This window comes from Glycine soja, chromosome 9 (genome assembly GCF_004193775.1).
Source record: "Glycine soja cultivar W05 chromosome 9, ASM419377v2, whole genome shotgun sequence".
Classification (NCBI taxonomy): domain Eukaryota; kingdom Viridiplantae; phylum Streptophyta; class Magnoliopsida; order Fabales; family Fabaceae; genus Glycine; species Glycine soja.
The window spans coordinates 2,142,998-2,287,176 of NC_041010.1; the positions used below are offsets into that span (position 1 = coordinate 2,142,998).

Consider the following 144,179-nt stretch of genomic DNA (forward strand, 5'->3'; position numbering starts at 1 on the left):
TGCTCCCTTCTATTTTTTTTATTTTTTTTATAAAGGCTTCCTTCTACTTTTCATGTGTTATGTTCTCCTTATTTTCAATTTGGTACCATGCCCAGGCAATTGGGAAAATTCATCGGGTTTAGTATTTGCCAAATAGAAAACAAAACTATGAAACTACTGTTTTATTGATTATTGATCATTCGCTTGGGGTAAGTTGACTAAGTTCACATGCTTACTTGCTGCTATACAAATATTGTGTTAGTATAATTAGAGAAACGGGTTCGGAAACCTGATATATAGTCATGTTAAGGCCACAGAATTTACTGAATCAATGCTAGATTGCTTGAACGATTAACAGAGGGCAATTTGTGACCATAGCAATTGGTAATTGAGAAGAAAAAGAAATGAAATCTAAGAAAGAATAAGAATTAGAAAAGGAATGTAAACTTTTATAACTTGCACTCGGATGTCAATTGCCAAGGTATTACATTGCCAAAAGCTTATATGATTATCATTTTAAGAATAGAATCGGGGGTCCTAAGGACTTATTTGAGAACCCAAAATTATGGGAAATAATTCATATATATATAAAAGAAAGGGACCTCAAAATAAAACTAACATAAACAATCTCTTTAAATCTTCTATTTCTCTCTTGGGGAAGGTGAGGTCATTTCTCTCTTAATTTCTTGGTTATGGCAAAGGCAGCTCCTGCCACAGCAACAACTATGCCTGAAATTATAATCGCTGATTTTATTGTTTGCAATGCATCCTTCTTTTGTCTTTCATTTTTCTTCTGTTTGGCCTCGGCTTGTTCCTTCAACCAATCAATAAGCAAGTATATACATAAGACCAATCAGTACATGATACAGAATAATACAAAAGAGAAACTATAAATTCTTCAAACAAGTCTCACAATTCCACCTAAAAGATAGAAGGAGAAAAAAGGGCATTCCAATGAAAAATTATTACATGGTTCAAGATACTAATTTTTATGTAACATATTATTAAGTGTTATAATTTACCAAAAATAATACAAGTACTATTAATCCATTAAAATTTAAAAAGAAGTGTTATTAATTCTTTATTGTAAATTGAAAATTTTGAGAACGTATCACAAGAAAGTTGGTTGGCATCGGTGGACCTACATTTTGGCCATCAATAAAAGTGTTTTAAACAGAAAAATATAAATAAAATTTTATATTTTTTATTATATTTCATCTATATTTATATATTTGAACTCCCTGATTTTATTTTTTATAATTTGTTCCTATGACTCTGGGTCCTAAATCTCATCTAATAGTTTTTCTTATTGCAATAGCACGTTATTATACATTCACTGGTAATATGAAAATGAAAATATGCATGTAGGTACCATCATTACCTTGGAGGCATCCACCTCAGAAGACGTAGGATCAACATGAAAGTGTGTGTTTCTCCCAGGATTCAGTTCTCCAGCAACGTCTGCTGCTGGGAATATTAGGTCTGAATTCTGAGGTGGACTTGCCATGTTGTTCTAGCTATGTTAGCTTTCAGACAATGGTATATACTCTAACTTTGTTATGGAATAACCGTAGGAAGAAAAAGAGAAGAGAAAGAATGAAATAACTCCTAAACATTATCAAGGATTCACAGAAACGATGCCAAAAAGGTTGTTCATTGTAATTGACACGTGTGAGTGTTGCAAATGCTGAGGTTGTTATAGCTTTGTGGGTGTCAATGATGTTGCCTTCTTGTTCTCAAGCTTGCCGAATATATGATGTAAATATTACCTCTAAATTTAGATATTTATTGATTTAAATTTTTTAATATTTGTTTAAAATAAACTTAATTATTATAATTTATATTTTTTTAGATAAATGTTTTATGTATTATAAATATTTTTCATTTTATATTTTCAATGTCAATAAGTATAAATATTTAATTACCAAATGTAGTGGCTTACAATATATATTATTTATGAAAATTTTAATTTCCACGTTATATAATAAAAAAATAAACATATATTGAGTAATTTTGGTGCTGAGATCTGTATTCATTTTAAATTGAATTGAAGTCTAATTCTAACATATATTAAGCTTCAAAAAGGCTGTAGTTACAGAAATGGTGCAAATGGGGTGTGCCTCTAATCAAACTATGATTGATTTTATCAATAAATTTGTAATTAATTACTAATTTTTCAATCAATTGGTGATTAATCCCATGAATGAAATTATATTTTTTATTATTGTCTTAAATATTAAATGAGTAATAAATGCATGCTAAATATATTATATCATAAAATTATTATCTTTATAAATTATCAAAGTTGATGCCATGAATATAAAATCAAGTCTCCCTCCCTCCCTGAACTCATTAGCACTGGCAACATACTATTAACACTCCTCTTCCTCTTCCTCCCGCAATTAAGATTCAAATGGCATTTCACAGAGCCTCAAAGGCGAAGCCAAAATCCGCGAGATCCGGAATGCTGCTCCTGGCGGCAGCAGTGACAGCGATTGCGCTTCTCTTGCTGTTCTCCTCGCTTCTTTCCACCACCGTCTCGAAAGCCAACCTCTTACAACAGCCCTTCGAAAAGTACCTCTATTGGGGCACCCGCATCGACTGCCCCGGAAAACACTGCCGATCTTGCGAGGGCTTGGGCCACCAGGAATCCAGCCTCCGCTGCGCCCTCGAAGAAGCCCTCTTCCTCGGCAGGTATAATTACATTCACAATTGCATTGTCCCTCACCTTACAAGCCAGTTTTATAACCCACGTTCTAAGACATTGCAGTTACGGTTAGAGATACAATTAGTTAATTAGTTAGTTAGTTCCGAGTTTGTTTCTTGTTACATGTTGTATAGAAGGAGTTGGTAACTTCATCTTTTTCAGTTTTCAATTAATTCCATTTTACTGATTCTCTTCACTTCGGTTCTACCATGTTTCGTTATATTTACTTAATGGACAAAGATTAGATACAGTTCTGTAGGTGATGTAGCAGCTATTGTCCGATTAGAATTGGAGTTTTACCTCGATAATCTAGGTTGACATTTAATGCAAGCCATTGTTACACAGGTGAAACTCCAATTTTGATTTGAGAACAACACCACAAACACCTTGGGGATCACATCTACTTTTTTGTCCTTACTAAAATTAAATGAATCTTATCAACACATTCTTCTTTAACTCACTGTTAGCTGTAATTCATTAAGAATTACAAAATTATGTGTTACTTGTGATTTCAATGAATTTCGGCCAAGAGATAGTGTATTGCTAGGAGCTATTACTGTGGTTGTGAACATCAATTTGAAAGCTTAATTGTAATTAATTGAATTATGAGGACTGATTTGCAAATACCAATTGATGTTGTTATGCCGTGGTTGCAGAACTTTTGTGATGCCTTCGGGGATGTGTATTAATCCCATTCATAACAAGAAAGGGATCCTTCATCATTCCACTAATGCCAGTTCCGAGGAACTGTGAGTTGCTTTATTATTAAGTATGCGTCTTCTGTACTTTTTCATTGCTATGTTTTGTATGTTTAACTGGTCTTGTGCTTTTTTATTTTAATTTTATTTTATGTGCTAGGTGGGATGCAAGTTCTTGTGCCATGGACTCTTTGTATGACACAGAACTTATGTCAGATACTGTTCCTGTGATTTTGGACAATTCAAAAGAGTGGTATAGGGTTCTATCGACTAGCATGAAGTTAGGGGCAAGAGGAGTTGCACATGTGGGAGGAGTTAGCCGGTTTGAACTTAAAGAAAATAGCCGCTACTCAGATTTGTTGCTCATAAACAGAACTGCAAGCCCTCTTTCTTGGTAGGTTCTTAATGGAGAACTATGGGTGATTTATTTTATTATATTGCAAAATAAGGTTGGTTTGTGTAATAGTAAGTGGGGTATGTTCCTATAAGAATGGATCTTATTTAATTTTTTTAGCTAATTTATGCAAGAAACAATAGTGATTGCCTTTTAGCTTGGAAAAAATAAAAATTTTCTGTATTCAATTTGTTATGCTTGTCAAGCTGCAAATATGACATTGATTCTTATTATTTGCACCATTGCTGTAACTACAGCCTTTTTGAAGCTTCTTATTCCTACTTAAGTGTGTCTTCACCTTTAGTCCACATTGAGATGTCAAATGTGAATTGATTTAACCTAAGTTTTCTCATTAAAAGAATCCAATTTGAACTTGCAGGCCTGCAGAAGTTGATATATGATAGAAAGACATTTGTTTATGGGAATTTAATAACTCCTTAGTTATTAAAACTGATGTACATGACAAGGTCTAATGAGTTTAAAATATGCCCAATGTGGATGACTTTGATATTTTAATTGTATCACAACTTAGTTGATTTGTAAATTGTGCCTTGCAATAACTGGCAAAATGAAGCTGCTGTGTAGATGATTGCTCATAATGGGTAGAGATTCTTCTTAAAGTTATGTCCACTTTCTGAGGTGCTAATCACTTCCCAGGTTTATGGAGTGCAAGGATCGAAACAACGGCAGTGCCATAATGTTGCCATATTCATTTCTTCCCTCAATGGCTGCAGGGAAACTAAGAGATGCAGCAGAAAAGGTCCATCTTTTAATGTCCTTAATATTTTCATCAAGGGTTATAGATTTTGAATCTATTCTTGGACCATACAACTGTTAGAACGTACATATATTTTTCTCTTCCACATTGGATTTGGATATTTGTATCAATCAGAACCTAAATGTGTTATTTCAAGGGGATTTGCCAGGCTAGGCTCTCATGCCTCTGCTTTTGGTAGATTAAATGGAGGTTGTAGACTTGTAGTCTACAGGATTTCTTGAGTCTATCCTTGAAACACATATCCTTTTGTGGGCTAGCTTGTTGCAATATGTCAGCAACAGGTGGATTTGACTACATGGGACCTAACTTTTCTGATGTATTTTTTATTCACAAAATGTAACAATTTTATTGAGGCTGTTAATTAGTCCTTCTAGCTAAATTTTGGGCAACTCTTAATGCGTAGGTGAATGAAGAAATTTTATTAGATAATAGGGCTGAGATATCCCTGTAAATGGTAAGGAATAAATAAGAATAGCAAGAAAATAGATATCCCAAAAAGTGGCATGGAGCAGCCGACCCCCAAAACACTATAACAGGTAGCAAGATGATTGCATTTTGAAGTTTTAAGATGCACCTAACATAGATTATACTACACAGATGTATGCCGAAAAAGAAATACCTACAAGTAAAGACATTCATAGTTAATGACCAAAATTTAGAGTTTGAGAACTAAATACACATGCCAAACAACAAAATAAAGGAATCAAACCAGTTTAAGCCTCGAAGACTTTGAGCATCTAAATACTCAAATTCTAATACAGGTTTTTTAATAGCTATCATCATCTTCATCTCCAACATCTGCCATCTCTTCCTCATTTTAGCTTTCACAACTACATTTATAGATCTCTTCCTCCTCTCCAATATCTTCATCAATACATTCTTCATCTTGTATAACCTCATTTCCTTTTCCCTTAGAGCTTGAAGGCCTAGAACTAAAAGCAGTTGCAGCTGTCTTCTTTGATCTTGTTTACCGCCTAGTTTATGTTAAAAGCTCTCTAATCCTAGTTGCATTGGCAACAGCTCCCCAGGTCCAGGTATCATCCTTAAACACCAATTCATCTTCAGCACCTTCATCACCTCTACCCATTTCTTCTAACAACCACTCATTACTATCATTGACACCATTTAGGAGAATGGAATCCATCCCATCATGAAACTCAAAATGTTCTTCGAGAGTTTAGTTATATTAATGAAAATGAAGTCTTGCAACCTTGATGCCCAAAATGTTCTGACATATTTGGCTTTCTTGGCAGTGGTAGTGGGGTCACATGATGCTACACTTGAAGTTGCATTTCTTTTTCCACTTTGAATATTCAAAATTTCTTCCACTTGTTCCTCATTGTTTTCTTGAGGCTCAATCAAGAATGCTTGGCTTTCTTCTTTGTGCAGGCTTCTCTGAGTATGTCTATCACTTTGGAAGGAGTCTTTCTACAACTATCAACTTCTTCCCTCATTCTCATTTGATGTCTCTTTGTTTGGGTAATACCACTGGTGATGGGTTTGCCACAAAAGTTGCAAGTAATAGCCTCTATATTGTTGATGTCTTTTAAACTATTTCACTGCCAAGTTATATCCAAGATATTAAAGAGTAGGCTTTACAAATGCATAGGAAGAGATTGATATAGAGGTAGAGGCAATGCTTTGTGGTGTTCCCTGTGGCTGAGTGGATGAAGCTCTTACTGATTTAGTCTTGTGGAGAGGTTAAAGGACAGATTAGAGAAGGAAACAGAACAGAGATGAGCACACTAGAAAATGACCGGAACAGAGATGGGTGTTCACCCAATATTGCAGGTGTCACCAGAAAACTGGTCAGAAATGATCTGCACCCCCGGATTCTGGCTGCAAATTGACATGGACCACAGGGAATCTCGCCAGAAAGAGGGGCTTGTTGGAGATGGTGAGGGGTAGGGTTTTGAGTGGGGGAGCACAAATATGCAGTAGAAAAGGTCTCAACAGGTTAAATGTAAAGGGGGACAATATCCCAAGTTTAGCCCCCCCAAAACACCTTTAAATTACTCAAAACCACAAACAGGGCTTTATGCCCGTTGGGAAGTTGCAGTTGAGATGGCTGCCAAAATTGTGCAAAAGCAGCTGCGATGTGCACTACTCCAGCTGTGACAGTGAAGATGATGTCAGAGGGGTCAAAGAATAGGCAGGTGTGCGATGCTCTGCAATGATGCCATAGTGCCACCATCACACATGATTTAGAGCTTTGGAAAAACTAATTTTTATTGGTAAAATTCTTGGAGCCAAATTTAGGTTCAATTCGTTTGTCACTATACAAGAACAACAGCCTTATCTCATTAGGTGAAGTTCACTACATGGATCATACGACATCATTGGGCTTGGTCAGAAACCAAAAGAAGTATGAAAAAAAAACTAACTTTTAGCGGTAAAAATTCTTGGAACTAAATTTTGGTTCAATTCTTGTCACTATACAACAATAGCTTTATCCCATTAGATGAAGTCAACTACATGGATCATATGACGACATTGAGCTCGATTAAAAACCAAATTCTCAAGAAGGATATTATTCATCATGGTCCATGAGATCCCTTTTCATAATTTTTTTCAATATCCTTCTTAGTCTCCCTCTACTTTTCACAGGGAAAGAAAGCATTCAATCTACTCTCCTCATATACAATCATCTTAACATACTCAGTTTTTGTTTCTCCTACCTTTTTCTCTTATTATCCCTTTAAAGCCCAACATTCACTAAGATAGAGTACAGCTGGTCTGGTCACATAGAACTATAATAAAACCTCCCTTTGAGCTTGGTAGGTACTTTGCAGTCACAAATGCTGTCATTTTTTACAGGTCACTATCTATTTTCAAAAACACTGGCAATTTCAGCTGCATTTAGTCCAATGCATGATGGCTTGGAGGATGAGAAGTTAAGGGATTTGAGTTATTCTTTTTTCATGGATCCTTGTGTCAATGCGTGTGTCTGCACATATCTCATACATACATTTTTATGCAGTTAATCAAATTCTAAGCAGCCAATTTGATAGACTAATATGAACAGAGTTGACCTTACGATTAGATGGATGCATGATTTCATCCTTCATTTATAATATACTTTTTCATTTCCTTGCATGCATGTTTACCCACAGGAGGGGACAAAATGATGATCTAGAATTGTTGGTTATATATGAATCTTTTAGATGATGCTATAAGTAATGCTACTATCTACAAGCATAGAGCTTCTGATTGCTTGATTGTTTCAATGAATAAAATTGCTGAGAAGATAGAAATTTTCATTTGGAAGCAGCATATGGTTAACATACTATTTTCTTATTCTTTTGTTTGCATGTTCATTTTTTATTTATTTTCATTTACATGCTCCTCAAAGATATCACTGTAAATTTATTTATAATTTTTTGGGTAGAGATAGAAATTGCAGACAACAGTAGAGAAGTACAACTATGGGGAGGGTAAGACATCCTCCAATACAGAAAATAATAATGATGAGAAATAAAGAATCAATAATGCAAGAAGGCTGCCCTGTATAATCTCTGCAAGTTCTGTAATGGTAACCCCTTTGAAATAGTCATGAATAAAATGCTACGGAGAATCCATAAACCCAAGTCAATGAGGGAGGGTTAAGATAGCCTGATATTGTGACTTCTTGCTCATACAAAAATCGGAGGAGCTTAAGCAGTTGACTATTTTGTGTACTGTGTATTCCACTAATTCTCTATGAGTAACCTAGCTATCTCATACATAGGCAATGACGGTCATATTTATTGAATAAAAGTGATTGCCCTCCATTCTATTTTTTTTTTAACATTACGTGGATAAATTCTGCAAGTCATCAATTTCCTTAAATGGTGATCCATGTAAGCTTGCATTGAGATACATTCACTTACAATAAGGATGTAGATTTGAGACAGGATTATTGAAATTTATTTATGCACAATTAGATGACAATTTGCTTATATTATCCTGTAAATTTCAAAAGTTGTTGAAATATATGCTTGATATATTAAAACTGGGCTCTGCAGTACAACAGTGTCTCTTTGTTACACATTCTAATATTTTATCAGATTCGTGTTCACAGATCAAAGCATTACTTGGTGATTATGATGCCATCCACGTTCGTCGTGGGGATAAAATAAAGACCCGGAAAGATAGATTTGGTGTAGTGAGGAGCTTGCACCCTCACCTTGATAGAGACACTCGGCCAGAGTTTATGCTTTGTAGGATAGCAAAGTGGGTCCCACCTGGAAGAACCTTGTTTATTGCTTCAAATGAAAGGACTCCAGGGTTTTTTTCACCACTTTCTGCCAGGTAACCATTATCATGTTCACATTTTGGGGGGTAACGGGGTGGGGATTCTATGTAGTAATTTCCTTTGGCTGCACAAGTCACACCTGATAGATTGACAGAATGACAGTAATTAAAATATTTGTGTTTAATGCTATATGAAGCGGAGCGGACCCTGTTTATGCAATACAAATGGAAACAAAATGCATAAGCTTGTCATTTATGTTCTGCAGGAAACTTGTGTCCCTTTTAAGTTTAGGACTTTCGGTCCAGATTTATTTAAAAAAATTGCCATAGTTGTAGTATGGTAATATGCTTCTCGCCGAACCCTCTCTGGAATTTGAGACTACTCTCTCTGTAGTCTTTAAGCTATATTTCTTTTGCCTCTTCAATTTTTGTTATACCCTTTTTAGCTGTTTTTTGATGCATTATTTGTAGCTGATTATTAGATTTGACTGCTTGTGGACAATAATTTCTAGTCCATATTCTTTATAAAAATTGAGAATGACTCTGATATGCTTTAGCTTTTTAAACAAACCTTTGGCCGGCACCAAATACTGTTACTTTATACTACTTATGACTCAATTGCAGGTATAGATTGGCATATTCATCAAACTATAGCCATATCTTGGATCCGTTAATTGAGAACAATTACCAATTATTCATGATCGAGAGGCTTATAATGATGGGTGCTAAAACGTTCATTAGGACATTCAAGGAGGATGAGACAGATCTTAGCCTCACTGATGACCCAAAAAAGAACACTAAGCTTTGGCAGATACCTGTTTACAATGTGGATGAAACTTGTTGACGAACTAGACCTATCATGCTACAATTTCTACGTAACACATGAAATTAAAGAAACTAGCATCCCCGAATCTTTAGGAAGAAATTCTTGCAATCGAAGATGAGAGGTGATTGATTAGTTTGTGTTGTAAATTATTATGTGAGCTACAGTCAAGAGTTCATTAATTCATTAAATGTATGTACTTGTCTCATAGAAAAGTTGAAATGAACTATAAATTTTTAGGGTTAATTAACATTTTAATCCCTGCAAAATACATATTTTTTACTCCTAAATAGCACCTATAATTTTTTTCTACTTCTTCCTATCACATCATAATAATTATAAATTATAATACCTATATTTCTCTCTCCCGCTAGGTTCATGTAGCATTTTGGGTGTTCAAATATTGTAATTTTAGTTCATATATCGTTTTTTGTTTGAATTAGTTTTTTTAATACTATATTTTTTCATTTTAGTCCCTTCTATCAATATTCCTCTGTTAAGTATTGAGATGACAAACAAAGTATCACCTTAGTAAGATACATGTATTGACACATAGTTGGTGTATGTCAAGTCAATTATGTATAAAACATGTTTTGAAATTAGTCCTTACAATATTAATACTTTATTTAGTTCTTATAAAATAAATATCGATCCGAAAAATAAATATTTTATTGATTTTATTCATGCAAAATGAGAACTTTGTTGTTATAGTACTTGTTTAATCTAGTCCCTCTCATTGTTTTATCTAATATTTTGTTAGTTTACTTAGACATAATTAGATAAAAAAAATTGGGTGGTCCTTTTTTGAAGTAGGAGTAATCTACAACAATGCTACAAAATTTTGTCAAAATCCTACAAAACCACAACCACCCAACCAAATTCATTTACCAACCAATGAACCACAACAAATTTAAAACACTATAGCTTAAGTCATAACAAAGAAGAAAATATTACTTCAGTAAAATAAAAAAATTAATTGAATAGTATAATAATTGCAAAATTATAATTTGTACCTTCTCAAGGTAGACTAAAAATGCTTCGGTGTAAACTTTTTCCATGCTATCAAAATCCTTTCTTACACAATCTATAATATGCATAAATCGCATATCTATTAAAATGGATTTTGCTCTTTTGATTGTAAAGAAATCTCCTAAATCAATCTATGACCCATAGAAGGATCTCCTTCTACTCTCGCTTGAAGCTAGGGACACAAAGATTCTCTTAAAAGACATCAATCTTCAGTTAAAGTTTTCTCCTATTTAATTTCAAACATGGTCTTTAGGGTTTTCCCTTATTGATTCTCTTAATAGGCACAATACTCTTTTTCTATGGGGAGTTTGGTGTTATGGGTAACTATAACATAAGTGTTGAGTAATAGAATGAATTAGAACTCTTAATTATTTTGATTTGATACAAATAAATATTAAATTTCAAATGTTGCATAAGATGGCATATAGAAAAGTGTGCTTAGTCTGCGTCTAATGGATCAGGATGATGAGTTAATAAGTATCATATTTTAATTATTTTTAGGATTAAAATGTTAGCACTTATCTTTTGATTATAATAATCTTCTTATAAACTTCCCTTAAAGCTAGTTGTTTTATATATATTGTACATTTACTAATGTTTTTGTTTAAATAAGGAAGATTCATCATGATTTTGTAGGTTTTGATGATTTTTTGTTGGATTAGTAATAAAGTTTTTTTTAATACTTGGGGTTACTATGGTGAAAAAAGTTATATTAAATATTTATAATTTAAAATTATAAATATGAAAAAATCTACATGTAACAGCACAAAATCTACAAGTATTTAAAATTATGTAAAAACATGTATTGCATGGGATAATATAAATTATATAAAATATACGATAATTATATTATGTAAAACATAATTTGCATTTAAATTTAATATCAATAAATTAATTAATTAAATGATATAATTTGTTCCGATAAACTTGAAGAAGAAAAAACTCCTCAGATTATTTAATATTTAAACTGGCATATTAGTTAATTTCAATCAAAATAACTGATACCCAAATTTACATATATGAATTTTTAAGGACCAAAGTCAATTCCCTTTCATTGCAGTAACAAAAATAATTCTCATGATATGAAATTGTACAATTTTGAGACACGCAAATGAAGAGAAAAATGTACAATTCTGAAATTAGGGTCTCATTTGAAAAAATTAAAGTCAATTAATAATTGAGTATTTAGGATATTAATTAGGATATAAATATTTATATTAAAGACATAATTAATTAATTGAGTTAAATTCCTAACAAGGCTAAATATTAACTGTGTTAAACAAAAATGGAAGTTTTATAAAAAAATATAATAATATATAAATTATAAATATTCTTTTACATAATTATAATGACAAATCTGCGCATTGTATGAAAATCGAACCTATATAATATAAATTATTAATTAAAAAATTACTAATAAAATATTTATCTTTGTTGAATTAAATTGATATTTTTATTAATTAAATGCAAATAATTTTGACATTGTTGGTGTCAAAAACTAATAAAATAATCAATTTGGTCTAACAGTACCAGCAGAGGACTAAATTAAATGAAATTTCTAAGTATAAGGGAGTAAACCTGGCAACAATGTGCCTAAATTAAAACATTTTTATTGCTTAATTTGTCTATAAAATTAATTATTTGCAATTTTTAAATTTAACATCTTATATTGTCCAAAAAAATTAACATTGTGTTATAATTGATAATTTAATTTATTGTGTTGATATTTTAATTATAATAATCTATCTATTATTTACAGCTAATATAAGTATTTATTTTTTAAAATTTTAAAATCAATTTATTTAATAATTAATTATTATTCAATTTTAAATTAGGTTAATTTATTTTTGCATCAGCATAAAAAAATTCCTAATTAAAGATCGTCTTTTGTTAGTAAAAAAAATGGAGACACAACTAAATTACTTTCAAATTAAGATCGATATCAAATTATATTATAAATAATTGAACATGGTCATATTCTTTAGTATTTTGCACAATAAAATAAAAAAGAAACATAAATACGTGATAACAATAAGTACTAACCAACATAAGAAAACAAAAAATAGAGAACACCATTTTTTTTTTATCCTTGGCATGTAACTTAAGTATTTTTTTTTTTGAGTAAAAATCATATAAACCTAATTATTAATTGGTTTTAGTAATGTTTTCTTCTTCTTTTTTATTACCATTTTTTTTTACAATTCAGCAGTTTAAGGAGTGTAAAATAATAAGTAAGGAATAATATTAGTTCATAGAAAACAAATCTCTAAGAATCAGAAAAAATATTAGAAAATAAATCAGAAAACTATTAGACATATTACTTTGTAGTGAGAAACTAATGGACTAATTTGTTAATTATAAAAAATTGATGAATAAAATTATTAATTAATTACATATCATATACAATAAATAAAAGATATAATTAACAGAACGACATATTTTTCAAAATCACACAATTAATATGAATTGAAATCTATAATAATCCTTTTAATAATATCACCTTATATATATATATATCAAATTATATTCGTGTAACTTTAATAATTATTATTATATTATTTTTATAACTTAATATAAAATGTAATTTATATTAATCCAATCGTTGAATTATTTCTATGTATTTTTAAGATTATTTTTATTATATTTTGAAACATTTGTAGGTTGATTTTAGTTTATATGAAAGAGATAATAATTGATTTTGAATTAATATGAATTTTTACACATGTAACTAAATGAATTTTCAATTTAAAGCGGGTTGGAAAAATATAAGATGGTGTAATAGTAGTTAATGTTATATATATATATATATATATATATATATATTCTTTAAATTAATTTTTAAATTGAATTTAAGGGATATGATTTTTTTAGTCCCTGAAAGTTAAAAATATTTTTTTAATCCTTAAATTTTGAAAAATTATTTTTTTAGTCCATAGTATAAATAATTTGACATTTATGTAAATTTTTAGCTCTTTGTGAAGTTCTTCTCATACTTTGTAAATTTTAAAATATAAATTCAAAATAAATCAGTATTATAATTTGATTTGCAAAATCAATCCATTTTTTTGCTAAACAGGTTTCAACATCTTTTAAAATAGGCAAAAATATATTTTTTATCCTAATAAAAATAAAATATGTTAAAATTTGACCCTTAAATTCAAACATTTCCAAACCTACACCTCTATGCACATAAGTTAGTCCTTTAGTCAATTGAACACCAACACGTTTCAAAACACCAACCCTTTCTCTCTCTGTCTAGCATGGACCATTCAGCCCCAAATTCCTCTCCTCACTCCCTACGAACCCCTCCCTCTGGTGGCGAACGCCCATGGCTGTAGCGGAGTGCGACGACGGCGTCGAGGGTTTGGATATTGAAGGAGATATGGTTTTTGGTATCGGTTCCGAATCCAAGCTTTTCAACCAAATCTGGTTTTTGTGATGGGTTTAGACGGGAATCAATGTTTGCAGTGGGTTTTCCGACGAGGGTGTTCGTGACGAGAGCTGGTTTGCGTTTACGATTGGGGTGGTTCGAAGGGTTCATGGGTCACAGTGGGTTTGCGGGTTTATAATGTTTAACTTTGTGTTTAGCATTTTAAAACATGTTCCTTTGGAAACGGCTAAACTTGTTTCATAACTAGATCGATTTCACCTTCTCAGGACTATCCATTGGAGAAATTTGTTGGATTTCAAAAGTTCCTAGTTCCTACTATCAATATTTTGTATCAGGATCAACTACGTCACAAGTTGGATGATGGGTTTATCTTCGGAATCTTTGTTGGATTTGTCAAATTCTTTAACAATATCAAGTGCTGAACCAGGCACAACCTCAACAAGTGTAGGATTCACAAGCTTGACGTGTAATGATTCACTAGCATCATGCAACAATTGTTAATGAACAATATGGGTGGCCATTTGCCCTTTCAAGCCAATTGTAAGAATCCAAAATCATAAATTCGTGAACAATCCAAGGTCTTCTTGCTTAGGGGTTGCATGTTTTTGAGAGGAGAAAGGATACAAACACATTCCAGCTGGGGTGCATAGTGAGATTGGTAATTTATTGGTTTTGAGAGGAATTTTTATATCGATTACACTTTTAACCCATGCAATAAGTTGAAAAGTCTGACTCTTCATATATGTAGGTTTGGATTATGCAAACTTAACTCCTAGTCAAAATTTGACCAGTTTTAATTTTACAAGGATAAAAATTTGATAAGATTTTTGCTGACCGATTTCAAACATTTCATAAGGATGAGAAAGTTTGATCTTTAGTATCAAAATTAATTTTAAGCAAATCTTAATTATTGTTTTAGTGTCAGAATTTTATTTTAATTCCTAAAATTTTAAATTTTTTTTTCTTGAATTTAGACAAATTATTCTTTTTATTCTCTAGTATAATAAATTGATATTTTATGATAATTTTAGCGACTTGAATTTGTATTTTAAAATGATCATAAAGTGTTAAAAAATGTCATAAAATGTTAAAAATCATCATAAAGTGTTAGTTCACTATGTCAAGAACTAAAAATAATAATTTGTCAAAATTGAGAGACTAAAAAAAACATTTATAAATTTTAGGAACTAAAAAAAATACACTTCCTAAATTCAAGATAATTAAACTTTTTAAAAATATTATAATTGCATAAATTATAATATTATGGTTGCAAAAAAAAAAACATTTCCTTATTTCATTCGTCTACCACATATATGATCAACTATATATTTAATAATCAAAATATTATACTTTTATTCATAATAACAAATGGTTATATTTAATTATAGTAAAATAATAATAATTAAATAATTTGGAATTTTCATTTAGGCTTTGTTACGTCGTTTCATTTGTTTACAGATTTTTATTTTTTTTTACTTCATGAGAGAAATATTGTCAAAATTATTTTTATAATTATATTGAAAACTAATCACATTCAATTATCTTATACTATTTTTTTTATTGAGAAGGAAGAGTTGCTAAAATAGAAGGATAAGTTAATATTAGGTCTGATACATTCAATTTAATGCTTAATTTTTGTCGATAGAATGGAATTTGTGCCACTACTCGCAACTTTGTTGAAGGGAAGAATGGCTGGTGCTACTTTGCATGCAAAAAATGCAATAAAAAAACTCAAATTCAGAATGAGCCTTTTACATGTGTGCATTCATAGGTACAAGCTAGAGATAAAGGTCGAAGATAAGAACAATGCAAATTTCATTTTCTGGGATGATCAGTGTTTTAAGTTTATAGAAAAATCAGTTGCCGACCAGATACAATTAATGAAAGATGTATGTACATTCAACTTTAGCTTCTAATCATTCATTTACATATGCTACTTTATTTATTTTACTGGTTCTTAACTTTCACATCTGTCAATTGATTTTCTTAGGAGGGTGAAGATGATCTTAAAGTATATCTAGATCCACTTGACAAAATGTTAGAATGTACATTGGCCATGAGAATTAGGATGCAACCCAAGGTGAAGAGTTTTTTTCTGTAATGTGTGTTTGCTGACCCCGACTTCATTAAATCCATAAGAGAGCAGATAAACCCCAATGAGGTATGCACAAAATCTGCTTTTAGAGTAAATTATTTGTTATGGTTGAATCTTAGCTTACCTTAGATGTGGTTGCCATTATAGTAGTCTTTAATGAAAGTGATCCTAATACATTTACTTTGTAACAGGGTACATCTGAAGCTGTTAATACTTTAGCTGATGTGAATCAAGCTTCGCAGTGTGACAGTACTGTAAGATGTCACTGGACATATATTTTTAGTGTCTACGGTTTATTACGCTTGAATCATTGCTTATTTTATTATTTTTGCAATTTCAGCAGTCTTTATCTGCAACCGCAGATCATGATCCATATATGATGCTGAATGTTACTCCAGCCAAGAGGCTATCATCTGAAAGTCTTTGTGATGGCTTGTTATGCATAACTCTCTTCAACAAAGATCTCAAAGCACATCAAAAGTGAATCAGATTTAAGGAATTAATGAAAGTAGTTATTGTTATGATACTTGCAACAATTCTGAACCTATTTGTATTCCAACTTAGAAGGCTCAATGTTTTGTGTGTGTTTCTGTTAACCATAAAAAACAAGAACTTCTTATTTTGATGTTAACGACTTAAATGTTGATTAAATCTTAAACATTATAAAGTATTTTGTTAATGCATGGATGATCTATATTTTGATGTTATGAATATTTGCTCATTGGAGGTTAAAAGAAGGGTGTACCAAAGTTGATGATGCCAATCCAACCCGTCAATTCATTTGACTTTTGTTAACCTTTTAAATTTTGTAATTATTAATATTAATTAGATTAGATAACAACATATAATCTAGGATCTGTGAATTTTTTTTTACAAAATAATTAAATATTAATCTTTTCAATCTATAATATTAGATAACAAGGTTAATAGAAATAGTGAGACTTGTGTTCCTTAATTAAATAGTTTAGAGTTCGAATTTTAGTTAATTCTAGAATATGAAATAAAGTATGATGAAATAAAAACATTCATCTTGTTAAGATGCATTTAATGACTAAGATATATTATTATTTTTGAATGGAATAAATTCTTATTAATATCATAATAAAATATAGGTTATTGAATTAAATTTTTATCCTCTTTTATGCAATAGCGTAAATAATAAATAATATCTCGTTGTTATACATTCTAGACAATTAGATTATTCAACTTTATCCTATTCTAATATTCTCAGTTTTGAAAGTTATACTAAAATTTTCCATTTTATTTTATATAATTATAAAGTTAAAAATATGGATCATAATTAATGATTATTAATTAATAAAGTCGATAGTCATGAAAAAATAATCATAGTCATTCTGGTCAAAATAAATTCATATTAATTTTCAAAAAAAGAAATTGCGAGAAACTAAAAATCTACCCAACATTATTTAATTTTGCCACTGTGTAGATTGTAGAAAGGTGTTCAGTGTTGTTGTTCCTAACCAGTGTATCCTGCGTGGGCCACAACTTTAAAATATCTCATGCTACATTACATTACCCTGTCGAGATTCTGCGGGTCCCACCCACCTTAAAAAGACCATTAACGTACGAGAAGCCACTCAAACTCGGATTCTTCCCCTCCAATAGAATCTTGCCACGTCATCAAGACTCTACACACTTTCTGATCCTCACGTGAGCGTTCGCGCAGGCGATCCCGCCACAGTGCCAGGCTGTCACTGGCTAGAATCCAACGCCAATAGAGATATTATTATTCGTTGATGCCGTGGAAACGAACGGCCGAGATTCCCTCTCGCGCGCTTTTTCTAAACAAAAAAAAAAAAAACAAACTCAACGCGCCACTCTTCTCTATCCCTTTCCCATTGCTAGTCGTGGTGGAGAAGGGTGCGGCGCGGCGTGCTTACGGTGCTTCCTCTCTCTCCGGTTAGGGTTTGGATTTCGATCTCACTGCATTGCCTTCTGCTACTGCTGGGTTTGTTCTCTCGATTCACGTCTCGATCTGGAATTGATTTAATTGTTTCGTTTCAGCATTGCTGTGTTTCTACCGTTATCATGTGATCTTTGTTAGATGTGAATTTCAATTGTTTATAGTGATTTTAGAGGTTTTGCTACTTCAATTGGATCCGTGTACTTTCGCGGATACATGTTAAACTTTTAATTCGTGGCATTGTTAATTATTTGCTGATTTGAGTCCCACTTTCTGTTTTATATCCCAACAGACGTGTCAGTTTTGAGGATTTGTTTCCGTACTGTATACTGAGCATTGGTGATTATTGTTGTTGAGGAAAGGAAAATATTCATTTAATTTTTTAATTTTCTTATTTTTAGTTCATAGATTATAAATTTTTGGCATGTGAAATTATTGTTTGATGTTGATGATAAGTAGTTTGACATGTTTTTAGTGGGATGAAAACGACGCTGGTCGTTTCTAGTAGCTATAAGGGTGTGATAGGGGTCCGTTTGTTTTTATAAAATTGCGTGCGTCTTATCTTTGTTTTGCAAGTTTGCAGCGTGAAATAGTGCTTTGAGCAACCACCACGTAAGCTTTGGCATGAAGTAATGATAACTAGAGAACCTTTTTGCAATGTGGCACTATAAGACTGTAAACAAATAAGAGTATTAAAAATGAATTGTTTCTTTGTTCTTTTTGGCAACTCGCCTTCCTAGCTTTTTCCCTAATAAAGGTTAAAAATCAATGCCGTCAGGAAGGCAAAATAAAACAATACTTGTGAAGTTTCCTAACCCATGTGGCATGTAGTAGTGAGTGATACACATTATGCTTTTATATATAAGATTGTTGGTTTTTATCATTAAACTTACTTCCTGTTAAGTGCTGATACTATTTTTGGTCTTTGAATTCAGTTGCAAGATGGTTGTGCAGAACTTTGTAGTTGATTTGAATAAGGCCCTTGTTTTCCAGGTAAAGGCAAAATCCCTTGAGATTTTCTTTCAAACATGTTCTCCATGCACTTTCTTCCAGTAGTTTTCAAGTTTCATATAGGTCTCTTTTCTGTTTATGTATGAACTCAGGTTGAGTTAACAAGTGGGTAATTTTTGCTTTGTATACCAAGTAATCTCATGTTGAGTCTGATCTTATTCTCAATTTTAAAGGTTGGGCATCTTGGAGGAGCTTATGAAGAGTGGGTTCACCAGCCCATTGTCAGCAACGAAGGCCCCCGTTTCTTTGAAAATGAGATTCTGGAGGTATGCCCTTTAACTACAGATGAAACTACAAAACCAAGCCTGGCGTCACCAAGAGAGGTTGTCTAGATGAACCAATTGATGCCATATTGCCATTGGCTTAATAAAGAACCAAGCTTTTAGTAAAACCATTTAGAGCAAGTTCTTTTTTTTTTTTCAATGGTTTCTGCTAGCTCCTCTGCCTTTTCAATTTAACCATATTCCACTTGATCTACTTTTCTTCTCATGAACCTTCTGTTGGCTTTCATCTCATATGATTAAACTTTATCAGGTGAGTTTAAGTCATCTTGTCCTGAATAGTTGCTAATCCTAGTTTCTCCATGACTATTCACTTTTAATCTTGTTTTTCCTTTCATATGTTTCTACTTTTCAGCTCATTCATTCACCTCAGCGTTCCCATTAACACTAGAGTCATGTTTTGCTCTTGTTGATGCTTCTCTATGCAACATTTACTAGCATAAACATTGCTGGCTGCATAGCTTTCTGACGTTGATAAGCATGTTTCAACAAATTTTAAGATTATGATCCCATGTTCCATTTTTTTTAAGTTGACCAAATTACAAATGGACAAAGATTAAATTTGAAGTTCTGGTAATACAATGAAAAAAATTTCATGTGTTATTGACTTGTTAATGTTATGGAACAGTTCTTGACGCGCACAGTCTGGTGGGCAATACCAGTCATTTGGTTGCCAGTTGTATGTTGGTTTATACATAACTCCGTACAAATGGGCCTCAGTTGTCCTCATTTAGCTCTATTGGTGGTTCTTGGCATTTTTGTTTGGACACTGCTTGAATACTCATTGCACCGATTTCTTTTCCACATTAAAACAAAGACTTACTGGTTAGATTTATTTCTTTCCCTTTCCTTTCCATAGTGTGAAACAGTATGTTAATATTTGCTTGTAATTATGTTTAACTATATCTACTTTGATTAACTTCTTATTGGTTTGAATAACACTAAAAGTTTGTTTGCTTTTTATTTTGGGGGATTGAATGCTACTTTAGGGGAAATACCTTGCATTATCTTCTCCATGGCTGCCACCATAAGCACCCCATGGATGGCTTAAGACTTGTTTTCCCTCCTGCTGCAACAGCTATATTATTGATGCCGGTATCTCTTTTTTGTCATACTTTATATTGCATTTTCCCATACTTTATTGGCTGAGAAAATATTTGTGGGATTTAAATTTTCATCAAAGGTTTTACCATGCATGCTTCCTATAATTGGAAAGACCAAAGGATTAACTTTTCTCTTTTTCCCTCTACTGTCTAAATTACTCATTTAAATAGTTAAGTGTGTTACATTGAATTTTTTTTTATCAACAGGTCAAATGACTGTTAGTGATAGACGAGGTTATATATATTGTTACACTACATATCACTGTTTAATATAACAATTTGGATGGAAAATCACTGATTGGGCAACATTGGATGTTTGAAGTGAAACTGCTTTAGATACGAGAGTGAACAGTGAAGTACAAGAGTAGCAGATAGGATTTTCATTAAACTTGAAATTTTTTAGTTTTTGTTTGAAGAGATCTTTTAATAGTTCTGTGATGTTTATATTCTCAATTTGTAATAGTAGTTTCAGAAAATCTTAAAAGAAATTTTTGCTTCTGGATTGGCTTTCTGAAATCAGAATTGAGCCTTGTATATCACCATTTCTAGCTTTCTTTTGAAAATGTCCAGAGAACTTTTTTGACATTTAATAACATTATTTGATTAGTGTGCAACACAGATATGTCCATATTGCTAAAGATTTAGAGATAATTTCTGCACATTATATTTTAAGGTTCCATGCATGAAGTGATGTTAGTGATTTTGTCTGCTGTGTCCAGTTCTGGAACTTGGTGAAGCTCATGGCGACCCCTTCAACTGCTCCTGCTTTGTTTGGCGGTGGTTTATTGGGTTATGTAATGTATGATTGCACCCATTATTACTTGCACCATGGTCAGCCAAAGACTGAAGTGCCCCGAAATCTCAAGGTAGTAAAAACTTTTATCTTCAACTGTGGGTGATGATTAAATTACCATGCATTGCTTTGATATATTTATCTAAACAAATTCGTCTTGTTCTAGCACAAATCACTGAAAATGAAAATAGTTGTTAGTTTCACCAGTCCTTAGAAATTGAAGGGCATTACTCTGAGAGTGAGATACAGTGAATGTGGAGGTATCTTGTCAAGGGATTTGGATCCTCCTTTTCTTAAGAACAAGAGTTTATTTTTTTGTTAGATCCTGCAATCTTCCATTTTGTGTCTTGGGACCAACGTATCCTGTATAGAAAATGCTTGTATCTTTCTGTGATCTGAAACATAATTTTGGCATACTTTCAAGGAAAAGCAAAGGAACCAAGTCACTTTTACAAAATAGATTTAATTGCTAGGAACACTTTTACTGATACATACTTTCCAACACATTCTTGTAATTCATACAAGACACGTTAAATACGGAGTAGGGCCTAGTTCGTCTGGGCATTATTTAATTTGTCACACATTAATTTTACAATTTACTTTAATAATAGAGTATGTTGTAACTTGCTAGCACTTCTCCTGCCAAATGTTCATTTTCTCCTACCCCTTTTTAATTTTTTTATTTTTATGTTGCACCTCTTCTTTGACTGTATCATATACTAGCAATTATGTCCGTTTTATTAGCCATGCAAGTTAAATCATCTTTCTCCCATTTTTCTGCAGAAGTACCACTTGAATCATCACTTTCGGATCCAGGATAAAGGCTTTGGGATCACTTCATCACTATGGGATAAAGTTTTTGGAACACTTCCTCCTAAAATGGATGCCAAAAGTATGTAAATTACTGTCAAGGATAGCATATGTTCTTTGGTTAAAATAATATCAAAGTCAGGAATTCCTGCTTTTATTTATCTAATTTATTTGACCCCCCAATCATTGATGTTTTCTGGGGTGTTAGCGTGCCATCGTTCGTCAATTTTGTGGTGCCAAAGTTCTACAATTAAACATTCTGTAAAAATTGATTTCTTGTATCAGATTGATTTATGATGGAAGCTCACCTTGTCCATACTCCTTTCCGGTGTAACTTCAGTACTTTACTAATATCTTTACGATTTAATTAGTGTTTCAATGTGAAAATATTTTTTTTTAGTCTTAAAGGCCGAAATTTAAATTTGTATTTTTTAGTTTGAGTTTTGAAAATTGTGCTTTAGTTTATCTTATGATAAATTGACACTTTGTAACGGTTTCAAAATATAAATTTTAACGGTTAAAATTAAAAATCAAATTTTCACAACTAAAAATTATCACAAATTACTAATTTATTATGGGAAGGACTAAAAATAGTAAATTTCAAAATTCAGCAACTAAAGAAAACAAATTTAATTTCCAACAACTAAACTAAAAAAATAGCACAGTCAAATTAAAAGATTAAAATAATAATTAAGCTTATCTGTATGTAATTAGAAGTAATTAAGCCTATCTTTACTCTCATAACTTGGTGTGGGTTGACTTTTACTGTCCTACAAATCATGAGCATTTGGACAATAATGCTTATGCAACTGCACACAATCACACTTTCGTTATAATTTATTGAATTAAGGCTTATTGTAAATTTTTAAAATAATTCACGTAAAAAGGAAGCTTGAAAAATAATTGATTATAAATATGATGCAAACAATAATTGATTAGTGTCCGAAAGCAAATTTACTTTTATAATATATAAATTTCATTATTGTAAATGATTCCAAAAGTAAATATTTGTTTTTCTTTCAAAAGTAAACAAGTTTAATTACTCACCTCATCATTGTATAATGCCTATAAAAAGTGCACTTAAAGGACAAGCGTATGCGGCTGGCAACATACTTAAACTCTGGATATCCTATCTTAGAAACTAATGTTGATTTTAAAAATAACTAAAATTTAGAAGCAGTCTAATCAAATATCAAGAAAACTTATCAATAGCACTGTAAAAAAAAAAAAAAAAAACAAAGAATAATAACAAATAAAATCCTACTGTGTGAGTTGTTACATCGGGCCCCTGAGTAGTCATGTTGGGCGGGTGCGACGCCAATGCCTTCCTTTTTTTTTGTCCGTTTTGTTCTATTTTTTGCTTGAAGATTGTGCCTCTGTTACCCACTTATTTATTTATCCTTCACCAACATAAGAAATTAAAGCATTTCATGTAATTTTCGGATAAAACACACAAAAATATCATATACTTGAATTCGTCATTATGCCCAATTTGTCACACATTTCCTGTGAGCTTGATTCTAAGTAATATGATGTTGCTCTATAAATCTACATAAATTGTAAATTTATAATTGTTTCATATTTATTTTTATATTTGTTGATTTAATTAAATGATTAAATATTTTGAAACTCACTTTCTGTGTTATTTATATTCAGATTCTTCTTAATTATTTTAAGATTTAAACTCTCCATTGGATCTTAGTTATTTTAAGATTTAAACTCTCCATACTTCACAAATCATGGTGGTTGGTGGTTTGTGTCATGAAATTGTAATGAGCCTTGCTTTGTGAAAAAAATACGTGAATGCTGCCATGCGCCAACAAACAGACATCTTCTCATTTTTGGAGCTTATTGCAAGCAAAATGGTATAATTTTCGTCTTGTCAACTTGATATTGTCCTTGTTTCATATCTTTTAAATGCTCTCTAATTTGAATGATGATAGGGTAAGGTAGGAGTTTAATTTATGCCCCATCAAGTAAGGTTACTCTTTTTAGGAGTCAAAATTTAATAGATACGATTATTTGATAAAATTGTTAATTATTGTGAAAAACTTCTTAATCATCTTCTCTATGTTTCCAATTATATTCAGCCTTTTCTTTACATAATTGGAAATTTTTATCTTTTCTCAGAATTCCTTATGGTGGATCTTTATTTAGTTGATAATACTCAACCCTGATCTGAAAGTTTTCTCTTATTGTGTTCTTGTCTTCTTGTGTGATTCACATCTCTGATCTAGAAACAAGGGATTTCTCATATTTTCTTTTGCTAATTGTCAATATTGTGTTCAATGTTATTATCAGGCTTGGAGTTAACGTTGGTGGATATGAAGATCAAGGAGTTCAGAACTTGAGAAGTCATTTGTTCTATTATTCTTTGACGAATGCAAGCACTCCTGTTTCAGTTGCCAATGCTACTAGCTGCTTTATTTGGCCTTCTTCCTCTTCATTTTAGATGCTCAAAATTTTAGGAGGTGGCTTTTTGGGCTAAGTATAGATCAACAGGATCTGCTGCATGACATTTTAAGAAGCAGCATCGATGTATATTAAAAGTAAAAGTTTTATAAATAATGCTTTTCGAGAAATTAAGAAAAAAACAACGTAACATTTTAATAATTTAAAGTGTGTTTATTCTGGTTACAAATTATCAATAATATTTGTCTTTTATCTACAATAAAATTCTTGTGTTCATACTTATTGTTTGATTAAGGTTATCTTTTTCTCTTTTTTTCCATCCTACAATAAAGTATTGAACTCAACTTTCAAGAAATGTTTCTCTTTTGTCCATAAATCATGACCTTGTATTTATATCCCTTCTGATCCAATGGGTCCTTTACCACATCCTTAAGGATAGGAAGTGACGGAAACTGCCTATCACCAAAATGGATACCTCAAGTCTTTTGCATGTCTTTTCTTTATTACTTTAAAACATTTAGTCATCTATTTGGAGGGGTAGTTACTCTCCTCCCTCAAAAGGAGACTCCTTATCATCATAAGTGGTTATGTAGTATCCTCAAGCAGTGTATAATAACATGATAACAATGTAAATATAATTGAAACCTCCATTAAACGACATTACTGTTTCAGGGGGGGTCTCACTTAGCATAAGTCTAGTTTCGATTAGCAAGTTAGGCCCTAATGCCTAATGAGTAGGGATATCTTAGTCATTTACATGAAACTTCCAAACATGTTTTCTATAACTGGCTCCCTTAGCACTTGAGTTATGTTGCTTAGTGAGTTAGTGTAGCGTCTCCAAACCTACTCTATAAAGGTAATCTCCAACTTAATTAACAATGTACCAAAGGTTCAATGATGGGAGTTTAACATGTTTTCTTTAGTAATTTTTGCTTAGCGAGATTGTGTCCTCGCTTAGCACGACTTTGGTAACCTTTCTTTCCTTGTTTTCACTTAGAGAGGGAGGTCCCTTCCTTAGCACGGATACTTAACTTATAGACCTAGACCTTACTTGATTCTCGTTTAGTGATGTACGGATCGTCATACAAGTATGACGATTCTAAAAATCATAATTTTATCAATTCGTTTTTCTCGAGACATTAATGACACTCCTATGTAATTTGGTATGTAATATTGCTTCGTTATATTTTGATTTTTTTGTCTCTATACTTGCATTAATTTTATATTTTGATAGTTATACATATAAACTACATGTTTTAGTCACATATGAGTACTTTCTGATTACATTTTGGTCCTTGTCGTCAAATTCTCTAACACCATTAATGTGGCCGTGATGTGCTATTTTTTAGTCACTATACGTAGTAGTGACCTGCATGAGCTTGACGTTTTAGTCACTATTTGTTCAATTTTTATGTTTTGGTTCCTGTATTTAGAAACTTCACACTTTAGTCCTGATATGAAAAATTCTTTTATGTTTTGGTCATTGTCAACTCCTCTCTTCCTTTCTCCCCTCTTTGTTTTTTCGTTACCAATTCCTCTACTATTAAATCCTCTTCCATCAACTAACTTTCATTGACTCTAAATCATAGAGTGTCGGTGTTGCTGAGTTCAGATACATTTTTTAGATCGATAAGACAAAGTAACCTGAGTAACGATTTGTGTGGATACTCCTTGTAGTGATGGCGACTTGCTGCATATTTTTAATTTTGCTATATCAAACGCTTGGAGATATATTATTTTTTTGCATGGTTGGAAGTTGATACGGAGATGAATTCTGATTTAACTTCTCACTTAATTGTAGGGGTTTGGTTAAGAAGAAAAAAATAATTTTAGTACAGCAAAATAATTTCTTTTATTTTGCTTTGGTATGCTTATTAATACTAACTTTCGACATGTAAACACCAACCAAATGTATAAAAAATGAGAATATCACAAGCAAAGTCCAACGTTTACATATACTAGACCCTCATCATTGCTTAAGAAGATAGAAAGAGGATGAATATTTTGGAAGTGAAGCAGGACTAGATTGTTGAGTTTCTTGGTACTTAAAAAATATGCATTCCATGCGTCACACTTGAGTATCGTTTATATAAAAGTAGCTTCACTAGTTACACAGTTCTTGCTAGCAAAACAACACTTGTCACCTGTAATCTTGTCACACACACACATCCACAAAGATAGCAATGATTAAGCACTTCCAACAGTGTTTTACAACATTGAAATGACCAAAAAAAACATAACAAAATCCAAACGTATCCTTTATTCATCTAAATTAGCTAATCAACCCCATAACAAAACCACCCCAATGGCTCCAGCAACACAGTGCCTCATTCCCATGTCTTGCACTTCTTGTCTTTTAGCCTCATACTTGAAACTGGGAGTGGTGGAATGCTCTGCTCATGCCTGAACACATTATCAGGATCCACCTTGGTCTTTATTTTCACCAACCTGTTGAAATTATCCTTGAAATACATATTGCCCCAAGCAGTTGCCTGTATGTAACTTGTGCTGTTCTTCTTGTTCATTCCCAAATCAAGATCTCTATAGTTGACATATGCCTCCCTTGGGAACTTGGACACATAAGGTGTCATGTAGTTGTAAAGCTTCCTAATCCAATCTTCATGCTTTGATGCATTCTTATCCCCATCTTGCCAAAGAGTTAAGTACTGGATTTTGTAGAGTGTTCCATTCCTATGAGGGAAGGGAATATCAGATTCTGAAAACTTGCTCATCATTCCACCATAAGGGTTCCAAATCATCAAGGGACTATCTTCTTCCAGCAATCTTTGCCACAATCCCTCAAGTCCAGTTTCTGGTATTGGATCTCTCACAAAATCTGATTTGGCTTTGAAGTAGTTCTTGAAAGTTGACTTTCCTTGAAGCAGAACTTCAGGGGGGGTGTCATTTGGATAGCCAGCAATATAGAGCACAGACTTGATCCAACTAGTTTCAAGGCAATCTTTTTTAGTCAAACCCAATTCAGGAAAGCTTTCTTTCATCACTTGGAGGAGTCTGTCAGCACCACCAAGGAATTGAGCATTGTAAGATGTTGTGATGGTTCTCTCAGTTTTGTTTCCAACAGTGGCTGGTTGAATGATGACTCTGATGAAGAGATCCTCATCAATATAGGGTGCCACTTCCTGCCATCTATGAAGAATCTTGGTTGCATCTTGCTCTAGGCTCCTTGTAACTGTGAAAACAGTGACAGTTTCTGGCACAGGAACAAGCTTTATCTTCCACCAAAGAAGGATACCAAAGCTTGCTCCTCCACCTCCTCTAATAGCCCAAAAGAGATCCTCTCCCATGGCTTCCCTATCAAGGATTTGACCATTTGCATCAACTATTCTTGCATCTACGACATTGTCAGCTCCAAGGCCATACTTTCTCATCATGGATCCATATGCACCTCCTGTGATGTGCCCTCCAACACCTAAGCTTGTGCAAAGGCCTGCAGGGAAACCATGAACTGAACTTTTCTCGTATATTCTGTAATATACTTCTCCAATTGTCGCACCGGCTTGAATCCAAGCAGTGTTGTCTTCTATATCAACGTCGATGGCACGAAGCTTGGACAAATCAACAATTATGAAAGGGGACTCAACTTCAGAAACATATGAGAGTCCTTCATAGTCATGGCCGCCACTCCGAATTCTCAGATGAATACCAAGCTTCTTTGAGCAAGTCACTGCCACTTGGACATGGGAATCAGTCAAGGGTGTGAATATAAGCTCAGGTTTTGGCGCTGAAGGCACCAAATACCTTAGGTTCTGTGCAGAGGATTCAAGGATCTTGTTGAATGATGCATTTTGTGGAGTGTAAATTGATGCATAAAATGGAGCTGCTTTGTCTGAATAGAAGCTGAGACATTGGACAAAGTTTTCTTCAAGTGAAGCTGAAGCTGCCAATGAAACTGATAATAAGAGGATTAAAGTTACTAAGTGTGAAATTGGTGACACCATGGTTTTGTGTTCTGAGGTTTTGGTTTCAATTTTTTGTGTTTAAGGAGGCTACCACAAATGTTATATTTATACGACCATAATGTGCTATGGTGACAATGTGTTATTATACAATAGTTTACGTATAATTGAGCTAAGACAAACGTCATAATACAGATGAAGAGTGTTGGCATTATCTTGTGGCTAATGTTCTATTCTTAATTATGACATTGTGGAACATGAGCTTTCTGATCTATCTTTGATTACAAGAACATCGACCACTTTTCACATTTAACATAGCCTGAAAGGAATTCTCTATGCTTCATAGTTGCTAAAAAGAATGGTATAAGCAAAGCAACTGTCTTCAATGGCCCCACTAGTTTTAGAATATTTTTGAATAACAAGAGATAAGCTTGTCTGTATTTCTTGCAGCATCATATGATCATGCAACAACTAAAGGAAATTCTGCATAATTTTTTTTTATTAGTTTCTCCATATTCAATGATAATCAATTCATTTCATGGTTTTGTAGTGGGAATAAACGGTAGGTCCACAACATCACTCGTTCATTGGTACATATTTTAATTTACTACGCTTGATACTGTTACGCAAAGTTTAATGGCAAACTCTAAAGTTTTGTAATACTTGTTTGCCAAGCGTGGTTAATGTAACAAGAGGAAATTTTCATTGCCAGGAGGTGAACTTCTTTATTTTTTTTTTTTTTTATAGTATTCTCGTTTTCAAGTTATAGAGTAGTCTTTGTAATTTTGCACAAATTTATGAGTAGTCTTTGTAATTCTCGTGGTTAATGTAATTTTGCATATTACTTGTTTTTATAATTGTTTGGAAAGGTAGGTAACAACTTAATTTGTAGGGAAAAAAGTGTTTTATAAACAGTATTCTAAGCTTGGAGGTAGGAATTTTTTTCTGTAGAATACATTTCTTCATTTTGGAATGGAGACATGTTTTTGGTGTGCTTGTTAACAGAAAATATTATTATATATAGCCCAATAAAATAACTTCCCAAGGTAAATATTTTTATATTGAAACTGTTTTTTTTTTCTTTTCATGTGGCTTAAAAGAAGAACAAATAGACGCTTTGAAGAAAGGGTCAGTGAGGAAAATGAAAGAAAGCAAGAAGCTTAATCTTCCTTTAAGATTGGAGATAGATGGATTTCGTGTAGTATTCGCAACAGACCAATTGTGCATATATAATTGCCAATTTTATGAAAAGCACATGAACTTTTTTTAGTTTTGCTAATGCTTATAAAGGGAGACTCCAGTGCCAAGTTTGAGCTCAGTGATTGAAAATTTTCTAAAAAATTTGGAATTTGAACAAGTAAAATATTATTTTTTATTGGTAAATATTAATTTATTAGTTTTATTAGGAATATTATTACGGGAATTTGAACTTCTGACTTTTTTCGTTTTCTTCTCTGTTCACTCTTATCATTCAATCATCAATTTTATATTTTCATAATAAATTAAGACTATTAAATTTAATTTTTTAGCTTTAACATGGTTAATTAGAGGAATGAATGCATTTTCTTTACTGATATAAGCACCGAGGCAATAATGTTTTTTATCTGGTTTTTTCTCTCTTTTTATGTTTTGACTGAATTATCATGATTTTTTGTAACAAGTTCTTCCCTAGGTGTTCGTTCGCTATGGATAGAGTGAAAATAAATGAAATGAATGAAAGTGAATTAAAATAAAATATAAAAAAATATTTTAATTTACTCATTTTTTATTCTTTTGTTTTTTCAAACGAATGTATCCTAACAGTTTGTGATTTGATTGCCACCCCTACACAGGACTGAACCCCTTTTCTGGATATTACACAATAGTACGCTGCACCATATATATATAGCTTTTGCTGGTGTCAAAATTTTCAACTAAAACCACGCTTTCACCTCACCTAACATGGAACACAAGCATTGTTTGACAAGTTGAGATGCACCAATTGTTGGTGTTACATATTCATGTGCCCATGAATTAGTGTTACCTCTATAGCTACGTGCACCACTTAAGAATCCACTAAGTGGTCAATCTTGAGAAACTTTTGCTACATAATGGAAATGGCGTAGTTGTACAAGTCTCTTTGCGTGGTATCATGGCATGCATATAAAGTCGGCACTGGATTCAAGGAAAACAACTATTGACAAATTATAAATAAATAAATAAATAAATCTCTCGCAAATTAATTAATTAGGATATATGGATTCTATAAAGAAGGACCACGAGCTAGGAAGAGACAAGATTACTAGGCATTTTGAATTATGAGTGGATGATAATGTGACATTTATAACCTAGTAGTGGATATGTTCTAACAGGAATACACGTAGCCCTGCCAAGTAAGACTACCATCATCTTGTATAAATAAATGTACAGTTTCATAAGGAACTTTCCAATTAATTGGAAGAATGTGGAGTCGAGTTGGTGTACATCTTAGGATCTAATTAAATTAAATAATTATACATACTAAGCTAGAAAAACGCTTCAAACTTTCGTTGGTAAGTTTATATTCTTTTATATTTTTCAGTTCTTTTTTATGAAAATGATTCTTTTTAATTTACCATATTCAATGTGAAATAAGTGAACATGTTGCTTGAAGAGAACACGGTCAACACACCAATACTGATCCTGACACCATATGGAGGGAGAATGAGTGAGATTTTAGGATCAGAAACTCCATTTCTGTGTGGAAATGGGAGCATATATGGGATTCAGTATTTGGTTTATTGGGACTCAAATGAAGAAACACCAAAGCATATATATATATATATATATATATATATATATATATATATATATATATTTCAACCACATACTACAAAGATTTTTGGTGTATTCAAGTTGGAGATAATCTTGAGTTTAGTAAGAGCCTAGGGAGGCATTATTCTTTAAAACGTAGTGTTAGTTATATATTCATTTTCTTGTTTACCGATCGATGCATCACTATTTTTTTTTATCGATAATATGATCGATTTATTGTTATTAACTAGAGAAAAATAATAATAAGTTTCATTATCGCATTTTTTTATTGTTGTAGTTCAGGAAAAAAAAAATACTTTTTAAAGAGGATAGTGCAGAACATGGAGCAACGTCTTCATCTGAGAATGGATCCTGTAGGCATTGATGCCTATTGCATCACACAGAAAACATTAATACTAACGTAGTTAGGCACTTCAGTTATGTGCATATACTGAAGGATGAGGAGGAAGACTTGGGAGAACTGGTGTTATTTTCTACTATTTTATGTTTAGTTCACCTTGTTTTGCACTACTTCAGTTTATTTATCTTGTACTTATTCACGTTTTGTTATACTTATTTCTTACGAATTTTTATATTATTATTTGTATTGATATTGCTTTAAACGATTCTTAACGAGTGATAAATGTTGTTAATATTGACATTGGTTTAGGGTCACAAATAAAAGAAAGATTGAAATAAGTTTTTGTTGTGTTTCTAGACTAACGGAAACGTATTTTTGTAAGGAGTATTTTAATATAAAAAAAACATTAATCAAAAGGTTGAGGTGAACTTAGCAAAACAGGGTACAGGAACGACCAACGACCCTTAAATTCCTACAAACATAATGTTTTGGACCCATTCCTCAACCCAATAGGCCTAGTAAGTTGCCAACGTGAAACTTAAATAGTTAAATTCAAATCCGGCAACGGATTAGATTGACTTAATCATATTCATCAAAAAAAGATTTACATCATATCCAATATTTTATCGAATCTTTAGATAATTGAGTTTAAGTTTAAATAGATTACCCTATCAAAATTTTGGATCTAGATCCTTTCCCATATTAGGCGTCAATTGAAGGTGTAGTTGAGAGAGAGTTTTATTCGTTAGATTATACGCACGATTCTGATTTTGTCATGTTTTCTACATTAATTTTTTTTTCACTCTGTTGCTCCCGATTTCAAACAAAAAATAAAACTCTTGTCTCTTTCTCTCCCTGGTCTGCAATGTTGGTCACCAAAGAATGACAAATTGTCACCAAAATAACGACCTCCAAGATGCTAAGGGAGAATTTGCATTGGAAAATGATTTTTTCATTGCAATTAGACTCAAATTATAATGCAAAACTCTTCTTCAATAGCTGGATTTGTTACTTTAATCTCATGATTCACTTTGGCACTACTTCACCATGTGTGACTTTGAAAATTTAGTTACATTATGACTACTGCTTTGTGACAGCAACATTGCAGACAGACAGAGAATTTTTATTTTATTTTGTTTAAAATTAAAGCTACCAAGAGAGAAGCTATAAAGTGAAAAATAAATAATAAAAAAAATTAATGTAAAACACGTGACAAAATCAAAGTCCTTTATATGATCTAACATGCAAAACTCTCTCAACTACACCTTCAGGTGTCAAGTATGGGAGAGGATTCGGATTTCAAAATTTTGATCATGTGATCAACTTGTTATCTTGAGTAGGATTACATTTTACATTTAAAGATCTTTCATGTAGTGTATTTCTTCTCATTTCCTCAATTCTTAGAACTAATTATATAATTTTCACTATTTTCTATCGAGCTTTGTTGCCCACTTAATTAATCAAATTTCTTTCTTCGTTATCTCAAACTTGAACAGATTTCTACTAACTTAAGAGGAAAGGTCTACTGAAGGGCATGATTCTTGATTTCTTGCACTGGAAAAAGAACGAGTGGAAATAGTTATTTTTTATTTTTTATTTTTTATTTTTTAATATAGCAACAAGTGGTGGAAATAGTAGTAAAGAAAGGAAGAGATCCAACAACTACAGCAAAATAGAAGCATGAAATTCTACAAATTATGTGAATATCGTTTTTCTTAGCCGGAGATAAAACAACGACATTTAAAAAAAAAATCAAATGGAAATAAATTTATGACATACAAGTGGAATGCGTATGATTGCATTACAAATGACAACGATATATCAGTTCCCCTGTTGAATGGAAAACCAAATGGTACACTAAGTTTTGAAATATTCAACAACTTGCACGTTTATATTTAATCAATACTTTTTAAAAAATAAAAAAATAAACTCTATCTGTTTAGGGCTCCAGGATGATATTTTTTCTCTTCGTCCCACTAATATACATAAATGAGCAAATCCCCACATGTTAGTCCTTAAGATTATAGTTATTGAGAGATTTATTTGATGGTTAAATCTTTACAAAATTCACATTTAAATGACTAACTTAATATAAAAAACTTAAAAAATTAATAATATAATGATTCATTAATGTTTAGAGAACATGATCGAGGATGAAATCTTATTTGAAAAATCTCCAAGAAAGTACATGCATTAGCTGCTTAATATACGCGCTTACAAAAGTAGCAAAAAAGAAAAATACGTACGCGTTTGTAAGTAAGCCATTTACAAGTATAACCTTATATCCGAATATAATATAATATTCCTTTCCCACAGTTACCGTCCACATGGCACATGCTGACTTTTTTCGTTTATGCGGCATTGTTAGTCTCCGTTTTTTAATAGTGACAGAAAAAGGAAATAGCATGCGCATAATATGATTAGAAGTATTTTTAAGAATAAATAAATAAAATAAAATTGAAATGAGTTTCTTTATAAATTACAATTAACTTGGTTATAACCTAATTTCTAAAAACCCTTCCATTACATTTTTAAAAATAAATTTATTATATAATAAATGAATGCACCGTTTTAAACACTTATAATTATAAACTATTATTTTTATTTTGACTTAAGTTATTTTCAAAGTTGAAAAAAAAACAGTAAAAATAAAATAGAATATGTAGTCAAACTTATTTTTAAAAATTTGAAATAAATTCTTATTTTTATACCCATAAAAATTAAACATAATACCAAAAGATTATAATACTTCCACATCTTGTTCAATCTTTATTTAAACCAAAGAACAAAAGTTAGATATATTTATGTGATCAGTAAAAGTTCTATTTAATTAACTCCCATAAACATTTCAATATTCTAGAGTAAGAAATACAATAAACATTTTAAGGTTGTGTTAATTCATTGACAAGTGTATCAATTCACCCAAGTAATAAAGTAAAACGAAAGTTCGAGTGTCAAGTTCGCAAAAACTTTGATTATACGGAGAGTTATGTATATCTAATTTTTAAACAATCAATGAATTGAATTAAATATTTGTAACATGTGACATTAAACGTGAATTGACATAAAATTCAACTAATTAGCTAGCATGTGCAAGGCGAGAAAAAAAACACTTAAAGTGGTGAAGGGACGATTGATGCGGAATAACTATATGTTGGGACGCTTAGCCTATAAAAACTATTCTGGATGCAATACTAATGATTTTTCTCTATTCAATATTATTTCAATTATCATTTACATCTAGTTGTATACTCTATGCATGATTTCTAACACGAAAGAGCCTAATTTACCTAATTCTTCTTCTAATCTCTTAAGAGATAAACTAGCTCAATTGCATTATAAATAGAGATGTCTAAAACAAGCTAAATAATATCATTCTATCCCTAGAGATGAATTATTTAGATGTTCTTTTCTAGTTCTTGAGAGATAACCATTTTTCAATGTCTAAACCCTAAAACATAGCATGAATATGGATAATCAAATCACAATCGTAAAAATAAGCACAAAAAAGAGACAATGAAACTAAAATAATATTAAATAGATAATAAGAATCATTATATCAAGAATTTTTTTTTTTATTGCTAAACTCCTAACAATGGGTGGTTTATTTTCTCATTGTCACCAGAAACTTAAAATTACAAAAAGAGTGAAGGTGGTGGAAGAGAATAGAGGAAAAATAAGAATGAAGGAAATAAATGACTCCCAATGGGTGATTCTTTTTTCCATGGACGTGCCCTAGTCTTTCTTTGTGTGGGGGACAGAATGAATATTGATTCTCTCCTTTTTCCTCACTTAAAATGTAACTCAATTTTATTTTTTCACGATCTTGCGCTAAGTACGACTGCACCCTAAATGAAGAGTAAGTAGCGAATAAAATAATATAAATTTACCTGTTTAAGCACCTATTGGACAAAAACTCATAACATATCAAATTCCTAATGTTTCACAAAAAAAGCAATAATTTTTTTCCATAATTACAAAATATATTAATGCACAACATTTAAGTTATCAGGTTGTGTTTGAAAATTCATTCACAAGTTTTTAAACGGAGAATCCGATTTTATTTCCAATACAACCCTAAATTTAGAAGGATTGATGAATTACTGGTTAAAAAAAAGATTGATGAATTAGAGTCTTAAAAAAAAAAGATTGAAGAATTAGAAAACATGGAGTTCGAGTTTTAGATTTTATCCGATCTAAATTGGAGTATACATAATTAAAAAAATAAAATAAACGCACGCTTACACAAGCAAAAAGTTTTAGTAGTACTTCACATTGATTTTTCACCCTTCTGGGACATCGAAACTCATCCCCTATAACACTGCCCTTCGATTAAGGGAATGAAGGCGACACAAAACCCGGATTAATTATCCTTTTGAGACTTTTAAAAAAGTCAACATTCTTTTATACTCTAAAAGAATAGATATAATATTATTTTTAATATTATTTAATTAGTTGAAACTCCTTACACTTGTACCAGAAAAAAAAACAACTCCTTGTACTTTTCCTTCATAATGCAATTAGTCAACGAAGATAAGTCATGCAGCATGGTATAATTCAGCAACCCAAAGAAAGCTAACCAATCATAAATTTCTAATTTCATAGGGGGAAAATAGTCAATAACGCACTTTTTTTTACCAAACAAAATATCTAATTCATAAACAAAATCAACAACAAAAATACAAAATATATAGTAGTAAATTACCGCTCTTAAATTATTATTTTTTAACTCAAAATGATAAGCAAAAGTGACTTTATATAGAAATATCTATCTGATCTATTTATCGGATAACTCAATGTCTACTTCAATTCTTTCGTCACTAATATCCAAACCATTAAATCTGATTAATACTAGTAATCCATTATTCCAAAAACAAATAGAATTTTTTTTATAAAAAACTCTTTCTTAGGTAAAGTAACGTCAACAAGTCATAACTGATAATAATCGAAACGTCTCAAGAAGATTCCTTATTTTCACCAAATACTCTTTCAATAAAAAGAAGGTTTTGGCCGATAATAAATAATTCACGAGGATATAAAAATCAATCTTAGAGATTCACATTTTTTAACAAACGTTTATTTTATAATATTATATATTAGAAATAAAATTTCTCATTATGTTTAAGAAATAAAATTAAAACTGTACGTTAAGTCCTGATAGCATGTTTAAGAGATAAATTATCTGTTAATTATATTCCACTAATTCACCCAAAAAAGAAAAAAGAAAAACTCGTTCATGACAATTCTCACGTTGTGTTAGTCGCAAAAGTGGACCAACTTAACACGTCCCAAAACACTTGCAGTGTTATATATAAAAACCGCACTCACCCTCCCCAAAGTCACCAACAACACTTGTCACAGACAGACCATGGCAACAAAACCTCGTTTGGCTTATCTCCCTGCCATTTTTGTTCTTCTTCTAGTTGTCTTCACTTCTGTGACGGCACAATCCCCAGGGCCAGAATCTTCATCACTCCACGACACCTTCCTTCAATGCCTCACCAAATACACAAAAAACTCCTCATCTCAACTCTCCAACATAGTCTTCGCTAACACCAACCCCAAGTTCCCCACTGTCCTCCAAAACTACATCCGAAACGCGCGTTTCAACACCTCCTCCACCCCAAAGCCTTCACTCATCGTCACTCCCCAGAAAGAATCACACGTCCAAGCCACTGTAATCTGCGCCAAAAGCGTTAACATTCAACTCAAAATCAGAAGCGGAGGTCATGACTACGAGGGCATCTCGTACATCTCCGACGAACCCTTCATCATCCTCGACATGTTCAACTTTCGCAGAATCACGGTGGACATAAAAAACGAGGTTGCAGTGGTCCAAGCTGGAGCAACACTCGGAGAAGTTTATTACAGAATATGGAAAAAGAGTAAAGTTCATGGATTTCCAGCAGGGGTGTGTCCCACTGTTGGCGTCGGTGGCCATTTCAGCGGTGGAGGGTACGGTAACATGCTGAGAAAATATGGCTTATCTGTTGATAATGTTATTGACGCTCAAATTGTTGATGTGAAAGGAAATCTTCTAAACAGAAAAACAATGGGAGAAGATCTCTTCTGGGCTATTAGAGGAGGTGGAGGAGCCAGTTTTGGTGTCATATTATCATACACTATTAAACTCGTTCCTGTGCCGGAAACGGTTACCGTTTTCCGCGTTGAGAAGACTCTTGAAACGAATGTCACTGCCACTGATCTTGTTGTGCAGTGGCAGAAAGTGGCGCCAAATACTGATGATAGGCTTTTCATGAGGCTGTTATTGCAGCCTGTGAGTTCCAAGGTTGTGAAGGGAACAATAACTGTTAGAGCCTCGGTTGTGGCTTTGTTCCTCGGAGGGGCTAATGAGGTTGTGTCGATTTTGGCTAAACAATTTCCGCTTCTAGGATTAAAAAAGGAGAATTGCACTGAGGTGAGTTGGATTAATTCTGTTCTGTGGTGGAACGACAACAATAGTTTGAAGAATGGTGTCAAACCTGAAGCCTTATTGGATAGGAATTTAAACTCTGCGGGTTTTCTCAAAAGAAAATCTGATTACGTTCAGAATGCCATTTCCAGAGATGGGTTGGAGTGGCTATTTAAAAGAATGATTGAGTTGGGAAAAACGGGGCTTGTTTTCAACCCTTATGGAGGAAAAATGTCTGAGATTCCTTCTGATGCGACGCCGTTTCCTCACCGAAAAGGGAACTTGTATAAGATTCAGTATTCTGTGAACTGGGATGATCGATCACCTGGTGCTGCTCTAAATTTCACAAACCAGGCTAAGAGGTTGTTCAGTTACATGACCCCTTTTGTGTCCAAGAATCCCAGAAGTGCGTTTTTGAATTATAGAGACCTTGATATTGGGGTTAACAGCTTTGGTGAGAATAGCTTTCAGGAAGGGGTGGTTTATGGGACCAAGTACTTCAATGACAATTTTCAGAGGCTTGTGAAGATTAAGACCATTGTTGATCCGGAAAACTTTTTCAGGAATGAACAGAGTATCCCTGTTCTTCGTGGCAAAGCATAGAGAACCATACAGATACAGTGAAGAATGTTGCTTAGTTTTTTCTTTTTCTTTTTCTTTTTCTTTTTTTGACAGTAAAGAATATTGCTCAGTTAGTGCTCCTCTTAGTTGTCGCATCTTCTTTTGTTTCTATAGTTCTATATGAATAGTTGGCCCATAGGCCCGTGATACTTTGTCTATTGATTTGATTATTATTATTATATCATTGAATTTCAGAGTTTGGCGGTATATGTTAGGTTCTGCGTACGGATTTTCATTTATTTTATTTGTTCTTTTCTTTCTTTTTTTCTTTTGCTCTTCTATTTGTGCATTTAATCATGTGACTTGTGTTGGAAAATTCGTTTAATCTCAGTATGAATACAATAATATGAAAGCCCTCGGTATATTGGTTGAATTATTCGAACTATACTTGTGTGACGAGTGGAGGTCTTGCTTTTCATGCTGACCACATCTTGTGGTTCTTATTTTGTCTTGTCGTTTTTGTTTCTAGATTTTCTCGTGACCTGGTCCCTTGAATTTTTAATGCATGATGTTCTGCAATGGATTTTTAACTTCTCCACTTTATTCATTAATTTTTTTTGGACCAAATTCATTTAATTTTATAAGTCCACCTGTTTTAGTTTAATTAAACCAGAAGACATACGAAATTACCAAGCAAAATTCAGTGGAACCAGTTACCGGAATTGTTTGACAGAAATGTCGTTACGTGCAATTAATACTTATTTCGGTTCGTTTTGTAGCATCCAAAGTAAGAATTAAGAAAATAATTAATTAATTTAGTTAATAATATTACGTTTATTTTCATTTTATGTTTTCATTATATTACTCTTAACATTAATGATATAAACTCTTGTTTTGGTCCTAAGAAAGACCCAAAAGAGTAATTAATGAAGCCAAGTTGGAATAAATTAGGGCAATAAACAATAATGAACCAAGAAAGACCCAAAAGATTCAACTCTCTCACCCTGATCTCAATGACACACAAAGCCTCCAATGGCATCAACCACAAATTACAACTCAAGCCTAACTGCAGCTTGAAGGACTAGTCAATTTGCTGGAAAGATAGACCTTATCTTCTATTGGGGAATCACAAGATAGACATGAACAAGCTATATCTCATGATATATGGCAAGAACAATTCCCTAGCCAAGGATCATAAAATACAACGAGAACCACAAGATGTTTTTGTTTACCACTTGAAGTGTGAGAATGAATATGATCACCAATACTGTGAAAATTGAAATGTGAGCATATCACCAGTAGAGGGAAACATTGTGCTAGCTGGCGGCTATAGGCTCATGTGCACAAAAAAACAACCTACTTCAATAGTGAAGGCCTAGGAGACACCATTGTGCATGCGCTATACAGAAGCAAGTTGGGTCTAATTAATTTCTCCTACTCTGATTATTTGCTTTATGCTTGTAACCCTATTATTATATAAGTTTAATGATCATTGTACCGTACAGGTCATATGTCCAATATTTACTCGGATGTATGTCCTATATACTCTAGCATGACACACGATCTTCACTAAGCAACACCAAATAAACAGATGAGGAATGATTGTCGAGTTTAACCTCCACTCCTGTTTATATGTACTCAACCAAACCAAAATAGAAGGTACGTTTTACTTATATCTATATATAAACACCTTTAACTTATGATTGAAGTTTCTTTTATAATTAAGTATCCCACTAGACATTAAGGAAGAAGATCCGAGATTATACTACTAACACTGGATAAAAGAGAAGATCAGATTACTCTCCTAGTAAACTTAATAAGAATAATAATTATGTACTAATAATAATGTAAAATATTTTTATATTATCATTTAATTATAAATTATCTTTTGTATAACTTTTAAGATAATTAGTATAAAAATTAATAATCTTTTTACATATTTAGTTAGCATGAGATTCAAATAATTTTCAGTATAAGCTGAATGGGAAGTTTAACTAAACATGGATAAGTCTAAATTGGAAGTTTCATGGGCCATTAAGTCGGATTGTAAGTTCACTGGATACTTAGAAAAATTGGCCACGTTTAACTATGCTGTACTGAGTTAAATCGATCAATAATGTGTATTGGATTCAAATAGTTTAAAAAAGACTGTTTGTTTGTCGGACCAAAATTAAAATTTACTCATTTTATAAGAATTAAAAAATAATTTTAAATATTAGAAGATGAAAAATAATTTTTTTATAAAGACCAAATTTAAAACATGCTATTTTATAAAAATAAAAACATATTTAAACCTCATAAAAATTAATAAACTTGTGAAAAATATAGTTAAAGAATTGTGATTAAATAAATATAAGATGAGTATATATATTATTTATTCTAATCAAGAATGGGACCATACATCACTTAACATAACATGTCCATTAAATTTATCAACCCGATCCCTTCCACCGTCTGGTTCCCTGAATCTCAATTTTAGCGTCGGGATACTCTGTTAATTTCTGATATAGTTCTCGGGATCAACCTCAGTTTTAATCCTCACCAATCTGTAGAAGTTGTTATCGAAGTACTTAATACCATAAACCTCCCATTCTTGGTAGAGCTATTGTTATCATGGTGATTAATACCAATGTCAAGGTCTCTATAATTCAGAAAAGCCCTCCTTGGATTTTTTGACACAAATGGGGTCATGTAACTGTGCAACCTTCTAATCTGTATTGTAAAGTTCTTCTCTGCAGAGATTCCCGGTTCCTCCCAATTCACAGAATACTCAATTTTGAACAGATTTCCTTGTCGGTGAGGAAATGCTGTGGCATTTGCTGAAATCTTATTCATTCTTCCATCATTTGGGTTGAAAGCCATACTTGTTTGTCTTAATTCAATCATCTTTTTCCATATCCATTCTAACCCGTCTTTGGAAATTGGAGTCTTCACATAATCCGATTTCCTTTTGAGGAACTTTGCTGAGTTGAGTTTTCTGCCAAGTAGAGCTTCTGGGTGGGCACCATTTGGAAAACTATCCCACCAAACTGCAGACTCAATCCAACTCATTTCAATGCAATTCTCCTTCTTTAGACCCAAAGTTGGAAGCTCCTTTTCCAAAAGTGACACAAGCTCTTCTGTTCCTCCCAGAAACTTAGTCATAACAGCCGCTCTAACAGTTTTGTTCCTCTCGCCAACGTTGGAAATCACGAGGTGTAACTATCCTCATGAAAAGCCTTTCATCCGTGCGCGGTGCAACTTATTGCCACTGCACAACAAAATCAGTGGCATTTTGCTCCAAAGTAGCTGAAAAGAGTTAGGAATTATAAGATTACTTGGTGGTTGAAGGGAGAAAAAAATGAGAGAAAAAGATTGTGGATTTGAATTTCTCTTACAAAAATTAACAAACTAATAACTAACTGTGAAAAAATAAAAACCCTGAAAAACAGGAACAACTTCAGGCATAGGAACCAACTTAATTGTGTATGATAATATGACTACAAACTTGCTCCTCCACCTCCTCTAATAGCCCAAAAAAGGTCTTCCCCCATTGACTCCTTGTTCAGAATCCTACTTTTGACATCAACAATTTTTGCATCAAGGATGTGATCAATGGATAACCCATATTTTCTCATCATGTTACCATACCCTCCTCCACCGAAATGACCACCAACACCAACAGTGTGACACTCCCCTGCAGGAAAGCCATGAACATCACTCTTCTCCCAAATCCTATAATAAACTTCTCCGAGCGTGGCGCCAGCTTGGACCACAGCAACCTCGTTTTGCACATCCACTGTGATGTTGCGGAGGTTGAACATGTCAAGCATGATGAAGGGTTCATCAGAGATGTATGAGCGACCCTCAAAGCCATGGCCACCGCTTCTCGTTTTAATATTGTTTCTTAGACAATCAACAAAAGTTTCATGTACTGATTCTGTAGTTGGGGCAGCACATGAGGCATGGAGTGAAAACAAATACACAATAACAATGGGGAGCATAGTGGCCAATGGAATTGGTTTTTCCATTGGGGTGGTGCATGATAGATTTCTGAATTATAGATGAAATGAAATAGTGCGGGGCTAAGTTCGGTTATGTTGAAAGAGACACAAAGGTTGGGACGCATCATTATCATAGTTTTCTTGAGGGACACTAGTGAGTGATGAAGATTCTTCTTTGAGCTTTGCCGTTTGCTTAGCCGGCGCTTATTGAAGTTAATTACCTTTAGCCATATGAAGGTACTGTGCCAAGTACCAACCATTTAGCCATATATAAGAAATGAGAAATCAAACTGTTGATAGACCCAAGGTGCATCAAGATGAAATTACTATTGAACATATACTACCAAATATTTTTTTTAAATATAAGTTTAATCACTCATCATAATTGTATATGGTAAAGATTAGTTTGTCTTGTGAAATCACATTTCTTCGCAATATTCATTGTACATTAAAGAAGCAAATTAAACTTACAATTTGATATCTCATGTAGTAAAATATATTTCTTAGAGAAAATCATTCTAATTATACTTGAATTGTTTCATTCCCTTTTCCCCTTTAAAACTCAAAGTCAAGTTCCTTCATGTTCTTGGTGATGGGAATACGTTTTTTTTAGAGGAATTTAACCAAGTCAGTTAAAATCCCTCAGCTGAAGTTTAATTTAACTAAAAGTCTAAAACTAAAGACAGAAGGGACATCCAACGTTAATATATCGCAGTCTAACATTTATTACATGTTATTGGAGCTAACCAAGTGGTTTTCTCGTATAGTACATGGAAGTTAATTACATGCACCAAGTCTAAAGACTAAAGCTACGACACATTGAACAACAGATAGAATGACAGTGTTTGGGGGCCGGTGTAAAAGTTAAGTGAATGATCAGTTGAATAATTATGCCTATATATATAAAGTTAATTAATTAAGTTTACTAATTTTATTGTTCTGTCTTGTAATGTAGCTAAGGCACTCCTAGCGCTATTATATACTTTTATCTCAATGAAATTTTGGGTTATCTATAAGAAAAAAAAGAGTCAGTTCAGTCATTTCCCAACTTTTATTCCATTCATCATCCTTTACTTTGGTTGTCTCCACATTCCCAGCTCTCATATTTCATTATTCCTGTTTGCTACGCGTACCTCGAATTGAGCAACACGGACATAAAAGTTCAAGAGGCATAACTTTTCTGAAGCTTATATTAGATTACCGGCCTATTTCATAATATCATAGTATGTAAGCATAACTTTATATCCTTATATAAATCATTAGATTCCAAGTACAAATATGGAAAATATTTTAAATTTGAACGTAAATTTGCAATATATAACAAAAAGTTATTTCTTTGATTTTGGAATGTGTATAAAACAAAAGATAAGAGAGAGATAATCATATAAGATGTCATATACCATGTTAATTGGTGGAGGGTTTAGGGATAATATACATGAGATTATAGATTCAAATCTCAGTGTAATCTTTATTGTACATAAAAAATATCATGTTAATTTTTTTTTATAAAATTTTTTTAAGTCAAAAACATCTACATATCATAATCGAAATTAATCTTTGATTTAACCGATTAAGAAACACTTCTGATATGTGAGCGAAGAAAAAAAAAAGAATTAGATACTCAGATGTGTCATTAACATCTATAGCAATACTTTTAACTTGAATATACTAACAATTTACAAATGACAATATTCCTCCAATAAATCTCGATCAGCAACTTTTGCTTTTTAGGCTAGAGTATTATACTTATTGAATTGAATTAATTAGTAAACTATGTACGTAAAAAAAAATTGCTGACTTTAATTGTCAAATTAAACATGGAAATACGTACATATATTTATTTATTTAAGATCATATATTTAACTGAACATCGGTTTAACTTATTCAATTCCCTTGTAGTTCCATGCCAATAGAGATGAGGACCATATTTCATATTTGAATTTGATTTATGCAAAATAAACCCTATGCAGTAAGAAAATAGAAAAGAACTGCAATCATAAAGATTTGAGAATAATATTGGGAAGGACTACACGTACGGCAGAGTTTAAGATGTAGAACTTTTCAAAAACATTAATGGTAACCCGGGATACTAAAAAAAACATGTTACATAGAACGATCCATTTAATTGAGCAATACGCATAAGAGCAAAAAAGTGAACTAATTGCCAAGACTGCTTACATGGGAGTGGTTAATTATTATACTGCGCATATATATCTGAGACATAGTAGGATACATTGCCAAAGGATCATGGTTGCCCTTCAAGGTTAAGGCTTACAACTATGACCTAAGTAGTAGGACTAACACAAAAAATACCCTTCTTCCTAATTTCGCTCCCTTGATGCCATCGTTGATGATCGCAAACGCTGTTCCATGTTCTGAACTTGGCATTCATATTGAGGGTTGGAAGAAAGAAGAGTTAGTGTGACAAAATGCTTGCTGATGAGAGAAAACAGAAGGTGACAAATAATGGTGCTCAAGTGAGGGAAACATGTTGGTTTTGTTAGTGGCTTTTGTAGGTGAAAAGGAAAGTGGAGGAATGGATATTCCTGGCATATACCTTGACTCACTGTGCTTTTGTTTAATTGCTTTTCTGTCCACTTTTTTTTATATATATCATTTTCTAACATTATCTGACTTTACCAACTGAATGATTGGAATATAAATTTTTCTAGGATTCTTTTAAACAATTTTCAAAATGAATAATGTTTCCTTCTATAATTCCTTACACTTTTTTGTCATTTAAAACTACATGGTCATCATCTCTAATTGATTTCATCCTACCTCAAGGTGAGATAATCAACTTTTGCTTTCAAATAGGTGGATTGTTAATTAGAAAAGAAAATAGTAATTGTTAACTCAGTATTTAAATTAAAATATTTTTTTATATATTTTAATAAATAATCAACTATAACATGATTTTAAAATCTATTATATATATATATATATATATATATATATATATATATATATATATATATATATATATATATATATATATATATACATAATTAGTGATTTATTATCGACATAATCAACTTTCGCTTCCAAGTAGAGCAAACGTTGTAAAAAAGTATTTTTTTATATTCAATAGATAATTTTTATATTAAATTAAAACTGATTCAAATAACATATTTATTAAATTTTAATATTTTTTAATTGGTGATTGAAAATATATTTATTACTTTCCTTTTAACTTGATTTTGAAAATCTGTGACAATTTACATGCATTTGAAGTTACAAAAATGACCCTTAAACTTAGATTATTTAAATCAATCATATTAACACGTGAAAATTTATAAATTTTTTTTCTAAATTTTAAAATGAAAATATTCTTTTTCCTTATTAAATAGAGCGCTAGGGATAACAAATGGCGATTTTAGATTTTGGAGAAATAAAAATAAGAACTCTTTATATGGACTAGAGAAAAAAAACCATTCATTTTACAGTTACAAAAATAGTGATTTCAAATTTTATACATAGTGATGAAAAAATACAAAAACAAAAAAATGGCTCATTTTATTTATATTAAAATTTAAAACTAAAAATATATTTTAACCTTAAATGTTTTTTTTATTGGTATAAAATGAGGGAGTTTTGTTTTTGGATTCCATTTACATTTCCTTGTTTTTCATCTCTCTAAAATTTGATGTTACAATTTTATATCCCTAAAACGATTGAATTTTGATTTTGGTCTCTATAAATATTTCTTTCATTTTCATTTTTTTAAAATCTGAAATTGTGATTTTATGTCCCTAACATTCATTTTATGCCTGATAATTAAATAATATGAATTTTGATAACTAGAAAAAATTGTAAGATGTCTCATGCTAACATGGACCATACCATAGTGATTAATAGGTGTTACATGGTCGCTTGATTTTCTGTTAAAAGTACAAGCGGTTAACGAGTGGAACATGACAATAGGAACAAAACAACAATAATTTCATATATTTGGTTTGAAGTTTTTTTTTAAAGAGATAAACAAGAAAAACAAAGCAATTATAAATTAAATCCTATATCAATTCAATGCTCAAACATTGCTCATGCAGGCTGGTGGCCCATGTAGAACCACTAACTTGCTGTGCTGAATTTTAAAAGATTTATTTTTTGGTAAAACTTCTTTTCAATCAAGATTTTTAAATTATTTAAAAAATTTGGTAACATTCAATTAAAATTATCAAGATATTTTAAAGAAGGTACAAAATTAGTTGGTATTCAATTAAAAAAAAATATTTTGGCATAAAAAATTCAGTGAATTTTAGAAAGGATATATTGGATTAAGATCTTAAAAGATTTTTTGATAAGTTAATTGAATAAAAATTATATACCAATATATCTCTCAATAACATAGATGTTTATAGTCATTCCCACATTAATAATTTTATCAAACAATAAACATATTCAATAATTGTCTCAAATCTTATTTATATATTTATTCACTTATACATTAATCAACTTCTCACTTTCATTAAAATTATGTATTTCATATGTTCATATATACTCGATTTCATTTACATGTATAAATATGTAATCAAAAAGCTCCAAATTCAAAGAATTGTTTTTTTTTTTTTCATTTTAGGACATGTTGATCATTGGTTGAAAAAGTAAAAAAATTATTATGTGATGAAAAAAACATGTCAATTGACTAAAAAAAATATGTCAATTGACAGAAAAAAATAATCTCATAAAATTTCAAGAGTTTGGATGAAATTGTTTAATGTGTATTTTCTATTAAAAAGTCTTATAAAATTCATTAAAATCCATCTTAAAAAAGTATATATACTTTTGAATATAAAAAAAAATTAAGTTGTAAATTTTTTTAATTGAATACTAAATTTTATTAAATTTCTTAAAAATCCTAATAGTCTTATCTTAATTGAATATTATAAAACTTATTTTTATTATTTAAAAATCTTAATTGAATACATCAATAAAAAAATATTTTAAAATTCTTTCAAATCTTAATAGAATAAATCCTCCTAAGACTTTTACAACTTTAAAAAATTCTTAGTATTAACAAAATCTACAAATTTTAATAGATTATATTCTAGAATGAATTTCAATAAATTTTGTATAATTTTTTAATAAAATGTATAATATTATGTTTATCCAATAATCTCATCCTAATTCTTAAAATTTTGAGAGATTTTCATTTCTTTTTTTACTTTTCCCAAAGTAACCATAATTTTCTATGTCCATCACTCGTAATCCTTCCCCTCTCTCCGTTACTGATCTTCTTATAGATTTCCTAACCCGGCAACCCCAACAACTTTCTCAACTCAACCTATACCACCAATGCAATCAACAGTTATTCAAACTATCATCAGGAACGATAATATTTCAAAAACGGGGAAATTTTAGCATAGAGATTTTTATTGCATGTTGAATTTCGATATTTCATTGAATTTCAATTTTTCAATTAATCTGCATGCTCTAACAGAGGACGTAAACTAGATCGGTCCTTTCAATTGTGCCGAATTTTAATATTTTGTTGAAGTAGAACTTTATGAGAAAAAAAAGTTATATACTGATAATATAATTTTTTTTATATAATAATCAAATAATAATTCATCATGTATAATAAATTTATTAACTTTTAAGAGATATATTTAATTAGGATTTCAAAAAATTTTAAAAGATGTTTTGACTCTAAGAAAATCTTGAGATATTCAATCAAGATTTTTGAATTTAATAAAACTAAGTCTTGTGGTATTCAATCAAAATAATTAAATCTTTTAAGGAATTCGATAAAATTGATTGGTATTTAATTAAAAAAAGTCTCCTAACATTCAAAAGTATATAGATTTGGGTAATTTTTTTAAAAGATGAATTTTAATTGATTTTATGAGACTTTCTTAATAAAAAATACACATAAAATAATCTCACCTAAAATCTTGAGATTTTATGATATTTTTTTTTTCTTTCAGTGCCAATTGATATATTTTTCTTTTCACATCATACATAATCGTTTGTTTTTTTTGTTGTTAAAAATGATAAACATTTATATTTTTTAACTCTTGCAACCAATGGATACCATGCTCTAAAACTTGTGATATGGGTGATTTTTCTAATTTTTTTAATTTGCAATTATGACATTTTGATTATGTGTTTATATATATATATATATATATATATATATATATATATATATATATATATATATATATATATAAATGAAAAATATTTAATTTTGGTGATCACAAGAAATTGACTTATGTGTAAATACATAAATATATAAATGAGGTTTGAACTAATTGTTGGATATCTTTTTTGTTTAGTGAGATCGTTATTGTAAAAATAACTATGAGTATCCAAATTACTTGTAGACATTGTAGTATATAATTTTTATAAAATTAATATGATTGATGTTTAAAGGAGAATGAATATATTGTGTTTGTAAATATGTTGGAAAAAATTGATTTGTTACCTAATAAGTTTAGGGTTCTTCATATTGAATGAGTTTTATTTAAAGAGTTAGATAGGAAAAATTGATGGATCTTTATCAATAATTTTGAATATTTTTTAAAAATTAATGAAATTCTTTAAAATCTTCAAAATCCATAATTTCCTTTCCAATTTTATGATTTGATATTGTATGAATCCATTAAAATTCGAACTACAAAATCATAATCATACAAGTCTTTTAAAAAATCTTAGAAATATTACATTTTTACAAAGTCTTTTAAAATTCATAATTTTTTTTACACCAAAATAGTCTTTTAAATTCTCAATCTAATATATTTTTCTAAAATAATTATTTTAAAGTAATTTAAACAATACTTTATAATTGAACGACAATGTAAAACTGTTTTATACTATCAATTTATAGATATTAAACTCTTTGTTTATTAGATACTTAAACTATTATTCAAACCTACTGATTTTACTATAAAAAACACGACCGTGAAGTTTGGAAAAATGATTGATTTTACTCTCTTTTTTTAAATCTTACCATTTTGTTATTACCTTTTGTATTAATTTTCTTAATTTTGAATATTTTCTAAAAATTCAAAGAATCATTTTAAATATTATAATTCTATAAAATTCTTTCAAATCATTTAAATTCTTACAATGTATTCAAACTACATAATCTTAACTATAAAAGTCTTTGAAAAAAAATATGATAAATCATAATATTTCTAATTATCTTTTAAAATTCACAAAATTTTTTGATATCAAAATAATCTTTCAAGATCCCAATATAATACATCCCCAAGAACATCTACAATACATACTTGTTTATGAGTTATTTATCATAATTTTGTGGGTCTTATAATTTCATATGGATTAAAAAATTTAAAATAAAAAATTACTTCCATGCTAAGATTATTAAAATGAGTTCTTAAATTAATTTTGTGTGTCTTATAATGCTTAAAAATATGTTATTTATAGTATGATGTTGTTAAACACTAATACTTACATAAACAAGTCTACCTCATATGCTCCATTAAAAAAAAAAAAAAAAAGCTTAGATAGCAATATAATGCTTAAAGTTAAGAATCTTATCTAAGGATGTTAGTCGGTGAATGGACTTTAGCATACAGCGAAATAGTGTCTCTGTTACGACCTTCTAACAGTCTCGCATACCAAAGATTCCACATAATGATCGGGACCACCCTTCCAAACTCTAATGATATCGTGAAGCCATTGTGAAAATTCTAAATCTGGTTTAGGAACTTGAGGAACACCTTATTAATGAAGTGTCCATAAATTACCACCAGTAAATTGTACACAAAAATAGACTGTGACATATTGTCTTAGATGCAGCAAGGCATAAGGCCACAAAAAAAAAAAAACAGATGCAGCATGCCATAAAGGGTATGTTGCGGAATCCACAATAACCTATCCCACCAGAATAGCACAAAGTAGTTTAGCATGATGAAAGACTTGAAAGAAAGAACTGAACATATATACAGGAATATCCTTGTTCCACAGGTTCTGAAACAAGTAGTAGTGCACAGGAGAAGTTTAATCCTTTTTTTCAATTGTCATGTCTATAATGGAGGAAGCCCATACCTTCCCTGATTCCCTTTAACCCCTCAGTGTGGAGGAGTTATTTATTTATTAGATTTATAAGATTGAGCCTTGAGGCTTTATATTAACTATCAAGAGATTTACACCAAAATGGAAGGAAGCCCATACCTTCCCTGATTCCCCTACCATGGTTGAATTTCTAAATTTACTTTTGTTGCAGGATAATTCTAAGCTGGCTTATGCAAAGATCCATGCATCTAAGCCGACTTGAAGGCCTAAACTATGAAAATGGAGCTGAGCATTAAAAGGTATATATAAACATATATGCAAGTCAATTATTTCATTTTGAATTATGACTATCAACAATTAAAAGATTTATGAATTCTATAATTTATCGGTTTTAAGGAAATCCCCAGCCATTGGATACTTAACACATGATAATGGAGTTGGGTTTACCATATTTGACAATCTTTCGTTACCTACACAATGATATATCATTCACTACAAAGCCCTGCCATCAAAGAAATAAAGAAGCAATATTCGCTTGTAAAATTACGATCATCGAAGACTTTTAGTGACAATCAAATAATTCTGCATCTTCTCGGGTTAAAGAACAAGCCAGTTTCTAGTAGATAGTGGAAAACATTTTTGGTGGCTATACAAATTGCTGCTACTATTGCCATTACAAATCCTCAACGTTTTCCGCTAGTAGAGAAGGCTTTACCAGCAGTCAAAAATTGCCGCTAGCTTTAGGGACCAGGTAACGCCAGCTTAACTCTATTGCCGGTAAATATATTGATGGCTATTTTACTTGCTGTTAAAAGACAAAATAATTGCCATTAAAATTCTCTTTTGGTTTAGTGTTGGTTTAGAACAATCCAGAGATGTCTTTGACATCCACAAATCTGGCACATCCTCTATTAGGCACGGACTATATGATGGGACACTTTTAGGGGTACATTAGTGTGAGACATGTGCAACTTCCAACCATTAACCATCAGCATATGCATGCCAAACATCCTTTACATTGTACTCCAAATCATGAATGTCAACCCAGGGAACTTGTTAAGAAATGGGAATTTTTGTTGCCCAAGAATCAGACCAGAAATTGAAATTTCCCTCTCAAAGCTTAATCATAAAACATCATGCAAAATCTCCAAACCATAAAATATTAGTTCGGCTTTTCACTCTTAAATTGTTAATGCTTTATTACCTCTTTGCCTTTGGTTGGTCCAACTACTTTTTTTAATCTTTTTAAGCTTTGCGATCTATTTATTCATCAACGTACGTACCATGAATACAGACACTATTCATCTTCCAGCTTCCAGTTTGCATATTTCATAGTTGAGTTTAATTTTAATTTTATTTATTTATCAATTAACATTCAAATATATTCAATTAAAATTAATACAAATAATAAATATTAAAGAATAAGATAAATGGTAAACTTAAATTAAAAACTTTAATGCGTTTTTAGTCGGAGAATAAAATGATTTGCTAAAAATTAGAAATATGATATGTGATATGGAAGAACTATGAAATATTATTAAAAATTATAGTATAGAATAGAATCAAATACAATTTTGTTTGAGACATCTAAGTAGGCAATATTCTTCACATTCACCTATGCTTTGATGGGACTTACAGGAATGCTCTGCTCATTCCTGAAAAAGTTTTCCGGATCAACCGCAGTCTTAACCTTGACCAGCCTCTGAAAATTGTCATTGAAGTATTTGGCCCCATAAACCTTCCCTTCTTGAAAGCTATTCTTACCAAAGCTGTTAGTACCAATATCAATATCCCTGTAATTCAAAAAAGCACTTCTGGGACTCTTCGACACATATGGGGTCATCTCACTGTACAAAATCCTAGTCTGATTTAAGAAATTCTGAGCCGCAGCAGGTGATGAATCTGACCAGGTCACAGAATACTGAACCTTGAACAGGTTCCCTTTACGGTGAGGAAAAGGAGTCGCATCAGAAGGAATCTGAGCCATTTTCCCTCCATAAGGGTTGAAAACAAGCCCCGTTTTCCCCAACTCAATCATCTTCTTCCATATAAGCTCCAACCCTTCTCTAGGAATAGCATTCTGAACATAATCAGATTTTCTTTTAAGAAAAGGGGCCGAGTTGAGATGTCGATCCAATAGGGTTTCAGGTTTGGCACCCTTTTTAAAAGCCTCATCATCATTCCACCAGATAACAGAATCAATCCAACTCACCTCAGTGCAATTATCCTTCTTTAACCCTAGAAGCGGAAACTCCTTCTCCAAAATCGACACAACCTCATTAGCCCCTCCGAGGAACAAAGCCACAACCGAGGCTCTAGCGGTTTTCCCACTGGGCGCCAATATTAATCTCATGAAAAGCCTGTCATCAGTGGTTGGCGCCACCTGCTGCCACTGCAACACAAGGTCAGTGGCATTCTGTTCCAAAGTCTTGTCAATGCGGAAAAAGGTAACTGTTTCAGGCACAGGAACAAGTTTAATCGTAAACGACACTATGACACCAAAACTGGCCCCTCCACCTCCTCTAATAGCCCAGAAAAGATCTTCCCCCATTGTTTTTCTGTTTAGAAGATTTCCTTTCACATCAACAATTTGAGCGTCAATAACATTATCAACAGATAAGCCATATTTTCTCAACATGTTACCGTACCCTCCTCCGCTGATATGGCCACCAACGCCAACAGTGGGACACACCGCTGCAGGGAAGCCATGAAGCTTACTCTTTTCCCAGATCCTAAAATAAAGCTCGCCAAGAATGGCACCGGCTTGGACCACGGCAAGCTCATTTTTAACGTCAACGGTGATCTTACGAAGGTTGGACATGTCGAGGAGGATAAAGGGTTTCTGGGAGATGTACGAGATGCCCTCATAATCATGGCCTCCACTTCTGATTTTGAGTTGAATGTTGACACTTTTGGCACATATTACAGCAGCCTTGACGTGCGATTCTACCAGGGGAGTGACGATGAGTAATGGCTTCGGCGTTGAGGAGGTGTTGAAACGGGCGTTTCGGATGTAGTTTTCAAGCACAGTGGGGAATTTGGAGTCGGTATTGGCGAAAACTATGTTGGAGAGTTGGGTTGAGGGGTTTGTATGTTGCGTGAGGCAGTGAAGAAAAGTGTCATAAAGTGAGGGATTTGGGGATCGTGCCGACAATGAACTGAAAACAGACAGAAAAACAAAAGCGGCTGAAAGATAGGCCAAACTAGGTTTCGCCATTGTCGTGTGTTATTGTATGGTGACTTGGTGGAGGGTGACTCTTACAAAAAGTATCTTATAAGCTAAAAAAAAGCCTGGCCAAATGGATCCTCAATCCCGGTTATTGTCCAAGAAAGTAAAAAAAATCCTTGCGGATTTTCTTAATTAAACTATAAATTTTGAAATGTTTATGGGAGTTAATAAAATTGGTTTTTGACTTGTCATATAAAATTTCTGACAGCTTTTGGTATATTTTTAACAAAGATTTGTTTATACTTTTTTCCTTTAAACAAAGATTTGTGTATATATTTTTTCTTTTTGCTTTTTTATTTCTGTCAAGATAATTTGTCATCCGTTGCAAAATAATAAATATCTTAAGTCCATATATATATACTTGATTCTACAAGGAAGTATTTTTCCTAATTTAATAATATTAATTAGAGAATAAAAGGAATTGATTATGAATATGATAAGCTTCTTTTTTAATATCGTTTGAACAAATAATATCGTTTAAAGGGATCATTCTGTCAATTTTCTGGGTTCTACAATGGTAATGGTAGAAAGAAAAACCAGAAATTCTGGGTGGTTTAGTGATGAAGATTAAGGCATCAGCTTGGAAATGGATGACTTATAGAAATGGAAATAGAACCGGTGTCTCTTTTCCAGAGTGATGTATCTCACCAATGGTTAATTTCTTTGAACCATGACCACGATCTAGATATGGGATAAATTGGAAGTTACAAATCAATATTAATGTTTTTGTTCGACTGGGTACATATACATGATGTTTTTTGTTTCTACTGGGGCATATATATAAGGGATACTTTTTTGGCTGTTTCCAACACATCTTTTGGTTTTATGGAGGACTTGTCCTTTTTTGTTGATGAACCTCCCTTTGTACCTCTGGTACACTGATGTAAATATATCATTCTATTAATAAAATCCTTATTTTAGTTTTAAAAAAAAAAACAATAATATCATTTAGAGGATAAAGTTTGAAATTCAAGAGACAAAGAGAATTATGAAACTGAAATTTAGGAATACATTTTTTTTTCTATACTCATGAAAGTGATATTAACTTCATTTTGTTTTTAAAAATCGGTGGACAAAATGAAGGAAAAAATTGAAAATATATTTCTTTATTTCTAATTTATAAAAATGATTTAATAAAAAATATTGACTTTATTTTTTAATTAAAATTTGAAACAAAGCTTGTGTGAGAAAACTTTTGTTTTTAATGTCACGATATTAAACTTGTATACAATTTCGAACTGGGGGATTTGTTTCCAACATTTAAATATTTGTAAGATACTATTATCTTACCGTTTTTATCTTATCATGTTTAAATGGCCTTCTCAGGCACCTTTTCATCTTAAATAAAGTGCCTTTAATTATGATCAAAATATTATGTTTTAATTATTAACATTTTGGTTTTTTTGGTAAAGTTTGTTTTTTTTTGGGTAAAGTTTTCATTTTGTTTAGGCAAAGTTATCCAAATATAATTTTATATAGGAGAAAAAAAATGAATTGAAATCTTCTTTAATAGATTACAGAATTTTTTCAAAGTATAAGTTAAATAATTGAGCTTAATTCAGTAAAAAACAAAGTTAAATTAAACTTATGAAAAAACTTATTTCATATTTTTTCTTATTTTTTTAGTGCTTCTAAATAAACTTTCCCCAAAAAAAACTCATATTTATGTATATAAAAAAAGACCCAGCTATTTATCTAACTTTAGTCATAATTAAAAATAATATAGCGTTGCATAAATTATACTCCTCTCTTATGATCAAAAAAAGATTCAGCACGGATAAAAAATACACTCCTCTCACTTTAAGAAATGTGAATATTACAATGTTCTATCTTTCTCATATATTAAAAAATACAATTCCTTTATCGTGACAAATTCAAATACATAACATTTTACTCATTTCTTATTTTAAATTTTCGGTTAAATTTTCAATTGATTTTGTTTAAAAAAATGTTACTAAAATATCCTTTGCACTACCAAAGAATTGGGAATTAAATTTGCAAAAATGATTTTGATAAAAAGGGATTAAAGATTAACACTAAACTAATAACCGAAATTGATAAATTCTTTTTGGGACTTTTTCACAAACACATAGAATGCACTAATGAGGATTTCGTGCCCTGCCATACCTATAAAAGCGTGCCCCAGCTTAATTTACCAATTGCATGTGCTTTATATAATATATAGATAGATATAAATGATATTTTTTTGTTAAAATTGATTTGAAAACCCTTTTCAAAATAATTCATTAAAATAAATTAATCATACCAAATTAAATTTAAACGTGTAATTAACCATTAGGAAGAATAAATTTGCTATCATTGCTCAAAGAAATTAAATGTGATTTTGCATCACTTTCAGAAATTCCGATTATGAACAAAAATTGTGTCCTGTATAAAATAAAATACACATTATGTAATCATTTCCAAAATTAAATATTTATTATTTGTTATGTAACGTATTTGCTAACAATAATCGAGAGATAAAAAAGAGAAACAATAACCAATGTTTCCCTCTGTTATCGTATCTGTCATTTAATGCATAATAAAATGAAACGTATATTACAATAAAATAAACATTTAAAATTTAATTTTAAAATATCATTTTTCTTAACTGTTAAAATCTTTATGATGCATGATTAAATTTTAATCGTGGAGTTAGAAACTTTAGTCTTATATAAATAAGATGGTTTAAGATCGATGATTTGTTTATTAATCTTTTCTTCCTCGGGATTGAGAATTTGTTCTTCTAAGTTCTAATGCTTATTTAATTTTATGTGAAATTTCAATTGTATTTTTTTCTGTCAAAGTTTCGACGAAACATCTTTTATTTTAGGAAAAGAAAGATTCTCATGTATAAGCTTTAAAAGGATCTGGGTGAAGGTTAGTGAGATTACGATTTGAGCTTGAGCTTAGAACATTTAATTTTTCTTTTTTTCCTTTTAGAACTTTTATGTTACTGAGAAATGAATTGAATTGTGTGTTGTGAGTGACTTGAAGGAAGACAGGATAATCAAAGTTGATGTTTATTTGTATGATCCTATTATGATATATTATTATGTTATTTTTGTTTAAAATTTTTTATAAAAAATATTAATGATTATTAATATTTTTTTTCAATTTTTTTTTATGTTTTAAGGTTATAAAATGATAGTATATTAACAAAATATTTGTAAATTTAATTATAAATTTAGTGTTTATTATATAATATTATTATACACGAAAATAGTGTCAATTGCAAAATAAGTGAAAATTTTTATATTAATAAAGATAAAGAACTTACATAATATTACTAATTAATATTAATAACAGAGCTAGATTGTTAAAATATCACTTCAAATATTATTTATAGAGAAATCTTTCAAAACCTAAATAAACTAGTTAGAGTTTCTTTTTTATGAACAACATGATTAAGATACAATAAAAAAATTGACATAAAAATGCAACATGAGATTCAAACTTAAAAATCTTTACTCTTAAAAACATATCTTTTTATCGTTGATAAACCAACAAATTGACATAAAAGTGCAACACAAGATTAAAACTTAAAAATCTTTAGTGTTAGAAACATATTCCTACAAAAAAATTTCATTTTGTTACAATTCAATATATATTTCATCAATTTCAGCATATAAGATCATACGATATTGAATTATTTTTATCTTTACTTTTTTTTATTAAGTGCTTAGAATATAGAATAACTAAAAATTTACATATTTGTTTCAACAATCATTTATAATACTTTGTAACAATAATAATTGTTTTGTCAACTGTAAAACATGTCATCTAAAAATTATTAATTTGATTTATTTTTAATGTTTTACTTATTATATGTCAAAAAAATAATTTCATAAAAGACTTGATTATTTTTTTTCGTTATAAAATAATATTATTTAGGTTAAAATATTTTTTTATCCCTATAAAATTACTAAATTTTGGTGTTGGTCCCAACAAAATTTTTGTCTATTTTTGGCCCCGTAGAACCAAAATGTGTTATTCTTTTTCCCCTAGAGCAAGGATTGAATGATTCCGAACCTATCTAAACTTATACCATATTTTTTAATTTAAATCTTAAGATTTAATTTTTGGAAGTTAAAAATCGTGACAGAAAAAATAATTTCTGAAATTTAAAAATCAATCTCCAAATAGCAAGAATCATATAAAAAATTTCAGATTCACGCCCAAATCAAGCTCAACAACAGCAAGACCAATGAATCAAAGCTTTTTTTTTTTTTTTATAAAAAAAATCAAAGAATATGAACACAGAATGACTTTTAGTCCATCAGAAACAACAAAACTCCTAAAACATCAACCCCCATAATTGTAGAACAAAAACCAACCCACCCAAAGAAGAACATTAAATGAAAATGAGAACTGAAATTAAATCCCTCAAAGAATACGCTATGCCCAGTAACAAGCAGAATATGTGCAAGATATACTGAAAACTGCAATTGAAAAACTTAGATGATGAAACATGAAAATAAAGGGAGAATAATAAATGGGTAAAATTTACCAAAATAAAAACTAGAACCAAGCCATACGAAACATCACAAACACGTTACTAGAACAACACTTCCCCGTCACCAGCAAAACCTCCCAAGAAAAACCCAGACAATAAAGAAAGGCATCAAAACAGTGTAGGAAGACGAAGTCGTTTTTGGTGAAATGTCAGCGTGACTCGTGATTCCAGCAGGGTGTACGATCTCAAGACATGGTGTTTGGCAATGACAAGCAATTAGTGAGCATCGACAAAATTAGGAACACCAAGATCCACAATGATCTTCTCCGAGGCACAAGCAAGTGTAACAATGTTATCGATGTGTTGCTGCCACTGTAAGATTTGGTGAGAGAAAGCGACGACAAGGGTCGAAGGGGCACCCGTGGACAACTTATATCAAAGCTTGATTCTCTCATGAAGAATGAAAACAAATCGCAATGCAAGAGAAGCAATAGTGCAAAAACAGAAAGAAGCTGTAATAGAATGAAGGAGAAAATAATACTGATATTACTTGCTTTGCAAAGGAAGCTGACTACGTTATTTATAGTTATTTACAAGGATAATCAACTTGGTTAACTAACTAAAGCACAACTAACCTAAGCAAACTAGCTAGAATTAGTTAATACAAAATCAGGAGTTAGTTAACAACTTAGGTTTGTGGCTACAACAAAAAACCACGACGATGATGATGACATACCTAGGGTTCACAAATCGCAAGAGAGAGCAAAGGATTATGCCAAGAGAAAGTGATGGGGACAAATCTGGTTGGTGATTTTTGCGACGGATCTGGTTCGTGGTGGTGGTGTTGGAGGTAGGACGTTGCAGAGGTACCAAGGTTGGAGAGGGAAAAAAGGAAGAGAGTGGGAAGGAGAAGAGGAGGAAGGAGGTTGGGATGATAGAAAAAGAAAAAAAAAAAAACATAGTTACACGTGTCAACAAAAAGTGGGTTCTAACTCCAAATATAACTCCAAAGAATAAGGTACCACATTATAAAAGGAACCAAAAATAGAAGAAAAATTTCCTAAGAACTAAAATCAAACTTTGGTGATCATTTAATAGGGACCAAAGACATGTTTTAGTCTATTATTTAATACAAAATCTTCCTATAACTACACAAACTAACAGTTTGTTGCGTTAGGGATTATTTGAAACTAAAAATTGTAGTATAGAATAGACTCTCATACACTTTTGTCTGTTAGAGAGGTCTAAGTAGCTAGGCAATATTCTCCATTGTTTGATTCCTCTATGCTTTGGTGGGACTTACAGGAATACTCTGCTCATACGCGAAAAAGTTTTCCGGATCAACCGCAGTCTTAACCTTGACCAGCCTCTGAAAATTGGCATTGAAGTATTTGGCCCCATAAACCTCCCCTTCTTCAAAGCTATTCTTACCAAAGCTGTTAGTGCCAATATCAATATCCCTGTAATTCAAAAAGGCACTTCTGGGATTCTTCGACACATATGGGGTCATCACACTGTACAAAACCCTAGTCTGATTTAAGAAATTCTGAGCCGCAGCAGGTGATGGATCTGACCAGGTCACAGAGTACTGAATCTTGAACAGGTTCCCTTTACGGTGAGGAAACGGAGTTGCATCAGGAAGAATCTGAGACATTTTCCCGCCATAAGGGTTGAAAGCAAGCCCCGTTTTCCCCATTTCAATAATCGTCTTCCACAAAAGCTCCAACCCTTCTCTGGGAATAGCATTCTGAACATAATCAGACTTTCTTTTAAGAAAAAGAGCCCAGTTGGGATTCCGCTCCAATAGGACTTCAGGTTTGGCACCCTTTTCAAAAGCCTCTTCATCATCAAACCAGATAACAGAATCAATCCACCTCCCCTCAGTGCAATTCTCCTTCTTTAACCCTAGAAGCGGAAACTGCTTATCCAAAATCGGCAAAAGCTCATTAGCCCCTCCGAGGAACAAAGCAACAACCGAGGCTGTAGCAGTTTTCCCACTGGGCGACAATAGTAACCTCATGAAAAGCCTGTCATCAGTGGTTGGCGCCACCTGCTGCCACTGCAACACAAGGTCAGTGGCATTCTGTTCCAAAGTCCTGTCAACTCGGAAAAAGGTAACCGTTTCCGGCACGGGAACAATTTTAATCGTAAACGACACTATGACACCAAAACTGGCCCCTCCACCTCCTCTAATAGCCCAGAAAAGATCTTCCCCCATTGTTTTTCTGTTTAGAAGATTTCCTTTCACATCAACAATTTGAGCGTCAATAACATTGTCAACAGATAAGCCATATTTTCTCAACATGGTACCATACCCTCCTCCGCTGATATGGCCACCAACGCCAACAGTGGGACACACCGCTGCAGAGAAGCCATGAACCTTACTCTTTTCCCAGATCCTATAATAAAGCTCGCCAAGAATGGCACCGGCTTGGACCACGGCAAGCTCGTTTTTAACGTCGACGGTGATCGTGCGAAGGTTGGACATGTCAAGGAGGATAAAGGGTTTCGGGGAGATGTAAGAGAGGCCCTCATAATCATGGCCTCCACTTCTGATTCTGAGTTGAACGTTGGCAGATTTGGCGCATAATACAGCAGCCTGGACATGGGATTCTACCATGGGAGTTACGATGAGTAACGGCTTCGTCGTGGAGGAGGTGTTAAAACCGGCGTTTCGGATGTAGTTTGCGAGCACAATGGGGAATTTGGGGTTTGTGTTGTCGAAAACTATGTCGGCAAGTGGGGTTGTGGAGTTTGCATGTTGCGTGAGGCACTGAAGAAAAGTGTCATGGATTGGGGGATTTGGGGGTCGTGCCGACAACGAACTGGAAACAGACAGTAAAACAAAAGCAGCTGAAAGATAGAATAAACTAGGTTTCGCCATTGTCGTGTGTTAATGTATGGTGACTTGGTGGAGGGTGACTCTTATAAAAGAATACTCAGGGTTGCCTGGTTTTTTTTTTAGCTCAACTTTTGCTTATAAGCAGCTGGGCCACGCACTTTTTTAGTAAAAGCTCTACAAAAATAACTAGCTTATTTTAAGGCACAAAATAATACAAAAAAAGTATAAAACTGGAATTTAATTTGTAGCTTATACAGAGCTTTTTTTGAGGTCCTACGTTCGAATTCTTGCTTGTGGTTCTTTTAGTTGTTTTCTTTTTTAGGTTGCACCGTTCTTTTGTTTTTCTTTCTTTCTTTCTTTCTAAAAGCTGCAATTGCGTTTTCTGTTTCTACAAATTTTTATCACTATTTAACTTGCTTTTATATAGTAATTCTTACTTCTCTTAGTTGCAAAGAAAAATACCATCGAACAATATAGAATAAACTAACATTTTTTTATTTGTAATCAATTTTATTTTTTATTAATAATATATTTATTTTCTGAAAATAACCATTGAAACAATATTTTATTCATAGAAATAATTTTTTAAAATTAAAATATTTTTTTATCATCATTAAAATAATCCAATACAATATTTTATAAATACACTTTTTTCATTGGACAAGTAAATTAGAGTCTTTAGATTTTTTACCAAACAAAATTTCGCTTAAAAGTAGCTTTTAAGCTATAAAATTGAGAAGTTGACAAACAATTTTTTCAACATTTAAATAGTTGTAAATTACTATTATGTTACCGTTTTTATCTTATCGCTTTTTGTTCTTAAACACAACTGAATAATGTTTTAATGGCCGTCTCGAAGGCACCTCTTCATCTTAAATAAAGTGCCTTTAATTATGATAACAAAATTGTTTTAACTGAATTATGCCACCACTGGGCGGCCATTCTCCGGGTCCGTTCAGAGCCCCCCAACCGCCGCACCCTTCCCTAAGACGTCGGCTTATCCCTTTTCATCGTGTTAGTGGTCAAGGTCAGGGACACGGGCTCAACCACTTCTTCCTCCTCATCACTATTTTTGTCATTCTCGTCGCTGCCAAATTGCTCTCTTTTTGCAACAATATTCATTCACTCATTCCTACATCCACTTTAAGTTGGAATCCTCTTCCTGCATCCAACACCTTGAGGACAAGGTGTCTCTTTGATGGGCTAGGGAATGATAGGAAGAAGCTGCAGCAGTAGGCTCAATAGGAGCATCAAGCGTCCCGTCCCACGTATTTGGATGAATATGTATGCATAAAATCATAAGAGTAGGAAGTTGGTTATAACAGATTAATTACAACTTTTCCAATTCTGTTATGAAGTTGTTATTGCCTCTATGGATCATGCATTCTGTTAACTCACATATAGCTATAATGAATGAAAGAAGGTAAAGATGAATTTGAGTTAGAATAATTAGTGTAGAAGGAGGTTTCTTGTTCTCGAAATCAAGGCACCACTGTCCTCTATTCGTATCAACCAGCCTGCTATAATATGTGCCAAAAGTGTCAATGTTCAACTCAAAGTCAGGAGTGAAGGCCATGATTACGAGGATGATTAAGTTGGGGAAAACGAGGCTTGTATTCAACCCTTACGGAGGGAAGATGGCTGAAATTCCTCACCGTAAGGGGAAACTGTTCAAGATTCAGTACACTGTGAACTGGGTTGATCCTTCGCCTTGTGCGGCTAAGAATTTCACGAATCAGGCTAGGAAGCTGTACAGTTACATGGCCCCTTTTGTGTCATAGAATCCCAGAAGTGCCTTTTTGAATTATAGGGACTTTGATTGGAATTAACAGCTTTTTCAGAGGCTGGTCAAGGTTAAGACTGCGGTTGATCCAGGAAAATTTTTCAGGAGTGAACAGAATGTTCCTGTATGTCCGAGCAAAGCATAGGGAATCAAACAGTGAAGAATATAAAATTGCCTACTTAGGCAATCTCTAACAAACAAACTTATATTACATTAATTTTATGTTAGATATTAATTAGAAAAATAATAATAACAAGTTTTATGAGCCTTAAATTGTGGAAAATGAAAGTTGTAAGGTTGTGAGTTACAAAGTCTTGAATAAGTAATTATGTGAGCATTTAGTATTCTTGAATAAGCAAATTATGTGAGTAGTCACTCTATTTTAATATAAATAGGGGATCATACTCTTGTATTTTGTGTGGCAAATGAAATAAAATCTTCTTCTTCTTCCAACAAAGTGGTATCACAATATGGAAAAAGCAACAATATGGAGTTGATTATGATGAAGTGTTTGCACCGGTTGCCCGCATGGAAACCATTCGTCTTCTTATTTCCTTGGCAGCTCAAATGAAGTGGAGAATTTTTCAGCTTGATGTAAAATCGGCATTTCTAAATGGCTATCTTGAAGAAGATGTCTATGTTGAACAACCAATGGGTTTTGTCATCGAAGGTCAAGAAGGAAAAGTCTTGAAATTGAACAAGGCGTTGTATGGTCTAAAGCAAGCACCAAGGGCATGGAATACTCGCATTGACAAGTACTTCCAAGACAATGGGTTTGTTCGTTGTCAAAATGAGTATGCTCTTTATGTTAAAACTTTTAATAATGGTGATGTCTTATTTATTTGTCTTTATGTGGATGACCTTATCTTTACCGGCAATAACCCAAATTTGTTTGAAGACTTCAAGGAGTCCATGTCTCGTGAATTTGATATGACAGATATGGGACTCATGTCATATTACTTGGGAATGGAAGTGAAGCAAACGGAGAATGGTATCTTTGTCTCACAAGAAAGGTACACAAAAGAAGTGTTGAAGAAATTTAATATGCTTGATTGCAATCCCGTGAACACACCTATGGAAGGTGGCTTGAAGTTATCAAAGTTTGATGAAGGAGAGAAGGTAGACTCCACGATCTTCAAGAGTCTTGTGGGGAGTTTAAGGTATCTAACCAATACAAGGCCCGATATTCTATATGCGGTGGGAGTTGTGTGTCGCTTTATGGAGGCTCCTACCTCTCCTCATCTAAAAGCCGCAAAAAGAATTCTTCGTTACTTGAAAGGTACAATTGATTTTGGATTGTTTTATTCTCCCTCCAATAACTATAAGCTTGTGGGATTTTGTGATAGTGATTTTGCCGGAGATGTTGATGATAGAAAAAGTACTACCGGATTTGTATTTTTTATGGGTGATTGTGTTTTTACATGGAGTTCTAAGAAGCAAGGCATTGTGACACTTTCTACTTGTGAAGCCGAGTATGTAGCTGCAACTTCTTGCACATGTCATGCCATTTGGCTAAGAAGATTGTTGGAGGAACTTCAGTTGTTGCAAAAGGAAAGCACAAAGATCTATGTTGATAATAGATATGCACAAGAGCTTGCCAAAAATCCGGTGTTCCATGAACGAAGTAAGCATATAGATACAAGGTATCATTTCATTAGAGAGTGCATTACCAAGAAAGAAGTAGAATTGACTCATGTGAAAACTCAAGATCAAGTTGCGGATATTTTCACCAAGCCTCTAAAATTTGAAGATTTTCGAAGATTGCGAGCAAGACTTGGTGTGCAGAAGAATTTTCCAATTAAGGGAGGATGTTAGATATTAATTAGAAAAATAATAATAACAAGTTTTATGAGCCTTAAATTGTGGAAAATGAAAGTTGTAAGGTTGTGAGTTACAAAGTCTTGAATAAGTAATTATGTGAGCATTTAGTATTCTTGAATAAGCAAATTATGTGAGTAGTCACTCTATTTTAATATAAATAGGGGATCATACTCTTGTATTTTGTGTGGCAAATGAAATAAAATCTTCTTCTTCTTCCAACATTTTATACTTCATTTTATTATTTATATTCATTTCAATTTAATACATTTGAATGCTAATTGATAAATAGTAGATATATGCTATATTTTAATAAAAATATAAATTTAGTTTAAAATTTTAATTTTTTTATCAGAAAAAGAAAAATATCATTAAAATATGGGTACAAGGGTAGGTACCCAACCCGTACAAGCAGTTTCAAATTTATAACACTAAAATACAATATTCCCACCCTCCCCAAAATGCATGTATGCATAATATACATGCTGTATTTCTGCATAAAATTGGTATAGCAACCAAAAACCTTATAAGAACCTCTTCCCATGCATAATATACACATGCACATGCATATCATTCAACCTTACACACCGTGCTAGTAGCACTACTACAAATATGTTATTCTAGGACGCACCTTCAAGGACGATGCTTTCAAAAACGACATTGTTTTAGACGTGGTGGCATTTTAGTAAATAGGAGATTTATGTCAACGACGTTTTTGTTAAAAATGATGTCGTCTGCGCATTACAATGACAGGTTTAGTACACACCAACGTTGAACTGCACTACCCTAGCCCGCACTCGCACTCTACCCTACCTCGCACTACCTAACTCATTTGCTGAAGGGATTGTGCGCATCGATGGAGAATAGAAGAATTAGGGTTTAGATTTGTTGCATAGGGGAGACGCTGAGCATGGGACCGCCACCGTGGCGTTTACAGCGACGCCGACAGGGACTCACTCCATGTGGCGTCTGCTAACGAGGCCATCCGAAGCGGACCGCCACCAGCGCAGCTCAGTTACCTAAGCATGCTCATGTCTTTTCTCTTTCTGTCTCGCACGTGCAAACACTTGTTCCGGTGGCCCCTTTCTCTTTTGCTTCATCTTCAACATTAGGTCTTCTTTGACTCTGTGGTCGTCACTGCTTCTCAACTCTCTTCCCCTTTCCTTCATTTGCTTACTCCCATTCGCAAACTGTAACGGCCAACGCAGCAAGTTGAATTTTTAGAATCGATTCGTCCAAGTTTGATTCGAAGCAAAAAGAAGCGAAATTGGAGTTTTAGGGAAAGAAGAAGAAAAAAAACATGGCGTACAATGGTGCAGGTCCCATAGGTGGTTCGGGTTCGGCATTGACAATAAAGCAAGTCAAATTGGAGAGAGAAAGCAAACTGAGAATAGAAGTTGGTAACGACGCACCTCTATTTTCTTCTTATTATAAGAAAAATGTTTTTTTTTATCTTTCAGGTGTTTACTTGGTATGGTGCAACCATTGAAATGGATGGTGCTACTGAAACTGATTATACTGCTGATGAGGTAAGCCAATGTAACCATCCTATTGTGTGCATTCTTTCTGTCAAACATATTGGTAAGACAAAAAAAAAGAGAGGATATCACTGATGAGGAGATTGCAACTTTTTGAGTGCAGACTCCAATGGTTAGTTATCTAAATGTAGAATTTTTTTTTGCAGTAACAATGTAGAATTGTATAAAGTGCTTCTTAAGGAGCTTGCAGGGATGATTGACAGGCAATTTACTGGAAATGCTAAATCTAGAGCTTCAGGCATGGTGATAAATATCACGGGATGGATAGAGGGTATAGGCTATGATGTATTTGGCCTTTGTATATAACAATGTTGTCTTGGTTTTGGGTGAGGTATATGCGTTGTATATATACTATATACTATATTTAACATTTGCATCATTGCATCTTCCACATTAGTTATGCATTGAAAGCCAGTTCCAATGATCCCCACTATCATATATTTTTGAATATCATACTTTCCTTATGCATAGTTGTTAATTCATGCCTTCTGTAGAAGCTCAGTGTCTCAGGCTTTGCTTTGAATTCCTTGTAGAAAAAACTGTGCAGCATGCTCAAAGATGTGCTCAAGAGTGAGCCCAAAGTAGACGTAGTTAAACTTCAAATATTTTCCTTCTACACGTGTCCATATTTGAATATCTTCTACACGTGTTTACCATATCTTGATATTTTCCTTCTGTTTTTTCATTTTAGAGGATTTCAATTTAAACTATGAGAATTTGTTGTCTGTTGGCACTTGTTCTGCTCAATTTAAACCTACTTGTCCATATTTGTTAAATAATTCACATTTCTCTGGTAGTATGACTATGAGGTGAATAGTTTTTTTTTTCTGATATATAATCTATACATCAGGGGATGTTAAGTTTAAATGTGATTTTAAACATATGTTTGATGTTAAGATTTTACATGGAAAGAAAAGAGAGTATAAAAAAAATAAGTTATATAATGTTTATAAAATGGACAACAAATTAGCATATTAAATATATATTAATATATTGATTTTAAGAGCTTTTCCTAATGGCATCCGCTACAGGCAATTTACTTGCTGTCAAATCCAAATGGAACTATGAAGCTTTATGAGTTTGTAGTGATATTTGGATACTTCATGCTGATTTTGGCTCAGATGCCACATATTAATCTGGTGTCTTTGGTCATGTGATTATCCTACAGTGCCTGTGCTACTGCAGCTTCCATATATATTGGTATTTTCTTTCCCCTCATTAATAATCCAATTAACTAATTAGCACCTATGCTTGCAATTAAGTGCATTTTTTTTTTCTGAATTTTCTCAAAATGTCTACTGAATCAGGAAAATCATCAAATGGGCCAAAAAAGTATTACTCTTTAATAGGTGACACAACAAATCGCTTATTTGGAATCTTTAATGCCATTCCCATCGTTGCCAACACTTATGGTTGTGGAATAGTTCCAGAAATTCAGGTTAGAAACAATCAAATGTGTTCACTCTAACATATAGAACTTGTTAATGCTACCCACACCATCAAAGTATTTTAACTTCTAATTAGAAAAATACACAAGTATTTTAACTTCTAATTAGAAAAATACACATTTTTATTATAGGCAACGTTAGCACCCCCGGTAGAAGGGAAAATGCTCAAAGGACTATGTGTTTGTTATGTTGTAGTTGCATTGAGTTTCTTTAGCGTAGCTATCTCTGGCTATTGGGCATTTAGATATCAAGTTGCAGGCCTCATTTTTAGCAACTTTGTAGATGATTACAGCAAGCCTTTGGCTCCCAAGTGGCTTATTTATTTGCCCAACATTTGCACAATAGCTCAATTATTAGCTAATGGTGTGGTAAGTAACACCCTGATTCCCACTATAGTCTATAACATTAATTGCATGTTTAGATCACGGTATAGTTTGTGCACACCATACATTGGTTTAGAGAATGTACACTAAATTTAATACTCAATAATGTGTTTTTATTATTATCTAAGTGCTGATAAATAGATAGGATAAAAAATGAGTGGGCTTAATTGCGTGTTAAAAGCATAAAACAATTGGCACTTCTTTTCTTTTTATCTTGAAATTTGTGGGCTTAATATTTAATTATGTTCCCTTAATTGCTGTTTAAAAGCATATTTTTGTGCAATCTAAAAACTACATTGACAGTAGATCACTTTTACAGGTTTTGATCTTTTTTCGGTTCATGGGTCTTGGTACGATCCTTCCATGCTTTTTTCTCATGGAAAAATTTTAAATTTGTTTCAAAGCTTTCTACATCAGTTGTAAAAGGACTGTTGTAGAACACATGGCAAATTACATCGGTCGTAAAACGACCGTCGTAGAATACGTGACAAACGAAGTGCTTTCTACATGAGTGTTGTCTTAGACACGACTTTGTTTATCTTGTGTTTCTACGACGGTCCTTTTACGACCGTCGTAGAAATATTCACCTCTACAACGTCATCACTTTCAAAGACGTGTGTCCCCCGCCTTTGAAAAGCATTTCCCACCGTCTTTTGAATTCTATTTTTCTAGTTGTGTAGGTAATTAAGACACCTTCACTGACCAAAAGTGTAACAGTAACCACCGTGTCTCTCTAAGAAAACACATATAAGATGTAAATGACGGAGTGGTGGAAGTAAAGTGTTAAAGAAAACGTTTAAAACATTAGACATCTCCCTTGATTCAACGTCGGTTAAAAATCAATTTCTCACTTTCAATATCGGCTCAAAATTAATGTCAAAATTCTTTTTTTATCAATGTTAAGGGCCTTTTTTTTTGTAGTAAACAAATAGTCGGACCAAACCCAAACAAAAGTGTTATTATAAAAACAAAAAACATTTAAAAACTTAGGAGTAAGTGGCTGAAACCAAAGCCTTTTAATGTAATCTAACGTTAAAAAACTATGCAATTTAACATAAAAATAAATTAGGGAGAAACGGTCATTTACATATCTTTTTATATTATATCTGAGACACTTAAATGAGAAATAGGGTGTTTGCGGGCCGGTTCGGGTCGATTTTGAACAAATTCAAGATCCAATCCAATTAAATTTAATCGATTTGGTTTGGTTTCATCTTCACAATTTATTTTTGAAACTCAACCCATTCATGAATGTTTTGGGCTAATGGATTATCCATTTAAATTTGATTTGTTTTTCTTCTTAGAACAATTATTTTATATCATGATTCATTCAAATGTCCAATACAATTAACACAATATTATCAAATGTCTGAAAATAATAAAATTGATTTATTTAATATTATCAATATAATATTCTAAAATAGAAAAATATAAATTAAAACAAAATATTCTTCAACGATATATATTATAATAGTCTGAATCACAAGTATTTTCTACAAACTAATTTCTTACAATAAGCTTTGCTAGAATTAGATTTGTTACAATCAGATTTGCTAGAAATTTCAACACTAGTTTCAACCCTTGGGGTCTCAACCCTTGGAGTATCAATATTAACAGTATTTAAAACCAAACTAAACAACTTTAAAAATTTTCCATGCATATATTCTTTCTTCGTGTTGAAAGCCTACTAGCGCTTCTCCTCCTTTTTTGAAACCTTGCGTGGCTAGTCCTTCTTCAAAGTCTCATGTCATTGCTCCTTCTTTTAATTTTTCCACCATTGCTCCATCTTGGAAGATCACTCTAATGTGAAGAAGGCTTTTAAAAAGATTATCAGGTCAGACTAGACTTTTAAAAAGGTCACGAGTCAAAATAAAAGTCTTTGATAGGCTATAGGTCAGATCCAGACCTAAAAAATTCATCGTAGATTAGGCTCAGACCTTTGAAAGTCTGACATATTCCTACCCTTGAATATAGAGTTGTAATTGAAGATATTATTTTATTTTAAAATGAGTTGACTTGTTGGAAAAAGGATTAGTTTTCTTATTTTATACTAGATAAATAATTTTGGTCTGCTGCAGTACTCTAGTATATTGGCCCATAACATACAACCAAGAAGGTCCACTGCAACACTATGGACCTGGCCTAGCAAGGATGCAGATAGTGCTCAACAAACAAGGGACACATCTTGCTCCTTCATCTAAGTCCAAGCCACCTGATTCCACGAAAGCACCTTCTTTTGTTTTTGTACGACCTAGCCAATTCACGGCAATTGAATTACTCTAACTTCCAATCATGTGACTTGTAAAAGCATTGTCTAAATAGATCTCTATAATTAGTCATTGGAATTCACCTAATATTGTGCACATATTTTTCCATTTAGTCAAATGCAACTAGCTAGTCAATTATGCCTCACAACAACTGTCTTCTTACTACAAGTCAAAGTTTGACTTCATGTAGATCCACGAAAATACTTAGAAATTCATCAAGCAGTTATCTTAGCACTGAGAATAAATATACTTCTTCCAGCGAACCAATAATATAGATGCAAACTCACTTCAATACATTGAGATCTCGTAGTACAGTTTTAGCCACAATGATTCTGCAACTTATACCATTTTCTATAATCGTTTTGATAATATTCCCTCTGGCATCGGAAACATATCAGATTATAGCAAAACCTGGTTGTAATTCAACATGTGGAGAAGTTTCCATCCCTTACCCTTTTGGGATGAAAGATCCCGAATGCTACGCCGACGGGTGGTTTGAAATAGAATGCAAAGACACTTCTCAAGGTCAAAAACCCTACCTGAAGTCTTTAAATCTCCAAGTGACATCCATCAGTGAGTTCCCAGGCTTGGTTACAATCATGAATCCAATTTACCGTTGGAACTGCCCAAGCAAAAGAGCAATGCCAGCAATAAAAGACCTGAGAGGAAGCCCTTTCGTGTATTCCCAGGAGTCGAACAAATTCGTTGCCGTTGGTTGCAACAACCTTGCCTTTTTGAAGTCCGGTGGGGATACTGTCGGTGGTTGTGTGTCCATTTGCGACAACAATGAAGAATTCAAAAACATGGACTTCATTAGCAGTGATGGTTGCCATGGCAGGTACTGCTGCGAGACTTCACTGCCAAACTATCTTTCAGAATATAATGCAACACTGCAAGATTTTAACAACCAGAACAGTAGTGTTGAGAGTCATCAGTGTAGTTCTGCATTTATTGTAAACAAGTACTGGTCCCAGCGATACTATATGCCTCATTTAAACAACATGGACTATGTTGATGCGGTGCTTGAGTGGGAGATTTTGAACAACACACTTTCCGATTCTGTCCTTCAATTTCTTTCAGATCATGCAAGATGTCATGGATCTAATGTCACATCTTCGTTTACCAGAGTCTCAGGTTATACATGTAGATGCATCCAAGGTTACCAGGGCAATCCCTACGTTCGTGGAGGCTGCACCGGTATGATCTCTATGCAATAACTTGCATTTACATTATTCTATTACAGTTCTGTTCTGTCACACTATAAAACAATTGACATTATATTTAATACTGTATATAATTCTTTTTTATTATTTATTTATGATAAAATAGGCTATGCACTAACCATGTAAAACAATTTTATTCTGTTATTTAATCACAAGTAAGATAAGTTTTTATTGACTTTTATAATAACTATCTTAAAAAATCAGACTAACTTTGATTCCTGATTGGGTTGATTCGTGAAACTGTTTTACGAGACCTTGCATAACCAATAAACTCTACCATTTCAATTTATGTTTACCTCAATACATAAATGCATGGGTTTATATGATCTAACTTGGTTCTTGGTGTTTCAGCCTTGCCAGATTACAATAAAAATCTAACGAAGAAGTGGGCTATAGTAGGTACGTAAAAATTTTGAAAGGCGGTTTTGAAGAATAATAAATAATGATTTATTGTTTTGGTACTTCCCCCAATCGTAAACTAGAGCCTTTAGCTACTGCTTAATATAACTCCATGCACAACAATTTATATAGTGGAAAAATTATAATGCCGTAATTTATTGTAACAAATTGTGTAGGTGTTTCGTCAAGCCTGGGATCTATCATTTTGCTTCTTTGTCTATGGTTGTTGTATAAAGTGGTAAGGAAGAGAATGATAAAGAAACGCAAACAAAAGTTCTTCAAAAAGAATGGTGGTTTGTTGTTACAGCAAAGAATGTCATCTAATGAAGTTAATGTAGACAGAGCTATTCTGTTCAGCTTAAAGGATTTAGAGAAAGCCACTGACCGCTTTAACATGAACAGAATTCTTGGGAAGGGAGGCCAAGGTACTGTTTACAAAGGCATGCTAGTAGATGGTAAAATTGTTGCAGTGAAAAAGTTTAAGGTGGAAGGAAATGTTGAAGAATTCATCAACGAGTTTGTCATTCTTTCACAAATTAACAATAGAAATGTGGTCAAGCTGTTAGGATGTTGTTTGGAGACAGAAATTCCTTTGCTGGTTTATGAATTCATTCCTAATGGTAACCTTTTTCAATATTTACATGATCAAAACGAGGACTTACCAATGACATGGGATTTGCGTTTGAGAATTGCAACAGAAATTGCAGGAGCACTGTTTTACTTGCACTCAGTTGCATCTCAACCCATTTATCACAGAGACATCAAATCCACAAATATACTATTGGATGAAAAGTATAGAGCAAAAATTGCAGACTTTGGAGCATCCAGAATAATTTCCATTGAAGATACTCATCTCACCACAGTCGTTCAAGGTACTTTTGGATACTTGGATCCTGAATATTTTCACACTAGTCAATTTACAGAAAAAAGTGATGTCTACAGTTTTGGAGTAGTTCTTGCTGAACTTTTAACAGGTCAAAAACCAATATCCTCAGTGAGAACCGCGGAATCCAAGAATTTAGCCTCATATTTTGTTCAGTGTATGGAGGAGGATAATCTTTTTGACATTATCGACAAAAGAGTTGTGAAGGAAGCAGAGAAGGGAAAAATCACTGCAGTTGCTAATCTTGTAAATAGATGTTTAGAGTTGAATGGGAAAAAACGTCCAACTATGAAAGAAGTTACATTTGAATTAGAAAGGATCCAGAGATTGGATAAGAAATCTAATGCAGAGCAAAACCGTGAAGAAATTGAGCTTGCTAGAATTGAAGATTATCAACCTTGGGTTGGATATTCTATATCAAATTCGTTGGCAACTCTTGGCAGTGAATCAATCTCATCAGACTCGGAGGTCATACCTATTGTTACATTATAATTAATAATTGGTGAATTTTCTTAATTTGTTGTCCATGCGGAATCAATATGGTGTAGGACTCATCAATCGTGCATGAGGGTCCCTCTCATACCCTGAAGCTTGCATACTGCCTTCTACTTATTGTTTTTCCTCTTCTTTGTATTGATTATTGAAGCATAAATATATTTTGTACGAGAGAATTGGAATAAGTTCTGGGAATCAGAAAAAGACTAAAAGTTCACTGGAGTTTAATTTCCTTTATTTTCCTATCATGTTTAAAGGGGGCATTGTTCATTTCCTGTACACTAGGCATATACCTTGGCCAGCATTTCTTGATAAATTGTCCAATTGCACATTTGGTATAGTGTCTAGCACTCATTCCTTTGTTATATACTATATGCTGCATGTTCGGTTTCGAGTTTTACTTTCTCCACTATGCATTGCAGCAGAAGCTACAATGCGTGACTTTTGCAATATCTCTTTATTGATGTGGTTATACTATGCGATGCAAATAATTTAATACGTGTTTGGAACGCATCGCATCAATCTAAACACAATTAAGTGCATGTTTGGAGCCAATCTTGAAATGAAAATCCACACTCTCTCCATGCACGTCCAGAGACCAAAAAACATAGAAGTTACTTCAATTTAATTTGCTTCAAGTGAATGTAATTTTTCACATTGGCGATAAGTTTTCAAACACTGTAAGTGTTGTTTTTGCATCCAAGTGATCACAACAGTGTTGGAATGTGGATCCAAATATTTGGTTAGTGTGTGTTTGCTTAGACATTACACAAGGATCTGTTGGAAAGGAGAAAATTATAGGAAGTATTTGAGAGAAAAGGAGTAGAGAATATTTAAAAGAAGGATAATTTTTATGACTTGAGAAAAGTTTTTGTTTTAACTTCTTTTGGCTTCATTGAGTTCTTTACAAATGACAACCTCTTCCCCTTTTATAGGCTTCAAGGGAGAATTCTAAATACATCAAGAAAGATTCAACATACTTCTAGGAAAAGTTCTACACATTTCTCCTAACTACTTAGTTCTACATACTTCTTTCAATTAAATATTACTTCTATTTATTTCTATACTTCTCTAAATTTTCTTTGGAGTAATAACATAAACTTAATGGGTCTAACACTTGATTAATGGACGAAATCAAGTTTATATTATTCAACACCCCCCTTAAACTTGATTTATCATTCCAAGTAAGCTTCTTAACTTGATAAAGTGTTCTTGCTTAAGCGGCTTGGTGAAGATGTCAGCTACTTAGTCTTGAGACTTCACATATTCTATATATACATCCTTTCTTGTTATGCACTTCCTTATGTAGTGGTAATGGGTATCAATATGTTTTCTTTGATCATGGAACACTGGATTCTTTGCTAGAGCAATAGTTGACCTATTATCCACAAAAATCTTGGTCAGCTCTTATTGTGACATGCCCAACTCTTTTAAGAAATCCCTTAGCCATACTGCATGACAAACGCATGAAATAGCTGCTATGTATTCTGCCTCACAAGTCAAAAGAGTGACTATCGGCTGCTTTTTTGACTTCCAAGTAAAGGTTGTATTTCTCATGAAAAACACAAATCCAGTGATACTTTTCCGATCATCTTCATCTCCAGTCCAATCGCTACCATTGTAACCTACAAGCTTATAGTCATTACTTATTGAGAACAATAAGCCAAAGTCAATTGTTCCTATATAGCGAAGAATTCGTTTTGTGGCCTTGAGATGAGTAGTGGTTGGATTCTCCATGTATCGACTGATGAGTCTAGTAGCATATAGAATGCCTGATTTGTGCACATCAAATATCGCAAACTACCCACCAAACTCTTGAAATTATTAGCATCCACCTTTTCTGCCTCGTCGAACTTTGATAACTTCATCTTGTACTCCACCGGTGTTAAAATTGGCTTGTAGCTATCCATCTTGAATTTCTTGAGCATCTTCTTTGTGTAGTTTTGTTGTGAAATGAATATTCCATCTTCCTTCTGCTTTATCACAATATTAATAGTATGACATTAGTCCAATATCGATCATCTCAAACTCATTGATCATTGCTTTCTTGAACTCTTCAAACATACTTGGATTACTTCCCGTGAAGATCAAGTGATCCACATATATGCACATGATCAAGATATCTCTATCTTTGATCTTGACATAAAAGACATGTTCATGTGGGCACTTTGTGAAGTTATTTTCTTGAAAGTACTTGTCAATGAAATTGTACCATGCTCTCGATGCTTGTTTTAGTCCATAAAGTGTCTTCTTTAGCTTTAAAACTTTGTCTTCTTCTCCTTTCACCTTGTATCCCAGCGGTTGCTCGATGTACACTTCTTCCTCGAGGACTCCATTCAAGAAGACAGATTTCATGCCCATTTGATGAATTCTCCACTTGTGTTGAGCTACAAGAGAGAGTATTAGTCTTATGGTCTTTAGGTGAGTGACCGGAGCAAACACCTCATCATAATCAATCCCAACCTTTTGACTATAACCTTTTGCAACTAGCCTTGCCTTGTATCTTTCAATTTCTCCCTTGGCATTCTTCTTTGTTTTGTACACCCACTTGACACCAATACCATTGTGCCCTTTTGGAAAGGAGACGAGTGCCTATGTGTCATTCTTCTCAATGGATCTAATTTCTTCATCCATTGCATCTCTCCATCTTTTATCTTGCACAATTTCTTCAAAGTCCACTGGTTTACAATCTTCAAAGAGGAAAAATAGTATGATATTATCCAATCTCTCACTTCAATCATAAAGATTTTGGAGGGTTATTGTGCGTGACACAACCCTTTCACTCTCAAGAGATGACAAAGTGTCTTCATGAGTGGTTGATATTGATAGGATGAGCTCTTGCTGAACATATTGATGTGTCTTTTCTTCTTCAAGTGGAGGAAAAAAGTTGTATTCCTTTTCATGAGTGTCAAATTCCCATTATCATTCGTCAAACACCACATCTCGATTGACTACCATCTTCTTATATTGTTTGGGTTGTACAACTTGTACCCTTTTGAGCTTGAACCATAACCGATGAAGATGAATCTCTCACTCTTGTCATCAAGTTTTGTTCTTCTCTCGTCTGGGATATAAACATGAGATATACTCCCAAAAACCCTCAAGTGAGAGATACTAGGCTTTCTTCCACTCCATGCTTCTTGTGGTGTCTTTTCCCATACACTTCTTGTCAGAGATCGATTGGATAGATAAACTGCACGTGCCACAACTTTTGCCCAAAATTCTTTTGGCAGTTTCTTGCTTTTGAGCAAATATGCTTTGAGTCATATCAAGGATCATTCTATTTTTTCTTTTTGCCACACCATTCTGTTGAGGAGAACTTGGAATCGTCAAAGGACGTCTAATTTCATTCTCTTCACAGAACTATCGAAATTCTTTGGAAGTGAATTCTCCTCCTCGATCAGTCCTCATGGCTTTGATCTTTCGACCACTTTCTTTCTCCATTACAGCTTTGAACTCCTTGAAGGTGGAAAAGACTTCTGATTTTTGCTTTAAGATATAGATCCATGTTTTTCTTGAAAAACCACCAATGAAAATGAGAAAATAGTTATTTTTGCCTAGTGAGCTTGGGTTGATTGGCCCATAGGCGTCAACATGTATTAGCTCGAGCGACTTCTTAGCTCTTAAGTTTGACTCTTTTGGAAAACTCATTCTAAATTGCTTGCCAAGTAAACTCGTTTTAAACCTTAGTAATAAAAATTTAATTTTTATTATATATTAAATGCACCTTATTTTTTGACTTAAAATTCTATAAAATTTAGATTTAGGCCAAACTTATATTACTCCATAAAATCCGTTGAAAGGTGAAAATAATTATCCTCCACTTACATATATCTCTAACACTATTCCAACACGACTATAGGGACATTTGGTTCAATAATTTGTTATAGGTGTCTTTGCTTTTGGTCTCCACCTTGTCTACGTAACAGTCATCAATATATATATATATATATTAATCAATGGATTTTCTTAACAAGTTCTTATTGTGTGTAAAAAAATAAAACTTTTGGTAAGACACGTGTAATAATTTTTTATCGATAAATATTAATTTTATTAATGAAAGAAATCAAACACACATTTTTTTCTTCTTTCTTAATTATTCAACCCGCATTTTATCTTCTATGCAAAAAAAAAAAATGTAACTTTCAAAAGCATAATTGTTGAATTGACTCTTTTTGTTATCAAAACTTAAAAAATCCTCCGATGAGTTTTCCTCTTTTAACTTGTTTCATATGAAATAGATTCAGAAATTTCCAAGTATTCATTTGTTTAAAACAAATAAAAAAAATGAAGTCAATCACTCTTTGAAGTCAGTTTCCCAAAATCCAGGTGTTAACCAATCAACACATCTAACTAATTGATTAAAATAAAAACACAAAGCTCCTTCTCTATTTTAATCAATTAAAATGTTCTAGATTTGCCCCGGGCCAAAACATATTTGATAACAAGGTGATAGATGGAAAGGGCGAGAAGAGGAGAGAGAAATCTGAGCGAGTGTGATTTTTTGCAAACGAAGAAAAGCTTCTATCAGAAGTTTCAGAAAAAAAAAACTTCAATTTTATCAACAACCATTGGCTGAATTTTAACGAAAAGTAATCAATGACTAGAATGAGATGTAAAAAAAAGGAGGGGAAATTTTTTACGTAAAGATAACATGTGTCCAGCTCAAGCTTGTTTTATTAATGGATAGCGATAGAGAGATGCACAGGCCAACTCTTTTTGTCTTCTATTTTTTTGGCTCGTCTGCAATGCATTTACAACAATTTCCCTTAGGAACTTAAAACTCTAATTATATTGATATAATATTTTAGTAAATATGATGTACAAATTTATGTCATGTTTGTTTTCATTTCTATTTGTTTTTGGACTCGCGATTATATGAATTATATTATATTTTTAACAATTTAAGCTACGGAAATGAAATATTTTGGTATGGATTAATTTTATAGATAGACGGATACTATTTTCGAAATATGTGTTTGAAGTTAATATATATATATATATATATATATATATATATATATATATATATATATATATATATATATATATATATATATGTCAATGTGTGTGTATATTGATAATTATAAAAAAATATTTTTTTTAAAATAGATCATTTTTGAAGGCTAAAGCCCCTTTATTATAGTGAGTTTCATACCGTAGATAAAACTTGCTGTAATACAGACGACTTATTTTACTGTAATTGTTTATATATGTATGTTTACTCATAAATTATCAGTGACTTTTCCCTTGGTATTATTGAGAACAATCTAAATACTGAAAACAGAATCCACTATATATTACCCTTGAGTTACAGATGGATATATCCACTGTATTACCGAGGGCTTTCTATTTTACTGTAATTGTTTTTATACAGAGGAATCACTAGCTAGTTTTTGATAAGTCGTTGGTTTACAATGAACTTCTTAGATTACGGTGTCCACTATAATAGCGAGAATTCTTGTAGTAAAAGACAATAATAGTGAAGCGAAGAAGAGGACCATAGTAGGTATGCATAAATTTATAAAGGCAATTATGCAGAATAATAAATATAGGTTTATTGTTTTTGTACTTCCCTGGATCGTTTTTTTTTTTTACAATTATCACACTGATGAAGTTAGATTTGTTTTTTTAATAAAACTGAAGTTACAACTTAGACCTTATGCATAATACTCAAATCCCCTTATCATAGACTAGAGCCTTGTCAAATTGAATTTAGCTACTGATTAATATAAGTGCATGGACATATATCTTTGTAGTGGAGGCTGAAGAAAATATAATAACTTTTTCAACATTAACTTCAACAGATGACATTCTTTTCTGTAACAATAATTTTTTTTGAAGATTTTTCGTTTGCGTTTCTTTATCGCTCTCCTACATTAACTTCAACATTAAGGAGGAAGACTTTTTCAACATTAACTTCAACAGATGACATCCTTATCACTTTATACAACAACCATAAACCAAGGAGGAAGACAATGGTAGATCTCAGGCCTGACAAAACTCCTACACATGTTTATCACCATAAAGGATTTAGAGAAAGCCACTGACCAGTGACCACTTTAACATGAACAGAATTCTTGAAAAGGGAGATCAAGGTACCGTTTACAAAGGCATGCTCTAGTAGATGGTAGAATTGTTGCCGTGAAAAAGTTTAAGGTGCAAGGAAATGTTGAAGAATTTATCAGTGAGTTTGTCATTCTTTCACAAATTAACAATAGAAATGTGGTCAAGCTGTTAGGATGTTGTTTAATTTGGAGACAGAAACTCCCTTGCTTGTTTAAGAATTCATTCCGAATGGTAATCTTTTCCAATATTTACGTGACCAAAATGAGGACTTTTCAATAGCATGGAACATACTTATGAGAATTGCCACTGAAATTGAAGGATCTCTATTTTACTTGCACTCAGTTGCATATCTCAACCCATTTATCAAAGAGACATCAAATCCACAAATATAATATTGGATGAAAAGTATAGGGCTAAAATAACAGACTTTGGGGCATCCAGATAATTTCCATTGAAGCCACTCATCTTACCACAAGGAGGACTAAAGGTTCACTAGAGTTTAACCTCCTGTATTTTCCTTCATGTTTAAAGGGGGCAAATTGCTCGTTCATTAGAAATGTTTACATCCATATTGGCGTGACAAAACAATCCATTATCCATCCATATTTTAAATATCTCAGGTTACATTCTTTATCTCCTCTCTCTCTATCAATAAAACTCAGTTTACATTCTCCACACTAACATAGTTAGGGTGATCAGAAAACTGTAATTAATGGTATGTCTCAGTTAGCTGGAAAGAGGTACTATTATCTCATAGTTTTATTTTTTTTCCGATTAAAATTTTATATAATTTTAAATTTAAATAATAATATTATAGATTTATTTCTATAAGGATATTAGCCTCTATAAGAATGTTAGTGTTTACTGTGAGTGTCAACTAACTACTTTTATGATGGTTTTATTATTATTATTATTTTTATAATTTTAACTGTCAAAAATTGTTTCAATAAAGTGCTTAATACGTTGGAGCAATCTCCAACAATTAAAAATCGACCTGATCAAATCATGATAAATGATACAATATTCTCATTATGACCAACAATGATATCAAGTGTGCTTCATGGAAGACAAACAACATTCGCAGATCGAATGCTTTGTAGAACCTAAACAACACCCAAAGCCAAAAATCAAATCATGAATCTTGTAGCCAGATCAACAGTGTGTTCCCCATTCCTGTCAAATTGCAAGACAAACGTAATGGTCATTGTGCCATTTGCAAACATCAATCAACTTTGAATTTAAACAACGTTCAAACACCAGCTAATTAAAAACAAATTTGACATCAATTTCAACTCATTAATCCATTCAAGTATTTCTCCACTAACCCCTTTATACCTTGGGGTGTGCTAGATAGCCGGTGGACCTAGAGGGCCTCGAAATGCTCCCATGTCGTCGTTTGGTGCTGTGCCGCTATGATTTGCTTGTGGTCGCAACGTGGTTTGGTGATGGTCCTTCTGCTGCGTCAACAATCACTTCACAAAGATCCTCCACCTAATGATAAACTGTGTTTGTTGTGGAATTATAAACACACTTTATAAAAGAAAAATTATAGGCTATTATTTTATAAGATTATTTCATGACCTAGTAATAAGTCAGCAAAGTATTAGAATTATTATTATGTTGTCAATTAAAATTGTTATATAATAGCAGAAAAAATAGATTTTTTTTTTAAATTTTAAAGGAATTAGAATTAAAAAAGAATCTTTAAAAGATTAAAAAAAATATAATAAGAACTAAATTGTTATTTAAGTCAAATAAAAATTATTAAAAATATAAAGGAATTAAAGATTTTTTTTTATCTTTACTTTTTACCGTATACCCCTAAAAGGCTCACTATATTAATTCCAGATAGTATCACGTGAAAGTTCTTTTTAGTACGTCGTCGTTTTCTAATTTTCTGTTTCAGGCATGACCTTCAATAACTTATCATGACCATCCCACCAGTTCATCTAAGTCAGTCAAATTTGGATAACTTTTAAAAAAGAAAAAAAAAACTATATGTCAAATTATCAAAAGGAATGGTTGAAATGGGAGTGGAAAGGAGACATCATATATACTTTTAATATTAAGAATTAAAGTTCATGCATGCATGTCATCAATATCCGTCAAATAGGGATCACTTTATATAAAGAAGTGGCATTTGGGCCCTTTAATGGATAAAAAGAATCCTTTCAAAAGAACAAATTATTGATATGTTACGGCAATTGCAACTTTTACTCTCCCTTGTTTTGTTAATGTACTCCCCTTTCAAATTTGTTTACTCAAAATATCCTCTTATCGCAAAATAGATTTTGGAATTTATTTACACTACTCTCTGTGTGATTTGATTAAGATTAGCATTTATTTGCAACGACATTACAGTTATTGTTGTAAATATACAAGTGTGTGATCAACATTTGACACACATTACACAATTGCCAAACCTAATACATTCAAGGAAATTTAATTTTATAATGGCACAGGAACTGAACTATTTGAAGTCTTCTGGTCTCTGATGGGTTTCACTTGCAGTATATTGACATGCATCTAGACTTTCATATAAAATCATATATACTTTTCTGTTAATATTTAACATTTAAATATAATCTAATAGCAATTTTTGTTTACAGTTCTCATTTTTTACATTCAACAAACATTTCATAAGAGTTGATTCCTTTATGTGTGTATTAACTATTAAGGCGCATAATAGAGTGAATTTTTAACACACATTTTCATTTTCTTCATTATTATGCACCAAGGAAGTATAATTAGTTCTGATGATTTCATTACTGAGCATTTAATTTTTATTTATTTATTGGTTAATTACTATTCATTCATTTATTATATTTATGATTTTTTTCTAAAAAAAATAGCATTCACAGATAAAAGTTTACTTTAAAATGTACTACTTTCTAACTCGCAAAATTATTTACAGTATGAAAGAGAGACATGTCAATCATATGATATGCATTGACCCTCAAAGAAAAGAAAAATATGATGCACCCATAAAAATAAAAAAAAATAAAAAAGCTATGGTCTCTTATTATGGAGGGGCAAACCCCCTTGATACACAATGAAGACCAAAGGATGAGAGCACACACAAGAAGTGGTGGTAGAAGTTTAGCTAAAGGTGTCATGATGAAAGCAGCTTCTAAGTTGAAGGTTGTTTTGCACTTATTAAAAAAAACTCTTGATATTATATTAGAATTTAATTTTTAATAATCTAATTTAACTCTACAAAATCATTTTTTTAAGTTATAAGTTATTTTCCACTTATATACACACTCTAATTATATTACTAATTAATATAAGATTTTCAATACTAATTCATATGATAATGAGGAGGACATTTTGTTCAATAATTTATTGTAGTATTTTAGGTATCTTTTGCTTTTTGGTCTCCACCTTGTGTTCGTCTACATCAGCCATTACTTTTTGTAGAATTATTGTCTTCCTATCAAACTACTAGCAATAGCAACGTTAATCACAAACTCAGACGTGTTTGAGAACAAGTTGACTTAGACGAGTCTTCTTGGCAATACAAGACGGGAGCATAAATATCCATCCTCTACCCTGGAAATTAAATTAATACACCCTCTTCAAAAATTAGATCACTCCTTTTTCTCTGCTATAGCCAGAAATGGTTCTGAAACGTGTTTATATGGTCATTTTGTTGATATGGTGCATATATCCATTAGAATCTGTAATACCGCCGCATCGGTATCGGAATCAGAATCAGACGATAGCACGACACGGTTGCAATCCAAAATGTGGAAATGTTTCTGTTTTTTTCCCTTTCGGAATGGACGATCCCAAATGCTATGCAAGCAAGCCGTTTGAAATAGAATGCAGACACAATAACAATACTTCTCAAGGTCATCGGAAACCCGTACCCTACCTCAAGTATATAAGTTTGGAGGTAACCCTACATATTTGATTTTTTTTTATCAACAAGATAATCAAACCCCCCCTAATCTTTTCATTCTTCTTCTTTTTGTTAATCACCCATGCATCCAACCTTAAATCTTCAGGTAATGTACATTGATATTCAAGACGGTACGGTTGGGATCAAGAATCCGATTTTCCATCTTGGTTGTGGCAAGACAATTACAGGCATAAATCTGGAAGGCAGTCCTTTCGTGTATTCCCAGAATTACAACTCATTTGTCGGCGTAGGTTGCCAAAACGCCGCCATATTGTCGTCAAACGACACGATACTTACAGCCTGTGTGTCGATGTGTTACGACGACCTCGAAAAAGGCAATGACATCGACATTTCGAGTTGTCGTGGCTCCTACTGCTGCGAGACTTCACTGCCGCCGTATCTTTCAGCATACAACATCTCAACTGAAACCGTGGAAGTGAAAAGTAATATCAAAGCAGAATGCTCAAATTACTTGCTGATTAGAGCAGAATATAGTAACTTCAAGTACGTGTACGATGAGTACAATTCCAGTTACTGGGTTCCCATTCTTGGGGACCTAAAGAAACAAAAAGATGTTCCTGCGGTGCTTGAATGGGAGATTCCGATTCACACGCCCAACAATTCCTTCCCTGAATTCCGTACAGATGGCAGCTACAACTGCAGTTACACTAATGTCACATCTTCACTATATTCACAATCGGGTTGGAGATGTTCTTGCAGAGATGGCTTCGAGGGAAATCCCTACATACAAGAAGGCTGTAAATTTGTAGGTATGACCCCTATTTTACCTACTAGTACAACCATCCTTCACAATAATTTAGTTAATTAAATTTAATTTTGATTAATCATTTAGTTAAAATTTGTATATCTGTTGTTTTATATATAAAAAAAATAAAAGCTCACATAATTGATAGGAAAAAAAAAAGAGAGATGAGTGATTAATATAATTAATAATATAATGTGATAACAACATAGATAGAAAAAAAAAACAATAAATGCCCAGAATAAAAAAAAACAATAAATATCATAACTCAAACAATACACACATGAAAAAAATATTAATAAATTATTTTATTTTCTTATCAGTCAATTATTGATTACTAATTTTTTTATACCAACACGTTATTCTCTCTCTAAATTTTATGTGAAAAAATTAAAAGAGAGTTGTCTTCCATCGGCACATTTTAATGTGCATGCATGCCAAGTTCTATTTGATAAATGAGAAAAATCTTATATTTACAATAGATTTTAAATAATAAAAACAATATATTAAAGAATGTACATGTTCTTAGCTAATCTCTTAAGTGCATACATGCATCTTACAAAGTCACTTACAACATCTGTATTGCAACTACTTATAAACAAAAAAGATTTATGAACATCTTAACTTATTTAATATTCAGGGAGAGATAAGAATAAAATAGATAGAAATATAAATATACTAACTTTTTATAGATAAAATATACTACTTAATTAATTAATTACAATATTCTTTCTCTAAATATTAATTTATTAGTTGAAAAGTAATTAAGTGGAGAGAGAGAAATAAATATAATGTTGAAAGAACATATAAATTATTGATGAATTTAATATGGTTAATTAAACTAACTAATTTTCTTAATACACTCCTAAGATTCAAGAGGGTTTCGTACATTTAGCAGCAGTGGATTTCTCGCTCAAAGGACAACAACGAGGACTATGTATGAAAAATGGGTGATTTGAATATTCTTAGAAGTGATGACAACAAGAACATGACTACACAAAAGAAAATTTGTTTTTGTAAAACATACATAAAAAATTAATTAAATATCAAAACATACATATTTTTTCATTATTTACCAAAACATATATGTTTGTTATTTATGGTATAAATTCGGATTTTGGAGATTCAAATTTACACTATTTTTTTTCAAAATTTTGTAGAAATCCATTGAGGATTCAGATCATCCCAATTTGAATTATCAATGTGAAATTTTTATTTTAAGAAAAATTAAATTTTTAATAGATTTAAAAATAATATAAATAAATAAAAATAATAAAATTAGAAAATATAAAGAATATTATGTTATAAATTTTTAGTTATCATGTAGATACTTAAATAAATTATAAACTTAAAGCACTTGAACTTTTGAATTTTTCTGGAGTTCAATTTTTATTTTGTTGGCTTTTTTATGTGTATTAATTAAAAAATGAAAAAATTAATTAATAATCTTAAAAAAAAGCAGAAATTATTTAAAAATAAATAAATTGATAAAAACATACCATGAATAAATAATTGTTATATCTCAATGATCACTTTTGTACTACGTAAATAACTGTTACACATAATTTATTTGAACTTGATTTTGACATTTCAGCTACGGGGGATTCCGAGCTTCGAGACAAAAGGAAAACTCGAGAAAAGTGGGCCATAATAGGTACGCCTGAAATGATAAATATACTTTTTTTTTCTTAGTTCATTAGTGGAAAGGATGTAATTAATCTGAAATACTAACGGAATGGAATGGAAGTAAAGTCTCATTATTTTCATTAAAAATTAAATTTTTATAGTACCTAAATGACTCGACCTTAATTTTAATACATCAAAGAAAAGTGTGCATATAAACAAGTCGAAACTTCACCATCTTCAAACTATATTAAAATGAAACAGGTTTTTGAGCTGAACGGGTTCACTTAAATAAAACAAACTGATTTTTCAAATAAGTTTCGCTTGAATCAAATTGGTTTTAAAATTAGTTCAATTCACTTAATAACCAAATTGTTTTTTCTTTCTAAAATAAAAAATTCTTTTATGAAAAAAAAAAATTTCTAAACTTGTTCAAAACTGATTCGATTTTTAAAATCGGTGTAAAACTACTTAGAAATCAATTCAACCCTCAACCTATTTTAAAATTGGTTCTCAAATTTGGTTTTAAAAACCGAACCGTTTAAATTAGATTGGTTTAATTATTTTTCGGAACCAATTTTGACACACCCTTATTAAACACTCGTGTATAATCAGTTGGTTATACAAAGAGAGAAGTGATTTTTGGGGGAATAATTATGCATTTTTGGGGATTTGCGTATACTTTTCCTTTTATCATTACAAACATTTACTTTCTATCTCTCATAATAATCACCATGTTTAAGAAAAAAAATTATACCAAAAATAATTATAATTTTTATTTTTGAATGTAATATTAATATTTTTTTACTGATATCTCTTATGATATTTATGATATCAGCTGCAAAAATAAAAATAAAAAAGGAATTAATAATGTTTATTGTTTATTTATTAATTTTTTTATATGTGTTAAAATAACGTATAACAATAATTATAAATTAAAATTTCTTATGTTCATCTTGATTAAAAACTGACCTTTCTCATGTGAGGAAAATCTCATGTATCAGAAGAATATTTTTAAAAATAGAAACTTTTAAATAAAAATCATTTTAGGCATTAGTAAATATTTTAATTATTAATAATATATTGTATTACATGAAATAGATAAAAAATGAAATAAATAATATATTTAAAACGAAGAAATAAATTATGAAAATAAATTATTAAAATTGAGGAAAATCATTTTATTAATATATATATATATATATATATATATAGATAGATAGTATATAAAAGTTTTAAAATTAAATTCAAATTATAATTTATTTTTTAAAAATTTTAGTTTATCTAAAATGTATTTTTCATATGAAATTAAATTTAAGAAATTCTATTTAAAATTAAATAAAATTAGAAATAAAAATAAAATTGACATTCAATGCATAAAAGTCAAATAACTTAATAAAGACAAAAAAAAAAAACTTATAAAAACAATCTCCTTTAATAATAAAAACTCAAAATCAATAATATCATAATATTTCCTATATAAACATATAACATAGAATAATTCTTCAATATGCGCATCCATTTTATATCATTTTCCCTAATCCTCGAGAAGAGCTCGTGCTAAAAAAAAGTAATTAAACATATTATATTCCTCCTTACCAATTTAACGGGAGCAATAAAAAAAATTGATTTTTTTTGTCAAAAAATAAAAAAAATAGAAATAAATTTGAAGTTTGTGACAGGCACCAAAATGAATATATAAATTGAAAACTGAAGCAGATTAAATCAATGCAATACATGGGTTTATATAAATTATATTTTCTTATCTTTATATTTAGTTTTCTAAAAATATATATGTACTTAAATAAAATCATCAATATTTAAATATTTAGTAACATAGTACTATTGATTTTTTTTATCCTTAAATATTAATTGTTAATATTGTTATTTTTTATCAACTATCCGCATACTACCCGTAGTTGTTGGTCTTTCACACACGGCTCTTGTTATTAACACCCCATTTTTAATTAAGTACATATCTCTGTACTCTCCTTTCTACATCCCAACTATTCATTATACCATTTTTCTTTAAAGATGTACAACCCTTTTGCTTTTTAAAAATATATTTTCAAGATTAAATATATCTATTTCAGAAATTTATTTCCATAATTATAATTATAGTTTTAAAAATACATTTCCAGAATGGTATATGTTATCTCAAAAAAATATTTTTAATAATAATAAATCATACCTCAATTAAAATATTTAAGAGTCGTTGAAGGTTAAGGCCTGAATCGTTGGCGTAAACTTAAATTAGAAAAAATATATACTTATTTCGAATGTATATCTTTGGAACTATAAATTATAGTTCTAGAGATATATTTACAGAATCGGTATATTTAATTCCAAAAATATATTTCTAGAAACTAAAAAGGAAAATGGTATGATGGATAGTTGAGAGGTAGAAGGGGCATATGGGATACACTTAGCAAAAAGTGCGTGTAACTAGCAAGAGCCTTAATACAGAAAACATGTCTACTGAGACCGTCAGAGAAAAAATGTGTAAATTTTGAACATACACTCATCTATGGACGGTCAAATTGTTTTAATAAATTATAATAACCATCGAGTTTAAGTGCATCGTTGATATTTATTTATCTTGTATTCTCATCTTCACATTATATGCTTCCCGTGTGTAGGTATAAGTTTATGTAAAGTGTTCTAATTCTCATTGTGTGTCAATTTAACCATAGCTATAAGATGTAAATGTGTAGGAGTTTCTTCAAGCCTCGGAACCATCATTTTACTCCTCGGTTTGTGGTGGTTGAACAAAGTTGTAAGGAAAAATATAGAAAAGAAACGCAAGGAAAAATTCTTCAAACAAAATGGAGGATTGTTGTTAAAACAAAGACTCTCTTCAGGAGAAGCCAATGTTGACAAAATTAAACTCTTTACTCTAAAGGACTTAGACAAGGCCACTGATCACTTTAATATAAATAGAGTACTAGGAAAGGGAGGCCAAGGTACCGTTTACAAAGGGATGCTAGTAGATGGAAATATTGTTGCAGTGAAAAAATTTAAGGTCAACGGAAATGTTGAAGAATTCATCAATGAATTTGTGATTCTTTCACAAATTAACCATAGAAATGTGGTTAAGTTGTTAGGATGTTGTTTGGAGACTGAAATCCCATTGCTTGTTTATGAATTCATTCCCAATGGTAACCTTTATGAATATTTACTTGGACAAAATGATGACTTACCAATGACATGGGATATGCGTTTGAGAATTGCCACTGAAGTTGCTGGAGCTCTATTTTACTTGCACTCAGCTGCTTCTCAACCCATTTATCACAGAGACATCAAGTCAAGAAATATACTATTGGATGGGAAGTATAAAGCAAAAGTAGCAGACTTTGGTGCATCAAGAATGGTTTCCATTGAAGCCACTCACCTCACTACTGCAGTTCAAGGAACTTTTGGATACATGGACCCTGAATATTTCCATACTAGTCAATTAACAGATAAAAGTGATGTCTACAGCTTTGGAGTGGTTCTTATTGAACTTTTAACTGGGAAAGAGCCAATATCTTCTGCAAAACAACAAGAGCTTAGAAGTTTGGCTTCATATTTCCTTCTCTGTATGGAGGAAAATCGTCTTTTTGATATTATTGATGAAAGAATCGTGAAGGAAGCGGAAAAAGAACACATTGTTGTTGTTGCCAATCTTGCAAGAAGATGCTTAGAGTTGAAAGGGAAAAGACGACCAACTATGAAAGAAGTCACATCAGAATTGGAAAGTATCCAAAAATCAAGAAAACAGTCTGCTTCACAAGAACAACATGATGCTGGAATTGATGAGTGCCAATTTTGGTCTGTGATTTCTCCAACTTCAAATTTGGGGGAAACTTCGGATAGCAAAGCATCAACCTTGGAGATTATGCCTACTCATCCTAATCATTGAACAATTCTCTTAACTTGTTTGTATTGTGTGTAAAATATATACCGATTTGGTTATTAGACACATGCAAGAATGTACGTACCTTTTATAATACTCTTTTTGTCTTTAAATATAACACTTTTTTGAAAAAAATTGATGATTTTTATGACCCTTGTGTCTAACTATCTGTTACATTTATTATTTGTTGACCAAAATACTCTTAATAGTTTTATTCTATAATTAATGGGATAATTAATTTTTCTTTCTTTCTTTCTTTTTTTTAAGGCAATGCCCTTTTTTTTCTCTCTTGTAAGAATTGCAGAATTGAAGATTTTGTTTTTCAGTGGGAAACATATAAAAGAAATAGTAGAAATTACTAGCGAAGAGTAGCCAAACTAATAGCATATCAGCTAACACTAATTGACTCAAGTCAGTAGGGCAGGATTTCCAACGTGAAAAAGATCAGAAAAAGGAGATGAGTAATTAATCCTTCCATGCAAGTGCATCAACACACATATTTCCTTCTCTGAGAACATGTTGAAACTTCAACTGCCATTGGTTATCCCTGATCTTCCGAATCTGATTTATAACTGCAGCATGAGGATGGTTATATTCGTGGGAATCTTCCTGCACCAAATTACGAGTTTAGTCTTTAAAATTAAAATCTCACTAATATTATACTCTCTTCATATCTTAATTATTTAGGTAAAAAATAATTAAGTGAAAAAGATGTTATATAATTAGATTTGATAATTTTAAAGATAATTTTAAAATATATTGTAATTAAAAAAAATTAATTTTAATGACTAAATTAATCAACTTTCTTAATAAGTATAAACTAGTTACAACTTACCAGTGTTTTATAGAAAGGTACGGAGAGTATATATAATGAGAAATAGAGAAATGATATGTGGATAACAAATTATACATGTAACAAATTATGCAGCATTAAATATTATCTCACCTAAATATCTTTTCAAATAAAATTATCAAATTAATATTTGTCAATAAAAAATAAATATTAAACAATATTTAAAAAAAAATGCATTAATATTATCCTTCAATATTGTTTTAGATTTGCTTGAGAATTTAAATCTAATAATTTGAAAAATATTATCCGTCACATGCCATTTATTTTTTTCAGTTGTGTTCGTTGTTGCCTTCTTTTTTATTACTTCTAAGTAGTAATTTCTTTTTTGATAGTTTAAAACCCGTTTATGCTCATAGACCATGAAATAATGGTATGCACGTAACATTAATTATAATCTCAATAAAGCTCCCATGGTGGTGGTGCGTCTTTTAAATACTTGTACTGAGTATGACTATATATGTTACTTAATAATGCGTGTAGGGACACTAAGATAAAATTTGGTCTTCTTGAAGTCATCCAAGAGTGGGTTGTATTCAGCCTGGGTTCTTGTTTTTGTGAGCAAACCAAACTCCTTCATGAAAGATTATGTTTCCAGCTACATCAAATATAAAACATTAAGCATGAGAACTCTTATTACCACATTTGGTAACACCAAAAATATTATGATGCTCAAAATATTTTACTTGAGTCTTGATGGTCTCTTATACAAGGAGAGATTGAAATTTTCCATCTTAATCTTCTTTTTCCAGACAATATAAATAACAATTTCCTCCAATAAAAGTTACTCTCTAGTGTTAGGATTTTGTCTTCATCTTATGACTAAATGATAAAATTTTCCTCTTACCATATTTAAATCTTTTAGATATTTGGGATCGAATTTGAGTAGCCTAAACAATAACTAATTAAGATGTTGAGGACCTTAAGCAAAATACATCCGTAATTAATTCGTTCTCTTCTTTACTGTTTTCGATGAATGATCACCATGAGGTTTTAGTCACACCCAGAATAAATAATGATCAATTTATTCCAAGAGCCAAAAGTCTGTACTCTATAGGTTAAACACATAAGATTTAGTAATTAGAGCAAAGTTCAGGAAGAAATTGTTCTTTGACGACAGCATATGCATAACTTGTTTTAGTACTCCTTTGAAAGTAACTAAAAATGATGATTGAGCTAAATAGTTTCTTGTTGCAAGTGAATGCAATCCAGAAGTAATTAACCAAAATGCTTAACCATTATTACTGTGAACTTTTGAATCCCTTGTGATTAGTAAGAGACATGCCAATCATATCAATCATGGGGGATAATATTGTTAAAACATGATCAGTGCATACTGACCATGCAGGGTAAAAGTTTTATGAAAACAATAAATCTTGTATTCAATCTAAAGAAAATTATTATTGGATTGCAATTTAAGTTTTATGCTCCCAATCCATATGGCTCTCGCTCTTATTGATTACACTACCAAGGGATTCAACAGCCTCGTAAGTTCATTCAAAGGAATTCTATGTTTGTGACTGAATTAGATCGTTCATGATGATCACTTGTAAATTAATTTTCAAGATCTACTTGACAAAAGGCTGTAAGTATATATTAATATCGGTAAATTACTCTAGCATGCAAATTTAACCTATGAACATTGATTCCTTCAGAGCAGATTAAATGTATAAAAGCATGAGTTCCTTGATTGTTTGAAGGGAATTTCTATCAGTGATAAATAAATAAATTAAGCAGCTTAGTTCTTCCTCTAAGCCACTTTGGCTTGCTGTTATATAATTTCTTATCCTCCCTCGGATCGAAGTACGTTTGCCTCTAATATCTTTTTTTTTTATTTTTATCAGAAGCACCCAAAAAAGGAATAGTCCTAGATCATTCAATCTGCATAATTATCAAACAAATGTCAAAAGAATCCCCTGCCAGACAAATTTATTGAATAAAATTCAATAGAATCCTATTTTAAATTTTAGAAAATAAAAAATATATATTAAAACCTACAATATTTTTAATACAAACAGAAAAGTAAGACGACGAACGAATGGAAGATTATGGAAACATATACTCGAATAATGCTCAGCCTCTACACACACAAACAAAGCAATTTATTAGCCAAAGGCTGGCTAAAATGTAGCAAGATCCAGATAGTAGTTGCAAACAAACTTGGCAATACTTGCAATTAATTAGTTGTTTCTAACGTCTAACCTGGAAGTTAAACACAGCACACCCTCTTCAAAAAATTAACTAGGATCACATTCACTCCTTTAATTAGCTAGCCAGAGATGGTTCTGAAACTAGTTTAATTTATATCTTCCCATTTTGATGATACGTCGCATGTACCATTAACATGTGCACAATATCAAAAGTCACATGATAGCACTATAATGACACAGCTCATGTTGTCCTGATTCAAATGTGTCCATTTATGACTTGACAGGACAAGTGGCCACATGCCGACATGTCTTCGTACTACTATTAGCATTTATGCCAAGAAATTACTTAGACGAATGACGAATGTTTTCCTTAAATTATTGAGGGTAGGTTGCACGCGTACAATTGTTCATTTCTATTTAAAATGTTGACTTTGACCCAGATCCACTACACGCACAAAACAGAACAAGTTATTTGCTAAAGTCAGGCTAAGGTTGTTGCAAGATCCAAATAATTGCATCATAAACAAACTTTTCAATCACAGACGATAATTCAAAGTTGTTTTCTGCACTATCCCCTATTTTTCATCCTTTGAATAATGAACACTAACAGAAAGCACCGGTAATAATATTCAGCATATATATAGAAAATATCTTTTGTTCAAGCACAGGACCATGAGGAGATCTCTTTCAGTATATATTGTTTTATTGTAGCATTGTAATTGCCTTTGTTTTTTGTCGTTCCGTCTACATCAGTCATTAATTTTTGTATCAAACTACCGAACTACTACTAGCAACGGTGAGTTATTCTAACGTGCGCGTGGGACTAAGTTGACTTAAGTCTTGCTAGCTACCAGTACTAGTTTTTGAGTTTTAATAGAAAAAAATGGCTAGAAATTACTAAGACCGGAGCATAATCCGTTCTCAAACCCGGAAACCAATTAAACACAGTACCCTCTTCAAAATTAGCTAGCCAGAGAAATGGTTCTGAAATTTGCTTATATCATAGTAATTTTGATGATATGGTGCATGTATCCATTAACATCTGCACAGTATCTCGATGAGACTATAACATCCTCGCAGTACGAGAATATGACTATAGCACGACCAGGTTGTGATAGGAAATGTGGAAATGTTTTCATTCCTTTCCCTTTCGGAATGGGCAGGGAAAATTGCTATGCAAGCTCGTGGTTTGAAATAGATTGCAGAAACAATAATACTACTACTAATTCATCAGGTGAACAGAAACCTTACCTCAAATACATAGATTTGGAGGTAAAATTCATTGATCTCTGGAAAGAGGCTTTGATCATCATGAACCCTATTTATCAGAGTGGGAAGAACTGTGAAAGGAACAAGACAGGAGGAATAAATCTGAAAGGAGGAAGTCCTTTTGTGTATTCCGCGCGTTACAACACATTCCTGGCCGTAGGTTGCGGAAACACTGCTTCTTTCTGGTCAAACGGAGAGGAAGTTAGTGGTTGTGCTTCCATGTGCAATGGCGATGACCTCATCAAAGTTGATAATTGTCGTGGCAGGTAATTTTTATTTTATTTTTTCTCATTATCAATTAACTCATCTTATAACATGTTATTCTTATGACAGAAAATGCTGCGAGGCGTCACTTCCGCGGTATCTTTCAGAATATAACGTGAGTTTTGAAGGCCAAGAGTGTGCTTACGGGCTGATTATAGCAGTTAGGTTGGGTTACTGGAATCTGACGATTAAGGACGTAAAGCATTTAAATGAAGTTCCTGCAGTGCTTGAATGGGAGATTCCATTTGACACTTTTTACTCTAACATTTCCTTCTTTCGTGACCCTGATATTGTATCCTGCTACGACACTTATCTTAAACATTCACTAAACAACTCTTCTCAGTCTTCTGGTAGACTGTGTCATTGCAGATATGGTGCCCCCCCGGCCAATCCCTACATCCGGGGAAGCTGCTTAGGTGTGGCCCCTTAACATATTATTTTACTTATATTTTTGAATCCATAAATCATAAAAAAAAATATCTTAAACATAATTAAAACAAATCAGTTCAAAAATATTCTTAAAGTAGTTATAAAAACTAAGGAAGTTACCAAAATTTATATCCAATTACAGTTAGAAAGTTTATACTTTTATTTTTAATTATAATTTATTTTATAACACTAATGATAATCAGGGTCTTTGGTTTTTAGGGTGCATCCTCTCCCTAGTACTTTAATGCTTGTTGTTAATTGAATCACACCTAGCTACCGAATCAATCTTGATTTTTTTTTAACTGTTATCAGTTCTTACTTTTAGTTTTTTTTTTTTAAAAATCAATTTTCTACTCTATGTAACTGTTATAAGTATGTTTTAACTTGATTTGGTTGACATTTCAGGAGAAAAAAGGAAAACTCGAGTAAGGTGGGCCATAATAGGTATGTCTGAGATGATAAATATACTTTTTTTTCTTAGTTCATTAGTGGAAAGGATGTAATTAATCTGAAATGAAACAGGTGTTCATACAAACTTAATTAAGGATGTAATTAATCTGAAATGATAGTACCTAAATGAATCAACTTTAAGGGTTCGCATATAAACTAATTGAAACTTTACGATCTTCAAACTACACGAAATGAAACAGGTTTTTTTAGCCGAACAGGTTCACTTAAATAAAATCAAACTTATTTTTCAAATAAATTTCCCTTGAACCAAATTGGTTTTAAAACTAGTTATTTACTTAATAAACGAATTTTTTTTTCTTTCTTAAATAAAAAATTCTTTTAAGGAAGAAAAAATAATTTATAAACTAGTTCAAAACCCATTCGATTTTTAAAATCGGTATTACTTCGAAATCAATTCAACCCTCGGACCTGTTTCAAAATTGGTCCTCAAATTTGGTTTTAAAAACCGAATCGTTTAAACTAGATTGGTTTAATTTTTTCTCGGAACCAATTTCGACACACCCTTATTAAAGAGTTGTGTATAATGAGTTGTATACAACGAGAGAAGTGATTTTTTGGGGAGTAATTATGCATTTTGGGGATTTGCGTATACTTTTCCTTTTATCATTACAAACATTTACTTTCTATAATCATCATCATGTTTAAGAACAAAAAAATTATAATTTTTATTTTTGAATGTAATATTAATATTTTTTTACTATATCTCTTATGATATTTATCATATCAGCTGCAAAAATAAAAAACAAAAAAGGAATTAATAATGTTTATAGTTTATTTCTTTATTTATTGATTTTTTAATATGTGTTAAAATAATCTATAACAATAATTATAATGGGATAAAGGGAGTATTATTTTATATATTAAATTAAAATTTGTTATGTTCATCGTGATTAAAAACAGACCTTTCTCATGTGAGGAAAATCTCATGTATCAGAAGAATATTTTTAAAAATAGAAAATTTTAAATAAAAATCATTTTTAGGCATTAGTAAATATTTTAATTATTAATAATATATTTTATTACATGAAATAGATAAAAATGAAACAAATAATATATTTAAAACGAAGAAATAAACTATGGAAATAAATTATTAAAATTGAGGCAAATCATTTTATTAATATATATAGTATATAAAAGTTTTAAAATTAAATTCAAATTATAATTTATTCATATTTTAATTTTTAAAAAATTTAAGTTTATCTAAAATTTATTTTTCATATGAAATAGTGTATCAAGATTTAAAACTTAACCTAAATTAAAAGTTGAAATTAAATTTAAGAAATTCTATTTAAAATTAAATAAATTTATAAATAAAAATAAAACTAACATTCAATGCATAAAAGTCAAATAACTTAATAAAGACAAAAAAAAACTTATAAAAACAATCTACTTTAATAATAAAAACTCAAAATCAATAATATTATAATATTTCTATATAAACATATAACATAGAATAATTCTTGAATATGCACATCCATTTTATATCATTTTCCCTAATCCTCTAGAAGAGCTCGTGTTAAAAAAAATTAATTAAACATATTATATTCCTCCTTACCAATTTAATGGGAGCAATAAACAAAAATTTATTTATTTTGTCAAAAAAGAAAAAAAAATAGAAATAAATTTGAAGTTTGTGACAGGCACCAAAATGAATAAATTGAAAACTGAAGCAGATTAAATCAATGCAATACATGGGTTTATTTAAATTATATTTTCTTATTTTTATATTTAGTTTTTAAAATATATATATATATATATATATATATATATATATATATGTACTTAAATAAAATTATCAATATTTAAATATTTAGTAACATATTACTATTGATTTTTTTTATCCTCAAATATTAATGGTTAATATTGTTATTTTTCATCAACTATTTGCATACTACCGGTAGTTGTTGGTCTTTCACACACTGCTCTTGTTATTCACACCCCTATTTTTAATTAAGTACATCTCTGTACTCTCCTTTCTACATCCCAACTATCCATTATATCATTTTTCTTTAAAGATGTACATCGCTTTCTGAAAATATATTTCTAGAATTAAATATACTTATTTCAGAAATATATTTCCATAAATATAATTATATATACCTATTTCAGAAATATATTTCCATAAATATAATTATATTTTCAGAGATACATTTCCAGAATGGTATATGATATCCCAAAAAGATATTTTCAATAATAATAAATCATATCTCAATCAAAGTATTTAAGAGTTGAGATGAATCATTAGCGTCAACTTGGATTAGAAAAAATATATACTTATTTGGAATGTATATCTTCTAAACTATAAATTATAGCCTTAGAGATATATTTACAGAATAGGTATATCTAATTTCGAAAATACATTTCTAAAAAGTAAAATGGAAAATGATATGATGGATAGTTGAGAGGTAGAAGGGGCCTACGGGACACACTTAGCAAAAAGTGCGTGTAAGTAGCAAGGGCCTTAATACAGAAAACATGTCTACTGAGACCATCAGAGATAAAATGTGTAAATTTTGAACATACACTCATCTATGGTCGGTCAAATTGTTTTAATAAATTATAATAACCATCGAGTTTAAGTGCATCGTTGATATTTATTTATCTTGTATTCTCATCTTCACATTATATGCTTCCCGTGTGTAGGTATTAGTTTATGTAAAGTGTTCTAATTCTCAATTTGTGTCAATTTAACCCTAGCTATAAGATGTAAATGTGTAGGAGTTTCTTCAAGCCTCGGAACCATCCTTTTACTCCTCGTTTTGTGGTGGTTGAACAAATTTGTAAGGAAAAATATAGAAAAGAAACGCAAGGAAAAATTCTTCAAACAAAATGGAGGATTGTTGTTAAATCAAAAGCTCTCTTCAGGAGAAGCCAATGTTGACAAAATTAAACTCTTTACTCTAAAGGACTTAGACAAGGCCACTGATCACTTTAATATAAATAGAGTACTCGGAAAGGGAGGCCAAGGTACCGTTTACAAAGGGATGCTAGTAGATGGAAATATTGTTGCAGTGAAAAAATTTAAGGTCAACGGAAATGTTGAAGAATTCATCAACGAATTTGTCGTTCTTTCACAAATTAACCACAGAAATGTGGTTAAGTTGTTAGGATGTTGTTTGGAGACTGAAATCCCATTGCTTGTTTATGAATTCATTCCCAATGGTAACCTTTATGAATATTTACTTGGACAAAATGATGAGTTACCAATGACATGGGATATGCGTTTGAGAATTGCCACTGAAGTTGCTGGAGCTCTATTTTACTTGCACTCAGCTGCTTCTCAACCCATTTATCATAGAGATGTGAAGTCAACAAATATATTATTGGATGAGAAGTATAAGGCAAAAGTAGCAGACTTTGGTGCATCAAGAATGGTTTCCATTGAAGCCACTCACCTCACTACTGCAGTTCAAGGAACTTTTGGATACTTAGATCCTGAATATTTTCATACGAGTCAATTCACAGAGAAGAGTGATGTCTACAGCTTTGGAGTGGTTCTTGTTGAACTTTTAACAGGACAAAAACCAATATCCTCAGTGAAAGAACAAGGACTTCAAAGTTTAGCTTCATATTTTCTTCTTTGTATGGAGGAAAATCGTTTGTTTGATATTGTTGATGCAAGAGTCATGCAGGAAGGGGAGAAAGAAGACATCATTGTAGTTGCCAATCTTGCAAGAAGATGTTTACAGTTGAATGGGAGAAAGCGACCAACTATGAAAGAAGTCACATTAGAATTGGAAAGTATCCAAAAACTGGAAAACCAGTGTAATGCACAAGAGCAACAAGAAGAACTTGAGCTTGCTGGAAATGAAGATAGCCAATTTTGGGCTGCGTATTCTACAACTTCGACTGCAGGGCAAACTTCAGACAGCAAAACATCAACCTTGGAGATTATGCCTATTCTTATCAAATAATTGTTGAATTTTCTTAACTTGTTTTGTTGTGTGTAAAATTAATAATAATAAAATAAAAAAACATTTTGGTTAGACACATGGAAGAATGTAACGTTCAAAAGCATAATTATGGTATGATAGAACCTTGTTCCTTGTAAGCTATTGAAGGAGGCAGCTTAAAACTATGAAAAATAGCCAATCTTTTTATCATGACTTAAATAATCCTTCGATGAGTTTTCATCTTTTATCTTGTTTCGTATGAAAATAGACTCAGAATTTTCCAAAGAGATTCATTTGCTTAAAACATAAAAAAATGAAGTCAAGACTCTTTGAAAGCTTATTACCACATCCCACTCACTTTCCTTGGCATATTTATCTCAACTCTCCGAAGCTTATTATTTGATAGAGATAACTTGCAGTGTATAGTACAAAGTACTAACAAATACGACACAACAAAAATTAAGATCTTTACAACTCTTATTATTCTAAAACCTACGTAAAATGCCTATGTTACAATTAAATCAAACCATTTCTGGGGTTTCAGAGAGGAGGCTACATGTCCAAGGCAAAATTTCTCATCAGATAAATAGAAACGATAGAACACACCATAATCGTTCTCTTTTCGATGAATGGTCACCATGAAATTTTAGCCACCCAGAACAATAATGATCAATTTTTTACAAGAGCCAAAAGTCTGTAGCAAAAAAGATATCAACATCATCACCCCGTAAAAGATAAACACATGCTTTAGTACAACCATGTATTTTTACAAGTTCAGGAAGAAAATTTTCCAGGACAAGATCATCACTTATATAAGACAGCATGCATAATCAGTTTTGAACTTTTGTGAAGTAACTGCAAATGATGATTGATTGACCTAAAGTAGTTTCTTGTGGCAAGTAAATGCAACAAAATGATCCGGAAATAATTATACTTACAAAACAATTAATCAAGATGCTTAACTATTATTAAGCTGAACTTTTGAATATCAGGCTCTTTCTATTATACTACCAAGGGTGTTCAACAGCTTTTTAAGTTAATTCAAAGGAAATATATGTTAGTAACTTGGATCCTTCCTGATCGATCACTTGTATTTTTAGGATCTGCTTTACAAAAATCCTTTGAGATTGGTACCCCAATAAATCACTCTAACATGCAAATTTAACTAATGAAGATTGTTTTCTTTGGAGTAAAGCGAATAAAAGCAGTTCCTAGATTGTTTGAAGGGAATTTTCGTGCGACTATGTTAAGAATAGATAAATAAATGGATCAACCAGCTTAGTTGTTCTCCTACGCCACTTTGGCTTGCTGTTATATAATTTCTTATCCTCCCTTGGATGATGTACTTTCGCCTCTAGCATCTTTTTAACACATTACTTCTTTTTATTTATTTATCAAAAGCACCCAAAAAAGGAAAGTTCATTGGTCATAAAGTCCATATTATTAAACAAATGTCAAAAGAACCATGCCTGACAGGTTTATCGAATAAAATGTTTAAATTTAAAATTTCTGGAACGTTCAAATTGCCAATTCTCAACAGCTTTTGTAGCCATTACATTTAGCAAATCATGAATGCTTCGGCATAATTTACTAAATAATTCTTCAAACAAAATATTAAATTTAAGCAAGATTTTTTCAAGCTACAAATAGAGCATCCTCTAATCATGTTCGGCACCAGATGAAGTGAATGAGTGAGAATAAGAAAACAAGTTGAAAATTAAGGAAAACATTCTAAGGAATTCAACAGCCTCTTATGTTTATTCTAAGGAATTCTATGTTTGTGACTTAATTAGATCGTTCATGATGATCACTTGTAAATTAATTTTCAAGATCTACTTGACAAAAGGCTATAAGTATCTATTAATATCGATAAATTACTCTAGCTAGCATGCAAATTTAACCTATGAACATTGATTCCTTTAGAGCAGATTAAATGTATAAAAGCATGAGTTCCTTGATTGTTTGAAGGGAATTGCTATCAGTGATAAATAAATAAATTAAGCAGCTTAGTTGTTCCTCTAAGCCACTTTGGCTTGCTGTTATATAATTTCTTATCCTCCCTCGGATAGAGGTACGTTTGCCTCTAGCTAATATCTTCTTTTTTTTTATCAGAAGCACCCAAAAAAGGAATAGTCCTAGATCATTCAATCTGCATAATTATCAAACAAATGTCAAAAGAATCCCCTGCCAGACAAATTTATTGAATAAAATTCAATAGAATCCTATTTTAAATTTTAGAAAATAAAAAATATATATTAAAACCTACAATATTTTTAATACAGAAAGAAAAGTAAGACGACGAACGAATGGAAGATTATGGAAACATATACTCGAATAATGCTCAGCCTCTACACACACAAACAAAGCAATTTATAACGTCTAACCTGGAAGTTAAACACAGCACACCGTCTTCAAAAAATTAACTAGGATCACATTCACTCCTTTAATTAGCTAGCCAGAAATGGTTCTGAAACTTGTTTAATTTATATCATCCCATTTTGATGATACGTCGCATGTACCATTAACATGTGCACAATATCAAAAGTCACATGATAGCACTATAATGACACAACTCATGTTGTCCTGATTCAAATGTGTCCATTTATGACTTGACAGGACAAGTGGCCACATGCCGACATGTCTTCGTACTACTATTAGCATTAATGCTAAGAAATTACTTAGACGAATGACGAATGTTTTTGCTAAATTATTGAGGGTAGGTTGCACGCGTACAATTGTTCATTTCTATTTAAAATGTTGACTTTGACCCAGATCCACTATACACACAAAACAGAACAAGTTATTAGCTAAAGTCAGGCTAAGGATGTTGCAAGATCCAAATAATTACATCATAAACAAACTTTTCAATCACAGACGATAATTCAAAGTTGTTTTCTGCACTATCCCCTATTTTTCATCCTTTGAATAATGAACTGTTGAAATTGTTAAAATTTTTAGAATATTTTTAAATATAATATGTATGAAAATGGTAGAATATCCTAGAATTATAATGTGTATGAATATGGTAGAACAATCTAGAACTATAATGTGTATGAATATGGTAGAACAATCTAGAATTATAAGTGTATGTAGAAGATAGAAGAATCTAGAACTATCATGATATTAATCTATCATGAAAACTCTAGAAAGACCTAAAGTAATGTAGAAACATTCACCACCATTGAGAGGTTGGTGACTTGAGCCTATAAATAGGCAATTGGTATGTTGTAATTGATTATCCAAGAAATCAATGACATAACCTTCTTTCTAAAACAATTGTCTAAAACTATCAACTATCATCTAACCAACTATCAACAGTGGCATTAGAGTTACGTTCGGTCATACATTGGGCGTAGTTATATTACCTACCTACCATTACAAAATCCTCCCAACTACTTCAAAATTTTCCTTTGTACTATTAACCCACTCCAATAATATTTTTTCTAAGCTATGGATAACACTACTCAATCGTCAACTATTTATGTCCCTATCTTCAATGGTGAAAATTATGATTTCTGGTGTGTTAAAATGGAAACATATTTTTTATCTCAAGATTTATGGGACATAGTAGAAGAAGGTTTCACCGTTCCCGCGGATACTTCAGCTCTTAATGCATCTCAAGAAAAAATGCTGAAGAAAAAAAAACAGAAAAATTTAAAGGCGTTGTTCACCTTGCAACAAGCGGTGACTGATCCAATTTTCCCAAGAATTATGGGAGCTAAGACTGCCAAAGAAGCGTGGAACACATTGCAGGAGGAGTTTCAAGGAAGTGTTAAGGTACGTGCCGTTAAACTTCAATCTCTAAGAAGAGATTTTGAACTATTGAAGATGAAGGAGTTTGAGACAGTTAAAGATTACTATTCTAAAGTTAAAGAAATAGTTAATCAAATGAGAACTTTTGAGGAAGATATTCTTGACAAGAAAATTGTTGAGAAAATTCTAATTGTTATGCCCCAAAAGTTTGACCCAATCGTGACAACGATTGAGGAAACCAAAGATCTGTCCACTTTATCAGAGACAAAACTTGTGGGCTCTCTTGAAGCATATGAGCAAAGACTGTATAGGCATAAAGAAGATACACTTGAAAATGTCTTCCAGTCAAATTTTAAATTTCAGCCCCAAAACAAAGAAAATGGAGGAAAGAAAAATTATGGAAAAACTTCCAGAAGAAGAGAAGGTTCTAGGAATTTCCTTAAGAACAAAATAGATAAAAATCTTCCATGCAATATATGCAAAAGGCAAGCCCACGCAGAGAAAAATTGTTGGTTTCATAATATGCTACAATGCAACCATTGCAAGAAGTTCGGGCACTTAGAGAAAAATTGTCGCAACAAAAATAGGCATCAAGCCAATATCGCAGAGGAGCATGATCAAGAACAATGTATGTTCTATGCCACTCAAGACTCAATAAAAGAAAAGGGAGGAAACTGGTACTTGGATAATGGATGTAGCAATCACATGGCCAAGGATGAGACTATTTTCAAAAGCATTAACGAGTTTGTCAAAGTTAAAGTTCGACTGGGAAATGGAAGTGTGGCTAAATCAAAAGGCAAAGGCACTGTCATGGTGGAGACAGATAAAGGTACATGACTCATCCATGATGTCTTACTAGTTCCCAACCTAAAAGAAAATCTTCTAAGCATTGGCCAAATGAAGGAGAGAGGCTACACACTTCACTTTGAAGGAGGTGTGTTAGGACTTTGGCAAGTGCACCAAATCGTGACAAGTAGTAAAGCTCGGAAGTCCGAGTATCGTGTCCACAGGGATTTTATTGCACTTTTTCAATACCTCTCAATTTGTAAGTGGGAGTAAAGTAGTAGGAATGAAAGTAGGAATAGTAAAGAGTGCTATTACTAAAACAAATAAGTAAAGGGAAAAACAATTGATAGAAATGCCAAGACCAGACAAACCCAATTGGCCTACGATGCATGTAAATAAGATATTCATTATCAATGAAATGGTATTAGTTCTACCCACATCTGTTGACTACTTGCCCCTGATGCCTCACGTTGGCAAGCCTATTTTAACTACCTATCTCCCAAATGCCTTTGTGAAGATTCAATAATTAAAATGCATTAAGATTAAGTTCTAGATGTTGCTTAAATGCATGGGCAGTGAGTTATCATTCTATGCCTAGCAATGCTAACCCAATGATTCTTTTCTTTAAATGTTCTATTAGGTGTTACCCTTTCCCAAGCGATTAACCCCTAAAACTGATGCATGCATTGAATCTTAAATATTATTGAGAATTACCCTCTCCCGAGCGATTAAAACCCAAAAAGAGATCTAAGAATGAATGCAAGAATAAAAGAAAAGAAATAGAACAGAAAAACCTGGAATAAATTCCTTTGCATTGATAACTCATGAAGCTCATTGTACATCGTTGGCTTTTTAGGCCTGCCAGGCCCTAGCTAGGGGTTTAGCCACTCATGGCCATTGAAGGCTTACAACTGGGGATGAAAGAAAGAAAGGCTAACAAAACAAAGAATATAAAGAGGGAAGAAAACTCAGGCTTGAAGTACTGAGAGTGATGCTCTGAGATGGGATGACATTTCCTTGGGACTGCCTCTCTATTTATAGTGGCTGAAGTGGGCTTATGGGCCTTCGTAGTTGCGCTCAGCGCCACACCTCGCGCTTAGCGCGTTCAGATCGCGCGCTGGGCGCGCCATGCACGCTGGGCCTGTGCTTCTGTTGGATCGGGCGCTGGGCGCCTATGCGTCTGTTGGATCGGGCGCTGGGCGCCTGGCTGGCTTAGCGCACGTAACGGTTTCCGCCACGCTTAGCGCCTCCGGTTAGTTGCTCGCTTAGCGCCTGATGCGCGCTGAGCGCCCCTATTGGATTGGGCCTGCTTCAGAATTTCTTCTTTTTTCTTCCTTTCTGTGCCACTTTTGCTAAATGCAACCTTATTTTTCGTATCTGCAACCAGAAATTCAATTTAAATTAATTTTCTCAATTTTAATTACAAATAACTGCTAAATAATTAATTTTAAGCCAAAATTTGACTATTTAACTCCTATAAATTCACAATTATTTAGCAGTTATCAAAATCCCCCAAATTAAACTTTGCTTGTCCCCAAGCAAACCAAAAATAGAAATAATTTCCAAACAAGTTCTGAGTGTTTCAACACTGTCAATGGCCTTAGTTTCTCCTTCTTCCAGTGGTCCTTTCCGCATCTGTCAACATCTCAAAATGAAAGCATAAAACACACAAGTGGTTAGTCAGTCCTTTGGAATCTTGATCAAATCTGGCTTGCCTTACTTTCCTCACAAGGCTGGTGTTTTCCTCTGCTCACAAGTGTATGGTTTAGTGTCTGCAATTTTCTAACAACCTGCAAGTAAGATTCCAAAGTTTTGCATTTCCTCTCAAGTATAGTTATCCTTAGTTACCTTCAGGTGGATCACTAAGGACTTTATTGGCTTGTATTGGGGCTTGGCTAAAAAAAAATCATGGTTTTTCTGGAAGCAAGAGTCAGAAGCGCGCGCTAAGCCTGCAACACGCGCACTAAGCCCGCGATCTAACAGAAGCACGCGCTAAGCCTGCAACACGCGCGCTAAGCCCGCAATCTAACAGAAGCACGCGCTAAGCCTGCAAAATGCGCGCTAAGCGCGCGATCTACACGCGCTGAGCGAGGGGGTGTCGCGCTGAGCGCGCCTACGAAGGCCCAAAACCCACTTCAACAGCTATAAATAGAGAGCCAGTCCAAGGGACAGAGGACAACACGACAGAACCCCCTCTCCTAGGGGTTTCATTTACTCCCTTTCTTTCACCCCTTCTCATTGTAAAGCCCTCAATGGCCATGAGTGGCTAAACCCCCTTAGTTAGGGCCTGACAGGCCTAGAAGCCAATGTGATGTATGATGTACTCTTCACTATTTATCAATGCAATACCAGGTTTTTCTTTCTTATTTTCTTTTCTGTTTTTATCTTGCATACTCATCTTTATACTCTGTTAGGAGTTAGATGCTCGGGAGAGGGTAACTTCTAAATAAGATTTAAAGAAGATATGCATGCATTAGTTTTAGGGGTTAGACGCTCGGGAGAGGATAACTTCTAATAGAACAAGAAGAAAATATATCATAATATAAAATCATTGCTTGGCATAGAGTGATTGCATTATGCCCATGCGTCAAAGCAAACATCTAGAATTAGAACTTCATGCATTTTATCTATTGAGTCTTTGCAAAGGCATTTGGGAGATAGATAGGTAGAATAGGCTTGTCATCGTGAGGCATCAGGGGCAAGTAAATGAATAGATGTGGGTAGGGTAGAATCACTTGAATTGATAAAGAAAAAATCATAAACTCATACATCCTAGGCAGACAAGGCAAGTCAGTTCCTAATATTATTTTATCGTGAATTTATCCTTTATTTAAATCTTTTATCTTTCTTATCTTTCATCTTTTTCTTTATCTTTAAATATCTTATCTTCTCTTTTATCTTCTAATTTTATCTTTAAATATCTTATCTTTTCTTTAGCTTATCTTCTATCTTTCTTTATCTTTTATTTTAAATTCTTATCTCTTGCTTTTAAATTGGGTTTGCATTAATCTAAGTACAAACAAAGTCCCTGTGGATTCGACACTCGGACTTCCGAGAACTTTACTTCTTGTCACGATTTGGTGCACTTGCCAATGAGTCAACAAGTTTTTGGCGCCGTTGCCGGGGACTTTGTTTTTCGTACTTGATTAATTGCATATTCCAATTTGTAAGCAATTAGTTTTCACTTTCTATTTTTATTTTTATTTTGTTTTTTGTTTTTTTTATCTATTATTTATTTTAGCTACTTTATTTTATTTTTCAATTTTTTTCTCTTTACTCATTCTTACTTTATTCTTTTCTTTTTTGTAAATAAAAAAAAATTTATTTATTCTGTGATAACGTGCACAGTAGTTATTTCTTTTGTTAACAGTGCACACTCCTTCTTCGAAGAACGCATCATGGCAGAAAATCGTCCACAGAGAATGACGCTAGAGGATTACTCTAGCCCTATTATACCTCAGTACTTCACCAGCATAGCTAGACCAGAGGTGCAGACGGCCAACTTCTCATATCCATATTCCTTGATCCAGCTGATTCAAGGGAATCTATTTTACGGCCTACCAAGTGAAGATCCATACGCACACCTGGCCACATACGTCGACATTTGCAACACGGTGAAGATAGTAGGAGTGCCTGAAGATGCCATCCGCCTTGACTTATTTTGCTTTTCCTTGGCCGGTGAAGCAAAAACATGGCTTCGCTCGTTTAAAGGGAATAGCCTGCAGACATGGGACGAGGTGGTGGAGAAGTTCTTGAAGAAATATTTCCCAGAGTCCAAGACCATTGAGGGAAAGGTGGAAATATCATCCTTCCACCAACACCCTCATGAATCATTGAGTGAAGCCCTTGATCGCTTTCATGGGTTACTTTGGAAGACTCCTACACATGGGTTTAGTGAGCCAGTCCAGCTCAACATCTTTATTGATGGCTTGCAACCCCATTCCAAGCAACTCCTTGACGCCTCAGCCGGTGGGAAGATCAAGTTAAAGACTCCAGAAGAAGCTATTGAGATAATAGAGAATATGGCGGCCAATGATTATGTCATTCTACGCGACCAAGAGCCTAGCCCACAGGAAGAAAGCAGTAGGCTAGAAGAATTGCTGGTACAATTCATGCAGGAAACAAGGTCACATCAGAAGAGCACTGATGCAGCAATCAGAAATCTGGAAGTACAATTAGCTAAGTTAGTTGCTGAAAGGCCCACCGAAATCTTTACGATAAATACTGAGATGAAGCCCAAAAAGGAGTGCAAGGTAATTTTAACTGAGGAAGATGTGGAAGAAGAAAAGAAGGAAGAGATAGAAAGAAATGAGGAGAAAGCACAACAATTGGAGAAGTACTCACAAATAGAAATTCAACAAGAAAGTATTCTCCAAGTCAATACCACTCCTCATCAACTGATTGTCATGGAAGAAAGACATGGAAAACATGATAAACCCTTAAGTGTCCTTCTCTCCTTGACCACCAACACTTTTCTTGCTACAATATGGAAGGTGTTTCCAGCATACATGAGTTTCATGGCGTCTCTAGCTAAGAGGCGAAAATGCAAGGAAGATGTGTTCTTTGTGACCTTCATGCCACCTTGAAGGCATTTGACCCGTCAAGCTAATGACGTTAAAGAAGCGCTTACTGGGAGGCAACCCAAGATTTCTAACTTTATCTCTTTTAGTTAATTGCAATTTGTTTCTTTTAGGATAGTTGTGTTATTTCTTTTCTTTATTTTGAATTTGTGCATTTTGATTTTATGCATTTTAATTTCAGTAGTTTAAATTTAGTCATTGAATAAAAATTGCATGATATCTGTGAAGTCACTATTTAGGCTTTTTCTGAAGGATTCAACACTTGAAATGCTACATGACAATTGTGAAAATACTGGTTTTCTGGAAGCAAGAGTCAGTCAAAAACTTGTTAGGACTTTGGCAAGTGCACCAAATCGTGACAAGTAGTAAAGCTCGGAAGTCCGAGTATCGTGTCCACAGGGATTTTATTGCACTTTTTCAATACCTCTCAATTTGTAAGTGGGAGTAAAAAAGTAGAAATGAAAGTAGGAATAGTAAAGAGTGCTATTACTAAAACAATTAAGTAAAGGGAAAAACAATTGCTAGAAATGCCAAGACCAGACAAACCCAATTGGCCTACGATGCATGTAAGTATGATATTCATTATCAATGAAATGGTGTTAGTTCTACCCACATCTGTTGACTACTTGCCCCTGATGCCTCACGTTGGCAAGCCTATTTTAACTACCTATCTCCCAAATGCCTTTGTGAAGATTCAATAATTAAAATGCATTAAGATTAAGTTCTAGATGTTGCTTAAATGCATGGGCAGTGAGTTATCATTCTATGCCTAGCAATGCTAACCCAATGATTCTTTTCTTTAAATGTTCTATTAGGTGTTACCCTTTCCCAAGCGATTAACCCCTAAAACTGATGCATGCATTGAATCTTAAATATTATTGAGAATTACCCTCTCCCGAGCGATTAAAACCCAAAAAGAGATCTAAGAATGAATGCAAGAATAAAAGAAAAGAAATAGAACAGAAAAACCTGGAATAAATTCCTTTGCATTGATAACTCATGAAGCTCATTGTACATCGTTGGCTTTTTAGGCCTGCCAGGCCCTAGCTAGGGGTTTAGCCACTCATGGCCATTGAAGGCTTACAACTGGGGATGAAAGAAAGAAAGGCTAACAAAACAAAGAATATAAAGAGGGAAGAAAACTCAGGCTTGAAGTACTGAGAGTGATGCTCTGAGATGGGATGACATTTCCTTGGGACTGCCTCTCTATTTATAGTGGCTGAAGTGGGCTTATGGGCCTTCGTAGTTGCGCTCAGCGCCACACCTCGCGCTTAGCGCGTTCAGATCGCGCGCTGGGCGCGCCATGCACGCTGGGCCTGTGCTTCTGTTGGATCGGGCGCTGGGCGCCTATGCGTCTGTTGGATCGGGCGCTGGGCGCCTGGCTGGCTTAGCGCACGTAACGGTTTCCGCCACGCTTAGCGCCTCCGGTTAGTTGCTCGCTTAGCGCCTGATGCGCGCTGAGCGCCCCTATTGGATTGGGCCTGCTTCAGAATTTCTTCTTTTTTCTTCCTTTCTGTGCCACTTTTGCTAAATGCAACCTTATTTTTCGTATCTGCAACCAGAAATTCAATTTAAATTAATTTTCTCAATTTTAATTACAAATAACTGCTAAATAATTAATTTTAAGCCAAAATTTGACTATTTAACTCCTATAAATTCACAATTATTTAGCAGTTATCAAGGTGTATGCAAAATCTTAGACAACAAAAATAAAAGGTCTGAGATAGCCCAAATAAAGATGAATAAGAGCAATAGAAACTTCCCTCTAAATTTAAAATATGCAACAAACATTGCCATGAAGGTACAAGTTGATGATTCATGGCTATGGCATCGAAGATTTGGCCACTTCAACACACATGCCTTGAAATTGTTACATGAGAACATGATGAGAGATCTTCCAAGCATAAAGGAGAACAATGAAGTGTGTGAAGGATGTCTCCTTGGTAAGCAATACCGATTTCCTTTCTCAACAAGCGGAGCATGGAGAGCGAAAGATCTATTGGAGCTGATACATATGGACGTCTGTGGACCAACGAGGACGCCATCACATGAGAACAACAGGTACTTCATACTCTTCATTGATGACTTCTCTAGAATGACATGGGTATATTTTCTAAAAGAAAAATCAGAAGTCTTTGGAGTATTCAAAAAGTTCAAGGCCCTTGCTGAAAATCAAAGTGGAAAACGGATAAAAGTACTAAGAAGTGATCGCAACAAAAAGTACACATCTCGCGAGTTTGAAAGATTTTGTGAGGATGAAAGCATTGAGCGAAAACTTACAATCGCATATTCTCCTCAACAAAATGGAGTGTCCGAGAGAAAGAATCGCACAGTTATGGAAATGGCTAGATCGATGCTCAAGGAGAAGGGACTACCTAACACATTCTAGGTTGAAGCAGTCTACACTGCTGTTTACATACTCAACAGATGTCCAACTAAGTCTGTAAAAGACAAGACTCCAATTGAAGCTTGGAACGGGAAGAAGCCATCAGCAAAGCACCTAAGGGTCTTTGGATCTATATGCTACATTCATATTCCAGACGTGAAAAGGCACAAGCTTAAAGACAAGACTATACGAGGTATCTTCCTTGGGTATAGCAATATCTCTAAGGGATACCGTGTCTACAACTTGAAAACTAAGAAACTCGTCATCAGTCGAGATGTTGAAGTTGATGAGTACGCTTCTTGGAATTGGGATGAAGAAAAAGTGAAGAAGAACGTTCTTATACCCGCTCAACTACCTCAAGAAGAAGCTAAGGAAGAAGACTTAGGTGAACCACTTTCACTTCCACCACAACAACAAGATCAAGAACTATCATCACCAGAGTCTACTCCAAGACGAGTAAGATCTTTGGTGGACATATATGAAAACTGTAACTTGGCCATACTTGAACCTGGAAGCTTTGAAGAAGCGTCAAAGCAGGAAGTATGGGTCAAGGCAATGGAAAAAGAGATACAGATGATCGAGAAAAACAACACATGGGAGTTAGTAAATCGTCCCCTTGGAAAAGATATCATTGGGGTTAAGTGAGTCTATAAGACAAAGTTCAACCCTGATGGCACCATACAGAAACACAAGGCGAGGCTAGTAGCTAAGGGTTACTCACAGCAACCCGAAATTGAATACAGTGAGACATTTGCACCAATAGCTCGTCTTGATACCATAAGATCTCTAATAGCTCTTGCATCACAAAAAGGATGGAGTATCCATCAACTAGATGTCAAATCCGCCTTCCTTAATGGCATACTTGAAGAAGAGATCTATGTGGAGCAGCCACAAGAATTCATGTCTGAAGACAAAGAAAGCAAAATGTTAAAACTAAGAAAAGCAATCTACGGTTTGAAGCAAGCACCTTGAGCATGGTATAGTAGAATCAATCAGTATTTCATGGATCGAGGATTCAGGAGGAGCAAGAGTGAGCCTACACTTTACATCAAGTCTCAAGCTACACAGCCTGACATAATGTATGCTACAAGTCTTCTATCAAGATTCATGCAAAGCCCAAGTCAAATACACTTTGGAGCAGGAAAAAGAATTTTGAGGTGTCTACAAAAAACAAAAGAGTTCAGTATATGGTATACTATTGAAACCAACTCAAAATTACTTGGCTACACCGCCAGTGATTGGGCAGGTTCGGCAGATGACATGAAGAGTACCTCTGGCTATGCTTTCTCAGTAGGATCGGGAATGTTCTCTTGGGCGTCGAAGAAGCAAGCTACAGTAGCACAATCAACAGCAAAAGCAGAGTACGTGGCAGCTACTAAAGCAACGAGTCAAACTATATGGCTTCGTAGGATACTTGAAGACATGGGAGAAAAACAAGATGAGCCTACTAAAATCAACTGCGACAACAAATCAACAATTGCAATGGCGAAGAATCCAGTTCATCACAGCAGAACAAAACACATAACAATCAAGTATCATTTTATTAGATAAGCTGAAGCAACTAAAGAGATCAAACTCGACTACTGCAGAACAGAAGATCAAATTGCAGACATATTCACGAAGGCATTGCCGAGACCAAGATTTGAAGAATTACGAGCTATGCTCAGAGTCACAGAAATTTGCATCAAGGAGAAGTGTTGAAATTGCTACAAATTTCTAGAATATTCTTAAATATAATATTTATGAAAATGGTAGAATATCCTAGAACTATAGTGTGTATGAATATGGTAGAACAATCTAAAACTATAATGTGTATGAATAAGATAGAACAATCTAGAACTATAAGTGTATGTATAAGATATAAGAATCTATAACTATCATGATACTAATCTATCATGAAAACTTCAGAAAGACTTAAAGTAATGTAAAAATATTTACCACCATTGAAAGGTTGGTGACTTGAGCCTATAAATAGGCAATTGGTAGGTTGTAATTGATTATCCAAGAAATCAATGGCATAACTTTCTTTCTAAAACAATTCTCTAAAATTATTAACTATCATCTAACCAACTATCAACATGAACACTAACAGAAAGCACCGGTAATAATATTCAGCATATAGAAAATATCTTTTGTTCAAGCACAGGACCATGATGAGGAGATCACTTTCAGTATATAGTTTTATTGTAGCATTGTAATTGCCTTTGTTTTTTGTCGTTCCGTCTACATCAGTCATTAATTTTTGTATCTAACTATCGAACTACTGCTAGCAACGGTGAGTTATTCAAACGTGCGCGTGGGACAAGGTGACTTAAGTCTTCGTAGCTACCAGTACTAGTTTTTGAGTTTTAATAGAAAAAAATGGCTAGAAATTACTAAGACGGGAGCATAAATATCCGTTCTCAAACCCGGAAACCAATTAAACACAGTACCCTCTTCAAAATTAGCTAGCCAGAGAAATGGTTCTGAAATTTGCTTATATCATAGTAATTTTGATGATATGGTGCATGTATCCATTAACATCTGCACAGTATCTCGATGAGACTATAACATCCTCGCAGTACGAGAATATGACTATAGCACGACCAGGTTGTGATAGGAAATGTGGAAATGTTTTCATTCCTTTCCCTTTCGGAATGGGCAGGGAAAATTGCTATGCAAGCTCGTGGTTTGAAATAGATTGCAGAAACAATAATACTACTACTAATTCATCAGGTGAACAGAAACCTTACCTCAAATACATAGATTTGGAGGTAAAATTCATTGATCTCTGGAATGAGGCTTTGATCATCATGAACCCTATTTATCAGAGTGGGAAGAACTGTGAAAGGGACAAGACAGGAGGAATAAATCTGAAAGGAGGAAGTCCTTTTGTGTATTCCGCGCGTTACAACACATTCCTGGCCGTAGGTTGCGGAAACACTGCTTCCTTCTGGTCAAACGGAGAGGAAGTTAGAGCTTGTGCTTCCATGTGCAATGGCGATGACCTCATCAAAGTTGCTAATTGTCGTGGCAGGTAATTTTTATTTTATTTTATTCTCATTATCATTTAACTCATATCATAACATGTTATACTTATGACAGAAAATGCTGCCAGACGTCACTTCCGCGGCATCTTTCAGAATATAACGTGAGTTTTGATGGGCAAGAGTGTGCTTACGGGCTGATTATAGCAGTTAGGTTGGGTTACTGGAATCTGACGATTAAGGACGTAAAGCATTTAAATGAAGTTCCTGCAGTGCTTGAATGGGAGATTCCATTTGACACTTTTTACTCTAACATTTCCTTCCTTATTGACCCTGCTGTTGCTATCTGCTACAACACTTCTCTTAAACAACATCCAGACTACTATTCTGGTAAACTTTGTCGGTGCAGGTATGACGACGACGACGACTTCAAGGGCAGTCCCTACATCCGGGGAAGCTGCAAAGGTGTGACCCCTTAACATATTATTTTACTTATATTTGAATCCAACACGATAAATCATTTTCACTTATATACATATAATGACATCTTACTCGTTTATTATATTATATTATTATCTGCTCTTTCTTGATATCCTGTAATTTATATTGATTCTTCTCAATTAAAACACTCCTGCAACAACAATACTCTCCCAAGTCTCGAAGGTTAGTAAAAATAATAATTTCATATTTATTAAAAAATTAATTAATTTTATTAAATTATGTTAATCTCAATTAATTTTTTCTCTCTAAATTATCTTTTATTTAAACTTAATATCAAACCATTTCAAAAAAAAAAATGAAATTAATATCGAACATACAAAATTTCTTTAATCCTTTTTTGTACTTGAAAAGTCTTCAATATATCATATTAAATTAATGATACTCTCATCATATATAATAAGATAAAATTAATAAGAATTTGCTTATATTCATCTTAAATAGAAATGATTGGAAATATAAAAAATTATCTTAAACTTAATTAAAACAAATCAGTTTTAAAATATTCTTAAAGTAGTTATAAAAACTGAGGAAGTTACCAAAATTTATATCGAATTACAGTTAAAAAGTTTATACTTTTATTTTTTATTATAATTATAATTTATTTTATAACACATTAACACCCAAGGTCTTTGGTGTTTAGGGTGCATCCTCCCTAACGGTTTAATGCATGTTGTTAATTGAATCACACCTGGCTACGGAATCAATCTTGATTTTTTGTAACTGTTATCAGTTGTTACTTTTATTATTTTTTTCAATCAATTTTCTACTCTATGTACTGTTATAAGTATGTTTTAACTTGATTTGGTTGACCCTTCAGGCCCGCCGCCGCCGCCGCCGCCAGACATCAAAAGTCATGGGAAGTGGGCCATAATAGGTATACGCATGAAATGATATTTCTCTTATGATTAGAAACAATTATTCATTTGTTTTAATTACGCATCTATTTCCTATATATTGTTATAAAAAAAATTAAATTAATATACTTAAAAATATTATTTTTTAGCCCGTACACATATTATTTTTAATCATTTTAAATCCTTACACGCCATTTTAATCTCTTTAAATCCTTATAGCAAGGACTAAAACAGAATAAAAAATAACATACATAACAAATGATGTTTTTAAATGAAGAGATTAAAAGTATAAAGTTGTGTAATTATAAAACCAAATAAATAATTATGTTTTTATATATTTTATTTAGGGAAAATATATTTTTATAATTTTATATTTTTGTGAAATTTTATTATTAGTCCTCAAAGTTTCATAATATTATAAATAAAAATAAACTAAAGAGAACGGTAAATATTTTCAATATTAATAATGAATATATTATTATTCGAAATAGATAAAAATGAGATAAATAGTATTTTAAAAATTAAGAAAGAAATTATCAAAATAAATTATAAAAATCGAGACAGATCATTTTTATTGATATAAATTGAAATGTTAAACTCAAATTAGAATTCATTAAGATTATACTAATTAATTTTAAATTTGAGTTTATCTAAATAGGTAATTTTTAATTTATTTAGTATAACAATTTAAAAATAAAATATAAACTCTGTTTAAAAAATTTTATTTAATGAATAAAAATTACAAATAAAAAAATTAAACGCTCATTGCAGAAAAGTCTCATAACTTAAAAAAGAAAAAAAAATAAGTTTTAAAAATACTCTTGTTCAGTAAAGAATATTCAAAATTGCAAGTCAATAATATAATAATTCCAAAATAACACAACAATTCTTCAACATGCTTATCCGTTTTGCATAATTTTCCTTTCCGTAGAATTCTAAAAGAACTACTCGTGCTCAAAAAGTTAGTGGCATACCAATATATTCATTGATGTTATTTTTTTTTCCATTTTTTGTTTAATTTGAACCCGCTGTTTTTAATTTTTTAGTTAACAAATTTTTGCTTTAATTGATAATTTTTATTATTTTTCATTTCTTTTTTAACTCATTAGGTACGTACTCTTAGGCTTGACTCAGTTAGACAATTCATTTTTCTTTAGCTCATTACACTTAATTTCAGTATGTATGTCTTTATTTTTATATTACTGATAATAATTACTAATAATCTTTTTTTCGCCTCAAAACAAATTATTATTTTTCAAATAATTTTCTCCCACTAAGTTAGAGATTATCTTAATTGGATACGCCATTGCATATTATATATATACCTCCAAAGTGGTCTAATAAGAACATTTTATATCCTCCTTATCAATTTAACGGGGAGCAAAATAAGGAAAATTTTAAGTTTGTGACCAGCACCCAAATGGAGACATTAAAAACTAAAGTTGTAACATCGTAGATGGTATATATTACTGGAACTACGTACACTTAGATTTCTAAACAAAAACAACATCATGCGAAAGCGACTCATAATATAAGCAAGTATATATAACAACAAAACTCAAAATACGATCAACATATTTAATGTTAATTATCTGTCACCCAAAGGCATCGTACAGAACATAAATGGAAAATACAAAAATATAAATTAAAGCTAGTTATGTTCTCCTTGCATGTGACTCCAAGCCTTCATCTACGAGAACTTACACTTATTTCTTGAAAAAAGAGAAATTTAAATGAATAAGTCATAACTCTTCTATCCATACACTCTTTTCATGATCACTTATTTCTGATGGCCTTGTCCTCATTGGGTCTATAATGAATCTTTCAAACTTATAGTTGAATCTACATCTTTCAACTATTAATAATTCCTACTAATTTCTTATTCTCACAACTATTACGCTAGTTTACTCTCATCATTACATTATGGTTTTGTTCTCATTATTAATATTTTCCTTCCACAACTTTATTCAACTAACTCAACATTAATTCCTTACTTAGACTTTACAAGGTCAAGTTTACAGTGACTAATACTTAAGGATATTACTAACATTTATCTTAAGTAACATAATTTTATTCCTATCACTAGAATCTTCCTCTCCTATCACATTGAGTGGAAACAGCCTTTCATCTATACTTCCCCACAGCTGGGACTCACATAACATTATTCTAGATATAACCTTCCCATACCCTTTAGACCTGATATCTTATCAATTCACATTACAAGTCACATAGATAGTCCTGATCATAATTAATATAACATAACAACAATCATGATGGAATCGGGCACTCAAGCTTCACATAGGTACAATACAAGTCAACATACTACACTGTAACAAAACACATGTGTATGGTATGCTCCTTCATTTCTACCTCATGCACATGTGATACAAATTTCTAAACTCAAGAAAATAGCTATCCTAAGATCAAATGCTACCCAAAAGAAGTATATCATTATTAGTATCAATGCCTAGAACCCTCACGCTACCTGTTTCATCTTGTGACTAGTCAAGGTTACCTAGCTTTTGAAGTACAACCCAACACCATGGAGTCATCATGATCAATCATTGGGGTTTTCACACTAGCTATGACCACCCCCAAGGTCAAGTTAAACCCATTGTGAATCTTCATTGTCTAATTCATATCTACTATCTTTTCCACACAATAACTCAATTATGATTATGCATGTCTCATACATACCATGTAGGCAAGTGTTTATTTGGACTTCTCTTTACAAAATGAGTGAGTCTCATTCTTATCCTTCATGGGCTAGGTCCTTTTCGAACAAGATATCACAAGAACTCATTCTCATCTCTTACCGATAGGTTTATAAAAAAAATTATATAAAACCAATCCATAACAAACCTAATTCAAACCATTTTAAATCCATTTTAATGGATTGGTTTTATATCCCAATACAGTATTTTAGATTTTAAATCCAATCCAATTAATTTTAATATAGATTGGATGTTTGTTTAATTTGAATTTTTAAATCCAAAACTCATGTCCACTGCATGCGTTCTTCAAATGATATAGCATCTCTGTAAAAATATTCATGGTTAAGGTCATCCCTAAGTAACCTCAGTCGAGGTTGTCAAGGTCTACCAAAAATAACCTAGTTGGGATTGATAAAAGATAACCTTCTTCAAGGTCAACCAAAAATGGCCAAACTAGAGGTAGGTAAAAAATAATCCTAGTTGAGGTTGACAATAAATTGTCTCAGTTGGGAACAACTAAGAACATCCACAATCAAGATCACCCAAAAACTTCATTTGTTAAGGTCGATCAAAAGTACCCTAATTGAGATAAACCAAAAATTGTCCAACCAATGTCAACTAAATAGTCTTGATCGAGGTTGACCAAAAAAATTTCCAATCAATGTTAGAGGAAAATAACCTTTGGCCATGGTCAACAAAAAATAGTCATAATCAAAGTCGACTAGAAACAAGCCCAACTAAGGTCATTTGTAAACTATTTTATGGTTTAAAACTAAATTTAAAATAAAATTGGTTTCGAACTATATAAACCAATTTTAAAATTGATTTTAAACAAGTTTAAAAAATTCCAATTCTATTTTTATTCAATTAAATGGATATGGATTTTCAAATCTAATTCATTTAATTGGATTTTTAAAAAATAAATTACATATCTCATAGCATGATGTCACATGTTAAATAATACTTCTTCCGAACTAAAATATAAGCAACAAAAAAATAATTTTGAACCTAAATATAAATAAATACTAACTAACTTTTATCTTATTTAATAATAATTAATATTTTTATTATGTTTTTCATTTAATAAAATTTTATTTTTTGTGAATAATTTATTCTTATTATACAAGCACTATTATGAAGGATATTTTAAGAATATTTTTTAAATTAAATGTTATTAATTAAATTTCTTAATCCATGTATCTGGTAGTTAAATTTACTTATATTTAAGTCCAACAGGAATATTAAGCATTTCATTTCATAACAATCATATGTTAGATGTAATCTACTTAAGCAGATATCACTGACATATACATCTTCAAGAGACATAATTATACATGTCTCTTTGGTACAATAATAATCAGTCACATTTCAGATCTCATAGCTTCATGTCACAAGTTAAGTAATATTAAGCATTTCATGTCATCATGCTATCAACAAGAGGTTTAATCTACATAAGCACATATCAATGATGATACTGACATCCTCAAGACGCATAGTCAAACATATGGCTCTATGCTAGTAGGTCTCATTCAGCTACATTAACTATGCTTGTTTAACGAAACTAAATCTTGCTTAGTGATTCAATACAATATTTCTAAAACAATTCTCCCTTTAATTTTGGTCAATTAATGAAATTGAGTCTCAATCAACGAATTTTATCCTCTATTCTCACTCTCGCTCATCAATTTTTTACTTTGTTCCTACTTTTGCTCAACAAGAAAAAGCCTCGACGAATCCAATCTAGGGGTTCACCCATGCTCACTATCTAATTTTTGTTAAGCAAGGCCCACCCTTGCTCACACTACAAGAAAAATAACTTATACCTACAGTCAAAAACTGTCATTATAAATAAAAAATCCGTAGGTAAATGTATGATAGACTTTGTCCTACGGACAATTCTTCCGTCAACTTTGAGGGACTTATAATGACGGCTAATTGTCTGTCACTATAGATTTTACCTACTATGTATAGTGTGTAGGTAAAAATCATTAACTTCTACTTACATCTCCTAATTGTAGGTAAAAGTCTTTAATATGTACCTATCATCTTCAATTGTAGGTAAATGCATAAAACATCAACTAAAGATACTGCCCATTTGGATAAGCTTTCCTATGGCAAAGAAACATTTTTTCAGCATTGAAAAGTACTGCCCATTTCAGGATTCAGTGGCCAAATTGTCTGCCTCTTGAAAATTCTTCTCCTTAGATTTCAATGCCTCTGCTGCTTGGGCTTATTCCCACAAAGAGCCAGCTGTTGAAAATTGAAAATACAAACAAAACCCAAATACTCTTAAAATCATAGTGTATTTACTTGGCAATAGGCAGTAATTAATTCTGGTCTCAAGATACAAAATCGAGAACCAAGTCCAGTATAGTTGGCATCACGAGGAGTTACTCTGTGACCAGTTGTCACGATGGTGGTGGTGGTCCCAAATAGGCAGAGGAGGTGGTATAGGTAAAGAGGGCAGGTTAAGTGGACTAACAGTAACCTCCTCCTGACCAACAATTTGATCCCTACTATGCTGCTCAAGGTCCTGCTCTACTGAGGCAGAAGAAAGAGTTGTTTCTTGCAATTCCCAGTTAATGCTAGCATGACCTTGCCTTTCAACATATGACTGTATCAACTGATCAAGACTCTCACGAAAGCTGCTACGAAGGAGGTTAGAGACACTTCTCCTGCAAGATGAACAAAAAGATTTACTCTAGATTATAACTTTCATATTAGAAAGATAATTGCAGTAACTCTTCACTTGTATTTACATACCTATTAAGAAGTTCCCTGAGTTCAACACTGTACACGTTGTCATCTTCAAGAAAATAAAATCCATGAATTCTACCAACTGGAGCACTTTCATGATCAGAAGGTCCTCCCAACCAATTTTTCACTCATTTGCTGTATTATTGAGCTGATTATCATCGACATTTTCCTCAATGCTATTTCTCCATTCGGTATTATTCTAATACCACTAACTTCCTTCATTTTCAAAAACTTCTTTCCCCAGTCCACTAGTTTGTAAAGAGAGAATATTATGAAATTATCATTCAGAGCATTTGAATTTCTTTACCTCTTCTGGAATTTTCTCCAGAGTTCTCATCAACTAAACCAAAGTTTGGATCATCTTACACGCAAAACTCCTGAAGATTACACCAAATACAAACAATAGTAGTTTAATTAGTGAGTTAACATGATAATTTCACTTCAGATCTAAATTATATTCTCTTTTGCAACATCAATCTCATCTGCTGGGGTGTAATTTCTGAATAGCTTCATGAAGGAATTGATCAACCTGATTGATGACATCATCGAAAACCTCATCGCCACTGGACAAAGGAGGCAGAATAGGAGGCGGCATAGCATCGTCATCATCCACGACACATTGGTGAGGTTGCTTAGAATCGTTGTTGAAAGAGAGCATGAGGTTCAAGCGATTCATGGACTCATTTGAATCAGCGACCTCCCATGACTTGGGGGCTCTGAAATCCCCTACAGAGCTCTCCATGGAGAAACTGCAAAGAGAAGAAAGGGATTTGTGGAGGGTTAGGGAATCGAACCTAATTTTGTCGGCGGCGCGTGGGGCTCACTGGATTTCGGTGCTGCTGTGGCGACCTCTTTTGCGCTCTTCTGCACCGAGCACCGCTACTCCGACTGCCATGATTGCTCCTACGACTACAAGGTTGTTGGGAGAAAGGCCATAGCGAGAGAAAACCCTGTCGTGAAGGCCGCGAAGATCGTCAAGGTCTAAAAACCCTAAATCGGAGAACAAAAATCTCCAAGAAATCGAACAAATTGCTGGGAAAAAGAAGGGGATACCACGAAAACGAAATAATAATCTAATAATTGTTTTGCTTCTAAACCCTAAATTGGAGCTGAGCTTCAGTCAGGTTATAGTTTTAATAAAATATTTTAAAATTATAATATTGTTAATTTATTTTAAAATAGATGTCAGCATAGACCATGGTGCACAACTTTTAATTAGCATTAGATTAGATTCATTATTTCAGGATAATTTTGTAGTAGTGGCTGTAGGTATAAGTTTTTATAAGGTTTTACCTACATCACATAGTTGTAGGTATTTTTTATTTTTTATTTACCAAGATTTACTTATACTAAAAAATGTAAGTATAAGTCTTTGAATTTAACCTACATTGAATAATGGTAGGTAATAAAATATTTTTAGATTTTATCTACACTAATTCATGTCTGTAGATAGAGGTGTTTGTATGTATAAGGCATTTTTCTTGTAATGGATCAGGAGATCCCTTCCAAGGACATGCCCTAGCTTTTAGGCCCCTCTCACTTATCGAGGCTCCATTCTCACTAAGTGAATCCCTTCCATTTTCAATGCAAATGGTTTTAATAGTTTTGAAGCTTTAGACTTGTTATTCATTAAGTGGATCCATGCCATTTCTTGTAGTTATGACTGTAGTTAGAAATTAGAGATTTCGATCATTAGTACGTAGCTGGATGGAAAAAACAGCCTCCCCGCATCATAATATTGAAATACATGAAATGACTGAACAGAAAAATTGTTATTTGAATTGAATGGGAGACTTTTAAACTTATAAGAAGGACTTCGTGAAGAACAAATTGTTTTTATTTGTTTACAAAGAACAAATTGGTTTCAAGGAAATGAAACCTGAACCATCGATTTGTTAAAAATTTGGAAGTTTCTCGAATCTCAAATATAAGAAAAAAAAATTGATTCACACTAACTAAAAAAATTAATTAATACACATTTAATTTTCATAATCTCAATTAAATAATAATTTTTTTTCTGATTTAATTTCATTAGAACTTGATATTATGAATAAAAAAACATAAAATGAAAAATATGAGTGTACAGGGGCACTCATATCAATTAACTAAGTGCAGGATTTAGATTTGGAAATTAGATTGATTAATGGAATAGCTCACACCAATATTTGAAGTACCCACATGGGTGTTGTAACTTGTAACCGGAGCTTAATATTGTTGCAAGAATGTGAAAAACTTTATGATCGATTGAATTGAAGATTCATAAAAAAAATAATACAAATATATTAAATCTCAACCCATTATATATAATTATATGATATATATTTAATTTTTCTCTTTCATATAACATATTTTCCTCTATCATGTCCTAAAATATATATTTGCTTATCAATTTAACCCTAGCTACAAAATTTAAATGCGTAGGAGTTTTTTCAAGCCTCGGGACCATCATTCTACTCTTTGGTTTGTGGTGGTTGCGTAAAGTTGTAAGGAAAAAGATAGCAAAGAAACGCAAAGAAAAGTTCTTCAAACAAAATGGAGGATTGTTGTTAGAACAAAGACTATCTACTGGTGAAGATAATGTTGACAAAACTAAACTCTTTAGCTTAAAGGAATTAGGAAAGGCCACTGATCACTTTAATATAAATAGAATACTTGGAAAAGGAGGTCAAGGTACAGTTTACAAAGGTATGTTAGTAGATGGAAAAATTGTTGCAGTGAAAAAATTTAAGGTCAACGGAAATGTTGAAGAATTCATCAACGAATTTGTCATTCTTTCACAAATTAACCACAGAAATGTGGTTAAGTTGTTAGGATGTTGTTTGGAGACTGAAATCCCATTGCTTGTTTATGAATTCATTCCCAATGGTAACCTTTATGAATATTTACTTGGACAAAATGATGAGTTACCAAATGCTTGGGAAATGCGTTTGAGAATTGCCACTGAAGTTGCTGGAGCTCTATTTTACTTGCACTCAGCTGCTTCTCAACCCATTTATCATAGAGATGTGAAGTCAACAAATATATTATTGGATGAGAAGTATAAGGCAAAAGTAGCAGACTTTGGTGCATCAAGAATGGTTTCCATTGAAGCCACTCACCTCACTACAGCAGTTCAAGGAACTTTTGGATACTTAGATCCTGAATATTTTCAGACGAGTCAATTCACAGAGAAGAGTGATGTCTACAGCTTTGGAGTGGTTCTTGTTGAACTTTTAACAGGACAAAAACCAATATCCTCAGTGAAAGAACAAGGACTTCAAAGTTTAGCTTCGTATTTTCTTCTTTGTATGGAGGAAAATCGTTTGTTTGATATTGTTGATGCAAGAGTCATGCAGGAAGGGGAGAAAGAACACATCATTGTAGTTGCCAATCTTGTAAGAAGATGCTTACAGTTGAATGGTAGAAAGCGACCAACTATGAAAGAAGTCTCATTAGAATTGGAAAGAATCCAAAAACTGGGAAAACAGTGTAATGCACAAGAGCACCAAGAAGAACTTGAGCTTGCTGGAAATGAAGATAGCCAATTTTGGGCTGCGTATTCTACAACTTCGACTGCAGGGCAAACTTCAGACAGCAAAACATCAACCTTGGAGATTATGCCTATTCTTATCAAATAATTGTTGAATTCTCTTAACTTTTGTTGTGTGAAAAATTAATAATAAAAAAAAAAAAACCATTTTGGTTAGACACATGGAAGAATGTAACGTTCAAAAGCATAATTATGGTATGATAGAACCTTGTTCCTTGTAAGCTATTCAAGGAGGTAGCTTAAAACTATGAAAAATAGCCAATCTTTTTATCATGACTTAAATAATCCTCCGATGAGTTTTCATCTTTTATCTTGTTTCGTATGAAAATAGACTCAGAATTTTCCAAAGAGTATTCATTTGCTTAAAACATAAAAAAATGAAGTCAAGACTCTTTGAAATCTTATTACCACATCCCACTCACTCTCCTTGGCATATTTATCTCAACACTCCGAAGCTTATTATTTGATAGAGATAACTTGCAGTGTATACTACAAAGTACTAACAAATACGACACAACAAAAATTAAGATCTTTACAACTCTTATTATTCTAAAACCTACGTAAAATGCCTATCTTACAATTAAATCAAACCATTTCTGGGGTTTCAGAGAGGAGGCTACATGTCCAAGGCAAAATTTCCCATCGACAATATATGACCATTTTATATTTTTGAAATTCATTTATGATCATAGACCATGAAATAATGGTATACACGTAACATGTATAATATTAATAAAACACCCATGTCCGTCCTTGGGAGCACAAGTACTTGTATTGAGCATGACTATCTACTTAATATTGTGTGTAGGGACGCTAAGATAAAATTTGGTATTCTTGAAGTCATCCAAGAGTGGGTTGTATCCATCCTTGGTTCTTGTTTTTGTGGGCAAACCAAACTCCTCCATGAAAGATGATGTTTCTAGCTACATCAAATATAAACCATTAAGTTGCCAAGAATTTGAAGCAAAGCACATTTGATAGTGTCTCATCAGATAAATAGAAACGATAGAACACACCGTAATTGTTATCCTTTTCTTTCCTTTTTTCGATGAATGGTCACCATGAAGTTTTAGCTACCCAGAACAATAATGATAAATTTTTTCCAAGATCCAAAAGTCGATCTGTAGGAAAAAAGATATCAACGTCACCCTGCAAAAGATAAACACATGCTTTAGTACAACCATGTATTTTTAGATGTTCAGGAAGAAAATTTTTCCATGGCAAGATCATCACTTATATAAGACAGCATGCATAATTAGTTTTGTACTTTTGTGAAGTAACTGCAAATGATGATTGATTGAGCTAAAGTAGTTTCTTGTGGCAAGTAAATGCAACAAAATGATCCGGAAATAATTATCCTATCAAAATAATTAATCAAGATGCTTAACTATTATTAATTAAGCTGAACTTTTGAATATCAGGCTCTTTCTATTATATACCAAGGGTGTTCAACAGCTTTTTAAGTTAATTCAAAGGAAATATATGTTAATTAGTAACTTGGATCGTTCCTGATCGATCACTTGTATTTTTAGGATTTGCTTTACAAAAAGGCTGTGAGATTAGTACCCCAATAAATTACTCTAACATGCAAATTTAACTAATGAAAATTGTTTTCTTTAGAGTAAAGCGAATAAAAGCAGTTCCTAGATTGTTTTAAGGGAATTTTCGTTCGACTATGTTAAGAATAGATAAATAAATGGATCAACCAGCTTAGTTGTTCTCCTACGCCACTTTGGTTTGCTGTTATATAATTTCTTATCCTCCCTTGGATGTACTTTTGCCTCTAGCATCTTTTTAACACATTACTTCTTTTTATTTATTTATCAAAAGCACCCAAAAAAGGAAAGTTCATAGGTCATAAAGTCCATATTATTAAACAAATAAATGTCAAAAGAACCATGCCTGACAGGTTTATCGAATAAAATGTTTAAATTTAAAATTTCTGGTACGTTCAAATTGCCAATGCTCAACAGCTTTTGTAGCCATTACATTTGGCAAATCATGAATGCTTCGGCATAATTTACTGAATAATTCTTCAAACATAATATTAAATTTAAGCAAGATTTTTTCAAGCTACAAACAGAGCATCCTCTAATCATGTTCGGCACCAGATGAAGTGAATGATTGAGAATAAGAAAACATGTTGAAAAGGAAAATATTCTTTTTTTAGTCTCTCAAATTTACTTTGATGACTAGATACAACATTCAGCAAACCTAAGGTTATAAGAAGTATATAAGAGAAATGGAAGAGGAAAAAATATTTGAAAGAAAATTAATTTTTATTACTCAATAAATATTTTTGTTTTGATTTCTTTTGGCTTCATTGAATTCTTTATCAATGACAATCTCTCCTTCTTTTATATGCTTTAAGGAAGAGTTTTAAATATATAAAAAATTATTTCACACACTTCAAGAAAAAATTCTATACATTTCTTCTAATTACTTAATTCTATATACTTTTTCAAATTAAATATTACTTTTATTTATTTACACTTCTCTAAAATTTTCTTTTAAAATAGTAACACAAATTTAATGAGTCTAATACTTAATTAATGGACTAGATAAGTTTATATTATTCAACAGGCATATGTACAGTTAACATGCGCACAAATATAAATATCACATGATAGCACTATAAGGATACAACTCACGTTGTCCTTATTCAAATTTGAACATTTATGACTTGAGGGGACATGCCGACATGTCTTCGTACTACTATTGGCACTAATGCTAAGAAATTACTTATACGAATGTCGAGTGTTTTCACTGAATTATTGAGGGTTGGTTGCACGCGTACAATTGTTCATTTCTATTTAAAATGTTGACTTTGACCCAGATCCACTACACACACAAAACAGAACAAGTTATTAGCTAAAGTGAGGCTAAGGATGTTGCAAGATCCAAATAATTGCATCATAGACAAACTTTTCAATCACAGACGATAATTCAAAGTTGTTTTCTGCACTATCCCCTATTCTTCATCCTTTGAATAATGAACACTAACAGAAAGCAAAAGTAAAATTGAACACCCAAAAATACCAGGACTAATATTCAGCATATAGAAAATATCTTTTCTTCACGTACAGCACCATCAGGAGATTTCGTGCAATAGTTTTATTGTGCTATTGTAATTGTCTCTGTTTTTTTCGTCCCGTCTCCATCAGTCATTAATTTTTGAATCTAACTAGTCAGTTATGCGTGTATACATACGGGTCGTTCTACTTCGTTAAATTATTTTTTTGTTTTAATATTAAAATTGTAATTAGATTTAAAAGTAAAATATGCCAAAATATATGAAAATGGTAAGGAAAGGAGGTATTTTTTTCTTTTTTAAACTAAATTTTGATAAATAAAAAGAGTTGGATCCTCTCAATTTCTACTTTCCTTCGCATAACAGGTGATTGTTGTTACACATACGTAAGTATGTCATGTCCCCCATATATTTATCTTGTTGTTCTATTTTTCATTCAAGTGTCTCCTATAAACAATATAGGATCTTAGAGTCATATAATTATACCAACAATTTATTGATTTAAAGAAGTATAAAAAATGACTTATAAACTTTGATAATTTAATCATCTACAATTATAATTTAATAAATGAATAATGTTTATAAATTATATTGTTATTTAATCATAAAATTATTATTTATGATAAATTTATTAATTTTTATAATAATAATTTTATAAGTTAAACTGAAAAAAATTAATGATTAAGTAATGATATAAAAACTTTTACAGAAACCAAACTTTTGAATTAACTTTTATATAAAATTGTTTATATTACTAAAATTGATGTATCTATTATTATATTTGGTCTCTGTGTTTGGATAAGATAAGAACATAAAACATGTGATATTAGAAGGTCATTCACAAAATTATCATTTATGATAAATTTATTAATTTTTATAATAATAATTTTATAAGTTAAATTGAAAAATATTAATGATTAAGTAATGATAGAAAAACTTTTTCTGGCATCAAACTTTTGAATTATTCTATACTACTAAAACTGATGTATCTATTATTATATTTGGTCTATGGGTTTGGATAAGAAGAATATTATCTAGTGGTATTAGAAGGTCATCTGGTATTATGATGTCCCAGCAAACCCAACAAGCTATAATTTTTTTTTATATTTACATACTCTTTTAAGATGAACGAAAATGACTTATAAAATTTGATAATTTTTTCCTCTACAATTATATTTTAATAAAAATATTAATATAAACTATATTGTTATTTAATTAAAAATTATTATATATGAGAAATTAATTATTTCTATAATAAGTTATACTGAAAAAATATTTATGATTGATTAATAACACAAAAACTTTTACTTAAATCAAACTTTTGAATTAACTTTTATATAAAAAAAATTTATTCTATAATAAAACTGTTATATCTATTATTATATTTCGTCTATGATTTTGAATAAGAAATTCACCCGGTAATATTAGAAGGTCTCATGGTATTAGAATGTTTCAGCCAATTATATTCTTTTATATATTTAAATTGGTGTTTTTGGTAGCCTACTTTTTTATATATTCTTTTATATACTAAAAATAACTTTTCAAAAATTTGAGTGACTAATTTTTGAAAAAAATTTAAAAAATAATTATCAAATTTTAAAAAAATATATTCAAGCCCTAAAAAAACTAATCCCTGCATTTAAAAGAAATTAAAAAACGTAGTAGGCATGTGAGTTGTGAATGCTATTGGTGACACCTTATTATAGCTGAGTCAATCACTCCTTGTAAGGCCAAACCATACGTCCACACCCATCTCTCTTAAGGTAGGAAACTGCCAAACAAATTTCATTGGCCCAACTTCTTTCGTTTATCCTTTCCGAGTCAAAAATTTGGCTACACGTTTCAGTCTTGTACGTCGATTAATAGTAAATTCCAACTTTGTCAACTAAGGGGGACACGTGTCAAACAAATAATGAGGGCAGAAACGTATTTTTGTTAGCCTATTCTTTTCAAATATGTTTAATAGATAATAGACTATCGAACTACTACTAGCAACGGTGACTTATTCAAACGTGCGCGTGGGACAGGTTGACTTAAGTCTTCGTAGCTACCAGTACTAGTTTTTGAGTTTTAATAGAAAAAAAAATGGCTAGAAATTACTAAAACGGGAGCATAAATATCCGTTCTCAAACCCGGAAACCAATTAAACACAGTACCCTCTTCAAAACTAGCCAGAGAAATGGTTCTGAAATTTGTTTATATCATAATAATTTTGATGATATGGTGCATGTATCCATTAACATCTGCACAGTATGAGAATGGGACTATAACATCTGCGCAGTACGAGAATACGACTATAGCATCACGACCAGGTTGTGATAGCAAATGTGGAAATGTTTCCATTCCTTTCCCTTTCGGAATGCACGATCCCAAATGCTATGCAAGCAACCAGTTTGAAATAGAATGCAGACACAATAACAATACTTCTCAAGGTCATCAGAAACCCATACCCCACCTAAAGTACATAAATTTGGAGGTAACGTTGATTTTTTCTTAACGATAAATATTAATTATTAATTTCTGTTAACAAAGGTACAATCATACCTACAACCTTTTCCTTCTTTCCTCTTTTTTTGTTAACTAAACATTAAATTTTAGGTAATGTATATTGATATTCAATACGGTACGGTTGGGATCAAGAATCCGATTTTCCATCCTGGCTGTGGCAAGACTGTTACAGGCATAAATCTTGAAGGCAGTCCTTTCGTGTATTCCCAGAATTACAACTCATTTGTTGGCGTAGGTTGCCAAAACGCCGCCATAATGTTGTCAAACGACACGATACTTACAGCCTGTATGTCGGTGTGTTACGAGCACCTCGAAAAAGGCAATGACATCGACATTTCGAGTTGTCGTGGCTCCTACTGCTGCGAGACTTCACTGCCGCCGTATCTTTCAGCATACAACATCTCAACTGAAACCGTGGAAGTGAAAAGTAATATCAAAGCAGAATGTTCAAATTACTTGCTGATTAGAGCAGAATATAGTAACTTCAAGTACGAGTACGATGAGTACAATTCCAGTTACTGGGTTCCCACTCTTGGAGACCTAAAGAAACAAAAAGATGTTCCTGCGGTGCTTGAATGGGAGATTCCGATTCACACGCCCAACAATTCCTTCCCTGAATTCCGTACAGATGCATATGGCCATGGCAGCTACAACTGCAGTTACACTAATGTTACATCTTCACTATATCCACAATCGGGTTGGAGATGTTCTTGCAGCGATGGCTTCGAGGGAAACCCCTACATACAAGAAGGCTGTAAATTAAGTCTCGATGGTGAGTAAAAATAATAATTTCATACTTATTAAAAAATTAATTAATTTTATTAAGTCATGTTAATCTCAATTAATAAATTACCTTTTATTTAAACTTAATATCAAACTATTTCAAAAAAAGAAATTAATTTCAAACATACAAAAAGTCTTGAATTCTTTTTTTACTTGAAGAAGTCGTCAATCATATTAAATGAATGATACTCTCTCTCTCTCTCTTTATATATATATATATATATATATATATGATAAAATTAATTAGAATTTGCTTATATTCATCTTAAATAGAATGAATTGGAAATAAAAAATAGCTTAAACATAATTAAAACAAACTAGTTTAAAAAGGATCCTTAAAGTAGTTATAAAAACTAAGGAAGTTACCAAAATTCTTATTGAATTATAGTTAGAAAGTTTATACTTTTATTTTTAATTATAATTATAATTTATTTTATAACACTAATCATAATAATTAGAATGGTAAATCCTACCTGATAGTTTAATGCATGTTGTTAATTGAATCACACCTAGCTATCGAATCAATCTTGATTTTTTTTTAACTGTTATCAGTTCTTACTTTTAGTTTTTTTTAATGAATTTTCTACTACATATATAACTGTTATAAGTATGTTTTAACTTGATTTGGTTGACCGTCTAGGACGCAAGATAATAATAGATCCGACGAAAAGTTATGGAAAGGTGGCCATGATAGGTACGCATGAAATGATATTTCTTTTTTATGATTAGAAACAATTATTCATTTTAGATTTAATTATGCATCTTATTCCTGTTGTTATAAAAACTTTTTTTGAATTAATATACTTAAAAATATTATTTTTTTAGTCCTACACATATTATTTTTAATCTTTTTTAATCCTTACACAACATTTTAATCTATTTGAGTTCCTATAAAGACTAAAATTAAGTGAATAAAAATGACTTGCATAACAAATGATGTTTTTAAGTAAAGAGATTAAAAGTCTAAATTTGTGTAACTATAAAGATCAAATATATACATTAGAGAGTATATATTCCTAGCATCGATCCTTCATAAAATAAAAACATAAAATGGCAAATATGAGTGTACAGTGGCACTCGTATCAATTATCTAAGAGTTGGATTTAGAGTTGCAAACTAGGTTGATTAATGGAATAGCTGAGACCAATATTTGAAGTATCCACATGGGTGTTGTAACCGGTGCTTAATTACTTGAGCCACGCGTTAATGCACAAGAATGAAATTATTTACTAATAATGTTGTAAGAATGTGAGAAACTTTATGATCGACTGAATTGAATATTCATTAAAAAAAACGAAATATATATATATTTAATTTTTTCACTCTCAATCAGATATCCTGCTGTTATATGATATCTCATATAATATATATTTGTGTGTCAACTTAACCCTTACTACAAGATTTAAATGCGTAGGAGTTTTTTCAAGCATCGGGACCATCATTCTACTCTTTGGTTTGTGGCGGTTGCGTAAAGTTGTAAGGAAAAAGATAGCAAAGAAACGCAAAGAAAAGTTCTTCAAACAAAATGGAGGATTGTTGTTAGAACAAAGACTATCTACTGGTGAAGTTAATGTTGACAAAACTAAACTCTTTAGCTTAAAGGAATTAGGGAAGGCCACTGATCACTTTAATATAAACAGAATACTTGGAAAAGGAGGTCAAGGTACAGTTTACAAAGGTATGTTAGTAGATGGAAAAATTGTTGCAGTGAAAAAATTTAAGGTCAACGGAAATGTTGAAGAATTCATCAACGAATTTGTCATTCTTTCACAAATTAACCACAGAAATGTGGTTAAGTTGTTGGGATGTTGTTTGGAGACTGAAATCCCTTTGCTTGTTTATGAATTCATTCCCAATGGTAACCTTTATGAATATTTACATGGACAAAATGATGAGTTACCAATGACATGGGATATGCGTTTGAGAATTGCCACTGAAGTGGCTGGAGCTCTATTTTACTTGCACTCAGCTGCTTCTCAACCCATTTATCATAGAGATGTGAAGTCAACAAATATATTATTGGATAAGAAGTATAAGGCAAAAGTAGCAGACTTTGGGGCATCAAGAATGGTTTCCATTGAAGCCACTCACCTCACTACTGCAGTTCAAGGAACTTTTGGATACTTAGATCCTGAATATTTTCATACAAGTCAATTGACAGAGAAGAGTGATGTCTACAGCTTTGGAGTGGTTCTTGTTGAACTTTTAACAGGACAAAAACCAATATCCTCAGTGAACGAACAAGGACTTCAAAGTTTAGCTTCATATTTTCTTCTTTGTATGGAGGAAAATCGTTTTTTTGATATTGTTGATGCAAGAGTCATGCAGGAAGTGGAGAAAGAACACATAATTGTAGTTGCCAATCTTGCAAGAAGATGCTTACAGTTGAATGGGAGAAAGCGACCAACTATGAAAGAAGTCACATTAGAATTGGAAAGTATCCAAAAACTGGAAAACCAGTGTAATGCACAAGAGCAACAAGAAGAACTTGAGCTTGCTGGAAATGAAGATAGCCAATTTTGGGCTGCGTATTCTACAACTTCGACTGCAGGGCAAACTTCAGACAGCAAAACATCAACCTTGGAGATTATGCCTATTCTTATCAAATAATTGTTGAATTCTCTTAACTTGTTTTGTTGTGTGTAAAATTAAAAATAAAAATAAAAACATATGGACGAATTTAACGTTCAAAAGCATAATTATGGTATGATAGAACCTTGTTCCTTGTAAGCTATTCAAGGAGGTAGCTTAAAATAATCCTCCGATGAGTTTTCATCTTTTATCTTGTTTCGTATGAAAATAGACTCAGAATTTTCCAAAGAGTATTCATTTGCTTAAAACAAAAAAAATAAATGAAGTCAAGACTCTTTGAAAGCTTATTATCACATCCCAATCACTCTCCTTGGATAATTTATCTCAACACTCCGAAGCTTATTATTTGATAGAGATAACTTGCGGTGTATAGTACAAGGTACTAACAAATACGACACAACAAAAATTAAGATCTTTACAACTCGTATTATTCTAAAACCTACGTAAAATGCCTATCTTACAATTAAATCAAACCATTTCTGGGGTTTCAGAGAGGAGGGCTACATGTCCAAGGCAAAATTTCCCATCGACAATATATGACCTTGTTATATTTTTGAAATTCATTTATGATCATAGACCATGAAATAATGGTATACACGTAACATGTATAATATTAATAAAACACCCATGTCCGTCCTTGGGAGCACAAGTACTTGTATTGAGCATGACTATCTACTTAATATTGTGTGTAGGGACGCTAAGATAAAATTTGGTATTCTTGAAGTCATCCAAGAGTGGGTTGTATCCGTCCTTGGTTCTTGTTTTTGTGGGCAAACCAAACTCCTCCATGAAAGATGATGTTTCTAGCTACATCAAATATAAACCATTAAGTTGCCAAGAATTTGAAGCAAAGCACATTTGATAGTGTCTCATCAGATAAATAGAAACGATAGGACACACCGTAGTTGTTCTCCTTTTCTTTCCTTTTTTTCGATGAATGGTCACCATGAAGTTTTAGCCACCCAGAACAATAAGGATCAATTTTTTCCAAGAGCCAAAAGTCTGTAGGAAAAGAGATATCAACATCACCATGCAAAAGATAAAGACATGCTTTAGTACAACCATGTATTTTTAGAAGTTCAGGAAGAAAATTTTCCATGACAAGATCATCACTTATATAAGACAGCATGCATAATTAGTTTTGTACTTTTGTGAAGTAACTGCAAATGATGATTGATTGAGCTAAAGTAATTTCTTGTGGCAAGTAAATGCAACAAAATGATCCGGAAATAATTATCCTAACAAAATAATTAATCAAGATGCTTAACTATTATTAAGCTGAACTTTTGAATATCAGGCTCTTTCTATTATACTACCAAGGGGTGTTGTTAGCAATTCAGCCAAAGCCCACACAAGGAGGGCCGAAAGAGATGCAACACGCCCTGCATATCTGCAGGATTACGAAACTTGAAGAAATGACGCAACACAAGTCAGTTGCAACCAATTACACATGCTAGAAATAATAATTGTTAGGATAATAATTGTTGCAATTCTGTCATGAGAGTTTGTTAGGGATTCTGTTATCCAAACTAGTATATTAAGAAGGTTGCAAGTAATGAAAAGGAGAAGAAAATTTACCCAAAATTCAGTTTTCAAGGAGGCGCCTTGTCCTCGAAACAAGGCACTAAACTTCTTCACTCCTTTGTTCTTCACAAAAAGACTGTGAGATTAATACCCCAACAATAAATTACTCTAACATGCAAATTTAACTAATGAAAATTGATTTCTTTAGAGTAGAGCGAATAGAAGCAGTTCCTAGATTGTTTGAAGGGAATTTTTGTGCGGCTATGTTAAGAATAGATAAATAAATGGATTAACCAGCTTAGTTGTTCTCCTACGCCTCTTTGGCTTGCTGTTATATAATTTCTTTTTAACACATTTCTTCTTCTTTCATTTTTTTCTATCAAAAGCACCCAAAAAAGGAAAGTTCATAGGTCATAAAGTCCATATTATTAAACAAATGTTAAAAGAACCATGCCTGACAGGTTTATCGAATAAAATGTTTAAATTTAAAATTTCTGGTACGTTCAAATTGCCAATGCTCAACAGCTTTTGTAGCCATTATATTTAGCAAATCATGAATGCTTCAGCATAATTTACTAAATAATTCTTCAAACATAATATTAAATTTAAGCAAGATTTTTCATGCTACAAATAGAGCATCCTCCAATCATGTGAATGAGTGAGAATAAGGAAAATATGTTGAAAAGGAAAATATTCTTTTTATATTCTCTCAAATTTACTTTACCATTAGATACAACATTCCACAAACTTTAGGATGTAAAAAGATCATATTTCGGGACCAATTTGTTTGCGATTCACGCAAATTTAACTATTTAACCTAATTTTAATTGGGTGACCAAAATCAAAAGTGTATCAAAGAGACTAAAAACATAAGTCTCTGACATAAAAGATAGATGAATGAATGCATAGAACGGCACCTTGAAGTTGATTGAACTTAATAGCATTAGGAAGAAATCCAACGGAGCGCGATCTTTGGGAGAAGTAGCCGTGTAAGGGATGGTAGAGTGCAGAGTGAATAAAATCACAAACCTGCTCGAAAATTGAAGGAACAACAGTGGAAGTGGCGCAGGCATCGCTTAGAAAGAGAACGGATCTCAATAATATATACTATTTTAATGTAAATTTCTATTCTGCAGGATTTTTTATAACAAAAAAGAAGGATATTTATTTTTAATATGCTTTTAATTTTTGACTAAAAATGATGCCAAAAGATTATATAAGAAACTTGGGATTAAGAGTTAATCACAAAAGAGAGAACATGGACCAAATTAGGACTTGTTTGCTTACTCATTTTCTGTTTTTAGAAGCATGTTTCTTTTTATTATATAAAACAATTTTTTTTTTCAGAAATGATTTTCAAAATAAGTCCAATCTAAAATTTAAAATGAAGAAAAATTGTTTCAGATGTTCTCTTTAATAATAACAGCGCATTATTATTCATGTATTTCCTTTTAGCATCTCACCTTATTTATTATTATTAGCACCCATACTCTGATTCTGTTCCTTGACACCAGTGAGGTGCTTGGTGTATCTGTGTGCAGAGTATTATTATTATTATTTAAAGTGAATTGTGATTTGCAACTGAAGTTATAGGTGGATCATGAGTTATGAGTGAAATCTGAGCGTAGTGAAGAAATCCCACACTGAAAATATAGTGAAACAAATAAAGTCAAAGAACCAATTAACCTATTGGGTTGAGACCTAAGATTTGGTGTCAGAACCAGTTTGAGGTTTCCTCCATTGGTAGGTCTCATATAAGTTGAAATACAAATGAATTTAATACCCTCATAATTTGGTATGTCTTAATGTTCTACTCTTTACACATTTTACACGTCAAATCATTTATGAACTATCAAATTTAATTAGCAATGCAGGTTGGCTCACTCACTGACTTGCACAGTTGCACTCTCAACTGATATTCCTGGCGTAAGATATTCTTATATAATTTTTACTTGGAAAAAATACGGTCATCCTAGGATGCTCTAGTGAATATGATATTATGAACCCATAAGGTTTTGTGAATACTGCATTGCTAGCCTGCATGCTACTAAGGATAGAGTGTGAAGAGTTATGTTGTAACTTACAAAGGTAGGACCTCAAGGAACCGAAAATGAAGGTAACTGCTAATTTGATAGCATAAATTATGAGCAACCAACAGTACTAGGTAGATAATAATATTAATCGGCACTATTATTGATAGGCAGATATGTTCATGTTTGAGCTTCATATCAAGGTTGATACTATTCTGTAACATTTATTAAAGATACAAACATGACATTTTATAAATATTGATGTCCTCACTTGGGAACATCCTTAATAGTAACCTTAGCAGTGGGAAAAGAAGGGCCTCAACAATGCAACCATGAAGAGAGCCCAAATTCTTAGTGGGAATTTGCTATCTTAAGGTACCCTTCTACTTGATTTCTATCTCCAGCTGGAATTCCTCTCCAATAAGAAGCGACAATTTTGAAACTTGTACATTGACAAACTGAGAGGAGCTATCAAATTGAGACTTCACAATTGCCTTCTTCATTGAACTTGTTCCATTCACAATACTCAACTCATTCCCTGCTAGCTTAGGTATCCTCAAGAAAGTCACCTTGTCTAAGATCCACCTTTGGTCCAGAGCAAACCTTCCATTAGTGACCTTAGATGTTACAGAAACGCTATTGTTGTGTAACGCGCCATAAAAGCTTACCAGTGTCCACTGATCTTTCGCCCCTGCCATATCAAGTGCCTCCCCATCATCCAAGTACAATTGTCCATAACTACTTCTGCTGCTACTGATAACCACCACAAGTTGAAATGCAGTTTTCCGCGCAGCATCAGTTGTCATTGCTTCTCCTTGCAAGGCCAAAATATTACCTTCCCCAACATGCACATTTATGTGATCATATGGAGCATCAAGAGTGACATACTTGCCTGATTCTGCATTCACTGAATTTGAGACATTGAAGAGATCAAACCAAGTTCCTTTAGGAAAGTATGCATCAACAGTGGTTGCCCCGGATTGTAGCACAGGTGACACCAGAACTCCTCTACCTAATAGAAACTGTGAGTTTATTTCATATGTGGTGACATCCTCGGGGAAAGAAAAGAAAAGGGGTCTTGCAATGGGAGTCCCTTTTGTATGTGCTTCATACATTAGTGTGTAGAAATAAGGGAGAAGACGATAGCGTAGGCCAAGCACTTTCCTAGCTGATGAAGCCACTGAATCCCAAACGTAAAGCTCTTGCCGGATGGAGTTTATTACTGAATGATCTCTTGCAAAGGGGTAAAAAGCCCCCAACTACATTGAGAAAAATAAAAGGAGTTAGATATGTATAATATTGCGTTTCATAGTTCGATCCTGCATATAATTTTCAATAAAACATTGAATATTCACATATGACTCCCAGCAATGAAAATGTTATCCCATACTACTGCATTTGAGGATCGATTTTACCTGGATCCAACGCCCGCAAAGTTCTTCAGTTGTATTTCCTTCGAAACCACATATATCTGCTCCAACCATTGGAATTCCAAAGATTCCAGAATTTAATATCGCAGGGATTGAGTATGCCAAATCATTCCATGTAGCAGCATTGTCTCCAGTCCAGTGGGCAGCATACTTACCAGAACTCACAAAGGTTGATCTACTTAGGATGAATGGCCTTTTACCAGTTATATCCTTTAATGCTTTGTTAGTTACTTTGGATTCTAGTAGTCCATACAAATTGTGGACATTATACTCAGTGATATTACCAAAGTGTAAAGATGTTGCTGGAACAGTTTTGTCATTAATGGGTCGTTGATCTCCAACATTGTTAACTTTATAAGGAGGATTATCAAGATTTGAAGATGGAATGGGAGGAGAAGTAATGAAATTAGATAACTCATTCATGTCAAGCCAAATACCATCAATAGGGAGAAGGTCCCTAAATAATTTGATTTCCCCACCCCAAAATGCTTGGCTGCGAGGGTTTAGAAAATCAGGATAATAAACTGGTCCGGGCCAAACTTGACCAAGATAATTGTTTCCATTCCTCTTTATATAGACATCAGCCTTCAAACCTCTATCATAGGTTGCATATGTCTCATTTACACTGATACCTGTTTCCAAAATCTCAAATTAATAAAAGATGCATAGATATTGTCCTCAAACATTTAGAGCAGAATATGATTTTGATTTGTTTGAAAGAATTTTTATGGTGTCAAAATTAGGTACCTGGATCCAATATAAGCACGTATTTCTGACCATTCTTGTGAAGAGTATCAACAAAACTTCTCATCTTATCCAGCGGAAAGTTAATGGGGTCTAATGTGAAATCTTTAAATGCATCCATGTAATCAATATCTGTCCACATAACTTCAAGGGGTATACCTGCTTTTGCATAGTTGGCAACCACATCCTCGAGATCACTAACATTCTTGTAGCCCCATCGACACTGATGAAAACCTTCACAATCATGTGCAACAACAAGGAAGTAGATATAATGAATTACCATGAATAGACAGAAAATTACAATTCTTAAGTTAGATTTTTTTCCCTATGACGTAATCCATACGAAAATTCATGAGGTACACAAGGTACACCAACAGAGTAGCAAGATTTGTAACTATCAAAACAAAAGTTGTGATAACTTATCAAATTCATCCTAATGAGGGCTAAAAGCTTTCTACATGGAAAAGAAAACAAAGCCATTTAGCTTTTTCTACTTCTCAGATACTAAAAGGAAATCTTGCTATATTTACTAGCCTCAGGTATTTGAGAAAACGCATAATAATTAAATTCCTTTTTGATGAATGCCATGTCCCTTTTGTAGCTTACTGATCCTCTGCCTTGAAGAATCTGCAGTGCGTGTATGTATCTATAAACTATAATATGAAAACCAATATTCACCCAAAAACTTGTGTAGCAACAGAACACAACTCTATCAATGGCATAGCTAACTGCTTTGGTGTCGTGCACTTGTGCCATTTACCAGCTATCCCAAAAACTGTAACACCAATCACGTGGTACAATATGGAAACTATAAGACTATAGAAGCAAGCTAAAGAGTTGTACAACGGTGTGTGTGACTTACTTACCAAAGGACCAATAAGGCATGGGAGCAGGCCTTCCAATGAGTTGAGTGTACTGCTCCAACACCAATTCAGGAGAGGATCCAGCGAAAAAGTAGAGATCAAAAACCCCACCAATGACTTTATAAGTAATTCGATCACCACCATACACAATGTCCATTCCATTGCTGTTGAGCAGCAACACCCCGTGTGTGGTGCCAGCCTTCACTTTTCCATCAGAGGAGTGTGATCTGACGTCCAAATAAAAAGGGTGAGAGCCATAAAGGTTCAAGTCAAGGTTGGCACTTGCAATGTCTGCATTCCAAAGTGTAAGGGTCTGGTTCGGTCGCAGCTTGAAGGAGCTCTTGGTGTGTTCCCCGAAGCCGTAAAGAGAGGCTCTTTGCGATGGAAGGGAGGAAGAGAGCTGCAGGTACTGGTCTTTGAAGACAAGAAAAGTTTCCGGGTTGGAAGGGTCTGGTGCGGCGTGGAAGAGGACATCATTGGAAGATTTGCGAGAGACTGTGAAGCCAAATGGAGTGGTGTTGTGGAGACTGAAAACAAGGTCTGAGTCTGAATGTGTGAGGCTCAGAGAGTCTTTTGGCTGATGGGAACCTTGTTTGGTATTGAGGAAGCCAAGAGGGTAATGTTGGGAAGATGAGTCTCTTGGAATCACTTCTTGTGGAATTTCCCATCTTTGGTGATTGGAGTCAGTGATTCTTACTCTCAACCTATCCTTGTTCTCAAAACTGCAATTCAGAACAACCAATCATTTATTTTTATAATTTGTGAAAATCAAAGACAACATAAGACAGTTTGCAATAATTCACGCATCCTCGCTCAACCAACAACATAGATATATGTTAGTAGATGTTAGTGTGTATCAAAATTTATTATACGAGACAACTTAATGGGATGAATTCTGTATATATGTGTGAATGGACAACATTCAACAAAGTTAATTAATTGGATGTTGGTGTTATTATTACCTGGCAGTGAGGGAGAGGTGTGGAATGTCGGGTCCGGAAACAGAGGAGGATTTGATGAGGTTAAGGTTTGCAGTCAAAGAATTCTTTATGGGATAATTGTTGACAGTTGAGATGGTGTAGCCATAACCAACTACTGTTGCTTCTGACAATGAAGCGGAGAAGAAGATGAGACAAGCACAGGTACAGAAGAGTAGAGGAGCGATTGTGGTGGTTGTATCCATGTGTTGATGTGGGTGTGAATAGAAAACGATAGCGGGTTTATTTATGTATATTCTTCTTGGAGGCAACGAAACCAAGGATGATCATCCATGGAAGGAAGGCCAGTTGACTTGACTTGACTCTCAAGTCTCAAGTCTCAAGTCTTACATGAGCTTTACTTCTTTCTACCAACCATCAATTTTTTACCCCGCGTGTAAATGTTTGTTGAAAATGTAATTCAGTGTTTTGTTGAAAATTACTCTCTCCATTTCAAAACTATAGAGTATACACCCATTAACAAAATATTAATTGGTGTTTTTCTAGATTAAAATATTCATATTTAATCATGTTGGAACTATTATTAGTCTTCACTAGTGAAGAGTCTATAGATTATCATCCATAATAATTATTGTGAAAGAAAAAAATTTTAAAAGTTATTTTTTAATATTTTAATGTAACATTGATTATTTTTTATCACTTATTAATTTATAATGTTAATGATGGATAACAAAATTTATAAAAAAATTAATAATAATAAAATTAATTTTATCCAATTATTATATTTTTTTCATCTATTGATTAGTTTTTTTTGTTTAAAAAAATCTAAGATGACAAACATTATACTATAATCTTTTATTTTTTTTCCTATTGGAGTATTTGTTTAGCACCCGCACTTCGATTCTATCACTCCACACCGCGACATGCTTGGTGTCGAGTGTGTTTAGTTTAATGTTTGATTCTCAAGAATTATATACCTGATTTTGTCATTTGACACTAATGACGTGCTTATGTGCAGAGACCAGAGAGTCTTATTTGTGCACTTGGTAGGAAATGGGAATCCAAGTGGATTTTGATGTATTAGGGATCGTAATATCCTCTATCCTAACATAAATATAATTAAAAAAAAAACATATAAAAATATGAAATTTTATTAAATCAATTTTATTTAAATAAATTTACGCGAATAAAAATGTCACATTTTCTTCGCTGTTATTAAATAAAAATTATTAAAATCATCTCCTATTCAAAAAGGATAATATTGGAAAGAGGAACTTTTTGGAATGACTTGTTCTTCTGAAATTTTCCATCTTAATTTGGTGGATTGACCTTTGGATTAATATTGAATATACTCTTATATCATCTTAGAATTTTACAAATGTGAATTTAGATCTAATTAAATTCCAAAAACTAATCAAAGATGTGAGAATTATTCCTACTTATATATTCTAATTTTGTTTTATTTTTAGTCAAGAATTAAAATTTTTCCAACATTCTTCCCGAGTGTATGGACCAGACATTGAACTTAAAACCTCTCCCTCACTGCCAGGTAATTAACAAACAACGTCGATCAACAACCATTGACTATATTGTCCATTCACACATACAATATGATTCTATGACAGCACCGATATTTCAATTTAGTATGTGATATATATTTCTAGATACTTTACTGATTCCAAACATTTAAATTCTTTGTGAAAATCCAATGTAGTTACATAGAGACAAGGAAGCATATTGTTTAATATAAAAACATGTAAGTGTTGTCTCTTGATTAATTTAAAAGAGAGAGAAAGATTGACATATACCATTTTCTATTTGTAACAATAGATGATGATTTATAACTTTTATTTTGTTAAATAATATCTAACTAGAAATATATTCTTAATTTAGTTTTATAAAATTATAATTATTTATTTGTTATGTTTTATGAATATTTGTACATATTTTGATACGTGTAAAAGGGACACCCATTGGACGACCCCTTTTCTTTTCTTTTCCGGAGGATGTCACAACATATGAAATAAGCTCACAGTTTCTATTAGGTAAAGGGGTTCTGGTGTCACCTGTGCTACAATGTAGAGCAACCACTTGATGCATATATATTTATCTAATAGTGTGTTTGAATGAAATAATTTAAAATTTTAAAACAATTTTAAATTTTGAGAATTTTAAATGTTTTAATTTAAACTCTTTTATTTTTAAATTTTGTATTTGGATAAAAAATTAAATTTTTTCATTTTCAAAATTTTGTGTTTGAATAAAGAAATTGAATTTCTTCATTTTCAAAATTTCTTATTTTGATAAAAACAATCAAATGCTCTTTTAAAATTTAAAATTTAAAATTTAAGAATTATCATCTAAACGGGGATGCTCTTTTAAAATGTTGAGAAATTATGAATTTTGACAACTTTCAAAACAGTGTAATGTGCACACCATTAATTCACCAGAAACATTGTTTTATTTTAATATACTTTTCAATAAACATTATTATTATTATTGTGTGAATTTACCTTTGCTCACATCATTAATTAATAAAAGTTGCATAAAAATTTATCAGCAGCAACAACAACAATAATTTATCAGCAATAATAATTTATCAGCTAAACAAACTTAATTATCCACAATTTGACTAAACAACAATTTTAGTCTAATGTCAGGACAATGGAACCTAGAATTAAAATTCTAAGACCCTACGAGTACCACTACCACTTCATATGCAATGCAAAAGCACAAGAAGAAGCTGAATAAAATGTTTGTTTGAATGTGCATATTACCTGGACGGAGTCGACACTGACGATTTCGCTGTTGAGGCGCTTTACGAATTCCAATGCGAGGCGGCTCTTGCCGAAACCAATAGGTTTAGAAACCACAGTCACCTTCTTTTTCTTCTTCATTTCCGACGTAGTCATCAGGAATCATCGTCGGTAACTGAACAAGTGCGGAGGTTCTCAGAATGATGCGGAGGGAGTGAAACTGTTGCAAGAGAGAGAAGAGTAAGAAACTATTGCAAGAATGAAGGAGCGAGAGAGAAGAACCTATTGTATCCTAACACAACCACCTTTTTTTCTGTCATATCCTAAGTTCACAAAAGAATTTGAAATTCTAATATTAAAGTTAATTAAAATACCTGAACAAAATATTAAAATTTCAATTTCTTTTCGAGTGCGTTTGGATATAAAATGTTAACTGAGGAAATTAATTTATCAGAGAATTTAAATTTCTATTATCTAGAATTCATTGTTTGGATGTTTCTTTATGAAGAATTTAAATTTTTGGAATTTTAAAATAAAATTTTAAACAACTAAAAATGTGGAATTTCAATTTCCTTCTAAAATGTGAGAAATTAAAATTTTTTTCTTATAGAAGAGTTTTTTAAAATGTTCGCATATTTTCTTAATAACTTTCATCCTCTCTTCTACCCGAAAGTTTTCAAAATCTCGTTCTTGAACTCGGGATGATCGATTTGGGGTGGACATAGAGGAACACGTATAACTAGTGCACCAATCATATCTTCTCTTCTCTTTACACTCATTTTTTTTTCACCCTCACAATTTTAAATTTTTTTTTATCCAAACACAAAATTTTAAAAATAAAAAAATTTCAATTGAATTATTTAAAATTCTTAAAATTTTAAATTTTTTAAAATTTTAAATTCTCTCATTCAAACACACTCTTCAAATTTTTATCCAAACACCTTATTTAATTAAAAAATAATTAAAATCCTTTAAAAAATTGAATTTCCTTATTAAATTTTTCCATCCAAAGAGATTGTAAAGGAAATTTAATCTCTTTAATTTCTGGAATTCGGTAAACGCCGAATCGGGCAAGAATGTCACTCGTGATGTTCCATCTAATCGCACAAATGTGTATGTTGGTAATGATACATGTATAGTTTTTTTAATAATGATATATATTTGGTTTAAATATGTTTTTATATATTAGGTTATTTTTAATTTATTATTTGAAATTTATTTTAATTTTACAAATGTGAATTTAAACTTAATTTAACCCCAAAAATTAGCTAAAGAATTCTCACTAATGTATTTTAATTTTATTTTATTTTTAGTTGATGTGAGATTTAAATCTTTTTCAACATTCCTCCTCAATCTATGA

The 144,179-nt window shown here is 32.3% G+C and overlaps 13 protein-coding genes and 3 pseudogenes across 17 annotated transcripts; 10 read left to right on the plus strand and 6 right to left on the minus strand.

Moving 5' to 3' along the window:
- Positions 1–2,310: 2,310 nt before the first annotated feature.
- On the plus strand, positions 2,311–9,902 carry LOC114425903. The gene is made up of 6 exons (XM_028392882.1): positions 2,311–2,673; positions 3,343–3,435; positions 3,545–3,778; positions 4,436–4,538; positions 8,617–8,846; positions 9,414–9,902. The coding sequence occupies exons 1-6, from the start codon at positions 2,393–2,395 to the stop codon at positions 9,631–9,633; spliced, it is 1,161 nt and encodes a 386-aa protein (XP_028248683.1). The 5' UTR covers positions 2,311–2,392; the 3' UTR covers positions 9,634–9,902.
- An 8,032-nt stretch (positions 9,903–17,934) lies between these two features.
- On the plus strand, positions 17,935–22,370 carry LOC114425916 (dihydroceramide fatty acyl 2-hydroxylase FAH1-like). 5 transcript variants are annotated; one of them, XM_028392892.1, is made up of 7 exons: positions 17,935–18,096; positions 18,987–19,044; positions 19,236–19,385; positions 19,972–20,168; positions 20,333–20,438; positions 21,166–21,312; positions 22,023–22,370. In XM_028392892.1, exons 2-7 carry the CDS (start codon positions 18,994–18,996, stop codon positions 22,137–22,139), a joined length of 768 nt encoding a protein of 255 aa, XP_028248693.1. In that variant the 5' UTR covers positions 17,935–18,096; positions 18,987–18,993; the 3' UTR covers positions 22,140–22,370. The 5 variants fall into 5 exon arrangements, with proteins under 5 accessions (XP_028248693.1, XP_028248694.1, XP_028248697.1 ...); XM_028392893.1 differs by having other exon boundaries at positions 17,938–18,096; positions 19,236–19,328; XM_028392896.1 differs by lacking the exon at positions 18,987–19,044 and having other exon boundaries at positions 17,939–18,096.
- Positions 22,371–26,463: 4,093 nt separating this feature from the next.
- LOC114425780 (berberine bridge enzyme-like 13) lies at positions 26,464–28,481 on the minus strand. Its single transcript, XM_028392738.1, has one exon. It carries the CDS (start codon positions 28,418–28,420, stop codon positions 26,789–26,791), a length of 1,632 nt encoding a protein of 543 aa, XP_028248539.1. The 5' UTR covers positions 28,421–28,481; the 3' UTR covers positions 26,464–26,788.
- An 8,369-nt stretch (positions 28,482–36,850) lies between these two features.
- LOC114368014 (berberine bridge enzyme-like 21) lies at positions 36,851–38,753 on the plus strand. Its single transcript, XM_028325340.1, has one exon. The coding sequence runs from the start codon at positions 36,880–36,882 to the stop codon at positions 38,524–38,526; it is 1,647 nt and encodes a 548-aa protein (XP_028181141.1). The 5' UTR covers positions 36,851–36,879; the 3' UTR covers positions 38,527–38,753.
- A 2,114-nt stretch (positions 38,754–40,867) lies between these two features.
- Positions 40,868–42,494, minus strand: LOC114367721 (annotated as a pseudogene).
- Positions 42,495–52,065: 9,571 nt separating this feature from the next.
- Positions 52,066–53,668, minus strand: LOC114425804 (berberine bridge enzyme-like 21). The gene has a single exon (XM_028392768.1). The coding sequence runs from the start codon at positions 53,665–53,667 to the stop codon at positions 52,066–52,068; it is 1,602 nt and encodes a 533-aa protein (XP_028248569.1). The 5' UTR covers position 53,668.
- A 5,283-nt stretch (positions 53,669–58,951) lies between these two features.
- Positions 58,952–61,020, minus strand: LOC114367637 (berberine bridge enzyme-like 21). Its single transcript, XM_028324820.1, has one exon. It carries the CDS (start codon positions 61,017–61,019, stop codon positions 59,418–59,420), a length of 1,602 nt encoding a protein of 533 aa, XP_028180621.1. The 5' UTR covers position 61,020; the 3' UTR covers positions 58,952–59,417.
- Positions 61,021–67,180: 6,160 nt separating this feature from the next.
- Positions 67,181–70,148, plus strand: LOC114367722 (annotated as a pseudogene).
- Positions 70,149–70,469: 321 nt separating this feature from the next.
- On the plus strand, positions 70,470–73,581 carry LOC114366830 (wall-associated receptor kinase-like 8). The gene is made up of 3 exons (XM_028323836.1): positions 70,470–71,411; positions 71,789–71,836; positions 72,013–73,581. Exons 1-3 carry the CDS (start codon positions 70,490–70,492, stop codon positions 73,209–73,211), a joined length of 2,169 nt encoding a protein of 722 aa, XP_028179637.1. The 5' UTR covers positions 70,470–70,489; the 3' UTR covers positions 73,212–73,581.
- A 4,950-nt stretch (positions 73,582–78,531) lies between these two features.
- Positions 78,532–80,013, plus strand: LOC114367726 (annotated as a pseudogene).
- Positions 80,014–82,761: 2,748 nt separating this feature from the next.
- On the plus strand, positions 82,762–89,616 carry LOC114366829 (wall-associated receptor kinase-like 8). The gene is made up of 4 exons (XM_028323835.1): positions 82,762–83,181; positions 83,294–83,957; positions 85,545–85,604; positions 88,288–89,616. The coding sequence occupies exons 1-4, from the start codon at positions 82,903–82,905 to the stop codon at positions 89,472–89,474; spliced, it is 2,190 nt and encodes a 729-aa protein (XP_028179636.1). The 5' UTR covers positions 82,762–82,902; the 3' UTR covers positions 89,475–89,616.
- Positions 89,617–93,404: 3,788 nt separating this feature from the next.
- Positions 93,405–98,857, plus strand: LOC114367125 (wall-associated receptor kinase-like 22). Its single transcript, XM_028324229.1, has 4 exons — positions 93,405–94,003; positions 94,071–94,417; positions 94,836–94,874; positions 97,620–98,857. The coding sequence occupies exons 1-4, from the start codon at positions 93,447–93,449 to the stop codon at positions 98,813–98,815; spliced, it is 2,139 nt and encodes a 712-aa protein (XP_028180030.1). The 5' UTR covers positions 93,405–93,446; the 3' UTR covers positions 98,816–98,857.
- Positions 98,858–112,709: 13,852 nt separating this feature from the next.
- On the plus strand, positions 112,710–123,926 carry LOC114367822 (wall-associated receptor kinase-like 1). The gene is made up of 4 exons (XM_028325028.1): positions 112,710–113,315; positions 113,384–113,730; positions 114,584–114,640; positions 122,513–123,926. The coding sequence occupies exons 1-4, from the start codon at positions 112,759–112,761 to the stop codon at positions 123,706–123,708; spliced, it is 2,157 nt and encodes a 718-aa protein (XP_028180829.1). The 5' UTR covers positions 112,710–112,758; the 3' UTR covers positions 123,709–123,926.
- Positions 123,927–128,775: 4,849 nt separating this feature from the next.
- LOC114367821 (wall-associated receptor kinase-like 8) lies at positions 128,776–132,762 on the plus strand. The gene is made up of 4 exons (XM_028325027.1): positions 128,776–129,127; positions 129,250–129,931; positions 130,583–130,636; positions 131,357–132,762. The coding sequence occupies exons 1-4, from the start codon at positions 128,831–128,833 to the stop codon at positions 132,550–132,552; spliced, it is 2,229 nt and encodes a 742-aa protein (XP_028180828.1). The 5' UTR covers positions 128,776–128,830; the 3' UTR covers positions 132,553–132,762.
- Positions 132,763–132,870: 108 nt separating this feature from the next.
- Positions 132,871–135,799, minus strand: LOC114367730. Its single transcript, XM_028324923.1, has 5 exons — positions 135,780–135,799; positions 135,641–135,701; positions 134,976–135,165; positions 133,435–133,536; positions 132,871–133,337 (listed from the first exon to the last, which is right to left on the minus strand). Exons 1-5 carry the CDS (start codon positions 135,797–135,799, stop codon positions 133,207–133,209), a joined length of 504 nt encoding a protein of 167 aa, XP_028180724.1. The 3' UTR covers positions 132,871–133,206.
- A 420-nt stretch (positions 135,800–136,219) lies between these two features.
- LOC114367788 (alpha-glucosidase-like) lies at positions 136,220–140,487 on the minus strand. The gene is made up of 5 exons (XM_028324985.1): positions 140,088–140,487; positions 139,129–139,847; positions 138,266–138,496; positions 137,504–138,150; positions 136,220–137,347 (listed from the first exon to the last, which is right to left on the minus strand). The coding sequence occupies exons 1-5, from the start codon at positions 140,306–140,308 to the stop codon at positions 136,472–136,474; spliced, it is 2,694 nt and encodes an 897-aa protein (XP_028180786.1). The 5' UTR covers positions 140,309–140,487; the 3' UTR covers positions 136,220–136,471.
- Between the last annotated feature and the right edge of the window lie 3,692 nt (positions 140,488–144,179).

Excerpts from the sequence above, each read along its gene's own strand:
- LOC114425903 (XM_028392882.1), top strand. The coding sequence starts at position 2,393 with ATGGCATTTCACAGAGCCTCAAAGGCGAAGCCAAAATCCGCGAGATCC. Across the intron at positions 3,436-3,544 it reads AATGCCAGTTCCGAGGAACT|GTGGGATGCAAGTTCTTGTG; the intron begins GTGAGTTGCTTT and ends TTTATGTGCTAG. Across the intron at positions 8,847-9,413 it reads TTTTCACCACTTTCTGCCAG|GTATAGATTGGCATATTCAT; the intron begins GTAACCATTATC and ends ACTCAATTGCAG.
- LOC114425916 (XM_028392892.1), top strand. The coding sequence starts at position 18,994 with ATGGTTGTGCAGAACTTTGTAGTTGATTTGAATAAGGCCCTTGTTTTC. Across the intron at positions 20,169-20,332 it reads ATTAAAACAAAGACTTACTG|GGGAAATACCTTGCATTATC; the intron begins GTTAGATTTATT and ends ATGCTACTTTAG. Across the intron at positions 21,313-22,022 it reads AAGTGCCCCGAAATCTCAAG|AAGTACCACTTGAATCATCA; the intron begins GTAGTAAAAACT and ends ATTTTTCTGCAG.
- LOC114425780 (XM_028392738.1), bottom strand. The coding sequence starts at position 28,420 with ATGGTGTCACCAATTTCACACTTAGTAACTTTAATCCTCTTATTATCA.
- LOC114368014 (XM_028325340.1), top strand. The coding sequence starts at position 36,880 with ATGGCAACAAAACCTCGTTTGGCTTATCTCCCTGCCATTTTTGTTCTT.
- LOC114425804 (XM_028392768.1), bottom strand. The coding sequence starts at position 53,667 with ATGGCGAAACCTAGTTTGGCCTATCTTTCAGCCGCTTTTGTTTTTCTG.
- LOC114367637 (XM_028324820.1), bottom strand. The coding sequence starts at position 61,019 with ATGGCGAAACCTAGTTTATTCTATCTTTCAGCTGCTTTTGTTTTACTG.
- LOC114366830 (XM_028323836.1), top strand. The coding sequence starts at position 70,490 with ATGCAAACTCACTTCAATACATTGAGATCTCGTAGTACAGTTTTAGCC. Across the intron at positions 71,412-71,788 it reads CGTTCGTGGAGGCTGCACCG|CCTTGCCAGATTACAATAAA; the intron begins GTATGATCTCTA and ends TTGGTGTTTCAG. Across the intron at positions 71,837-72,012 it reads GAAGAAGTGGGCTATAGTAG|GTGTTTCGTCAAGCCTGGGA; the intron begins GTACGTAAAAAT and ends CAAATTGTGTAG.
- LOC114366829 (XM_028323835.1), top strand. The coding sequence starts at position 82,903 with ATGGTTCTGAAACGTGTTTATATGGTCATTTTGTTGATATGGTGCATA. Across the intron at positions 83,182-83,293 it reads TCAAGTATATAAGTTTGGAG|GTAATGTACATTGATATTCA; the intron begins GTAACCCTACAT and ends TTAAATCTTCAG. Across the intron at positions 83,958-85,544 it reads AGAAGGCTGTAAATTTGTAG|CTACGGGGGATTCCGAGCTT; the intron begins GTATGACCCCTA and ends TTGACATTTCAG.
- LOC114367125 (XM_028324229.1), top strand. The coding sequence starts at position 93,447 with ATGGTTCTGAAATTTGCTTATATCATAGTAATTTTGATGATATGGTGC. Across the intron at positions 94,004-94,070 it reads GTTGATAATTGTCGTGGCAG|AAAATGCTGCGAGGCGTCAC; the intron begins GTAATTTTTATT and ends TTCTTATGACAG. Across the intron at positions 94,875-97,619 it reads AGTAAGGTGGGCCATAATAG|GAGTTTCTTCAAGCCTCGGA; the intron begins GTATGTCTGAGA and ends GTAAATGTGTAG.
- LOC114367822 (XM_028325028.1), top strand. The coding sequence starts at position 112,759 with ATGGTTCTGAAATTTGCTTATATCATAGTAATTTTGATGATATGGTGC. Across the intron at positions 113,316-113,383 it reads GTTGCTAATTGTCGTGGCAG|AAAATGCTGCCAGACGTCAC; the intron begins GTAATTTTTATT and ends TACTTATGACAG. Across the intron at positions 114,641-122,512 it reads TGGGAAGTGGGCCATAATAG|GAGTTTTTTCAAGCCTCGGG; the intron begins GTATACGCATGA and ends TTAAATGCGTAG.
- LOC114367821 (XM_028325027.1), top strand. The coding sequence starts at position 128,831 with ATGGTTCTGAAATTTGTTTATATCATAATAATTTTGATGATATGGTGC. Across the intron at positions 129,932-130,582 it reads CTGTAAATTAAGTCTCGATG|GACGCAAGATAATAATAGAT; the intron begins GTGAGTAAAAAT and ends TTGACCGTCTAG. Across the intron at positions 130,637-131,356 it reads TGGAAAGGTGGCCATGATAG|GAGTTTTTTCAAGCATCGGG; the intron begins GTACGCATGAAA and ends TTAAATGCGTAG.
- LOC114367730 (XM_028324923.1), bottom strand. The coding sequence starts at position 135,799 with ATGGAGGAAACCTCAAACTG. Across the intron at positions 135,702-135,779 it reads ATGGAGGAAACCTCAAACTG|TGTGGGATTTCTTCACTACG; the intron begins GTTCTGACACCA and ends CTATATTTTCAG. Across the intron at positions 133,537-134,975 it reads TAAGTTCAATCAACTTCAAG|ACTTTTGGCTCTTGGAAAAA; the intron begins GTGCCGTTCTAT and ends CTTTTCCTACAG.
- LOC114367788 (XM_028324985.1), bottom strand. The coding sequence starts at position 140,308 with ATGGATACAACCACCACAATCGCTCCTCTACTCTTCTGTACCTGTGCT. Across the intron at positions 138,151-138,265 it reads CGTGCTTATATTGGATCCAG|GTATCAGTGTAAATGAGACA; the intron begins GTACCTAATTTT and ends TTTTGGAAACAG. Across the intron at positions 137,348-137,503 it reads TTTGCGGGCGTTGGATCCAG|TTGGGGGCTTTTTACCCCTT; the intron begins GTAAAATCGATC and ends TTCTCAATGTAG.